At 52.1% G+C, this 118,632-nt stretch overlaps 4 protein-coding genes across 6 annotated transcripts; 1 reads left to right on the top strand and 3 right to left on the bottom strand.

The window, feature by feature from the left end:
- Positions 1 to 25,559: 25,559 nt before the first annotated feature.
- On the top strand, positions 25,560 to 48,442 carry VSTM1 (V-set and transmembrane domain containing 1; the record flags this gene model as incomplete). Its single annotated transcript, XM_084257036.1, has 5 exons — positions 25,560 to 25,593; positions 27,122 to 27,157; positions 27,295 to 27,579; positions 32,250 to 32,342; positions 48,366 to 48,442. The coding sequence occupies 5 exons, from the start codon at positions 25,560 to 25,562 to the stop codon at positions 48,440 to 48,442; spliced, it is 525 nt and encodes a 174-aa protein (XP_084113162.1).
- Positions 48,443 to 50,946: 2,504 nt separating this feature from the next.
- Positions 50,947 to 62,182, bottom strand: CACNG6 (calcium voltage-gated channel auxiliary subunit gamma 6; the record flags this gene model as incomplete). Of its 3 annotated transcripts, XM_084256612.1 has the most annotated exons (4): positions 50,947 to 51,179; positions 56,531 to 56,668; positions 58,005 to 58,079; positions 61,855 to 62,182. In XM_084256612.1, 4 exons carry the CDS (start codon positions 62,180 to 62,182, stop codon positions 50,947 to 50,949), a joined length of 774 nt encoding a protein of 257 aa, XP_084112738.1. The 3 variants fall into 3 exon arrangements, with proteins under 3 accessions (XP_084112738.1, XP_084112739.1, XP_084112740.1); XM_084256613.1 differs by lacking the exon at positions 56,531 to 56,668; XM_084256614.1 differs by lacking the exons at positions 56,531 to 56,668; positions 58,005 to 58,079.
- A 7,483-nt stretch (positions 62,183 to 69,665) lies between these two features.
- On the bottom strand, positions 69,666 to 82,701 carry CACNG8 (calcium voltage-gated channel auxiliary subunit gamma 8; the record flags this gene model as incomplete). Its single annotated transcript, XM_084257489.1, has 4 exons — positions 82,431 to 82,701; positions 73,430 to 73,513; positions 71,950 to 72,090; positions 69,666 to 70,402 (listed from the first exon to the last, which is right to left on the bottom strand). The coding sequence occupies exons 1-4, from the start codon at positions 82,606 to 82,608 to the stop codon at positions 69,666 to 69,668; spliced, it is 1,140 nt and encodes a 379-aa protein (XP_084113615.1). The 5' UTR covers positions 82,609 to 82,701.
- Positions 82,702 to 98,164: 15,463 nt separating this feature from the next.
- Positions 98,165 to 114,938, bottom strand: CACNG7 (calcium voltage-gated channel auxiliary subunit gamma 7; the record flags this gene model as incomplete). The annotated part of the gene is made up of 5 exons (XM_084256611.1): positions 98,165 to 98,422; positions 98,785 to 98,930; positions 113,646 to 113,786; positions 114,110 to 114,196; positions 114,743 to 114,938. The coding sequence occupies 5 exons, from the start codon at positions 114,936 to 114,938 to the stop codon at positions 98,165 to 98,167; spliced, it is 828 nt and encodes a 275-aa protein (XP_084112737.1).
- Between the last annotated feature and the right edge of the window lie 3,694 nt (positions 114,939 to 118,632).

Raw genomic sequence — 118,632 nt, 5'->3', positions numbered from 1 at the left:
TTCCGAACAAAAGCAACATCAGCAGGGGTGGCTCAATACATGGATGTAGATGAAGAGACACGGAAACTTGCAGTTTCAGACACGCTGATAATTTCTTTGGGGGACCTGTTGGCCAGTAAGGGCTATGAGCCCACACACACTTTGCAGGAGTTGAAAATGATTGTAAAGACCCCAGCTTCACAAAACTGCAAAACTCAAAGAACTTGATGCTGTCCCCAGACCAGGCGGCTCCTGGAGGACCACGCTCGACAGCTGATCTGGTGGGAACTGGTCTGAGCTATTCTGTGGGGGGATAAATGGGCCCCCTCGTCAAGGAAGGGGATACGCTGATGAACAGGACTGCTTTGGAACTCGGGGGCCCCAGAAGTTGGTGGGGGAGGGCTTCTATCAACCTGTCAGCATTGATTTAGGAAGGTGGAGGTGAGACGCGCAGGGGCTGCTGCAGCTGAGACACCAGCAGGCTCTGACACTGACTCTACAGCCACAGCGACACGCGCGCCTGTCCAGGGCCTGAAGGAATAAGGAACCCCAACAACAATTCATTTGGGCTTTCCTTGTTCCCAAGATGGAAAACGCACCCATGCAGCCTTTCAAAAGAGAAGCCCCTGATCCTTTTTGCCAGGGATGCTTCGCTCATTTTCAAGCTCTCACTACCACACTGCCTCTGTTCTACACTCAGCAGATGCTCACATTGCCCTCTGGGGGCCTATGGGTCTTCTTTAATCATGGAACTGACTGCCACAGTCAATGAGGGAACTATCTGGCAACAGTCCTTCGTTGGGCAATGGACAACATCGAGCAACCTGCATGACCCGAGACCCTACACAGCAAGTATCTCCTCAGTAGGAACTCATTTAGTCAAGCCGTGTGTGTGTGTGTGTGCGTGTGCGTGTGCGCGTGCGCGTGTGCATCAGGGGTGGTTGCTTAATACCTAAAATTTGACTGAGACAGACAAGGATTTTCTGCGCGTCTGGTGCTTTAAGATCGGCATGGAGGACCATGTCGCAATCTCAATATCACTGCGGAAATTGGCTGTGGGAGACAGGAAGTGAGAGGTCACAGCAAGGCCATTTGTTCCAACACTCTAGTCTCAAGTGAGGCTGCGGCTGTGACCATCCCAGCTTCCCTCGCTGCTGGGGACCCCAACCTGAAGAAAGACCCCAGACAGGCCGATCAGCCACTATGATCTCGAAGCTACTCTTCCTCCTCTGTTTCAGTAAGTCTCGCGGGACGGCACCTAGGGATGGCAGAAAATTGGTGTGAGGTGTGTCAAATGGAAGGTAACTGTATCATAAAGGCAAGGAAAGTGAATGTTAGGATATTTTAACTATATCCTGCTCCTTTCAAGCCGTGAGTCTGAAGCCTGCTGAAGGTGAGTCACTGGGAGGGAGAGGCATCAAAGACTCGCTGCAAACGGCTCTCTGGTTGATATAACCAATGGCACCGTAAGAGTGCTGAGTGCACCCATCACGCAAAGCTTAACCACCTTCCGTCCACCTAACATCACCACACGTAAGACCAGTGGGGTGTGTCCCACGTTTGGGAACGAACTCTCTGATCCTTCCCAAAACAATGACAACAACAACAACAACTGCCAGAATAAGATGCACTCTTAGAGGTTAGGATCTGAGCTTGCAACATGAGGCGACCATATTGCACAGGCATAGAGCAACCAGAACCGCCTCCCTCCACATAGGTTGCTTCCGCTCACCCATGATGTTAGATGAAGTGGGACACACTCATGGGGTCTTTGACATGGAAGCATCTTGGGTGTGTCTGAATAGGCCAGGAAAGCAAAGATGAGTGGTTCAGACTCTCCCCAGCTGGGGAACTACGGCACAATAGAAATGAGTCTTTCCAGAAACCTGGAAAGCTTGAGATCCACGAGGAGAGGAGATCTTGCCTTGGTGAGGTCCTTTGCACTTGGTTTTCCCTCTCAACCTAATTTCCAGATTCCGAGCCTTTACGCTGTTCCACGGAGCATTCTGTACACTAGAGGTGTGTGCTAGGAAGACATTTCCGGTAATGTTTTTGGAGGGACCTGTCAGGATAGAGTGAAGAAGGTCTGGTTTACAGCCTGCCTCCAGCTTACTTTATTCTAAGGCTACACTATACAATGTCTGTAACATAGAAAATTTGTGTTAATTGGCCATGTTATTGGTCAGGCTTCTGATCAACCACAGGCTATGAGTCAGCTTTTCCAGAAACTCAAAAGTTATATACATGGTTTTCAGGCCTCCCCTAGTGGCGCAGCGGTTGAGTGCTGGGTTGCGAAGCTTCCTGCAGCCTCTGCAGCGCCTGTTTGATTCCCTCACCACCTGCGAGGGTCCCACATGGCGCGCAGACCTCTCCTGCCGCCCGCTGCTTCCCTCAGCAGTGTACTTCGTCACTCTGCCTGCTCTGCTCTCCCCTCTGGCTCTGGTGAATTCTCTCACCCTCCAGCGCTTCTGACTGTACCCAGTGCTTGCATAAATAAATAATCTTTTTTTAAAAAAAGAGTTATATACATGGTTTTCAATTGTCTGCGAGTTGGGGCCCTGACCCCAACCATTTGGAAATATACAGTTCAGCAGCCTTAAATATATTTGTATTGCTGTGTGACCATGAACCGAAGCCTCATCAACCCCAACATAAACTCTATCCCCGCTTCTTTTCTCCACACCCCGGGAACCTCTACTCTGCTTCTGTGACCCTGCCTGTCCGAGTTACTTGGTCTAAGTGGGAGGGCGCACTCTCTGTCCTTGCGGGATGGCTAATTTCCCTCACTGCGTTGTCAAGGTCCTTTCCTGTCGTAGCCCACAGCACAATTCCACTCCTTGTGCCCAATACGTCCTCTCTCTGGCTAGACCACATTTTGTCGATCCGTTTATCCTCTTCATCACACCTTCAGTCTCTTCACCTCCTGGCCATTTAAGAATATCATATTTCAAAACACAAACTGTCATATTTTTCACTGGCCCATGCAATTGTAGCCCAAAGGCCTGAGAACGTCTCCTTTTCACTGAAACACAAAACCGCCTGCTCCGTGAGGGGGAGAAAGAGGAAATCTCTTTGAAAAAAGGCCGAATCAACAGCGCTTGAGTTACATCCATGTCTCTCTCACTTCCACGTTCATAAACAGGCATGATGCTCATTTCATTTAATTTTTCCCAACAATGAGAATTTTATTTTAAACATTGTGTCCCTGTTTATCGAGGTAACATGGTTAATAACACTGTATATGATTGAGAAGTACAGGTTCACTGCTCTTCAAGGCTTCACAAAACCCACAATATCCTCCACTACAGTCCATGGGGGTGCCTCCTCCCCTTTGCTCCCTTCCTCCCCCTACCCCTCAAGAAGCCTCAGTTCCACAGCCAGTTTCTAGGACTTGTTTTTGTTCAGCTTGTTCCCTTGTTTTCTTTCTCTACATCCCACCTGAGTGAAATCATGCAGTACCTGTCTCTCTCCTGACTTATTTCACTCAGCTTCATCCCCTCCAGCGTGGACGGAATTGGGGATGGTAATTTTACAGAGATCTCGGCTCTCACACAAAATGCATCTAGCACACTGGGGCATTAATGGCGGAACTGTCGGTGTTGTTCAGATCACTTTCCCTTGGAAGGTTCTTTCTCAGCACACGGATGTGGAGTGTGTGTGTTGTGGGTCTGAGGGATGTTTTGCCAGGTCCCCTGAGACAAGGTTCTCTCACCCACTGTAGATCTGCATCCCTGGGAAGCATGGACCTTTGGTGCCTGAGTCTTACCCCAAACGATTCTCATTAAATGATTTGCAATTTGGTCCCTTCCCAGGGAAGCAGAGTGTGGGATGAGATTAAGAACAACTCAGTCAGGGCCTCCCTGGTGGCGCAAGGGGTTACGCACAGCACTATGAAAGCAATCCGCAGCCTCTGCAGCACAAGTTCGATTCCTGGCCAGCCAGGGAGCAACCCACATGGCGCAGCAGACCTCTCCTGTCTCTCCACTGCTCCCTTCAGCAGTGGATTTCAGTAGATCTCCCTGTTATGTTCCCCACTCTGTGTCTAGTGAAACTCTCACCCCCCGCACCTCTGGGCTGTACCCCAGCTATTGTGTGCATAAATGAATAAATATTAAAAAGAACAACTGAGTCAGAGAACGCTAAAGGCAGCTGCATGTGGAGAGGGGATGGCTCTAGGTGCTCCCTTTCCTGGAACCGCCATTTGGATTTTCTGAGGCTTGTGTCAGGACACGCAGGGACTCTGTTCTGTCTGGAGTATGAAAGGCTGACAAGAGACAACTGCAAATGCTGGAGCAGAACCTTCAAACCAAAGACTAAGGTGGCCTCAACCAGTGCTTCCCAGGGACCGGACTCACCCCTCCAGGAGTCAGCCTTCCTCACCCAGTGTTGGTGGTGGCGATGGAGAGGTCTGGACGTGAGGGGACATGAGAGAAGATGGGGGAGAGGAGGCTGCCGCTCCTCAGCCGGCTGGTGCTGGGGCATCTTTTCATCATTTTTTCCAATTGTGCTTACGGAGGAAACATGGTTTCCACGGTTGTATCTCTGGGGGTTACAGGATCAAACCTCTGCAAATGCATGTTTTCACCCCCTGCCCATCACCAGTGCCCCCGAATCCTCCACCATGTTCCAGTGGGGCACCTTGGCCCTCAGCAGCGTGGCTTGCTGAGGTCCTACACTGTGCCACAACTGTGTGGACGCCGGGGTGCTGAGGCCAGCAGCACCGAGACCCCTGCCTCCAGGCGCTCCAGTGGTGGCCCGTGTCCGCCGTGGCAGGAGGGTGTGAGCAACAGCAAGCGCACTGTGGGCTCCACGCCCTGGCGGCTCTATCTCCACACTGTCACCCAGACACAGGAGGCCTTCCCTGCGGGGCCTCGTCTATCACGGAGACTGTCAGGAGACACTCAGGTCTCTTTGGGGCCAGGGACCCTCGTGTCCGACGCCGCCCCAATCTCTCTCACAGTTCTTGCCTCCTCCCCAGGGCGGGGCTGTGGGAATCCAGACAATCCGACACAGACCTACTAGGAATGTGAGGCTGAGGTGGCTCAGGACAGAAGATGAGAAAAGGAGAGTTTGTGGGATTTCGTGGAACCCAGACAGGCGCTGGGGCCTCGGGAGTGGGAGCCGCAGCCTTTCTGTGAGCCAGGAGGGAGGCGCTGAGCGGGGAGAGTCCAGTGTGGGGACAGGAGGACTCCAGGGGACGGGCATGAGCTCAGTGAGGCCCTGGCTTGGTTCCTGGGCCTCAGGGCGGAGCTGGGCGGCTCCAGCAGGACCCACTCATGGAGGATGATTCCTCTGCAGGGCTGCGCGTGGGCCAAGGAGACACAGGAGGAGACGGTGAGTGTTTCCTCTACCAGACCCTGTTCCAGCCCTCCCCGCCCTCCCTCCCTCCACTGGGCCTCCGGGGAGCAGGTGAGGACCTGGAAGCCAGCCCTGAACTCTGCTTCCTCCAGGGCCCCTTCCCAGGCCCTCCCTCACGGCCTGGCCCAGCGCGGTGGTGCCTGAGGGTGGTGACGTGACGCTGACATGCCGCGCGCCCATCAGGGGCCTGGGAAAGTTTCATCTCAGAAGGGGAGGAATCACAGTGGTGGAAGTGCCCCCAACTGACTGGACAGAGGGCCCGGCCGAGTTCAGCCTCACTGGGCTTCAAGCCAGGCAAGCCGGAGAGTACACCTGTGACTACCAGAGAAGAGAGCGGCCCCGAGAAACATCACCGCCCAGTCAGGCCCTTCTACTCCTGGTGACAGGTGAGGACGCCGGGTCTTCTCAGGGGTGGGGGTGAGGGAGGAACCAGAGACAGAGAGGGAGGCAAGGGCGCCCCTGCAGCGCAGTTGGGGGCTGGGGAGAGACAGGGGCCCAGCTGCTGGCGTGTACCCAGGGCCTGCATGGGGCAGAAGTGCTTCCTGGAGCTGGAGTGGACGAGCCCGGGGCCAGGCGTCTGCACCTCCTCCTCCCTGAGACCCCGCCTGGAGCACGGGGTGACCCTAGAGCCTTCTTGTCTTTCAGGTTATTTCTATAAACCTTCCCTCCAAGCCCACCCAAGCGGAGAGGTGACCGCAGGAGAGAACGTGACCCTGCAGTGCCAGTGGCCCCGCCACATGACTGAGCCGACACACTTTGTTATACTGAAGGCAGGAGAGTCAGCACCACCCACCCAGGTCTCCACTTCACGCGAGAGGGGAACCGTCTTCTCCCTTCCAAATATGACACCCGGTGACAGCGGGAACTACAGCTGTGTGAGCCACGTGACCAGGGCTCCATTCTGGGCCTCGCACCCCAGTGAGTCCGTCTCCATCCAGGTGACAGGTAAGGCTCTGCATCACTTGGGGGATGTTTCTTTGATGTGACAGGAGCGTGTCTGCTTTGCCACCCTGATTCTCCTTTCTCCGTCACTTGCGCTGTCCTCTCTTTGCAACATCTTGCTTCATTTCCACTCCCTTGTCCTTTTGGGTTTTTTTAAAAGATTTATTTATTTATGCCTACAAGAACTGGGCTACAGGCGAGAGGCGTGGGCATGAGAGGATACCCCAGAGACAGTGGGGTGCAAAACAGGCAGATCAACTGAAATGCACTCCTGAGGGGAGCAGCAGGGAGACAGGAGAGGTTTGCTGTGCCATGGGCAGCTCCCTGGCCAGGGATCAAACTCAGGCCACAGTGGCTGGTGATAGCTTGATAGTGCTGAAAATTAACCACTGCACCACCAGGGAGGCCCCAGGAATGGGTTTTTAGATGGAGCCCGGGTCCAATTCCTGCTCCTGCCTCTCCTTTGTCTTTGAGGAGGCCTTGCTGTGCCTCCATTTACGTGTCTCCCATTAACTTAAGAGATTCTAGCAACATCTGGCAGGAAGCACTATATATTACCCGGATGGAGAAGGTGGCAGATTGGTCAGCTGGGATGGGGCTCACTTGGGACACACATTTCTAACTTGCAGAGACAAATATTTTTTGAGCAAAAGCAACATCAGCAGGGGTGGTTCAGCACATGGATGTAGATGAAGAAACACGGAAACTTGGAGTTTCAGACATGCTGATAATATCTTTGGGGGATCCGCTGGCCAAGTAAGGGCTATGAGCCCACACACACCTTGCAGGAGTTGAAAATGATTGTAAAGACCACAGCTTCACAAAACTCTGTAAAACTCAAAGGACTTGGTGCTGCCCCCAGACCAGGCGGCTCCTGGAGGACCACGCTCGACGGCTGATCTGGTGGGAACTGGTCTGAGCTATTCTGTGGGGGGATAAATGGGCCCGCTGGTCAGGGAAGCGGACACCCTGATGAACAGGACTGCTTTGGAACCGGAGCCCCAGAAGTTGGTGGGGGAGGGGCTCTATCAACCTGTCAGCATTGATTCGGGAAAGTGGGGGTGAGACGCGCAGGGGCTGCTGCAGCTGAGCCACCAGCAGGCTCCAACACGGGACCCTGCAGCCACCGCGACATGTGCGCCAGTCCAGGGCCTGAAAGATTAAGGAACCCCAACAATATTCATTTGGCTTTCCTTGCTCCCAAGATGGAAAACGCACCCATGCAGCCCTTCAAAAGAGGAGCCCCTGATCCTTTTTGCCTGGGATGCTTCTGCTCATCTTCAAGCTCTCACTACTGCACTGTCTCTGTTCTACACTCAGCAGATGCTCAGCATTGCCCTCTGGGGGCCTATGGGTCTTCTTTAATAATCGAAATGACTGCTACAGTTAGGGAGGGAACTATCTGGCAAGAGTCCCTAGTTCTTGTCCAATGGACAACATCGAGCAACCTGGATGACCACTGGTGCCCTCCATAGCAAAGTATCTCCTCAGTAGGAACCCGTCAGGTCAAGCCACAGGTGGGTGTGTTTGTGTGTGTGTGTGTGTGTGTAGGTGTTAGTTCCCTAATCCTTAAAACTTGACGAAGACAGACAAGGATTTTGTGAGTCTAATGATTTAAGATCGGCACAGAGGACATGCTGCAATCCCAAAAGCAGCACAGTTATGGAAATTGACTGTGGGAGACAGGAAGTGAGAGGTCACAGCAAGGCCATTTGTTCCAACACTAGCCTTCAAGTGACGCTGCGGCTGTGACCATCCCAGCTTCCCTCGCTGCTGGGGACCCCAACCTGAAGAAAGACCCCAGACAGGCTGATCAGCCACTATGATCTTGAAGCTACTCTTCCTCCTCTGTTTCAGTAAGTCTCACGGGACGGTACTTAGGGATGGAAGAAAATGGTGTGAGGTGTGTCAAAAGGAAGGTAACTGTAACGTAAAGGCAAGGAAAGTGAATGTTAGGATATTTTAACTATATCCTGCTCCTTTCAAGCCGTGAGTCTGAAGCCTGCTGAAGGTGAGTCACTGGGAGGGAGAGGCATCAAAGACTCGCTGCAAACGGCTCTCTGGTTGATATAACCAACAGCACCGTAAGAGTGCTGAGTGCACCCATCACGCAAAGCTTAACCACCTTCCGTCCACCTAACATCACCACATGTTAACACCAGGGGGTATGTTCCACATTTGGGAACTAACACTCTGATAACTCCCCAAATCAATGACAACAACAACAACTGCCAGAACAAGATGCACTCTTAGAGGTTAGGATCTGAGCTTGCACCATGAGGTGACCATGTTGCACAGGCACAGATCAACCAGAACTGCCTCCCTCCACAAACGTTGCTTCCGCTCAGCCACGACGTTACATGAAGTGGGACACACGCATGGGGTCTTGACATGGAAGCATCCTGGGTGTGTCTGAATAAGCCAGGAAAGCAAAGATGAGTGGTTCAGACTCTCCCCAGCTGGGGAACTACGGCACAATGGAAATGAGTCTTTCCAGAAACCAGGAGAGCTTGAGATCCACGAGGAGAGGAGCTCTTGCCTTGGTGAGGTCCTTGGCACTTGGTTTTCCCTCTCAACATAATTTCCAGACCCCGAGCTTTTACGCTGTGCCATGGAGCATTGTGTACACTGGAGGTGTGTGCTAGGAAGACGTTTCCAGTAATGTTTTCGGAGGGAGCTGTCGGGATAGAGCGAAGGTCTGGTTTACAGCCTCCAGCTTACTTTATTCTAAGACTACACTACATAATGCACATAAATACAAAATTTGTGTTAATTGACCATGATACCGGTCAGGCTTCTGATCAGCCACAGGCTATGAATAAAGTTTTTCAGAAAGTCAAAAGTGATATACATGGTTTTCCACTGCCTGGGGGATGGAGGCCCCAACCCCTGCCCGTGTTTATACTTTTAACCATTTGTAAATGCACATTCAGTTCAGCAGCCTTAACTACATTTGTATTGCTGTGTGACCGTGAACCAAAATCTCATCAACCCCAACATAAACTCTATCCCCGCTTCTTTTCTCCACACCCTGGGAACCTCTACTCTGCTTCTGTGACCCTGCCTGTCCGAGTTACTTGGTCTAAGTGGGAGGGCGCACTCTCTGTCCTTGCGGGATGGCTAATTTCCCTCACTGCGTTGTCAAGGTCCTTTCCTGTCGTAGCCCACAGCACAATTCCACTCCTTGTGCCCAATACGTCCTCTCTCTGGCTAGACCACATTCTGTCGATCCGTTTATCCTCTTCATCACACCTTCAGTCTCTTCACCTTCTGGCTATTTATGAATTTTATATTTCAAAACACAAACTGTAATATTTTCACCGGCCCATGCAATTGTAGCCCAAAGGCCTGAGAACGTCTCCTTTTCACTAAAACACAAAACCGCCTGCTCCGTGAGGGGGAGAAAGAGGAAATCTCCTTGAAAAAAGGCTGAATCAACAGCGCTTGAGTTACATCCATGTCTCTCTCACTTCCACGTTCATCAACAGGCATGATGCTCATTTCATTTAATTTTTCCCAACATTGAGAATTTTATTTTAAAAATCGTGTCACTGTTCATTGAGGTAACATGGATTACAACTGTACGTGACTGTGTATGACTGAGGAGTGCAGGTTCATTGCTCTTCAGATGGATGTTACCAGACCACACCTATCACAAAACCCCCCAAAATCCTTTACTATAGTCCATGGGGGTCCCATCTCCTCTTTGCTCCCTACCTCCCCCTACCCCTCAAGAAGCCTCAGTTCCACAGCCAGTTTCTAGGACTAGTTTTTGTTCAGCTTGCTCCCTTGTTTTCTTTCTCTACATCCCACCTGAGTGAAATCACGCAGTACCTGTCTCTCTCCTGACTTATTTCACTCAGCTTCATCCCCTCCAGCGTGGACGGAATTGGGGATGGTAATTTTACAGAGATCTCGGCTCTCACACAAAATGCATCTAGCACACTGGGGCATTAACGGTGGAACTGTCGGTGTTGTTCAGATCACTTTCCCTTGGAAGGTTCTTTCTCAGCACACGGATGTGGAGTGTGTGTGTTGTGGGTTTCAGGGATGTTTTGCCAGGTCCCCTGGAGACAAGGTTCTCTCACCCAGTGTAGATTTGCTTCTCCTGGGAAGCATGGACCTTTGGTGCCTGAGTCTTACCCCTAACGATTCTCATTAAATGATTTGCAATTTGGTCCCTTCCCAGGGAAGCAGAGTGTGGGATGAGATTAAGAACAACTCAGCCAGGGCCTCCCTGGTGGCGCAAGGGGTTACGCACAGCACTATGAAAGCAATCCGCAGCCTTTGCAGCATGAGTTAGATTCCTGGCCAGCAGGGAGCAACCCACATGGCGCAGCAGACCTCTCCTGTCTCACCCCTGCTCCCCTCAGCAGTGGATTTCAGTCAATCTCCCTGTTGTGTTCCCCACTCTGTGTCTAGTGAAACTCTCACCCCCCGCACCTCTGGGCTGTACCCCAGCTATTGTGTGCATAAATGAATAAATATTAAAAAAAAAAAAGAACAACTGAGTCAGAGAATGCTAAAGGCAGCTGCATGTGGAGAGGGGATGGCTCTAGGTGCTCCCTTTCCTGGAACCGCCATTTGGATTTTCTGAGGCTTGTGTCAGGACACGCAGGGACTCTGTTCTGTCTGGAGTATGAAAGGCTGACAAGAGACAACTGCAAATGCTGGAGCAGAACCTTCAAACCAAAGACTAAGGTGGCCTCAACCAGTGCTTCCCAGGGACCGGACTCACCCCTCCAGGAGTCAGCCTTCCTCACCCAGTGTTGGTGGTGGCGATGGAGAGGTCTGGACGTGAGGGGACATGAGAGAAGATGGGGGAGAGGAGGCTGCCGCTCCTCAGCCGGCTGGTGCTGGGGCATCTTTTCATCATTTTTTCCAATTGTGCTTACGGAGGAAACATGGTTTCCACGGTTGTATCTCTGGGGGTTACAGGATCAAACCTCTGCAAATGCATGTTTTCACCCCCTGCCCATCACCAGTGCCCCCGAATCCTCCACCATGTTCCAGTGGGGCACCTTGGCCCTCAGCAGCGTGGCTTGCTGAGGTCCTACACTGTGCCGCAACTGTGTGGACGCCGGGGTGCTGAGGCCAGCAGCACCGAGACCCCTGCCTTCCCGGCGCTCCAGTGGTGGCCCGTGTCCGCCGTGGCAGGAGGGTGTGAGCAACAGCAAGCGCACTGTGGGCTCCACGCCCTGGCGGCTCTATCTCCACACTGTCACCCAGACACAGGAGGCCTTCCCTGCGGGGCCTCGTCTATCACGGAGACTGTGAGGAGACACTCAGGTCTGTTTGGGGCCAGGGACCCTCGTGTCCGACGCCGCCCCAATCTCTCTCACGGTTCTTGCCTCCTCCCCGGGGCGGGGCTGTGGGAATCCAGACAATCCGACACAGACCTACTAGGAATGTGAGGCTGAGGTGGCTCAGGACAGAAGATGAGAAAAGGAGAGTTTGTGGGATTTCGTGGAACCCAGAAAGGCGCTGGGGCCTCGGGAGTGGGAGCCGCAGCCTTTCTGTGAGCCAGGAGGGAGGCGCTGAGCGGGGAGAGTCCAGTGTGGGGACAGGAGGACTCCAGGGGACGGGCATGAGCTCAGTGAGGCCCTGGCTTGGTTCCTGGGCCTCAGGGCGGAGCTGGGCGGCTCCAGCAGGACCCACTCATGGAGGATGATTCCTCTGCAGGGCTGCGCGTGGGCCAAGGCGACACAGGAGGAGACGGTGAGTGTTTCCTCTACCAGACCCTGTTCCAGCTCTCCCCGCCCTCCCTCCCTCCACTGGGCCTCCGGGGAGCAGGTGAGGCCTGGAAGGCAGCCCTGGTCTCTGCTTCCTCCAGGGCCCCTTCCCAGGCCCTCCCTCACGGCCTGGCCCAGCGCGGTGGTGCCTGAGGGTGGTGACGTGACGCTGACATGCCGCGCGCCCATCAGGGGCCTGGGAAAGTTTCATCTCAGAAGGGGAGGAATCACAGTGGTGGAAGTGCCCCCACCTGACTGGACAGAGGGCCCGGCCGAGTTCAGCCTCACTGGGCTTCAAGCCAGGCAAGCCGGAGAGTACACCTGTGACTACCAGAGAAGAGAGCGGCCCCGAGAAACATCACCGCCCAGTCAGGCCCTTCTACTCCTGGTGACAGGTGAGGACGCCGGGTCTTCTCAGGGGTGGGGGTGAGGGAGGAACCAGAGACAGAGAGGGAGGCAAGGGCGCCCCTGCAGCGCAGCTGGGGGGCTGGGGAGAGACAGGGGCCCAGCTGCTGGCGTGTACCCAGGGCCTGCAGGAGGCAGAAGTGCTTCCTGGAGCTGGAGTGGACGAGCCCGGGGCCAGGCGTCTGCACCTCCTCCTCCCTGAGACCCCGCCTGGAGCCCGGGGTGACCCTGGAGCCTTCTTGTCTTTCAGGTTATTTCTATAAACCTTCCCTCCAAGCCCACCCAAGCGGAGAGGTGACCGCAGGAGAGAACGTGACCCTGCAGTGCCAGTGGCCCCGCCACATGACTGAGCCGACACACTTTGTAATACTGAAGGCAGGAGAGTCAGCACCACCCACCCAGGTCTCCACGTCACACGAGAGAGGAACCCGCTTCTCCCTTCCGAAGGTGACACCCGGTGACAGCGGGAACTACAGCTGTGTGAGCCACGTGACCAGGGCTCCATTCTGGGCCTCGCACCCCAGTGAGTCCGTCTCCATCCAGGTGACAGGTAAGGCTCTGCATCACTTGGGGGATGTTTCCTTGATGTGACAGGAGCGTGTCTGCTCTGCCACCCTGATTCTCCTTTCCCCGTCACTTGCGCTGTCCTCTCTTTGCAACATCTTGCTTCATTTCCACTCCCTTGTCCTTTTGGTTTTTTTTTAAAGATTTATTTATTTATGCCTACAAGAACTGGGCTACAGGCAAGAGGCGTGGGCATGAGAGGATACCCCAGAGACAGTGGGGTGCAAAACAGGCAGATCAACTGAAATGCACTCCTGAGGGGAGCAGCAGGGAGTCAGGAGAGGTCTGCTGCACCATGAGGGCAGCTCCCTGGCCAGGGATCGAACTCGTGCTGCAGAGACTGCGGATAACTTCACAGAGGGGTGTTTAACTCCTGAGCCACCGGGGAGGCCCCCCTTGTCCTTTCGGTCCTGCATTCCCGCTGCATTTCTCATGCTGTTTGAAACAACCGGCCATCGCCAGCATCCCTCCTCTGCTGCCTGCACCTCTGAAAGCGTTGCTTTATCTTCCCCAGTGATTCATTTTTGCTCTTAGCATGTGACATTCCCAGAGCCTTCTGCTCCGCGCTGGTGGCTGGGGTATGTTCTCAAATTAAGGGAACTCAGTTTGCAAGTCCTTTCGGATAACCTTGTTAGGGAAACACGTCATGGCAAGAGGTGATGAGAAGCCTTTAAACACCAAAGCAAAGGAGGGTCATAATCAGCCTCTTCCCGAGATGGGGCTTCCCCAGCCACTAGCCAGCCCTGACCCACCCACTGGAAGTGGGTCACTGTGGTAGGAAGCAGGATGGGGTCAGCCTGGTATGCAGAAGGAGGAAGGGGTTGGGAGCTTACACCCTTTCACACCCTACTGCAACCTCTAAGTGGTGCCACCTGGGGTGTCTCCTCAGCTGGACGGTGGGCATCCGTTTGCCTGGCCCTGTGAGGTATTGGGGCGTGAGAAGAGCACCTCGCAGTGCTGCCAAGGTATCTCCTGCCAGGAACTTTCTTTATGTCTTGCTGATGCTTCCCATCGAGTGAATGATTTTTGTTTTCACATTGATAATGTTTATTCACAAGTAAATGTATGGAAAATAAGTCAAATTGGAACCTATGTACATTTTCACAACTTTCATTAGCAGCAAGTTTTTAAAGACATGGAGTTAATGTTTTAATATAAATTGAGAATTTTAAAATCATCTCCCTTTTGGGACCTCCCTGGTGGCGCAAGGGGTTAAGATGCAGCCTGTGCAGATGTCTGCAGCCACTGCAGCAAGAGGTTGATCCACCAGCCCGCCAGGCAGCAACCCACATGGCACAGCCGACCTCTCCTGGCCTGCCCGCTGCTCCCCTCAGCAGTGTACTTCAGTCAGTCTGCCTGTTCTGTTCCCTGCTCTGTCTCTGGTGGATCCTCTCACCATCCACACCTCTGGCCTATACCCCAGTTATTGGATGCATAAATTAAATCTTTTTAAAAAAAAAAGTGGTAATGCTGAATCTTAAAAAAAAAAAAAAAAAGATAAAATCATCTCCCTTTTGTGCTTTCCATGGTCACACGACCTTAAACTGACAACCCAAATAATTTCAAATGATCAGAGATGCTATTTAGGCCAAAATTCTCATGTGTGAACACTTTCAATATTGTGGCCATCAAATGATGGTAAGAAGACCACATCCAGAAGACTAACAGCCCCTGTTTTCACACCCTGCACTGCAGGGACGTGAGTTTATCCTCCACCAGCCAGGGCTGCCTGCCCAGTAGTTCACTCTGCCACAGGTCATTAGGAATAACTTCAGATCCAGTAACCTCATCATTACCCCTCAAAATGTCCAGTGAGGGCATCCTTTGGTGGCGCAGGCGGTTGAGCGCAGCGCTGTCAAGCTGTCCGCAGCCTCTGCAGCACTGGTTTGATCCCGGCCAGCCAGCGAGACTCCCATGTGGCACGGCAGACCTCTCCTGTCTTGCCCACTGCTCCCCTAGGCAGTGTATTTCAGTGGATCCGCCAGTTCTGTTCCCTGCTCTGTCTCTGGTGAATCCTCTCACCCTCTCACACAACTGGCCTGTACCCCAGTTCTTGTATGCATGAATAAATAAATCTTTTTAAAAAATGTCCAGTGAAAGGATTGAGCTTGAAGAAAATGGGAGATGCTGAACCGGCGGTACTGCCTTGAATTCCATTTGTAATTTTACAAACCTGGAGCAAACAGACCCTGGATGTTTCTCAGGGTGGAAAAATAACATTTTATGTAGGTTGAGCTGAAAGTTTTTCCCAATCTTTCAAAAGGATGACTGGGCAAAAGTTCATTTTTCACACCAGAAAACCCTTTTCGAAGAAGATCAAGACTTTCCAAAGTTCCACTTCCTGAAAGTTCCGTAACTGGAACACCCTCCTTTGGCTGAGAACCAAGTCTTTGGTTCTCTTAAACCTCCCTCTAAAAAACTCCATGCAAACAGCCTCTCAGCAACAAAATGAGGGAAGACAGAATTAGAGCAAGGGCAAATACGTGAGAGAGGAGAGGTAAAACAAAGACAGGATAAAGGAAAGAAGTAACGACCACCACAGTTCTCTCCAAATCCCATGGCTGTTTCCAGTGATTAAAACCTGCACGGGGCCTCCCTGGTGGCGCAAGGGGTTAAGCACAGCACTGTGAAGCAATCCGCAGCCTCTGCAGCATGAGTTCAATCCCTGGTCAGGGAGTAACCCACATGGTGCAGCAGACCTCTCCTGTCTCCCCTCTGCTCCCCTCAGCAGTGTATTTCAGTCAATCTGCCTGTTCTGCTCCCCTCTGTCTCTGGTGGATCCTCTCACCACCTGCATCTTTGGCCTGTACCCCAGCTCTTGTATGCATGAATAAATAAATCTGTAAAAAAAAAAATAAAAGCTGCATGAAGGCAGCGCTGAGCACTGACCAGGGGACATGGGTCGGCATGTGGGTGTGGCATTTGGTGGATCCACTGGAGAAGAGGGATAATTCTTCATGGCCAGTGGTCATCTCAATCTCTCTCTCAGCTCCCCCAGGAGCCACATCAGAGGACTACAGCAAGGTGAACCTCATTCGTCTGTGTCTGGCTGCCCTAATTGTGGTCATTCTAGGGGTTTTCCTAGTGGAAGCCTGGTACGGCCAGAAGTCACCGCTTGGATCCAGGTAAAGCACCTGAGCACGCCTCTTTTTTAGAATGGGCTTGTGCAGTGATACAGGCCTCTTTAAGCACCAAACTCTACATAGGAAGCTTCCAGGGGCTCTCATCTGGGGCACCAAGACATCTCAGTTGGGACATGTCTCTACCGCAACTGGCCAGCCCTGTGATGACAGAAACCCTCGCCTCTATTTTCCATCCCCACCCAAGACAGTTAGAGCTTCCAACAAGAATGGGGGAAACAGTTGGACCTCGCACACTCCCCACCCAGGAGCGGGGCAGATGTCCTCCTGGTGGAGAACCTGTGTCTGGGGCCAGAGGAAATTCTCCCCTCTTTCTCCCTTTCCAGTCTCCGGTTTGTCTTTCTCCCACAGGCCCCACAGCTGCCCAAGGGAATGACGAGTCCTTGATCAGCCTACCCCTGCTGATCCTTAGCCGTTTTCCATGGAACCCGCATCCCCAGCCCAACGGAGCCAGGTCAGGACAAGACAACGGCTTCCACCTCCGTCCTCACCCGGGCAGGCGACAGGACCGAGCAAAGACTAAGCCCATAAAATACTCACTTACACAACACAGGCACATCTCTCTTTTCCCTGCTGATAGGATGTGCCATTTGGGTCATAAATGAAGCTTCCATAATTTGTTGCTGGGGTCATTATCCTATTTGTTTGGGCAGTGTGGCTTTATTGTGTATTTTCTGAAAGCCAACGATGTGAGCATCTCCTGTGCTGCTGGATACACATCTATTCCCAAAGAAAACCTGATTAAATACTTAGCCTGTTTTTTTTTCTTTCCACATTTTATTTAAAATTTATTTTTTATATTCCCCTTACAATTACAACCCCCTTATTTTGACCCCAAGCCTTCCTTTCCCCGCCCCGCACCCCCCACAGAGTGTCTCTGGTTCATAGTTGTTTGTTGATTTTGATATTTTCTTTCTTATAGTTATTCTTTTTCCTGGTCCCTTATTTAAGTTTTCTAGATTCCTGCTAAGAGAGAGACCATCTGGTATTTTTCTTTTTCTTTCTGGCTTATTTCGCTGAGCATGATCCCTTCCAGCGCCATCCATGTTGCTGCAAATGGCATGAGTTTATCTTTTTTGAATGCTGAGTAATATTCCATGGTGTATATGTACCACATCTTCTTGATCCAGTCATCTATTTTTGGGCATTTGGGTAGTTTCCGAAGCTTAGCTATTGTAAATAGTGCTGCTATAAACATAGGGGTGCAGGTGCTCTTTGGAATTGATGTTTTGAGGTTGTGGAGAAAAAGGAACTCTCCTGCACTGCTGGTGGGAGTGCAAACTGGTCCAACCACTGTGGAAAGCTGTGTGGAGATTTCTGGACCTACTAAACATAGAGCTTCCATATGATCCAGCAATTCCACTCCTAGGTATTTACTTTTCCTGTTTTTAATGGGTTGTTTGTATCTTTAATATTGATTGTAAGAATATATATGTAAGAATGTAAAGAAATATTTGCATGCATTTTATACACATATATTCTGGATATAAATTTGAAAACAAACATGTTTTACAAATAGTTTCTTTCAGCCTGCCACTTGTTTTTCCATTTGTAAACTTCTTTTAAAGAGCAAATACCTTAAAATTTGGTTAAGCTAACCAACTATGATTTTTTTCATCTATGGCTTGACCTTTTTTGTCTAAGAAATGTTTGCCTAATTCAAGGTCACAAAGCTTTTCCCCTTGTTTTCTCCCATAAATTTCATAGTTTGAGCTCTTACAGTTAGGTTTGTAATCTAATTCCAGTTAATTTGGGTGGACAGTCATTAAAATTATTTAAATGTCACATTATTTTAGTGCCATTTCTCAAAAAGATTATTCTCTCTCCCAATAAAATACCTACCATTTTTCTTAAAGATCAGTCAATTTAGACTAAGTAACTTAGTCCTCTAGTCCGAACTTAGTCCTTCAGCAACTTAGATAAAACGGAATCAGTCCTTGAAACTCTGAAACAACCCAAACTCACCCAATATAAAATAGTCCAACTATTTCTATAGCTATTTTTTGAAATTCATGCATGGAATATAAAGAAACGAAGCAAAGGAACAGATATAACTAAACAAACAAAAAAAAAACAAACATGAAATCTGACCACAGACCTGAGATTGTCAGAAGGGGAGGGGAGGGGATGCAGACAGAGAGGGGAGGGGGCCAGAGGACCGTGATGGATGACGTTGGGTGCTCAGGTGGGGGGTGTGGTGGATAACATACATTTACAGAGGTGTGAACCTGCACCCCTAAATCATATACAGTGTTATAAGCCAATGTCCCCTCCATAAAAATGATTTAGCCAAAAAAACAAACTCATAATTTAAACGAATAAAAGGAAATCCTTAGCAACTGATTTGCCAATTGGTTCATGGTTTTTTCTAACTATGTTTTAACCCCAGGGGAGCCCAATGAGTAGCCAAGAATAAGGACAGGTGAGCTGGACTACCCTGCTGCTGTAGACTAGATGCTTGTGTTTTTTTAAAATTCACATATTGAAGCTCTGACCCCCAATGTGATGGTTCTGGAAGGTGGGGTCTTTGGAGGTAATTCGGTCATAAGGTCATAAAGGTGGAGCCCTCACAAATGACTTAGTATCCTTGTAAGAAGAAACATACAAGAGATGGCCTCTGTCTTCATCATGTGTGGAGACAGGGAAGACAACGGTCTGTAACTGAGAAAACAGCCCTCACTAAGAACCCAGTCTCAGACTTCTACCCTCCAAAAGCCTAAGGATAAAGATTTGTTAGTTAAGTATCCACCTGTAGTGCTTGGCGAGAGCAACCTAAGATGACAACGATACCTACAACGCAGCTGTATCTGCAACAGGTTAGGAATGCATGTTTTCCCTTTTTTTAAATATCCATTTGGATCTTGAGGATTGTTTTAAGATAGCATCCTTGTTCAGTCTGAAGTGGACTAAAAAAAGACAATATAAAATACTGGTTCTGAAATCTTTCAGGACCAAAGGCAAGACCACCACACGTAGTTCTTTCCAATGACAAGGCTTTCTCCAGTTTTGAGCCAACCCTTACTCATCAATGGTCGTGGAAGACCATGACATGGCGTTGGAAGTGGGATTTATTTGGTGGGAGAAAAAGAGGATGTTATTGTAAGGCTACAACTTGTCATACTCTTGTAAGTCATGCTTACACGGGAGCATTTCATCATTTAGTCAGCGAGCATTTGTTGAGGTCCTACTATGTGCCCGGACAGTTGTGGACATGGGATAGTGAGGTCTTCCAAGGTAATGGCATGGTGTGGTCTCTTGGCTGGTGGGCACACACTTCTATAGACTCTTAAAATGCTAGAGTGATGTCAGCATCCCGGCGGTGGGAGTTGGTCCTTTTTACTCTCTCCTTCCACATATAACTAATCGGACACCCACAACTAACAAAAGTGCTCTGCAAAGCACACCAGGACACCCACGAGAGCCACCCATCTGAGCTTTTCATGGTAGGTGGGCAGGACCACAGAGGAGGCTGTGAAGTTGAGGGAGGTGTGGGGGGGTTGGGGAAGGAAAGGGACAGAGGACAGAAGGCAGGGAACAGAAGGAACTCATTTCTTAGGTCTGCCCTGGGACTCTGGCACGAGTTTGCTCACAGACCTTTTGCAACCCCCCTCTGGGGTCTCCCTACAGGTCATCAGCAGCCCCAAAGCCCAAGTGTGCACACACCTCTCCCGGCCCTGCTCTCACACACTTCCTGTCCCTCTGCCAGCTATGAAATTTTTTTTATTTGAGGCAATGTTGGTTTATGATTGCCCTCCCTTCCCCTTCAGGTTTTGTTACCATAGCGCACCCACCAGCCACCAAGCCTATTTTTATGCTCACACTTCAACTTAAGCAGTGAGTCAGGCCCCAGCAAGGAAAAGGCAAAAACTTGTGCTATAGCACCACCTTCTGGAAAACAAAAGGCAGGCTCTGAATGATCAACAGGTTGAACTGCTAGAATCAAGTCAACAAAACCTTTAAGTAAGAAAGGTGATCACTGTTACTTCAAATATAAGAAAGGTGATCACTATTACCTCAAATGCAGGGCAGAGGAACTTCTCATCAAAATCTAGGAAAAATCACGGTAATGTGGTATCACAAAAAGAAAATAACAATTTTCCAGCAACCGAGCCCAAAGACATAAAATACAGCAATCTTAACTCAAAATAGACACAAAGAAGTTAAACAAGCTACGCAAAAACTCATCAAAGCAAAAATGAACTCAAAAATTAACATGCAGGAGTACTTTACCAAAGACTGGAATTCTGAAAAAGAACCAAACCAATTCTGGAGCTAAAGAACTCAGTTAATGAGACGAAGTTGCATTAGTGAGGGCTGGGAGTAGAGCAGATCAGATGGAAGCGTGGATAAGCAAGTTCAAAAATAAGAACCGAGAAACAATTCAGGTGGAAGGGGAGTAAGAACTAAGTTCTTTGTTAAGTGAAGAAACCCTATGAGATCTATCAGGCTTCATTAGAAGAGCCACATGAAAGGAGAAGGAGCGACCTTATTTAAAGATATAAAAACATATTTCAGATTGGAGTAAATTAAATAGAGATCATACAATAATACAAAGGATTAAGGAAATGAAGAACTGGTTCTTCAAAAAGATAAACAAAATTGACATGCCTTTAGCTAAAATAACTAAAAAGACTCAAATAAATCAATTAGAAATGAAAGAACAGACATTAAAACAGACACTACATACATAAACTCATTAGAGCTATTATGATTAATTATACGCTGATAAATTACACAATCTAGGAGAAGTAAATACATTTCTAGAAACACTCAACCTAACCAGTCTGAATCAGGGAGAACAGATTAATAACAAGGTAAGAGGGTAAATCTGTTATAATTTTTAAAAGTCCCAACATTGGAAAGTCCAGGGCCAGAGAACTATACTGGTGAATTCTACCAACTACTGAAAGGAAAATCCACGCCAACCCTCCTCAAATTCTTGCAAAATGTGGAGGAGGGAGCACTTCCAAACTCTTTCTATGAAGCCAGCATTATCTAGACTAGAACCAAGGATTCCACTAGAGTTGGTCTTAGTGACAAGTGACTGCTCTTTTTCAGCTTAGTACTGGAAGTCCTAGTTAGAGTACTTAGGCAAGGCAAAGTAATAAAATACATCCAAATTGGAGAATAAGAATTGAGACTGTTGCTATTTGATGATGATATAATCTTAAATAAAGAAAGTCTCAGAGCTAATCACACAACGATCAGAATGAATCAATGATTCAGTCAAATGCCAGGATACAAAATCAACACCCAGAAAGTAGTTGTTTTCCTTCATACTGAGGAAACATCTGAAAAAAGAATAGCATCCCATCCTCAGTAGCATCAAAACAATGAAATGCTTAGGGATAAATTTAACTAAGGAAATGAAAGACCTGTACAATAAGAACTACAAGACTTTGCTGAAAGAAATGAAAGAAGACACAAACAAATGGAAAGGCATCCTGTGTTTATGGATTGAAAGAATTAATATTGTTAATATGGCCAGACTACCCAAGGCTACCTACAGGTTCAACACAATCCCCATCAAAATTCCAAAGACATTCTTCACAGAAACGAAAAAAAAAAAATCAATTTGTGTGGACCCACAAAAGACTCTGAATAGCCAAACCAATCCCGAGGAAAAAGAACAAAACCAAAGGCATCATACTTTCAGACTTCAAACTATACTACAAAATTATAATAATATAAACAATATGGTAACTGGCACAAAAATTTGACACACAGATCAAAGACTTAGAATAGAGAACCCAGAATTAAAATCTGGCATCTACAGCCAACTCATATTCCACAGCAGATCTAAGAACACCCGTGGGGGAAGGATAACCTCTTCAACAAATAGTCCTGGGAAACCCAAGAAACACATGAAGAATGAAATTGGACCCCATCAACAACACTCACAACAACTAAATGAAAGTGAATCTAAGATTTAAACATAAGCCCTGATGCCATAAAACTCCTAGAGAAAAATGTAGGTTAGAAGTTCAGTACTGGTCTTGATAATCATTTTTTGGAAATGACACCTGTAGGGTAAAGAAAATGTCAGGCTTTTCTGCCCTTCCGCCATCAGGATAGATGATGGATCCTTGTCCTGAATGCATGCCTGATGGCGGGCACCTGGAATAGGGTGTGGGCATAGGTAGATGGGATTCAGCTGAGCTATGACTGTGCTTTTAAGGACGGTGTCACGGGGACGCCAGTAGCAGCAGCAGTAGCAGTAGCAGTAGCAGCAGTAGAAGCCGAAGAGAAGCTGAGAAGCAGCAGAACGAACGCTAGAGAGCCCAGATAGAGTAAAGACTTGCTGGGGGCTGGGAGGCCTCCCAGCCTCCCAGCCCCCCAGCCAGCACCCCTGCCTGCCACGTACCCGCTGAACCCCAATAAAAAACCTGCAAAACTACTGAGGACTCTGACTCCTCCTTTACCCGGTCTGCATGGGATCAGAAAACCTGTACTGTGCCTGTTCCTGCCTTTCCAACACTCAAAACACAACAAAATAAAAAACCTACAAATGAAACTACATCAAACTCAAGAGCTTCTGCATAGCCAAAAAACAGCAACAACATAACAGTCAACAAAATTAAAAGGCAATGCGCAGGAAGGGAAAGACTTTTTATAAACCATATACTGGATAAGGAATTAGTATCCAAAATCTAGAAAGAACTTATACGATTCAATAAAAAATGAAAAATCTGATTTAAAAAGGGACAGAAGAAGGGTCATTTTCCCAAAGATGGCATCAAAATGGCCAACAGTCACGTCGAAGGACACTCAACATTTCCAATCACCAGGGAAAGGCAAGGGAAAACCACAACGAGATACCACCTCGCACCTGTTGGAATGATTCTCATCGAAAAAGTCAGGCAAGGGGCCTCCCAAGTGGGGCAAGAGGTTTAGATGCAACCTGTGAAGCTCACCACAGCCACCAGAGCACAAGTTCGATCCCCTGCCAGGGAGGTGACACACACGGCGCAGCAGACCTCTCCTGATTCACCCACTGCTCCCCTCAGCAGTGTGTTTCGGTTGATCCGCCTGTTCTGTTCCCCACTCTCTCTGGTGAATCCCCTCACCCCCCAAAACCTGGCCTGTACCCCAGTTCTTGTATGTATAAATAAATCTTTAAAAAAAAAAAGTCAGGCAATATTTTTGAGGCCGCATTAATTACGGAACGAGATAAATCCTGGCACAACAGGAATCCCATCCTCATTCAGCAAAGGATCACGCTCTGCCTCCATCTCACGCTTCCAGTCACGGCTCAAATGTGTTTCGAAACCTACGCCGCACCGCGCGAGCCTGCGCTGTTGGAAGCCTTTACGCAGCATAAATGGGTGGCGCCTGCAGGCGGCTCCTGGAGGAAGGAACACAGCCTCGCCGCGTCTGGGGCGCTTTTCCAGATCCATAAAAGCGCCTGAAAAGAACGAACCCCACTTCTCCCCGCAAGGCAGAAGCAGCCAGGAAGCGGCGAATTCCCCGGGGCGCTTCCACCGCGCCGCCAGCCGCGCCCCCTCCGCCCCACACCCCCAACATCCCCCACCCCTAACCCCCCCCCTCCCCCGCCACCGGCTTCGCAGCGCACCCCAAGAAGGGGCGCCCAGCAGGCGGCCTCGGAGGCACGCTCCCCGGGAACGCGCGCCCCTCTGGCGACGCGGGCTGCCGCCGGGACCCCGGCGCTACTCACCCCGGGAGGCTGGGGCGCGGGGGGGCGGGACTCCACTCGCAGGGACCCCGCGCCCAGGGGCCCAGCCGGGCTCACCCCGCCGCGCCAGGCCCGACCGCGCGGGGCGACTCCGTGAGGCGCGCGCTCGGGCCCGCGGACGGGGGGCGCAGCGCGCAGGCTCCGGGCCCCCGGCTTGGACACCCCGGGCGTCCGCGCGGGAGGCGGGCGCGGCGGGAGGCGCGGGGGGCGCGCCCGGGGCGGCGGGGGCGCGCGGAGCCCTCCTGGGCCTGAGGGAAGCCCGCGACCCGCCGCCGCGCTGACAGACCCCGGGGGGCGGGAAGGAACGGCCCGTTGCCGCCGGAGCCGTGGCTGCCGGACGCTGAGGAACCGCACCTGGAGGGAAGCCCGCGCGGGCGCGCCAGCCGCCTCCCGGCGTGACAGGGCCGGCCGCGCCGACCCCGGGGACCTGCAGTCCCCGGCCGGGCACCCCCGCCAGGAGTCCGGGTCCGAGTTATTCTTTCTTTTTTTTTTTAAAGATTTATTTATTTATTTATACAAGCACTGGGTACAGTCAGAAGCCGGGAGGGTGAGAGAATTCACCAGAGCCAGAGCGGGGAGCAGAGCAGGCAGAAGGACCGAGGGACACTGCTGAGGGGAGCAGCGGGCGGCAGGAGAGGTCTGCGCGCCATGTGGGACCCTCCTCCGGTGGCCGGGGAGCAGCCGGGGATCGAACCGGCGCTGCAGAGGCCGCGGGCAGCTTCGCAACCCAGCGCTCAACCGCGGCGCCCCCGGGGAGGCCCCGAATTATTTCTTGAGCGCCCACTGTGTGCTGCACGTCTTGCTAGGTTGACGAAGGGGATCTTCCTGTCAGATGTGGGGTTCGAACCCCGCTGTGAAAGGGGAAGGCGCGCTAGGTTAGGGGAAGTTGCAGCAGATGAGGGATGGAGGCGCAGGGAGGATGAAGAGCTTCCTGGGGCTGGAGTTGCAGGTTCTGTTGGAAAGTCTCGGGAGCAGCAGGGCGCAGGTGTGGCCGGGAATGCCCCCGGGTCTAGCCCCTTGGCCAGGAAAAGAAAGAGTTTGAGGGGAAGGAAGGTAGTTTTGTTGGTTGACGCCTGGAAGAGGACAGCAGACTCTAGTGTCTGGGAAGATCCCCCTCCAGGGTGTTTATCCAGAGTTTCAGGGAGTAGAAGGGGGAGAGGCGGGGGTCGGCGTGGCCTTGCCATTCTGTGTGAAGCCGGCGGGCTTTGGCCAGCATCTAGTGGTCGAGATTTTGATGTTATCTTTGTAGCAAAGCTCTTTTCCCTTGGAATGTGAAAAAGCAGGGTTTATTAAGCTTACAGGGAAAAGAAAGGAAATGGTGCAGCCTATCTGGTGGGACAGAGACTCAGAGACTGTTGCTGCATCAGGGGCAAGCAGGGCCTTTGGCCTCAGTTTGAGAAACAGCCTTGGCTTTCAGTTTCTCTCCAACAGAAACTCCAAGTGTAGACACGAGACGCATCTTCAGGATTAAATAAAAAGCAGGACTTGAGATGAGGTAGGATGGAGCTCAGGGCGGGTGGAGCCACTCACCGGACCTGTGGGGAAGATGTTGTCATTGATGGCTTCTGGTTTCCTGAGTCAGTTGTGAGGAGGAAATAGTACACGAGGTGCTGTGGAGGTCAGTGTCAGGACCAAAGCTCACCCATACACCCGGGGCACAGTGGGCAGTGTGAACACCTTGGTGACCATTCTTCCTTGGGACTGCAAACCAGACGAGCAGCTATTGGCCCAGGCAGAAGGGACGCTATGGTCACGGAATTCCTGTCCCTGCTCTGTCTTGGTGAGTGTGCAGGACCGGGACCCACAGACTTGACCGGTGAGAATGGGGTTCGTTAGCATGGGGAAATATGGCAAGTACAGAATAGTGGCTTCTGTGTGCTGGGTCTGTGCTGTCTGTGAGAGTTTTGTGGGTTGTGGTATCTGCCCACATGCCTTTTCACCTGGAGCTCATTCGTATAAGAGGAGGAATCTGAGCTTCTGTTTGCTCGGCTGAGAAATGCAGAGTGGAGGGGCTCACCAGGTCTGTAAGGTCCAAACTCAAGGTCTTGCCGGGAGGGTGGGTCTGCAGCATGGCCCTGGCTACAAACGAAGAACACAGAGAAGAGCTATGCCTGGGGCTGATGGATGAAAAGAAAATGTTCTGCCCAGACCTAAGCCTCATCTTACCGTAACCGTCCTCAACTTGAACATACTGGATCGAATGATCTCAACCCAGAAGGAAGAGCCAGTTATAATGTTGGCTCGGTCTTGCGGGAGCTCAGGACTTTGAGCTTAAAAAGCGCCCAAGTTCCTCCTTCCGGGGAGGGAATGTGGAGGGCACCAGGACTCATGTGCCCAGGTCCTCCTCCTTCTGGGTACTGCCCTACCTGTGGGGGTGATGCTTCTCCCTCAGACACACTGAGCTTCAGAGGCACCTGTTGCTTATCACACCCCACCCCTCGAGATGCTAGAACAAGCTGGGCCGTGAAGAGACCTCGTCCTCCCCGCATCCATTCCCTCTGCCTGCCAGCGAAGTACCACAAACCAGATGACTGAAAACCACAGTCACCTCTTCCCGCACAGCTCTGCAGGATGACAGTCAAGTCCAAAATCAAGGTGTTAGCAGGGTGGGCTCCTTCTGAGGGCTTTGACTCTGCAGTAACATGGGCTTAGAACATTCTGTAAGTCTCGGGTGCACAGGCTTGTGTGAAAACATCTGTGTAGATTCCATTAGCTCACTGCCAAGAAGCTGGTTGCTACCATTGTCATGTCACTGGCCCCTTTCACCCCATTGACCTGCCCACTCTGCCCTTCCCTGCTTGTCACCACTGCTTTGTTCTGGTAGTAGAAGAGTTTGTTTTGTTTCGTTTCAGTCCTTCACTTGTTTTGGTTCTTCCTCTGCCACCTACGAGTGAAATCATACGGTGTCTGTCTTTCTCCAGCTCACTTATTTTCACTAAGCAGCAGCCCTGCTAGGTCCATCCGTGTTGTCAACGGTGGGATGTCACATTTTTGTTTGCTGGCTGAAGTTGAGTACCGGTCCTTGGCATATAAATGCCAGCCATTAGCCGTGCCTCTGTTGTTGGGCACTTGGGGTGTTTCCAACTCTTGGTCATTGTGAATAATCTGCAGATGCCCAGATCTCTCTGGATTACTGCTTTCATGCTAAACATAACTTCTGAGTGACGAATAAGAACAAAAGAAAAAGGGCAAGTGAAATATATGCAAGGAATAGGACAGGTCCTTACCAAATTAGTCATGCGTCCTCTGTCCAATTTATAATCAAAGACAAGTGCATCACTCGTTTCTCATGAGGGTTTCTCTTGCAGGGCTTTGTCTGGGCTATGAAGATGAGAAAAAGGATGGTGAGTTTTCTCCCTCTTCAGCTCTCTCAGTTCTTGCACCCCAAGTTCCATGGCCTTTTCCCTTTAATCCTATGACCTCTGTGAGGTTTTGGTGGTCATCCAGATGAAGAGTCAAATTAGCTCTGAATTCTTTCCAGAGTTGCTTCCTCAGCCCTTCCTCAGCATCTTGCCCAGCTCAGTGGTTGAACGCGGGAGCAACGTGACCCTGGCGTGTCAGTCTCGCTTCCAGAATGTGACATTCGTGCTAGGAAAGTTGCAGGACCCCGAGTACAAGCACGAGCAGAGATCAGCGGGAAACTACACTGAATTTCTCCTCACTCACCTGGAGCCTAAGGATGCTGGGACGTACTTTTGTGCCTACAGGACAATGACCTCCCGTGTGTGGTCAGAGGAGAGCAGGGGCCTACAGCTGGAGGTCACGGGTGAGAAGGCCCTCAGATTGGCCTTGATGCACAAACCCCTTTTCCGGTGATGGGGCCTGACTGGGGAGGGTGGAATCCAGGAAGCAAAAAAGACAAACATGTCACCTTGAGTGTAGGGAAGTGGGGAGATAGAAACTGGGTGCAGGGGTGAGGCTCTCCTCGGGGATTCTGAGTGTGTTTCCATGTGGATGAGGGAGGCCATTTTAGAATAAAGTATTAACAGAATTAGTTTATGTGGGGTCAGTTCAAAATATCAAGGGGTGAATATCACTGAAAAGAGATTGTTTTGGGCCTCCCTGGTGGCACAGGGCTTAAGTCTCAGCAGTATGAAGTGCTCAGCAGCCACTGCAGCATGAATTTGATCCCCCCCACCCCCGGAGAGAGCTGACCCACATGGCGCAGCAGACCTCTCCTGTCTCCCCACTGCTCCCCTCAGCAGTGGATTTCAGTAGATTCACCTGTTCTGCTCCCCACTCTGTCTCTGGTGAATCTTCTCACCCCACCCCCCACACTTCTGGCCTGTACCCCAGTTCTTGTATGCATAAACAAATCTTACAAAAAGAAAAGAGATTGTTACAGTTCTTAAGGCTGTGTCATGCTTGGACCAGCATCTCCCCATTTCTACCTCCCCTCTGCCCCTGACAATGGTGCTCGTTCCTGGGAGAGGGAAGATTGACAAGGACTAGGACTTGAGGGAGAGATTAGCTGTCATTCAGAAATATTTTTGTTATTAAAAATATCATCAACTTCAGGAGTATTAAGAAGAGTCATCTGATGCCTTGGGCCTGGCTTGGGCATGTGAGCATCGAGGGTATGGAAAGGACCTTCTCTTCTTTGTTCCCCAGAGAGGGCATCAGGTCCACGAGCAGGCCATGAGGATTTATGGGTTCCCATATAATCATTGTTCTTTCTTTTCTCGCATCTGTTTTCCAGATGACCGTGAAGGGCATGTTGCGCCCTCAGCAAAAGCAGGTAAGGTCATCAGAGAAGGTGTTTTCCCAGGTATATCCATCGCAGCAGTCGGGCTATAACCTTGGATTCAAGACTTTTAGTGGTTGCTTTCTCTGCAGTAGGGGGCGGGGGAGGGGAGCTGCTGCCTCTTTGGGAAGAATACGACTAAGGCACGTCCAGTTCTGAAAAAACTGACGAGTTAATTAGCACAGCATTGTCTGTCATTCTGCGGAATGAAAAAAATAATGGTGGCGGTTGGTGAACAATGAGGGTGAGTTCGTGTGACTGGTCTGGGACCAGGACCGGTTATTTTGGAAATATTTATGATCAGGACTTGCTGAGACTTTAAAGTTCTCAAAATAGGGGAATATTAAATTCTTTTTCTCTGATTCTATTTTTCCCATGAAAAAATTACTAAGATTTTGTCCTTAGCGATTCTCATAAATCATAGAGCCGCTGGGAGTTTTAGGCTGAAACGGGAGCTTATCTAGACTTTAATAACCAAAGGGATTATGCAAACTGGCATGTAGATAGTCCATCGATATTTCTTTTCATTGTTATTATTATTGTTCTATTACTATTATTAATAATTGTGTTGAAGCACCGTTGGTTTACATTGTTATTAGTATTTTGTAGGTATAGGGTCTCCCCCACACTATAAATGCAGAATATTCTCATTATCCCAGAATGAAATCTCACACCCACTAAACAGTCACTCGCCACTCTCCCGTCTCCCACCAAGTCCTGCAACCTCAAGTCTGCTTTCTCCCTCTATGGTTCTGTCTGTTCCAGAGATTTCCTATAAATGGGTTCTTCCATTACATGGTGATCAGTTTCTTTCACAAAACCTAACGTTTCCAAGGAGCATCTGTCAGTACATCTCCTTTCTTTCCGTGATTGAAAATAATCCCATTGTCTGAATAGACTGAGTTTTGTTTATCTGTTCACTGGCTGCTGGACTGTTGTTTTGTATGTACATTTTGGTTGTTGCAAATAATGGGAGAATGTGTATCTGAGTCTCTGCTTTTCATTTTCTTGGGTATATACCGAGGAATAATGTTGAGAAGTACTGACTTGGAAGCTCTCGGCCTAGAATCTGACTCACTGTGTTGGATCAGGAGATTGTAGCGATGATGACCATTTTCTCACCCAATATTCCACCCACGCCCTCCTCCCTCTAACAGATGCTTTTCCACCCATGAGCCCCTAGATCTAATGTTGATACCTTGGGGTGTCTTCTCAGAGTTGCTGGGACAAACTGTATGTTTGACTTTTTGAGGAACTACCTAATTGCTCTCCAATGTGGTTGTATCATTTAACATCCCACCAGTAATATGCGGGGGTTCCAATAGCTCTCCTTCCTTGCCAACACTTACTATTTTCCTTTTATTCTATTATAGCCATCCCAGTGGATATGTACATAATTCCTTAAAATGCACTTTTTAAGTTCTCATTTTTACCATCACAATCCCAAACAGCTCAGAATATCTTTGAAGCACAGACCTGATGTCTGTAGACGTTTGCCTCAAAGCTTTAGACATTTGCCTCAAAGCTACAAGGAAGGGACCCCATGGTCTAGTGCTGTCCACAGACTGGTGATGGAATTTACCACCTAACTTTGACACCAGGAATCCTTCTGATGCCTGTGATTTCATGTGTGTCCCTGAATCAGGTTGTAGACCACGGCCAGGTTGTAGAACCAGGCTGGCTACAATCTCCTGGTTCCTTCCCACCAGGGTCTTCGGCCCTTTGTCACTTGGCTGGGCAGCGTGTCGATGGTGACAGGAAATTTGAGCAGGATGTGAAGACATGTCAGTGCAAACCCAATTCAGCGCGTTAAAGAAGACAATTTTGCAACCATTTACTTCTCATTTCTAGTGAACTGCTATGTGGAAGGAGCTGCCAGCATGCAAGGGGACACCAAGAAGGGGAAGGCAAGACTCTCATTTCTCTGCTTCTGTGGAGAGCAGTCGGCCATCAGGGATGGTGGCTGTTCCTGTCCTGTTTTCTTGCATCTACATCCACGGGGATGTGCTGCTGAAGTTGTTTGAATTTCGATCCACCAGAAGCCAACTCTTCCATAGTATTAGTGTGGAAGTGACTGAGTTTTAGGAGGCTGGGGAGAAGGAAACTACTGGGAGGAAAAGGTCTGAAATAAGAGTGGGATATTCCAATTCCTCAGAAGGAATTTTTTGCTCAATCCTGCAAAAAGGTACAGGTCTTTGAGAAAGTCACCAACCCAGGAGGCTGGGAACATACCCGGTAGGATGTTCCTGTTCCACACACATTCCAAGACATTTCAGATCCTTCCAGGCAACCCCCCCTCTTCAATAAATAGAAGTAGGTGCTTGAATTGGAAATGGAAGGAAACCACCATCTGGGGTGCATAAGAATGGCATAGGAGACTGGGGACCCTTGGAGAGGGGAGCATCAAGCAGCCTGTTAATGGGAAATGGGTGTGGGTAGAATATTGGGTAAGAAAATAATCATTATCCTTGCAATTTCATTATCCTACACAATGAGTCAGATTCTAGACTAAGAGCTTCAAAGCTAGTAGTTTTGAGCATTACCTATTCTGCAGGTTATATTCTGGATCCCTTCAGCCCCCTTCTTTTTTTCTAGCTTTATTGCAATATAACTGACAGATAAGATGGTAAGACAGTACAAGAGTACAGTGTATTTGGAGATACGTGTAGATGGAAGCCCCCCCCCCCTCTATTGAGCTCATGACCTTGTATTTACCTTTATTTTATTTATTTTGGTGAGAACGCTTGAGATATACTTTAAGCAAATTCCAGTGATACAATGCACTGTTATCAGCTCTATCCACATGCTGAACTTCAGACCTTAGAACACCTTATAACTGAATGTTTATAGCCTTTACCAACCTCTCCCCCAGCCCGTGGCAACCACCCTCTCCCCTCTGTTTCTAGGCTTTTGTTTTAGAGTCTACATCTAAGAGAATTCATGCTCCATTTGACCTTTTCTGACTTACCTCACTAGCTTAGTGCCCTTCAGGTTCATCATGTTGTCACAAATGGCAGGATTTCCTTTTTACGGCCGAGTAATATTCCTTTGTTGCATAGCCATAGAACATGATTCTTGAACTGGGTGGTGAGTTTGGATTTGCCCTCATCCATGACTGGACTTGTCACCTCTGTCCCATCCTTGTTAATTGGATAAACAAATATCTCAACAGTTGACAAGCTCCCTGGGCCAGGTTCAGAAGGTCACCTCTTTAGAATGTCCACACCCAGGGCTGCCCTGTCCAGGAACCAGACTGGTCTATCAGGCTGGACACACCAGGACACACAGCCCATCCTGGTTATGTGGCTTGGTTTCCATGTCTGTGAAACGGGGGAGGGAAACTTATCTCAGGTACTGTTGTGAGGATAAGCCATGACCTTGCATCTAGCCTGCTCACAATGCTGAGAATGGACCCTTGGGAGCTTCCTGCCTGGAGACACTGTTCGGGCCCTCAATTAGTGTGGCCTTTTGTTCCCCCAACCACGCGGGAAAGGAGCTGCTATTAACCTTGCTTTGTATTGGAAAGCTAAAGCTCAGGGAGGGTGAGCTGGTTCCCCGAGAGGCAGCCACAGTTCCAGCTGAGAAGTGGCAGCCGTGAAAGCTGAAGCCACGGTGTCTGGCTTCCCCTGACGCTTGGGCCAGTTCCCTCTGCGTGAACCAGGAACCAAGGTGACCCGCTTCTCTCCCCCCAGACCCCAGAATCACCTTTGTCATCACCTTCAGCTGCCTCTCCATCTGCCTCCTCTTCCTCTCTGTCATCTTCATCTACCGCTGCACACAGGAGGGTGAGTCCAGAGAACATCTTTTAAAAGGTGAGGAATGAAGTAAAGCGAAGAATGTTCACATTCGATAAATTCCTCCCTGTATATTTTTATAGGTTCATCACAAGAGGAATCCACTGAGAGGTAGTATACTTGGCTTATGCCCAGCTTAACTCCCCCTCCATTCTCCAGAAACCCCCTTTGCACAGCGGTGGTTGCTGTGGCCACTCCCACTCCTGTCCCCAGGCCCCACACCCCCGCACCCCAGCTCCGTCTGTAAAGTGACCTCCCTCCTCGCCTCTCCAAAGCCTTGTTGCCTCCCTGAAATCTTCAGATCCTACACTTAGCTTTGGTTCTCTTTTTCCTAGATCCATCTGCTCTGAGTTTCCCGAGCAGGAAATTGCTGGTAAGTGATGGAATCCCCTTCCCCATCACAGGAGAGAAGAGAGAATCACAGGATAGAAAAGGAATCACGAGATAGGAAGAGGAAGGACTCCTGTGTCCGGAGCAGTGGGCTCTCCGCCCAGCTGCATGGATCAGATGATGACATCAGGTCTTGGAGAAGAGAAATCAGCTTTATTTTTTAATTGATTGGCAAGGAAGTAGGAGATCAACTTAAATATCATCCAAACTCAGTGAAGAAAGGCAAGAGTTTACCTAGATTTGGGAGACCAGGGTTGAGGACACAGAGTTAAATTTTGTGGGCTGGAAGCAGATTAGGGGCAAAGACATGTGGACTGGGCTGAAGTTCATTAGCAGGTCTCAGGGCAGTTCCTACATGAAAAAGTAGGAAGAGGCTTTGCTTCAGATAACTGGAGCTTTGGGTTTCTGTTTGCGCGCCCCTGCTGCTGGGTAACGCCCCATTCCTGCTTTCTAAGTCTCCAGTGGCCTTGGTGCCCAGCTCAAGGTCATTTGGTTCTACTTACTCAGGACATGTTAGATCAACTGTAAAGACAAGCCTCAGAGGGAAAATTAGAGAAGGTTTTTTTTCCTTTTTTATACTTTCAGTTCTGAGACTCATTTTCCCTGCAATCTGACAACCAAATTGTTTTTTCTCTCACTCACATGCAGATTTGCCCGAGCTGAAAAGGATATCTGCCTTGGTGAGTTTTCCCCTTAAGAGTTCCCCAAAGCTCACACTGGCTGTGGTGACAGGCTGGACATGTCCACTCCTGGCTTAGCACGTACACAGGAGGCCAGTTTATGACGATTTTACAAATCCTGCTCTTTTTTTTTTTTAAAGATTTATTTATTTATACATCCAAGAGCTGGGGTACAGGCCAGAGATGTGGGGGGTGAGAGGATTCACCAGAAACAGAGTGGGGAACAGAACAGGCAGGCTGACTGAAACACACTGCTGAGGGGAGCAGCGGGCGAGACAGGAGAGGTCTGCTGCGCCATGTGGGTTTCTCTCTGGCCGGCTGGGGATTGAACTCGTGCTGCAGAGGCTGCGTTTTTGCTTCATAGTGTGGTGCTTAACCCCTTGCACCTCCAGGGAGGCCCTAAAAATACTGCTTTGACTGAACTTGTGAAAAGGCAAAATAGAATGGTGGCGACCATGAGCTTGGGGAGGGTGGAGCAGGGAGCCTAGGGAGGTGTTGTTTAAGGGTGCAGATTTATAAATTCGAGATAAATTAATCCTGGAGCTCTAATGCACAGCATAGTGATCATAGTCAACCGGACTATATTATAAACCTCAAAGTTACTAAGAGGCTAGGTCTTAATCTCTCTGGCCACAAAAAAAGAAATGATAATGATGTGACAGGATGGAGGTGTTAGCCAAGGCCCCAGTGGTAATCATACTGCGATAAAATCACACATCACTGAATGGCAGAGACATGTTGTGAGAAATGTGTCATTTTGGCCACTTCCTCGTCATACCGTGTATTTACATAAACCTTGTTGGAGCAGCCGGCCCAAGAATAGCCAGGCTGTAACGTAATCCGGGAGGATTTTGAGACTAGAAATCATGATTCATCCACCACCAAAGGGCAGTTTTGAGCTTTGTTCCTCCAGGATCAGGACATGCGGTAGCTTTAAAGGATCAGGCAAGGAGAAGGTGCGGTGTTAGGTCATTTGCAGTGAAACTTTTTGGATTAGTTCTCAAGTCCATTTTCCTGTCTATGTTTGGTGGACAAAGTCTTCGGACAGAAGGCTGCAGCTCAGGGTTGGCTGTGATAGTCAGCAGGTGTCTCCTCGCCAGTTGCTGCCTCAGTTTACCCAGAAGTCTCCATACAACAGTTAGAGATGCAAGGCACCTGTTTGACTGAAAGCAGTCCTCTAACACCTAGGTGGTATAGGCAGTCCACCTTTGATCAAAGCAACCTTGTACATTGCATGAGTGTGATAAGTGGAACAAATCACCACATTCTACAACTTAAACTTACACTGTCTTATCAGTCAACTGTATTTCAATAAAACAAAAATCTCACGTGCTCTGAATTCCAGTGTAGCTGGGTTCCGGCCCCCAAAGTCTACTATCATTGCAACAAGTCATGAAATCCCTGTAATTTAGACCCTACATGTCCTCCCATATCTAATAGAGTTGAAATTCTCATTTCAAAGAAATGTGTGACTCCAGCAATGTCATAGCATAGAGGGTCTATTGGAGTTTCTGGCATATTTTAAATATAGATGGAGAGCACTGGAGTATCCATTATCAAATGTTGGGGTTTTTAAATCTTTTTCTTAAAGATTTATTTATTTATGCATACAAGAGCTGGGGTGCAGGCCAGAGGCGTGGAGGAGGGGGTGAGAGGATTCACCAGAGGCAGAGTGGGGACAGAACAGGTAGATCTACTGAAACACACTGCTGAGGGGAACAGTGGGGAGACAGGAGTGGTCTGCTGCGCCATGTGGGTAGCTCCCTGGCCGGGGATCAAACTCATGCTGCAGCGGCTGTATATAGCTTCATAATGCTGAGACTTAGCCCCTTGCACCACCAAGGAGTCCCCTCCATTACCAAATGTTAATCAATTTGCATCATCAGTGGCAGCTGTCCTGGAATGGCATCACCCATGAAGATGGAAATATCCTGTGGCCACAATGTCTGCTATGACAGCCACACGTGGCCACTGCACATTCGAAATGCTTCTGGTGTGACCTGAATTTTAAATTTCACTCTAACTCATTTCCATTTGAACAGCCACATGGCAGTTGTGTCTGGCTATCATAGTGGACAGTTTGTGTGACTGTCATAGAGGGCACTTATACAAACCTTCATGGTATAACCTCCTACACACTGTTCACCTGAGAAGTACCTAGTCTACAATATAATCATTTATAATCACAATTGTCCGTTTACATCGATGTCCTTCCTCCCGAGGATGAAGACACCCAGGAAGTGACCTGTGCCCATCAAAACACCATGGCACCATTGGGGGCAGCTTCTGATCCACCAGGCTCTTGTGAATGTGCAACACTGAAGGTGTAAGAAGTGGGTAGCAGAGCCCTCGGGGAAGGGCTTCCTCCCTAGGGCGGAGAATACAGAGTGAGATGGCTGGGAGAGTGGAGGTGTAAAGATATAGTTGGCTCCATGTCCTTTGTTCATACTATAAGTCAAAAAAACTAAGTTTCTCTCTTCCTGCTTCCATAAATCTCAAAAATCACTAGATGGGTTTTCCCAAAACTTGGAGCATGACTTTAGTATGGTTGGATGTGAAAGATAGGCTGAGGATGTATTTTATATATGGAGTTGACCTTTGAATCATCAGTAAAACTGGGGGGGAAAGAATGGCCATTGGCTTTCTTGAGCCCACACTATCCCTTGTCCCTCAGGACCCACTCAGGAGCTCCTGGAGACTCTTCAGAAAGAGATCTCAATCTTCAAAACACTGGAATATTGGACTGACGAAAATCTGACATATTCCCAGTGTTTCAGCAAGAACGTTATTCATTCAAGGCTCACGTATGCTAATATATCCCTGTCTTGTTGTTAGATGAGATTTACTTGTATGGATTTCAAGGTGGAATTAAATGTATTATTCTGAAAAAGATCTTCAAGATGGAAACTGAAGAGCGTAAGACACCAAGCCCGGGGTCCCCTGCAGGAAGTCCAGGTCCACCTGCACCAGCTGCCCACCCCTGGGGTGACCACACTCATGTCCTGGCTTCCACAAGAAGCACCCAGTGGTGGTGCATCTGAAGGGGCATCACCTGCAGTCCTTGGTTGACGGTTGACAAAGTCGCGCCTTAGCGTAGCAGGACAAAGAGGAATATCTGTCTGTTCCTTTTGGCCCCAAAGTCATTCTCTTTAAAACTCGGGAACTCTTGGCAGCCATCTGTTTCACCATGTGGAAGAAGCAGGCCTTTAATGAGAAACATAAAGATGACTCAGAGAGCATCCGGCAAACCAGACTGAGCCTGAATGCCTCCAGCTTTTGTTTTCTCGGCAGTAATTGCTTCAGCATCCTTTTCCTCCTCGAAGCTTTCTGGTTCAGTCCTTCTCAAAAACTTCCGAGCCGCAAGCCAGAAACAAAACACGCATGCACAAAACCCCCCAAAAGTTCTTTGAGTCTAATGAGCCTGAGAAGGAATTTTCTTTTGATCAAAGAGTCTTGACAACTTATATGAAACTCGATCACCCCAGTGGAGACCATGTATGGCCATCCTCTCTGGTGTTCTTCCTCTGATATTTTTATTTTATGCTTTTATTGAAGTACCGTTGCATTATCATCTTTTAATTACCTAATAAATTTAACACAGTGATTCTTGACCATTCATTTTTTAAATTCACACATCCTATAGCAAGTGTAGTCCAGTTTTGTTTTCTTAATTTTCTTAATTATCTTCCTGTGGGGAGGAAAGTGAAGGATTGTGGAGAGAGGAAGCTCTTGTTTTCAGAGAGTGTTAGATACACTTCCCCATGTGAACGCGGGGGAATTTCTTCAAATCTCCAGGCCTCCTTTTCCTCGTAGTAGAGAGAGAGGGTTGTTGGAAGAATGCGACTACCCATCCCAGCCTTCTTGGGATGGGGTTTTTCTAGGATGTGAGGATGAAGAGCCTCACGGAACGTGGAAATTACAGGACAAAAACTGAGAACGTCCTGGGTAACTCCGTGTTTTGCAATCATCCCCGGCCGGGTGGGTTCACTGCTGGTTCTAGCAATTTGAAGGAGAATTTTGGAGACTTTGGCATCATTTCCCCAGGTTTTAATGGTGAGCAGGGGAAGCAAGCCAGCAGGCAGACAGCAACTTGAGCCCCCTGTGAATCTCTCTACGCTCTTCTCCAGGCTTTCTCTGGCATTCTCTCGTGGTTCCTTCCTCCCCTAGCCATCACTCGCCCTCTTGTAGCCGCTCCACCACGGACGTCTCTGAATATACTGCCCTTATATCCCTGACCTCTAGGCTCAGGGGTGCATGCTTACACATGAGCACACACCCTGCTCAGGTGTCCCCCACATGTCCACATCCACGCGCCCTCTACGTTAACAAGACCAAGGCCGCAGGTGATAGCCAAGAGGCCAGTGGTGTGAGAGCCTGACCAACTTCATTGACCCCACAGTCCGCATGTGTTGGGTGCCCTAGCGGTCAACACATAACTGAAGCATATAGACTTGATCAACACATTGATTCAGAAAGCAGCTTTCTTCTTTTCCCCCATTACCCTATCACCCCCACCTCTTAGGCCTAATCTCCCCTGTGCCCTTAGGAGGTGAGGGAGACAAGACCTCTACAGTCATCTTCGGTCATAAAAACTTGCAATTAGTAGTTGTTTTTTCATCACATGCAAGGCAACAGTTTCAGTTTGGTCATAAAAATGCTGTTGGCAGGTTGCCTGGGGCTGCAGCAGGCAAGGTCAGCTTTTTCTTTATTTCACCCCCTGGAGCTTCTACTCCTCCCACCCCCTCTCTCAGGGCTGCAGTTTTCTCACCTGCAGTTCTCTAATGCTTGTAAGCACATCTCCTCTCCACGGTGGCCTGAGGACAACATGTTCAATTTTGGGGGATCCCTCAAGATATTTCTAGCATCTCTTTGCAGAGCTCACCTCCCACCTCCAGGTGGCGCTGATGGAAAGGCTATGATTTTCCATTTTTCTGCCTCCCTCCCTCCCTTGCCACCCTCCACTCTGTCCTTGAATATCTTCAGAGCTAGTGGCCTCAATCTTGAGGCCTGGGGATGCTTTAAACATGAACCACACACCCCATCCCTCCCTGGATCTCATCCCACACCCCATGTATTGCCCCCTTGGCTTGCAGTGAGAAGCAACCACTCTTACCTGGAGAGAGGGGACCATCACACACAGAGACAACACTGCTTTTCTAATGTCCACTCAGGTGGACCAGGGGTGAGGAGTTGGGCTTCCTGTATCTTCTGATGAAATCATACAGGGAGGATCGTTTTGGAATCCGGCCTCACCGGCACCTGCAGTCTTGGGCTTGAGAGGAAACTGAGATTCCAGTGGCTCTCCTTCAACGTTCGGTGACCGATGTGTGCAAAACTCGTGGGACTTGCCCACACGAGCAGGTTTTGAAGAAAAATGGGTGATAAGAGTTCATTTCCATTAAAATCTAACCACCAATCAACTAACAAGCTAACAATCAACCCCAAAATGTATGATGACACGTTCACAAGGGTTGGAAACTTGGGTCATTTCAGTTCTAAGTGTGTGGCTGGACACCTGTGTGAAGTATCGTGTGTGATTAAGTGTGCCACGGATGGCAACGGACAGGTGCTGGGGTGAAAGACTGCAGGCTGGTCATCTATGAAATGTCACCTTATTTTGTTTTTTTCATGGCAGTTGGTTCATTGCCTTGGGACAAGGCTTGGGAACAGCTGGGTCTTTTCTGTACCATTTTATTGGTTGAACCACAGTTAAAGAAGGCTCCTTTTCCGAGGGGAACAGAAAGTGGCCGGTTAGAGCTAGGGATTTGCAGAGAGAGCTGTTGGTCTGCTGCAAACTGTTTCCTCCCCACCTCTAGGAAACACTGCCTCTAACTCACAGCTATGAGAAAGCTTCAACTGAAACCCCCTGATCTGGGGAAAAACACATGCACCCCAAAACATGAAGAATGACAGTTTTATTATTGTAACTACTTTACTTGAATCATTTTTAATCAGAGTAATTTTGGTTTACACCACTGTATATGATTTGGGGGTAGGGGTTCCTGAGCTAAGGAATGAGAGACTTAGGGCATCAAGGAAAGAGAAGGGCATGACTTCATAGGACCAAGACTGCCTCTAGATACTTGCCTACCTTATGATAGGTTTCTCTGAAAAACATTAGTTTCTAGAGATGACCCTGAATCTGGCTAATCTTCATTTTTTTAAGGTGATGATTTCTCCTGAGGCCTTAGCTCCACATGCCAAGGTGGCCATAGTGGGGAAAACCTGCTCTGGACTTCTTGGAAAAATTGAACATTTTGGAGGAGGAAGACCGAGCAACGATACAAGTAGGTGATACAATATGACATAATGGGAGTGTGGAGTGTGGGCCTTTCCTTAAGAAGGGGAGTCAAGAAAGGCCTTGAAGCTAAAGTGTTTTAAAAAATAAATAAACAAAGTATTTAGGCTGAGAATTAAAGATGGTGATGCCTCCAGCCATGAACAGTGTAAGAGGAATGACATTTCAGGCAGAAGTTCTAGCCAGTGCAAAGGGCCTGACGCAGGATAGAGAGAAAAAAATCACTCAGCATGTTCTAATTCTAAGAACTGACATGAGTCCAGTGTGACCACAGTCAAGCAGGCTGATCCGAAAGAGGCACTACAAGAGTGGCACTCAGCAAAGTTATGCAGAACTTTGTAAGCCTTCATAAGAAGCTTCTGGGCCTTGACTGAGCTCAACTCAGAACAATGCATGGGTGCATGCTGGGATGACTGTTCTGTACATCTCGGAAGTCTTGCCCTTCACTTTTTATGAAGGAGTGATATCCAGCCAGAGTCCCCTCAGCTGACTTCTCTTTATTTCATAGCTGCCCTAACTGTCCATTGTCCATCCCAAGATTTAATTTTTACACCCATCATATAAAATTGACCATTTAAACCACTTTATTTTTTAAGAGAATAGTATTTTTTAAAGATTTATTATTTTTATTTATTTATGCATATAAGAGCTGGGGTGTAAGCCAGAGATGCAGGGGGAAGTGGGTAAGAGGACTCACCAGAGACAGAGTGGGGAGCAGAACAGGCGGATCTACTGAAATCCACTGCTGAGGGGAGCAGCAGGCGAGACAGGAGAGGTCTGCTGTGCCCTGTAGGGACTGATCTCATCATGCTGCAGTGGCTGCAGTATAGCTTCCTAGTGCTGAGACTTAACCCCTTATGCTACCGAGGAGGCCCCCCTACTTAACCACTTTAAAACCCACAATTCAGTGGCACTAGATGCACACACACAGTGTTCACCACTATCAAGCCCCAGAAGTTTCTCATCACCCCAAAAGGAGGACCCATTAAGCAATCACTCCCATGTCCCTCTGCCCCAGCCCCTGGCAACCACAACTTTACTTTCTTGTCTCTACAGATTTACCTATTCCGGGTGTTTCACATAAATGAAATAATATAACATGTGCTTTTTGGGATCTGGCTTCTCTCACTGAGCATATTTTTAAGGTTCATTGTTGCTGTAATATGTACTAGTACTTTGTTCCTTTTCATGACTGAATATTCCACTGCAGGAATCAACCCCGATTTAAAGGGGAGATAGAATTTAAAGGGGAGATAGAATTACAGTTGTATCTGGCTTTGATGAATCATTCAACCACCAAAGCTGGATTCTTTCTGCCGGGACATACGGGACTTATCAGCAAGAAGAGGGAATGGCTGCTCTGTAGGGGCAGTATAACTGGCTGACATTAAGCTTTTGATAGTTGTGGTGTCCATTTTGAAGTCATCCATGTCCAATAAGCATGTCACCCAGGGTAATACAGCTGCAAGCAGAACAACTGAATCAGGAACCTGGCTGCCACCATTAAAGAAGTTCCCCTTTTTTGAAAGCCTTGGGTGGCTTAGATAACTGGCCGCATGGGTGAACCCACTTCCCGTTTCCCATGGCCTAATTCCCACTCTATGCTTTAAAAACACCAATAAAGAGTGAATGCCTAGACACTGATAGGCCACACTCGGTCTCTCTCTCGCTCTCTGGCTCTTGCTCTCTGGCTCCACTATGTGGGACATGTTGCATGCATTCAAGACCTGTGAGTCATAACTCTTGTTCCTCCAAGTTCCAGGATTTTTTTTTTCCTGAAGGACATCCTTCAATCATAATAAGAACCACAAGGGCCAGTTCAGCCACAGCACTGGCCCCAGTCGTGCAAGGGGAGAGTCTGTGGTGCCACAGTGAGTGCCTCAGACATTCCTATCAATCGGCTGGGAGGACACAAGACTAAGGAGTAAGGGCAGGGATTCGGGCTCTGGCAAATGTCCAGAATCATTAGCTTTCAGGAGCAGGTAGGAAACTGGCTGGCTCTTGTACAACCTCACTCTTGCAAGGTCCACGGAGGTTCTCTTTTCCCTGGGACCAAGCATTACATCTGCAGATGTCATGGCAACTCAAGGTCACAGGACACCAAAAGCACTGGGCAAGGCAAGGTGAGGCCTGGAGGAGACGCTGGAGGTTTCTAAAGATCAGAATCTCCAGTCGGAGTTTGCGTTCTTGCCAGGTTTCACAAATGCAGGGGACGATGTGTGCTGGAGACAGACAGAAGCTCTGGACAACCTTGATGTGTGCTTCTGGCCATTCTGAGCTCGGTGGCCTTGGCCAACTCCCTTGAACTCTCTGTGCCTTGGTTTTTCTCATTTGTTAAATGGAATAACAGTAGGAGCCTCTCATAGGTTTGTGGGATTTCATGTTCCAACCACGGTAAACACTTAGCGAGGGTTGGGGGCTACTCTTTTCAGTGGTAATAGTAGAAGGAGAAGGAGCAAGAAGAAGAGGGGAAAGGAGGAAGCAAAAAAGGTGGAGGGAAGGAGGAGACGGAAAGGTAGAGGAGCTGAAAAGCAAAGGGAAGGAGAGAGGGGCAGGGAGAGGTGGGGGTTGTCTCCAGAGGCATTAAGGAGCAGGACCCAGAAATGCTTCGGCATCTGCCAATCAGGATGGTCCTTGTCCGCTCCTGTTTTGCCTCCCAGACACAACTGGGAATGACCCGGGACCTGCTCCCGTCTGCACTGACACCTCTGTTGCAAGGCAATCTTCTCTTACATCCTGGTGCCCGGCCCTGATGGAACACTGGGCCTCTGTCCAACCCTGGCTGAAGCCAAAGCGCGGTGTCTGCCAGGTCCCTCAGAGGACAGGTTGAGGAAAGAGAGGTTAAATGAAAGATTATACAATTAAAAGAGCTACAGCTTGCATACTAACATGCGGCACCGTACCTCACCAGCACCATAGCTAACACTTATTGAGCACTTACTGTATGAGAAGCCTTCTACTAAAAACCTTTAGAAGGGAACTAGAGGCCCATCAAGGCTCTGTGGCTCTCAGGAGGCCTATTACCATTGCTTGAAGAAGGCAAATTGTTTGGGGTTGACAGCAGTAGGGCCTCAAAGGCTAGGAGAAGCGTCTGTCCTTGCCCCAGTCCTTACCCTTCCCTCATAGAAGAAAAGATTAGCACATCTTAAGCTTCCTCCCTTTTGCCAATCAAATAAGTTCTCACTTGCTCTCTTCTATGACCTAGAGGAAGGTAATTAGGGGAGAGGGGTGATCACCAGTTCTAGCTTTATCAGTTAGTATGTTCTCTCTGGGAATCTCGTCCATACTCTCAGAGTAAGGATGAGGTCATCCCCTCCTTGTCTGTCATGTGAAGTCTCCCCCTCTCTGTCCTTGATGCCCCAAGTCCCAAAACACGGGATAAATATTCCTGGTCCTGTCTGTTACTCTTTAGGACTTACAGCCATGTGAATTCTCCATTTGTATGTTATTAAATTCATCATATTTCCTTTGCTAACCTTTCTGATGCTGTTTTGATGACTCATCTAGACCTAGAAAAACCGAAGGGGGTCCAGGGTGATTTATTTCGGGTCCCAACAGAATAGTACACAGCTATAAAAGAAATAAAGATGAAATCCTGCCATTTGCAACACCATGGATAGACCTAGCGGGGTTTTATACACTCTATTGTATATGTGATGTATTTCACTTTTTAAAAATAAAATTTGCTTAGATGAGGGCAAAGTGTGAACAAGTAAACCTCAGGAAGGGGTCTATACATCTTTGTGCATTATTTTGATTCTTGTAACTTGGAAATTGTGTTCAAAGAAATTTAAAATGTGTACAAAAAGGACAGAAGGGCGGCCTCCCTGGTGGCACAAGGGGTTAAGCACCGCACTATGAAGTGATCCACAGCCTCTGCAGCACGAGTTCGATCCCTGGCCGGCCAGGGAGAAACCCACATGGTGCAGCAGACCTCTCCTGTCTTGCCCGCTGCTCCCCTCAGCAGTGTATTTCAGTCAGTCTGCCTCTTCTGTTCCCCACTCTCTCTGGTGAATCCTCTCACCCCGCACATCTCTGGCCTGTACCCCAGCTCTTGTATGCATAAATAAATAAATATATATTTTTTTTAAAAAAGGACAGAAGGGCTATAGATTTAAGGAGTTTCTATCTCCATTTACACTTCAAAAACTGTAAGGTGAGACGTAAGCTAACCTTGATCAGTTATTCCACAGTGTGAGTAACCAGTTGTTTGTCAGTGAGGGGTTCCCTTTTCCCACCTCTGAGAAGTCCATGAACACCCCAGGTGGCAAAGAGGGTGCAGGGGGAAGACCCCACTGGACAAATAGCCTCCCCCCAAGGCAGATATCTCTTAGGGCCTCCCAGAGCGGGCTGGGCTCAAAGGCAAATAGAGAAAAGTGTTGAGGATCCTTTTCCTAGTACTTATCCCAGCTTATAATTACACATTCATTAGTATGATGATGTGATTAATATCTGTTTCCAACACCAGACTGTCAGCTCATCGGGGGTCCCTTTTACTCTCTACTGTATGCCAGGTCCAGAGTGGCACTCGAGAAATAATAACGGCAAGATGGATGGAGTTATGACCGCGCGCCAGACAGTCTTCGGGGAGCTTTGCAGGGGATTATTAGCGCATTTACTCCTCACCGAGATTCTGGGAGGTCAGTACTACGACCAGCTCCCCTAAGGAATGAAGGCGGGAGAAGCAGTTTAAGCAAATCTTCCCAGCTGTAAGGGGTGGAGCAGGGGCCCACGCTGCACGACCAGAGCCCCCTTTCTGGAGCACCTGGACACTTGCTCGCTGGTGTGATGAAGATGTCTATGCACATTCCAGCCCTCCCCCTACCCCCACGCTCAGCCAAGTTCAGTACATAAAGGATTGAGCGCACATCCCGCCAGTGCACACCGCTGCATCTGGACAGGGTGCAAACCATCTCCTTCCAAACCTGGGGCAACTTTTTTTTTATGCTTTTTTTTAAAGATTTATTTATCTTTATACAAAAACTGAGGTACAGGCCAGAGGTGCAGGAGGGTGAGAGGATTCACCAGAGACAGAGCGAGGAGAGTAAGTGCAGGGACCGAAAGTACTGCTGAGGGGAGCAGCGGGCGAGACAGAGAGGTCTGCCACACCATGTGGGTATCTCCCTGGCCGGCCGGGAATCGAACCCGTGCTGCAGAGGCTGCAGAGGCTGCAGACAGCCTCACAGCGCTGCGCTCAACCCCCTGCGCCACCAGGGAGGCCTTTTTTTTATACATCTTACAATGTTGATGTAATATAACATGTTCTAAAAATACTATGTTCCATATTGTAATATAAGTGTTATAATATTTACACAATATAATGTTACAGTATGTATTTTGTTACAAATATGAAATACTATGAATGCTCTAATATTATATATTAATGTAATATTTTATATAGATGACAATAATATCTACTGATATGCTATGCTGATTATATTACATAATGTCATATGCTGGTATATCATATAATATGATCTGTATAATATTATTTTTTTAAGATTTATTTATGCATATAAGAACTGGGGTGTACGCCAGAGGTACAGGGGGAGAGGTAAGAGGTTTCACCAGAGAGAGTGGGGAGCAGAACAGGCAGGCTGACTGAAATACACTGCTGAGGGGAGCAGTGGGGAGATAGGAGAGGTCTGCTGTGCCATGTGGGTCAGCTCCCTGGGCAGCCAGGGATAACACTCGGTGATGCAGTGACTGGCAACAGCTTGATAGCGCTGTGTTTTTAACCCCTGTGCCACCAGAGAGGCCCTTGTTCTGTATAATATTCTATGCTTTATTTATAATTTATAATATAAAAGACATTTAAGAGAATGGAGCGGAATATTAAAACATTTACATTCATAAGCCAATGTTTGTATCCTGTATTTTTAATAGTTCTAAATATTTAAGAGGTTCTGGCCTTCTGAGAGGTAACAGGTCAGCTTCAGCACACTGTTACCTAATTGAAGATTTGTACTATATGTGATTTTTGTAGTTCAAATACCATTAACTCCATTTTAGGCTGGCCCATTTAAGAAATCTCCATTCAGGGGACCTCCCCTGTGGCGCAGCGGTTGAGCGAGCGCTGGGCTGCAAGGCTGTCCGTGCCAGTTGGATCCCCAGCCACTGGCAAGGGTCCCACAAGGCGCGCAGACCTCTCCTGCTGCTTCTGACTGTACCCAGTGCTTGTATAAATAATTAAATAAATCTTTAAAAAAAAAAAAAAGAAATCTCCATTCAGAGAAGTCTACTTTACTGTATTTCTCAGATTGCAATGCTCATCCAAGTTCTGTTTGTTAAAACGGGTCACTATAGGGCCTCCCTGGTGGCGCAGCGGTTGAGCACTGGGTTGCGAAGCTGCCTGCAGCCTCTGCAGCACCGGTTCGATCCCCGGCTGCTCCCTGGCCACCAGAGGAGGGTCCCACATGGCGCGCAGACCTCTCCTGCCGCCCGCTGCTCCCCTCAGCAGTGTACTTCGTCAGTCTGCCTGTTCTGCTCTTCGCTCTGGCTCTGGTGAATTCTCTCACCCTCCCATGCTTCTGACTGTACCCAGTGCTGGTATATATATATAAATAAATAAATAAATCTTTAAAAAAAAAAAAACGGGTCACTATAGCAGAACTTGAAAAGGTAAATATATTTGATGTCTATTTCACAAAGATAATAAATATAAAAATGTATAAATGATAAGACATAAGAAAATAAACTTTTTAAAAAATGAGAGCCAGGAAAAAAAAAAAAAGAAACACCCTACTCTATTTTAGTCTGTAACTGGAAGCCAAGATGACTCGAAGGAATGTGGAAAGTGAATGTGGAAATGTGCTGGGTCAGGGATCCCAAGCCTGATGCTGCTGCCCACAACTTTTGAGGCCTGACGGGAGCCCCCTACCCTGGTGAGCTTTTGTCTCATGGGGCTGATTTCACAAGCCTGTCTGTGGCAGAGTTGAGCCTTGCAAAACTGAAATGATTTTTCCATCTGGCCGATCTCTGTAAAAGATTTGCCAATAAAATAAATAGTCTAAACTGAAAGTAAACATTCGAAAGTAAACATTAAACCAGATGTAAAACTTTTAGCCTTAGTTTGAGAAGATATCGAGGTCCCTGGGGATACCCTCTTATCAGAACTTACCCTAAATTTATCGTAGTCTGTGGGATTATTTGGTTCACACTTTTTTTTAAAGATTTATTTTTTTATTTATACAATAGCTGGGTACAGGCCAGAGGTTTGGGAGGGTGAGAGGATTCACCAGAGACAGAGTGGGGAGCAGAACAGGCAGACAGACCGACCGAAAGCAAAGCTGAGGGGAGGATCAGGGAGACAGGCGAGGTCTGCCGCACCATGTGAGTATCTCCCTGGCCAGCCAGGAATTGAACCCGCGCTGCAGAGGCTGCGGACAGCTTCACAGTGCTGCGCTCAACCCACTGTGCCACTGGGAGGCCCTCACACTTGTTTTTAAAACGACCATAAATTTCTTGGGTTCACCATTGTCTGTGTCTCGTTAACAACACATTGCAAGCACATTGGTGTATTACAGGTGCTTAATAAAGACTTGGAGGATGAAAAATAAAATTGTTACCTTTAATACATCAAAAGTCATCCTGGCCCCAACCCACGAGAGAGTATTAGCATCCATGAGAAATTACAAGAACGAGGTGCCTCTGCCAGGTCCTGGAACAGGGCTCCTGAAACAGGAGGGAATATTCTGTATAACATTTGGTCTTTGACCCCAGTTCCTGGCAGCCAGCTCCTAAGTCCCTTCTAATTTCCCAAGTGATAAGAGCACTAGGACCATCTTATGTTTTGATATTTGGCCTCTGACCCACTCCTTGACACAGAGTTCCTCAGTTCCCCGGACTCTTCTGGACATAGGAACATACTTTATTCTTTTCTTGGACTTTTTTTTAATTAAGCCAACAGTTTACGGCCCCATATATGATTTAGGGGTACAGGTTCACACCTCTTCCATGGATGCCATCACTCCACACCCACCAAGCACGCCTTTGTTCTGATGAGACCCTCCCATTAGACTCGTGGATGACATTGGTCATCAGAAACACAGACCAGCACACCAGGAGGTGCAGAGGGAAGAGAAGCACCTCTCATCTGGGGTACGTTGCCCCGTGCATCGCTTCCATCTGCTTGTGCATCTATTTCCTTTATCCTATCCTTTTATAATAAACTGGTGAAGGATGGGGGCCTCTCTGGTGGCGCAGCGATTAAAGACAGCACTATGAAGCTATCCCTAGCCACTGCAGCACGAGTTCGATCCCGACCAGAGAACTGCCCCACATGGCAGCAACACAGCAGACCTCTCCTGTCTCCCCACTGCTCCCCTCAGCAGTGTATTTCAGTAGATCTGCTTGTTCTGCTCCCCACTCTCTCTGGAGAATCCTCTCATCCCCCCAACCTCTGGCTTACACCCCAGTCGTTGTATGCATAAATAAATAAATCTTTAAATAAATAAACTGGTGAAGGACAGGCCCCCCGCAGGATGTCCAGCACAGGCCTTCCCGAGACCCGTCACTTCAGCGTGTGGACTATTTCAAGCTGAGGTCAGGCGAGGTCCTGTAGGCTTAAGCGTAGCCCTTACCACGCCCTTCACTTCCCAGAAGAATGAGCATTGGGGATCTGAGCCGGCTTACGGTTTTCTCTAGCTCCAGATTTCCCAGCAGAGAAGGCTGTGTACGTGACAGGCAAACCTGTCATGGAGCATCTGACCCTTCACCGCTGAGGCCTCCTTGTCTCACCTTGAAGCCCTGAGTCTCCATCCCATTCCTCAGCACAGGGTAAACACACTCGTTTTGTCCCATTTACCTTTTGAGTCTATAGCTGTCTGGACTCTCCAGAAGAATGTAATGAAATTTGGTCTGTTCTCCTGCTTCTCTGTCTGGTGTTAACTTGATTGCTCGACCAGTCCAAGAACCCAGAAGGGCGGGGGAGATTTCCTCTTGAGCCTGACGCTAGTAAATAGTAAGGAAACAGGTTTCCTGAGTTCTGTGGATTGCTCCAGCAAATGTATCCAGCCCGGGGGAGGGGCGGTCCTTGGAAACTGACCTGTGGCTGGTTGGTGGGAAGCACAGGTGAAGGTCCAGGCTCCCAAAGTGAGCTTGGTCTTAGGAGCAGGACCCCTTAACCCTGGGACCTCACACCATCTCCAGGTGGACGAGTCAGAATTGAGCTCTCTGGTAGCTCTCTGGGAATATCTTGCTCCTGTGGGGAAGCCTCCACACCCACCCACGTGGAAGCTGGCCTCAGGACTCTGCTCACTCCCATCTTGGCATTTATCACCTGGGGTCACTGACTTGTTTTTCTTTCTTTTTTAAAAATATTTATTTATTTATGCACACAAGAGCTGGGGGGTAGGCCAGAGATGTGGGGGGCGGGGGTGTGAGAGGTTTCACCAGTGACGGAGTGGGGAGCAGAACAGGCAGGCTAACCGAAATACACTGTCGAGGGGAGCAGTGGGGAGACAGGAGAGGTCTGCTGCGCCATGTGGGTAGCTTCCTGGCCGGGGATCAAACTCATGCTGCAGTGGCTGCGAATAGCTTCATAGTGCTGAGACTTAACTCCTAGCGCCACCAGGGAGGCCCCACTGACTTGCTTTTCTCTCTGCCAAGACAAGTTAGTGCCCAGTGGACCATAAATGAAAGCAAAATGAACAAAGAAATAAGTGTCTTAGGATGTTCTGAAGGCTACAGGAGAAATCAAACCCAGGCTTATTTTTTTAATTTCTGGGGTTTGTTTAAGTAAGCTTTTTATTCAGAATAACAGCTCTACAGAAAAGTTGCAAAAATACAGAGTTGTGTCACAGGCCCCACTCACTCTCTTGGGTTCCCCCCAAGAGACTCAGCTCACATTGCCATGGTACATAGGTTAATTATCAGAACGCTGATGTTGTACTTACTACTCACTGCACACAAGAATTTACTCAGATGGCACCCATTTTTCTGCCAGTCTCCCAAGGAGTGAGGTGCCCTTTTTCCTGAGGAAACTGAGCGTCTGGTACAAAGTCTTCATTCACCCACAGCTGTGAGGACTGTCGTTCCAGCTTCTACCTACATTCTGTTCATGGTGATAAACACATTCAGGACGGTGATAGAAGCCTATGGCTCTCCTAGCTTCTGAGTCCTCCTCGGAATTTCCTTTCATGTCCATGTTCCTACCAACAGTCTCTTGGAGGTAAACTAGACTTTTCAGTAACGCTCTTCAAAAAACTCCCAGCCTGTAGCTCTTTGCAGGCTCCAAAGTGACTCCCCCAATGCTAGGTGTTTGTTACAGCAGCACTCCACATCCAGGGACAAAGTCTGTACAAGCGTCCTGGGCAGCCACAACAAAGCACCACAGATGGGTTTTGTCCTCAGCTCTGGAGGCTGGACTCCGTGGTCAAGGTGTCACTGGGAGGGTTCCTTCTGAGGCCGGGAGGGACATCTTGTCCAGGCCTCCGCCTCGCTGTGGCTGCCAATTTCCCCTTCTTACAAGGACACCTGTTCTTTTGGGTTAGGAGCCACCGATGACCTCACTTGATTGCTCCCCTAAAGACACGGTCTCTGGAAGCAGTCATCCTCAAAGGGTTAGCCCTTCTGCACATACTTCCCGGAGGGAGACAACCAGCCAGTGACCTGTGTGTGCTCTGAGCGGAGGCTCCCCTCCCTGGACACACCCCTTGGGGGGCTGACACGTATGGTGCCACGTGGGTTTCTGGGGAGCACCAGGGGTCACTCTGCTTTATCTCAGAATGGACACGCTCATCACAAATGGACTCCAAATCAAAACTGCTAAATTTCCAAATGTTTCGTCTCAAGCCGGACCACAGTGAAGTCAGATCCAGAGTCTCCCTGACCCTGGCCCATGTCCCCCGTTCCAGATCCATGGGAGTTTGTCTCCCTAAGTAAAACACCCAGATCTGGGAAATGATCCAATTGCCTCCTTAAACCCCCAACTCAGCCCCCACCCCACTCCTATTTAACCCATCAGGTCCCTGCCAGCCTTTCCTGGGGATCCTCATTTATGAAAAAGCAAATCTCCTTGTCCCTCCCACCTCCACCAACATCACTGAGCAACCCACCTTTAGCCACCGAGGAAAACATATTTATAGAGGGGAAGGGCCAGGAGACAAGAGGAGGGGTTCCGAGCAGGGAGAAGAGTGTCTCCACATGTGGGGCAAAAGATCTCACGGGGAACAACGGAGAAAGAAGATGGTTCTGGAAGGCGCTTAGAGAAAGCACTGCTGTGGTTCTAAGTGACTCTGGGCTCCCGCTTGGGGCAGAGAGAGCCCCAGGGAGGCAGGGCGAGCAGCAGAAAGCAACCACCCCCCAGCAGTAGCACCAGGCCGGCCCCCACAGCACAGCCCAGAGACCAGGAGTACTCATGGATCAGGGCTGGGGCTGGGGGGGCCTCAGGGATGACCCTCTGCAGCAGCTCTTCTATGGAATGCCGGAACACCTCCACGCTGACCAGCAGCAGCAGGCCTGTGGGGAGAGGACAGATGTGGTGCTCAGGCCCCAGGGCACCCCAGCCCCAGCTTAGGTGTGAGCATCCCCCCATGCTCACTCCAGGAAGGAACCTGGGGAAACCCCCTAGACCCTCCCACTCACTCATTCAACAACCACTTACTACTAAACACCTACAGGCACAGGTTCAGATGCTGGAGAGGAAAAAGGACCAAGAAGAAAGTGGCCGAGACAGAAAGCAGCCTGGGGACTGCGGGGACCAAGAGGAGACGGGACTGGGAGTGGGTGTTTCAAAGGGGACAGAGTTTCAGTAGAGGAAGATGAGAATGTTCTGGAGACAGAGAGATGGAGGTGAAGATTGTACAACAGTGTGAATGCACTTAGAGCCACAAAAGTGGATACTTAAAAATGCCCAAAATGGGGGCTTCCCCGGTGGCACAGCGGTTGAGCGCTGGGTTGCGAGGCTGCCCGCAGCCTCTGCAGCGCCGGTTCAATCGCCGGCTGCTCCCCGGCCACCGGAGGAGGGTCCCACATGGCGCACAGACCTCTCCTGCCGCCCGCTGCTCCCCTCAGCAGTGCACTTCGGTCCTTCTGCCTGCTCTGCTCCCTGCTCTGGCTCTGGTGAATTCTCTCACCCTCCCGCGCTTCTGACTGTACCCAGTGCTTGTATGTATGTATGTACGTATGTATAAATAAATAAATAAAATAAATAAATAAAATTATGAAAAAAAAAACAAAAAACAAAATATATTGTGGGGGCCTCCCTGGTGGTGCAGGGGTTAAGTCTCAGTACTATCATGCTATGACAGCTGCATCCTGAGCTTGATCCCTGGCCAGGGAGCTGACCCACAGGGCACAGCAGACCTCTCCTATCTCCCTGCTGCTCCCCTCAGCAGTGGATTTCAGTGGATCCGCCTGTTCTGCTCCCCACTCTGTCTGGTGAATCCTCTCATGCCCCACACTGATGGCCTACACCCCAGTTCTTGTATGCATAAATAAATAAAATAAATATTTTTTAAAAAAGGCAAAATATATTGTGGAGTGGTACCAATAGAACATCCTTTTGGAATGGATGCGAGGTATAAAAGACCAGGAATGGGCCTCCCCGGTGGCGCAGCGGTTGAGCGCTGGGTTGCGAAGCTGCCCGTGGCCTCTGCGGCGCCGGTTCGATCCCCGGCTGCTCCCCGGCCACCGGAGGAGGGTCCCACATGGCGCGCAGACCTCTCCTGCCGCCCGCTGCTCCCCTCAGCAGTGTACTTCGGTCCTTCTGCCTGCTCTGCTCCCCGCTCTGGCTCTGGTGAATTCTCTCACCCTCCTGCGCTTCTGACTATACCCAGTGCATGTATAAACAAAAAAAAACAAACCAACAAACAAATAAATAAATAAATAAAATATGTGCCTCTTTAAAAAAAAAAAAAAAAAAAAAAAAGACCAGGAATGATTTCTAGGTACCTGGCCTTAGCTATGGGTGAGCCAACGATGGCCGGTGTAGCACAGGCTAATTAACTCTGGCTTTCTGGTCCTCATGGTCTCAGTGGCAACTATTCAGCTCTGCCTTTGTAGTGTGGAAGCAGCCATGGGTGACAGTGAAGAATGCATGTCTCTGCATTCCAATAAAACGGTTTATGGGGACTGGAGGTTGAATCTCATATCATTTTTATATAACCTGAAATAGTATTTCTTTGATGATTTTTCAACCATTTATTTGTGGACCAGACGAAAATAAGAAGCAAGTAGGATGTGGCCATGGGTTGTGGAATGTGTCCAACCCTGGCCTGGACACACTAGCTGTGAGTCTAGAAAGTAATCAAATGTCCTCATGTTTTGTCTCTTCCATGAGGCTTCATACGGCAGTTATTATAATCCCCACTTTACGGATGGAAATGCTGACGTCGAGAGAGGTGGTGCTTGGGTTCGACTGTTCCCTTAGGCATGTCACATAGCTCTTCCTTGATCAAACCTGACCCCCGTTATGCAGCCTGAAAGACTCCCCTTATGCATGTAATCTGGCTCCTGCCTATATCAACCTCCTCTCAAACTGCTGTTCCCAATGTATAGCAATATGGACTAGGATTTCTTTCAGGTCTTCAAACACACCGGAATCTTTCAAACCTGGAGCTCTTTGTGCTGCTTGAAATAATTTTCTGCTTACTCTTACCTGAACCTGCCATATATATCCTTGCTCTTCACATCAGTATTTACACTTCTCAGGGAAACCTTCCCTGACCACAGCACCACTTAAGCTTACATCGGATCTCCTCTTACACATCCTCCTCAGGCGCCTTACTTCTTTATTTAAAGCATTTATCACAGATGGTAATTGTTAACACATATTAATTTACATAGCATTGTTTATTTAATTTCTATCTCCCCCACTGGATTACAAATCCATGGGACCAGAAATCTGTCTGTCCTCTTATCTCTAAAACAAAACACACACACACACACACACACACACAGAGAGAGAGAGAGAGAGAGAGAGAGAGAGAGAGAGAGAGAGAAACAACATAACCTAAACATATTCCTTTAACTAGGGACGAAGCAAAAACCCAGTCTACCCCAGTTCCTGATATCTGATATAAACATAGTAATTATGGACCGAATCCACCCCTCACTTCCATTTGATTGTATAATTGGCTGAACATTTTCATGTGCGAGACTTTCAAAAAACACTTTTATATCCATACTTTCATGGAATCCCCAAGAATAACTCAGGCATGAATTCAATAAAACCAGCACCAAATTCTCACCAAGCTATAAATTCCATGAGAACAGGGATCATCTTAATCGTATTGATCATTCTACCCCCAGTGGTGTCTAGCATAGCATCTAGCAGTTAGTAGATATTAAAGACATACTTATTGAATAAGTGGATGGTTTGAACAGATGAAAAATAGATGGAGGGGGAGAGAGAGGACGGGCAGGCAGACAACAAAAAAAGTAATAGAGGAAGAGAGAGAGCAGGTAGAATGGGAGGGAATTAATGGATCATTTGAAGGATGGGTAGATGGATGAATGACTGCTTGAATAATGGATACTTGAAAGAGTGAAAGAGAAGATTTAAGCCCAGAGAAAGCAAAAGACTCATCCAAGATCACACAGTTCTTTTTTTTTTTTTAATTTTTTTTATAGAGGCATGCTTTATTTATTTATTTGTTTGTTTGTTTGTTTTTTGTTTATACAAGCACTGGGTATAGTCAGAAGTGCGGGAGGGTGAGAGAATTCACCAGAGCCAGGGCGGGAAGCAGAGCAGGCAGAAGGACCGAAGGACACTGCTGAGGGGAGCAGTGGGCGGCAGGAGAGGTCTGCGCGCCATGGGGGACCCTCCTCCGGTGGCCGGGGAGCAGCCGGGGATGGAACCGGCGTCGCAGAGGCTGCAGGCAGCTTCACAACCCAGCGCTCAACCGCTGCGCCACCGGGGAGGCCCAAGATCACACAGTTCTTAAGAAGTTGGGGCTCCAAGCCAGATATTCTGACTTCCTGTCAATTTCCATCCTTTAAACCAGCATCCTCCTAACTCTCCATGTTCCAGGCACAATGACTTTCTTTCAGGACCTCTGATTCCCCCAACTCTTTCTAGTTTGGTTGTCCATGCTTTGACACTCTAAATTCTCCCTTCTCAGGGAAACCCTCTCTAAAGCCCTGCTTTAAATCAAGTGCTCTCATTAGACACACAAACAAGTCTACTTTCCCTTCGTAACACTTACTGAAGTTTGTAATTATGAGATATAGTATTTACGTTATTTCTACGTCTTTTACTAGATGATAACCTCCATAAGGGCAGGCACCTCTTTGTCTTTGTACACTCTTATAATATTACACGTACATACACACGCAGCGTGTGGAATGTGTCTGTGTGAGTCAACAAATGAAATGAACTAGTGAATAAGTGAATGAAAAGAAGGAAATGACTGATCTTCTCCTGTATCTAGGAAGATCTCTAAGGCAACAGAACAATAATAAGAATGCGATGATTACTATTTTCCATTCATGTGTGCTCCTGAACACTCACCATGTCTCCCTGGACTCATCTTACACTAGGCCTCTACCTCGCTTGCTCATATAGACTACCATGTACGCTTGCGTTCTCGTTTTTATTTGCCCTGCTTTGTGTTCTCATTTTTATTCTGCTTCCCAAACTTGTCAAGTCTTTTACAGCTTTCACACAACGCCATTCTATCACCACCACCACTACCACCACCACCATTGCCAATATCATCACCACTATCGCTACCATTACCAAAATGCTACCACCACCACCGATATTGCCACAATATTGTCACCACCAAACTATGACTAAACAATTCCTATTCACCCCTCAAGTATCAGCTTAAATGTCCCTTTTTTTAAGGGTTTCTCTGATACCTCCTACCATCATGCTATAGACCCTTAGTATGCTTTATTATAACTCTCATCACAATAACAGTTGAAGTATTATACCTGCAATTACTGATTATTGTCTAGCTCAAGAGAAGAATCTAGGCTTGTGAGGGCAGACAGAATATCATTAATCTTTTTTTCTAGTTAGTAAATTTAACAATATTATGCCATATTATTGCCATTTGGTGGCCTCATTTAGGATTCATTTTTCTAATTGAAATAGATTTATGGTGTACTTTCAGACTAAATTTTTTTTTCAGACTAAATTTTTTTGGCCTTATTAATCTTATATCTCCAACCCTTAGCACAATTCCTGGAACATAATAGGTGCTCAATAAATACATGAATGGAGAAATTAGTAAAACCTAGATAATGGAAAACCTTTCTGTTTACCTTAGAAAACATTTGATCCAGTGAGGACTATGTTTCACAAGATACAGCATTTTTTAGGCCCTCAACTCCAAGAATCTCAGTTCTTGAAGACCCAGGTCCAAATCTAAAGGAGTGTTTGGAGACTCTCTAATTCCCAGCAACAATTGTGCTTATAATTCTCCCACATTTGTGACTTCTATAGCCCCTGAGATCCCTCCAATTATCAGCAAGCAAGAGTGCTTGGAGACACTACCTCCCAACATGCAACAGTGCTTGAAGATCCCACCTCCCATAATGCAACAGTGCATGGAGCTCCCACCTGCCAGAATGCAGTATTACCAGGAGATGCAAGTAATGCAAGGTACCTAGATATGCCCCCTCCCAGCATGCAATAGCCCTTGTAGACAATGGTCTAAAACAATGTTTGGAGACCCTCCAATCCCTAGTCAACAAGAGTTGGGAGTTTTCCCATCTCTGAGTCTAACCTAACTCCCGGCTTCTGGCAAATCCCAGCATGCAACAGTCTTTGGAGGTCATGCCTCTCAGCATGCAACAGTGCTCAGAGACCCAACCCCCCCATCATGGACGATCCTCATCTCCAGCCTCTCAATCCTCACCTGAGAGGCCAAAGCAGACGGCTCCAATTCGGAGGAGGAACTCTGCACCTTTGCTGAGCACCATGATGATACAAAGGCACCCGAGGGCCAGGACTGCCAGGCCCAGCACTGCTATCGCCGCAGCTGCCAGGTTCACCTCTAGGCAGAGGAGAAAGGGAAGAAGGAGACAACTTGAGATGCAGGTTATGTAAAGGGCTCCTCTGTAGGAACCCAGAACTGGGGAGAAGGAAGCTTCGGAACTCAAGAAAAATTTTCCAGTTCAATATTTTGCTTTATGTTGTTGAAGGAGCTAAGACTCACAGAGCAAAGAGAACAGAACCGGAATTGAAAGGAGGCAGGAGCTACCTATGATCTGGTTGTTGTTTGCTTACTGGTGAGGAAACTGGGGGGGGGGGGGGGGGGGGGCAATAGAGAAGGCGGGATATTACTCTGGAATGATTCAAGCTGGAATTCTTGCCAGCTACTTCCTAGCTGGAAAATGGAGATAAAGTCACTGAACCTCTCCGAGCCTCAGTTCCCCTTATAAAAAATCAGGATCAAAACCACTGTCTGGCTGGGCTGTTGTGCACATCAGAAAGCGCATGAGTGAAGTGCCCCATGACAAAGACAAGAGAGAAAGGTGTGGAGAGGGTAAAGAATCACTTTGTGGAGGACCTACTGTGTGCCAGCCTCACACTGTGTGTCTCAGCTGCATCATCTCATTAAATCCTTTCAGAGCTAGATAATACTCATGACATGAACACAACTGTGTTTCTGGCAGGGATGTTGAGGCACTAGGGTGACGGGCTGTGGTCTGACCAGAAAAGATAAAATCTCACAAACTGCATTGCCCAATACAGTAGCCAACAACCCGTGTGGCCTTTTCATTTTAAATGGATTTAAAATAAACAAAGTTAAAGACCCAATTGCACCAGCCATGCTCAGTTGCATCAGCCATGCTCAGCAGCCTCATGTTACCAGGGGCCGCCATACTGGTCAGCGCAGACAGAGAACATTCCAATTTCACAAAAGGTCCAAAAAGGAAAGTACTGCTGTGGAGTCACAGTCATTTGGGTGTGAATCCTGCCTCTGCCCCTCCCACTAACTGGGAGAGGACACAGGATCATTTCTGGATTTCTGCTTTCTCATCAGAAAGATTACGAGAAAGCCCCAAGCCCTTGGGCTTATAAGTGAAACACCCAGTGCTGTGCTTAAGCCTGTGGCAGATGCGCATTTGTGAGATGTCAAGGTACAAGCCACAAAGAGGAGCTGTGACTTGCCCACAGCCACCAAGCATGTGGCTAGGGCGGAGCTGGTGTGACAGCCGCAGGCCTCAGGCGCTGGAGAATCCCACCACCGCCACCCAAGAAGAACCTCTGCAGGACAGAGGTGCTGAGCTCATCTTGGGGCAAAGCAGGGGCAACACCACCAAGAACTCTGACATGGTCAGTGTGTCCCCCAACCCCCGGGACATCCCAGGATGGAAATTTCTTACCTTTCTTTGTGGTTCTTTGGAAGATGCGTGCATTCTCCCCCTTGGTGAAGAATTTAAAGTAGGTGCAGTTTGCTTCTGTGGGAACAGGAGAGAGAGAAAGGGAGGGGTGACATGGAGTCCCTAGTGTAAGCACAGGGCTGGACTTTTAACATGGCACATGGTAGACCGAAAATTTGTCATTAGCGTCCCTGGTATACATAAGGGAAAAACGACATCCCAGAGGTAAAATCCACCCTTGTTGCACACCTCTCCAGGAGCTGGGGTTCCAGTCCAGAGTTCTCAGATGCTGATCTGTGCCTTTGGCCTTTGGGTCAACTACTACCTCTCTGGGCTCTGATTCTTCCTCTGTAAAATGAGATCATAATCTCTTTGCTGGCTCCCTCATGTGGGTTTGCTGAGGGTCAAGTGGGATTAGAAATACATAATTGCTTTATTCAACAAAGGACACCAAGATACAGAAAACAGAGCCCTAACAGACTCAGAAGAGATTCTTATCTCAGAAAGGGATCCTGTCAGCAATACACAAAGAACTCCTAGGGATGAATAAGAAGAGAGAAGTAACCCAATTGAAAAATGGGCAAAGCACATGAATAGTCAGTTCACAGAAGAGCTAGTCCAGGTGACTCACAAGGACAAAGGGGGGGTGCTCCACCTCACCAGGGATCAGAGAACCGGCCATTCCAATCAGCAGGGGGGCGCTACTTCAGGTCAATGAGATTGGCAAATATTAAAAGGATAATATCAAGTGTTGGAAGGATCAGAAGAAACAGTTGGGTGTATAAACTGGCACTAGTCTTTCTGGAAAGCACTCTGACATACTTTGTGAAATGAAGTAAAACCCAACCTTTTCACTTCTGCATATACGACCAGCACAGGCAGGACATATATGTGGGTGTCTTGTCTGTAATAAGAGGGAGTCAAATCAACTTCGGGGTCCACCTCTAGGGGAACAGACAAGTACAGGTGAGGGAAGCTCCCCATGCAAATCTCCATGGCACAGCACAGGGTGACCACAAGCAAGAATAACAAAGCACCGTGGAGAGAGCTGAGAAACAGTGTTGGGGGGGGGGGGTGGAATTAAACCAAAACAAGGGGAAAAAATCTATAGCACAATATCCATTATGTAAATTACAACACACATTTAAATAATACTACCTATTTTCCATGTTAAAATCCACATCCATGGATGCATATCAGATGCATTAAAGAGATGAGTTAGAAAGGAATGAAAAAAAAAAACAGAATAAGAATATAAAATAAGGCACAAGACAGATCTTGCCAAGCTGGTAATGACTTTGTCACATAAACTGAAGGGTGTGATTCATCCAGCTTTGTGTCCTTGGCGTCCAAGAAGCATTAAACTTTAAAAAAAAAAAAAAAAAAAGCCTCTCTCTCTACTGTGTTTTAAAGCCAGAACGTCCCTCAGAATCCATCTAGTCCCACTTTTTCACTGATTCTATAGAGGGGGAACTGACGCATGGAAGGAGGACAGAGGCAGAAAAGAACGAGAAAGAAATACCTTCTGGAAGGAACTTTCCAAGTAGAAGGAGCATGTGGGGTGGGAGGGAGACACCTGAGTCTGGGGAGAAGTGTGGACACCTACCTGGTGCCCTGAGGAAGGAAGAAGGGCTTGAAATGCCCTACCAGCGTCGGGGGGTCATGGGTCTGATCCTGCAGCAGTAACCCTGAGTGAGGGCTATTCAGCAGAGGGAAGGATGGGGTGCTTTTTGTAGCAGTTGGTGGGGGCAGTGGTCTACATGCACCAGGGAAATTCAAAGTGGGTCTTCGAATTTCTGGGAGAGTTTAAGTGACTGATACCGCCTTTGGTGGCATCTCCTCTCTTACCCTAGAGGACATGGCATCTCCCACTGGAAAAGAGGAGATGGGCCAGCCCTCTTGCAACCTTCTAGAATGTCCTTTTATGGGCAATGGGCTGTAGGGGATATTTCTGAGAGAGGGAACATTGTAAGTTGTATCCTCTGAGGGGTGGGTCCTGTAAAGAGGTTGAAATCCTTTCTGACCAAAAGGGGATCCCGCACATAAGCAGTAAGGTGGGGTGTCTCCTCCCAGTACAGTGAGTACCTGGGGGACATCTGTATGCCCTAGTGACATACAGAGTTGTTGATAAGGCCAGATGGCCAGGTTTCAAATCCCATACGACCAGCCTGGTGCACAGACTGAGTCACCTGTGCTTCTTATGCCTCATTTTCTCCGCTGGACAATAACTAGCAGGGCTTGCTGGGAGGATTAGCACATTCACAACAGAAGTGAAGTCCTTAGGACAGTTGCTGGCACTACACGAGCATCTATTATTTTCATAATGGGCCTCCCATTTTGCAAAAGGTTGGGAAATTTCTGCCTGAGGCACTGAGGGGTGAGCACTAGCTCTCTGCAGAAGGGAGGGGTTAAGATGCTTACGGTGGACTTTGGGTGGGGCCCTCAGACAACCCGGGGTACTTAGGCCCCCCACTTTGCCATCAGGACTTGGGACATCTTCTTTCGGAGCCTGTGGCTGTAAAATAGCACAAAAATAGCACACTTGGAGAAGTGAAGGATGAGGGACATGCCGCTGGAGCCCAGAGGCAGAGGAGATACTCTTGGGGGGTGGGGGTAGGGGGGTGCTGAGATTGTAAGCAAATCCTTTGAGAGTGAAACATGTTGGCCATCCTCTGACACCTCACACTGGCGATGTGGCAAGTGGCACCCTGTGTGGGCCCTGTGGGGCGTGTCCGGGACAGTGAGAAGCAAGAGATAGCTCACTGGCATGGCTGGGGGATGTCACTCTGTGGGAGAGTGAGGAGTTTGGAGGTGTCTGGGAGGGTGACAAGGGCTGGAATGTCCAGCACAGGGTGTTTAGAGGTGAGAAGAGAAAGAACAGAGAGTATTTCCCGGGAGGCTGAGCATGGCCCGGGGGTGTTGGGAGGTAGTGAGAGCTGTTTGGCAGAATCAGTAGGTGGAACAAGGCATAGAACAAGTCTCTACTTTGGGGTGGGTGGCAAGCCTGGAGGAAGGAGAGCAGACTGTCTCCAGTGCAGGAAGAGCAGCAACACCGGAACCCAGACTGTCGCTCTAGGGCACAGGCTGTCTGTGGGCCTGGGCACAGGCTGTCTCGGGGATGCAGGCGTTTCTGGGGGACTCAAGCTGTCTGGGGCTGGGGACACAAGCTGTGTGTGGAAGCACATACTTTCTCTAGTGACGCAGACTCTTTTGGGGACTGTGCCAGGGGTCAGGGGAAGGCCTGGGGGTCAGGGGATGGTCTGGGGGCGCAGGCTGGCCTGGGTGTATAGGTTGGTTTTGGGGAACAGCTTTGCCTGGGGATTTAGGCTGGCCTGGAGGTATAAGTGGCTTCTGGTCAGAGAGACTTGGCCAGAATATAAAATAAGGCACAAGGTGATCTAGGGGTACAGGATTTTCTAGGGGCATAGGTTGCTTTTGGGGAACAGGCTAGGATAAGGTTGTAGGCTGGTTCAGGGGAACAGGGTAGCCTGAAAGCAGGAGTTAATTGGGAGAACAAGCTGGTCTGGGGGGGGGGGGCAGGCTGACCTAGGGGTACAGGTTGGTCTTTGGACTGACCGAGGGGTACAGCGTGATTTTGGGTACGAGATGATTTGAGGTCACAAGCTGGCCTGGGGACATATGCTTTCTTTCCTCCTTCCCTCCCCCCCCCTCGCCCAGTTTGTACCTGGGGCTAAAATTTTCTTGGGGAGTCCCGGGTTTTGATGTGCACAGCCCACCAGGGCGCTCCCTGAGGGTGCAGGTTCTCCCTGGGGGCTCAGAGTTTTCTCAGCACCGCCCTCCTGCCTGTGGCTGGCTGTGGGGTACGCCCAGGGGCGCGGATGGGGCCTCTCACCTCCCGGCAGCTCCGCGGGGCCGCAGGTGTCTCTGCCCGCGGGCACGTCCGCCTGCCACAGGCGCTTGGTGCACACCTTCCACAGCCCCAGGTGCGCGGCGTCGCAGACGGCGCTGCCGTTGGCCTTGAGCGTGTTGAACTCCACCCAGAACTCGGTGCCCACGGCCAGCACGGCCAGCGTGGCGCCCACGGCGGTCAGCAGCAGCGCCAGCTTGACCTTGCTCTCGCGCTCGGGCGCCAGCCCCGACCCGGGCCCCCGCGCGCGCCGCCGGCTCGCGGCCCCGCGCCGCCGCTCCTCCTCCTGCATGAAGAAGTTGGACCACATCATCCTCGCACCGGCCGCCCGGCGGGGCTGGGACCCGGAGGCAGCGCTGAGCGAGGCCTGGGGGCGCGTGGGAGGGAAGCGCCTGGGGCCTCTACGGGGGTGCGGGGCTCAGTTGCCACCGGGGGCCGGCAGAGGAAGGGCTGAATCTTTCTGGAATCTCAAAGGAGGGAGTCGAGCTTCCACTGGTTTTTAGAAGAGAAAAAAGTCTAGATCCCCTGACCTGCGTGAGACCCCCGTGAGGATCCCGGGATCCCCGTGAGGGCTTGGGGTACCCACAGAAACCCGGCAGGGAAAAGGGGATCCCGAGGAAAAGCAGGCTCCGCCCACCCGGGGGCGCTGGGATCTGCGCGCCCCAGAGAGGGGCCTAGGGGTGCGGAGGAAGGAGGACGGAGCGCCCCGTGGAGCTGGGGGGCTGCTCTGGGGTCCCCACCGGGAGGAATCACCGCAGAGAAACTGGGTTTTCTGAGGGAAGGGAACTGAACACCCCTCCAGAGTCTGGGGTGCCCAGGAAGGGGAGCTCAGCTCTACGTGTCTTTCGGGCTCAGAGTCTGGGGTGCGAGGAGGGCGAGTTGGGTCCTTCTGGGGTTCGGAGGAGCTCGAGTCTGCAGAGGCTCCGAAGGGGCGGGCGGGTCTTCTGGGTCTCAGCGTGGCCGCGGGCGCCCCTCACATTCACAGAGGCCGAGGGCAGAGTCCCGGCTGGGGGCTGGGGTTCAAGAAAAGGGGATAGGGGCGTCCCTGGCCCTTCAGGGGAGAGATCAGAGGTTCCCCGGGGCTGAGCAAGTGGGGTCCAGGGAAGGCGGCTGAGGAGCTCCCCGGGGCTCAGGAGTCCCCGCTGCGGCTCAGATCAGGGGGCTGCGGTCCGCCCCGCGGCTCGGAAGGCGGGGACGGGGTCCCCGGGTCCCGGGCACCCCGGGCACGGCCGCGACGCCGAGGCCTGCGGCTCCCGCCTCTCCCCTCCCCCGGGCTCCCAGGGCCGGCTCGGCCGGGACCGCTCCAGGCTCAGCTCCGGGCCGGGCGCCTTCTGCCGGGCCCCGCCCCCGGCTCCCCGGCCGGGACCCCGCTCGCGCTCCTGCCTCGGCGCCGCACCGACCCCCGCTCCGCGCCGCCTCCGAGCCGTGGCCCGCGCGCCCGCCGCCTGCTCGGCCCGCCGGCCCCGCCGGCCTCGCCCCTCGGCCACCCCCGCCCCCCGGGCTATTTCGGGCCCGACCCGTAAATAACACCCGCACCTGTCGCCCGGCGCCTGTTGCCATAGGGATCCCGGGTATTTTAAGGGGACAAGGGGAGGAGGGGCTGGGGACCGGGTCCTGACCCGCGTGCAGCATGAAGGGACTTTTACTTCCTTTCGGGGCAGCGGCGGGCCGGGAGCAGGAGGCCCGGCCTCCCGGGGGGCGGGGACCGGAGGAGGCCGGGCTGGGAACCGGACTCCCTGGGCCGAGGGAGGAGGCCCGAGGCCTGGACTCAAGGGTGCAGGGGAGGAGGCCCAGGGTCTGGGTTCCTGGGCCTGAGGGAGGCGGCCCCGGGGCCTGCAGGCCCGTCCAGAGAGAACCAGGGACTCAGGTTTCTGGGCCTGAGAGTGGAGGAGACCAGAGAGCTGGAATCCCAGAGAGGCTTGGGGACCCCGACCCTGGGTCCGAGGGAGCCGCCCAGGCCCCTCCGGCCTGGTCCCTGGGTCTTTCAGGCAGAAGCCTGAATGGTCACATTCCGATCCCCAGCTCCCCGAGGTAGAGAGGGCAAGCCTGAGGGAGGGGCTGGCAATCGGCAACCAGAGCCACAGTCCTCTTCATAGAGTTTATTAGAAGGGGCGCCCCTGGGGGACCTTCCATGCAGCTTCAGCTCCCCCAAGGGCAGGGATGGGGACAGCCATGTGGCATGGCGGCGGGGCCTCATCTTGAACCTTCTCCCCCTCCCTCAGCCCAGGTGGGACCCTCCTTTCACCAGCTCTTTCACACACTGTGGCTGCTCCAGCAGCCCCGTGCACCCTGAGCCTCGCCAGCATCCTACCCTGGATGCCCCTGCGCCCTGCGCCGCTTGTGCTGGTGCACATCCTGCCCCGGGGTGTGATCGTGTGCAGTGGTGTGCGGCCATCCCACAGCCCTGCCCAGGTTCGCTGGAACTCAGCTGGGAGTTCTCGGCACCGCTGGGGCCGGGCCTTAGGAAGTGCGCACTGGGTGACTATTGAGCAAGTGGCCGAATGGAAAAGGTGAGGTGGCGACACAGAGATATCCCTGCCCCTGCTGCCCCGCGCTGAGCGCCCGGCCTGCATCCTAACTTGCATCCCCCCAGGGCAGCTCTGAGGTTGTAGGGTGTGGCAACTGGGAGGTCTGCTAAATGAACGCCTGAGACCTGTTCTTTCCCTTCACCTCACCTGGTCTCCCCAGACTTGATGGGGCCCGGGGGGGGGGGGGAATGGGAATATGTGCTTGTGCTGGACACCTCCAGATGGGCCCAGTAGCTCGAGGAGGGGCCACAGAGCCTGGGTCCAGCAGTCCCCACAGCACCTGTCCTGCCCCCCTCCCATGCAGCTTCCCGCAATGGCCTTGCGTCTCCCCATGCCTCTCAACGGCTCTCAAGAGCCGGGGTGCATTCTCCCATCTTCCATGCTCCAGTCTCCAAGCCTCCCTTTCTCTCCTTTCACAGAAAGGGTATGACCCTGGTACCGACAGACTGAGTGGATTAAGACGTGGCACAGACACACAATGGAATACTCTCGAGGGTTTCTCATCCCCTCCCGGGCCACTCAGCTGTTTCAAAGGAGGCACTCCTGCCCTTCGCGACAACATGAATGGAGCGGGGAGTGATTCTGCCAAGCAAAATAAATCAGGAGAAAGGCAAAGACTCCGTGATTTCACCCACAGGTGGAAGACAGAAAAACAAAAGCAAAGGAACAGACAAACTTAAACCAAAACCAAGCTGGGAAGTCTGACTGCAGGATTTGAGGCTGGGGGCTGGGTGAGGGGGGGAGCAGAGGAGGAGAGGCCCCAGACTGGTGGGGGGTGATGGGTGCTTTGGTGGTAGGTGACGTATCTCTGAAGAGGCGTGAACCTGTACCCCTAAATCATAGTGTTGTAAACCAGCGTTACCATGATAAACACGATTTAAAAAGGGGAGGGTATAAACTCTCTTTGGTATGAAGGTTCTCGTCACTTTCATACCTGGAGGGCGGCCTAGCCTCGGTTCCCTCCATGCTCCTTCCACTTCCTCCTTCCTTTCCTTACACACAGGGCTTCCCGGGTGCCCCTGAGAGACACAGGGTCTTCGAGCCCCGTGCTCCTCCTGCTTCCCTCCTGCCATCCTCAAAAGCCCTCCTGGCCCCTGGGCTGCACCCCTTTCCCCTGATGTCGGCAGAGGCCCCGAGGCTGTGGCCAGGGTCACGTCTCTGTCCTCACTCGCTGCCTGGGTCACCTCTGCCTCTCCCAGGCTTCCAAGGTCTCCTGCATGCTGACGTTCCCGAAAGCTCTGGTCTCACATATCCCCGGGTTACCTGATACCCAGATTTGGGTTTCTCGCAGGCATCTCTCCTGGACTCCTTGGAGGAGGACATGAGTCCTCCCCTCCAAATCCTGCATCCTTCTCCCATGACTCCCCTCTAGGCAAAAACCGCAGCACCCCTCCAGCCCCCCCAGCCCCATTAAGAGTCTGTCTCTCTCCCAGGTTTCTAGTTTCCCGCCTGGGTTCCACCCAATTCTCTTGCTACTCCAGGAGCCACCTCCCAAATCCATGCCCGGTTTGTTTCTCTCCACGGTGCTCCAGGTCACTGTCAGCCCTGGCTGCGCAAGGACAAGGTCCCTAACCCTCTAAGTGCACTCCCCAATCTACTCTCAGCAACGGTGTGGCTCTTACTTTTTTTTTTTTTAAATAAAAACCATGATGCTGTCCTGCCTGCACCCCAAACCCTCGTTGGGTCTGCCCGCCAGTCTGGAATATACTCTGATTGCTTCCCAACACTATCAACTCGCCCTTCTCAATGTACCTGTCGCAGGGCCTCCTTGCAAACAGGCGAGACCGTGGGGGAGGGAGAGGCCTGGCGCCCTTTTCCTTCTCACAAGCCTGTGTGACTCCTGTAGCGGCCCCACCCCACCTCTGCCACCACATCCTGCTCAACATGGAAGCACCCCCTGACCTGCTCTCCTGAGTGTACATCTGTCCTGCAGTCTCCAGGAGCAAGAGACCTTGACCCTCTGCTCCCCCACACTCCTGGTATCTAGACTGGGTCTAGACTGAGCTCAAGAGAAAAGATCAGTCCTCTAGGCTGTCCTGCGTCTCGGGCTCCACAACTCTGTGGCTGTCATTGACTCTTCCCGTGCTTCTACCTCTCGGTCTCCATGTGCTCGATTTTTGTTTTTTTTTTTTAAATCTCCGAGAGGCTTGTCTTCTGATGTTACTTTTGTCTATTTCTCTCCCCCGCCCCGCCCCCCACTTGTCTCCTCTGGATCCTCCCTCTGTCCCCGTCTTTGAATTTTTCTGTCTCTGTGACTCACCAAGTTTTGGGCTCCTCTGCCCTCATCTTATCCCCCCACCTTTCCCCCCTCTCCCCCACGTCTTCCCCGTCTCCTCCCATCTGCCCCTTTCCACCCCCCCTCCCCATCTCTCTCTCCTTCAGATCATCCCCCACCTCCTCCTTTTCTGCTTGGCTTTTGGACCCTAGAATCCACTTGCTCCTAAGTAGTTCTAACCCCCATTCTCCACCAAAGAGCCCCCCTCCACCGAATTTGTCCCCTTGTACTGCAGCCCTCCCTGCCCTTCAATTATCCCCTACTAAGTTCTCTGTCTCATTCCTCTGTATTCCTTCCCCTTCTTGTCAGAGGCCCACCTCTTCCTGGGAGAACCCCTGCAATTCCCCCTACACTAGCTCTCCAGTCTCTCCATTTCCAGTCCATCCATGCGGACCCCAGGGGGGAATTCCTGCACCCAGTTCTATCCAGTCCCGCCTGCTGCCTCTGGTATCAGGACAGAAGCTGGGAGACCCCTGAAGACAGAGGAAGATTCCAGATGGCTCCTGGCACAGGGGAGAACTGGGGAAATATTTGCAGAGCAAATGAAGGGAGACCACCAAGCCTGCCCTTCCTGCCTCCGCAGTCACCCTCAAAGCTCCCCACCTATGGCCACAAAAGCCCGGGCCCGGCTCAGCTCTTGCCCTCTCATCTATCAGACATCATTGAACTCCTACTAGCCCTTCCCACGTCTCTCGGGGGCTCCTTCTAACGCCCAAGTCTGATCCCTCCCGCCTACCCCAACTCTTCCTTTCTGCCTGCTACCCTTCCCGGAAAATCCAGACCTTCGGCTGCAAGTCCAGTCTCTGGCTTGTTTCTCTGGCCTCCAACCCCACCATCCCTCAGGGCCCCAAACTGTGGGCGCTGTCCTCAGGACAACCTGCAGTTTTACTCCTCAGTCTTTTGTCAGGAAAGCCTTCATCACCTGTCACCTGCAAACTGTTACTCACTTTTGAAACCCAGCCTGGCCGTCATCTGGCCCAGAACGCTTCCGCCGAGCACTGCCCACTCCTGGCAGGTGCCCTTCTTACTGCACTATCAAGCACCATCTCCCTGCCAGGATGGTAGTTTTTGAAGACTTGGGCAGGATGGGGCCTATTTCTACTTTGCCTCTGGGAAGCTACTGTAAGCTGTTAAATGATTTTGGGAAATGACCCCTTCCTGCTCTGACAGACAGGAAGCCAGACATTAGCTCAGACATGAAGTCTGAACCAGCCCTGCAAAATCTGCAGCCTGAGCTGTTCACTCCTGCTGATGACCCAGAAGCCAGACAAAGGCTTAACAATGGGCTTCCGGGCAGCAGGGGGGCCCTTGTTTCCCTGCAGGGAACTGTCCCAAAGGAAGTTTCCATCTAGGGTGGCCTCTACTATCACTGTATCCTTAGGTAAGGTCAACTTAGAAGTTACCCTAGGCTTTTGGACCCTAGACTCCACTTGCTCCTAAGTAGTCCTACCCCCCTTCTCCACCAGAGAGCCCCTCCCCCACCCCATTTGTCTCCTGGAACTGGACTCTTCCCAGTCCCTCAATTACCCCCTACTAAGTTCCCTCTGTTGAAACTGCTCCCTGGGTTGGAACCTTCACTGTGATTATCTAATAAGTTCCTGCCTAAGTATATGGAGACTTTTTTCCATTTCACACTCGTCTAACAGGCTGCCCAGTAGGTTAAGCCTGTCAACATGACCATGTGAGCGGCTGAAAGAATGAATGAGCACAACAGGGATCCTGGGCCCAGCGCTGCTTCTGGATACTGGACGCCAGGCCCAGGCCTCCGTATTTGTGTAATTCATTTTATGTGCTTCGCCTGGCAAGGGTGTGAGTTCCAAGGGCCAGTGCCTGCCCTTGACGCTGTCACTCATTTCTGAGTTCCTGCCTCCCCCGTGTACACCATTCACATAAAGGGTCTGCTTAAAATCATGCCACAGCTTCCCGCTGCCCTCAGAATAAAACCCACACTCCCAACCTAACCTGCAAGTCACTGGGCAGCCTGGCCCTGCTCTCTCTCCAGCCTCAGCTCACTAGCCCCTAGGAAGCTCCCTCCTGCCCCAGGGCCTTTGCCTCTGCAGTTCTCCAACAGAGACACTCCCCTGCAGCCTCTGGTAGTTGGCCACTCGCCATCTTTTGGGTGTCAGCTAAAACAGCCCCCTGCTAACCCCCCTGTGGAGCACTGTGGATGCCTCCCACATCTGAAGTGCAGCTTATTGTTTCTGAACACAGTTCTTTGATTATTTCTGTGTCCTGCACAAGATGGAAATTCCAGGAGGGTCTCGGGGGTGGGGCTGGGGGGCGGCTGCCTGCCTCCCCCCTCGCTCCCTCCTGCAGGTTCGGCACTCAGCACCAAGCCTAGCACCCAAGTACAGACACCGGTGACGAACAAACGCGTTCCTTTCTGGGGCGCTTTATGTTCTCTCAGACTCCGCCCGTGCTCCAGCAGGTGCTCCGCGAACCCTCGCGGAAGGACGAAAGGAGAAGCGAATGAAGACCAGGCCAGCCCTCGAGCCGTCACCTTCCGCACCCTCCTCTTTATCTCGCCGTCTCTCGGTATAGCGCGTATGCGTGGATAGATATATAGTTTGCAGATCTAACTATATACTCACAGGTGGGGGGCCCCTCTCCAGGAGTTGGGCTGGGCTGAGAGTCCCCGTCCCCCTCCCCCCGGCCCGCCCCACATGCACACAGCGAAACAGTAAAAAGAAAACATCTCAAAACTGCAAAAAACACCACCGCCCTCCCCGCTCCCCCCACCCCACAGAAAAATAAAACACGACGCTCCCCGCCCCGCGGCCCGCTCCCTCCCCGGCCCCTCCCTGGGGTCCCTGATTCGGAGGGTGGGGGCGCCCCCCACGCCGCGGGGGGGGGGGCTGGGGCGCGAGGGGGCGGGGAAGGCCACGCGGTCTCCGGCGCGCTCACGCGGAAGGGGGGCGCCCCCGACCCCCGGCAGCCCGGTTGCACGCGCGCCCGCGCACGCGCCCCGACGCCCCTCGGCGCCCCGCGCGCCCCTACACGGGCGTGGTCTTCCTGTTGAGCGTGTTGGTGTTGGACGCGGCCGCCTCCTTGGCCAGGGTCCCGGGCGCGGGCGCGGCGGGCGGCGCGGGCGGCGCGGGGGGCGCGGGCGCGGCGGGCGGCCCGGTGACCGTGACCGTGACCCCGCCGCCCGCCTCCTTGGGGAAGGCGTTGTGCAGCGTGAGGAAGCCGGCCGCCCCCCCGCGGTCCCGCTCGCCGCCCGCGCCGCCCGCGCCGCCCGCGCCGCCGGGGAACGCGCCGCCGCCCGCGCCCGCCAGCCCCGCCGCCACGCTGCCCTTGGACGGGTCGCGGCTGAGCGTGTACATGGAGATGTCCGTGGAGGCGAAGCCCGGGCCGCCCGGGCCGCCGGGAGACGCGTCCCGCGACGGCGACGGCTCGCTGGAGCGGGAGCTGGAGCGGGAGCGGCGGCGGTAGCGGAAGCGGTAACTGGGCAGACGGAGGATGGCCGAGGGGCCGCTCCCGCCACTGCCGCCCGCGCCCCCGCCGGCCTTGAGCAGGTCCGAGCGCGACTGGCAGTGCGCCTCGCGGCTGCGCTCGATGTAGATGTTGACGGCCAGCACGCCGATGACCTCGGCCAGGATGAAGGACAGCCCGCCGAAGTAGAAGGACCAGCCGTACGAGTAGTGGCTCTTCCGCTCCTCGTCGCGCTTCGGGCCCGGCTCGCCCGCGTTGGCCGAGATGTACACGATCACGCCGATGATGTTGCTCAGGCCTGGGCGGGGACGGTCAGACGGGAGCCTCGGGCCACGCGGGCCCGCCCCGCCCCGCCCCGCCCCAGCTGCCGTCGAGCCCGCCCGCGAGGGGTCCGGACCCCACCCCCCACCCCCCACCCCCAGAGGCCAGGCCGGGGCGCCGGGGGTCTGGCCCCGTCCGGGGATGGCTCGGGCCCCGCCCCGCCCCAGCTGCCGTCGAGCCCGCCCGCGAGGGGGTCCGGACCCCACTCCCGACCCCCAAATGCCCAGCCGGGGGTCTGGCCCCGTCCGGGGATGGCTCGGGCCCCGCCCCGCCCCGCCCCGCCCCGGGAGGGGAACGCTCCCCCCGGCTGGCCCCAGCCCCGCTGGTCTAAGCTCCACCTTCACAGGGCCCAGCCCCACCCCCACCCAAGGTGGTCCAGGCACCATCCCAGGTGATCTGAACTCCCCCGCAGCCCAGGTGAGGGAGGGCCCGCTCCAAGCCGTCCCGACAAGGCCGGGCTGGCCAAGCCAGGGTGGAAACTCCTCTCAGCCGGTCCAGGTGCTGTCCGATCTAGTCAGGTTCCCAGCCCCGACGGCCGAAACCCACCCACCCACCTCCAGCGGTCTGCCCTGCACCCCACCCCACCCCGGCGGAGGCAGGCCCCACCCCGGCCGGTCCAAACCCCGCGCCTGACGGCGAGGCTCGGGTCTGAGTGTCCAGGCACATGCTGACGGCCCCCGGCCCTAAGAGGACCAGCCTGGGCCTCCCCTGGGCCCACACTCCACTCCCTCAACCTCTGTTCAGGGGGATCCCGCTCTGACTCGACGACAAACTCTTTCAGGAGACCCCAGCCTGGGCACGAGCCGGTCTTCCTGCCGATCTCACACTCGCCCTGGCTGAGCAGTCACTCCTCTGCCCTAAGTCCCGGCCCCGGCTGGCCCAGCCCGCTCCCTCCGCTCGAGCCCGGCCTCTCCCCGCCTGGCCGCTGTGCCGGGTCTCGCTGGCCTTTCGGGTCCTCCAGGCCGCCCTGCACCCTAAGGCAGGCCCTGGCCTTCATGCTAAAGCCCACCCTCTTCTTCCCGGACCCCACCCAGCCAGAAAACCTCGGGCTCCCGCGTCTCCCGGGTAGGAAGGGGGTGGAGAGGGGGGTCTGAGCACCTGAGGACACGCCCAGCAGGCAGGCCCAATGGCTCCCGGGACCCGCCCCTTCCAGGCGCCCCCAGAGCCTCCGCGGACCCCCCTGGAGCAGCGCTCAAACCCTTGCGCGCTCCCCAAAGCCCGCCGCTCGGGTTTCAGTTATCTCGAGGCTCCACCCTCTTCCTCCAGCCGGACCCGCTTCCTGAGCTGAGCCCCGAGCCCCGAGCCCCGGGCCTCCGAAACATCGGGCTCCAGACGGGCGCGCGGGCTCCAGCGCCCTCGCCCAGCGGGCGGCGATGCGGCCCGGGAGAAGCCTGGGGAGGCCTCGGGCCCCAGGGGCGCCCGGGCAGGGTGGCTGTGCGCGCGCGCACACTCACACTCACTCACACTCACACGCGTGTGCGCAGGCGGGCCGCCCCCCGGCCGCCCCCTCCCTCTGCCCCTCACCTGCTGCCACGAACAGGATCCCCGCCCCCAGAATAATGTTCCTCTTGGACTTGTAGACCCGGGAGGCCGCCACGCACACGCCCCCGAGCAGCAGCAGGATGGCGCTGAGGATCGGGAAGATGCTGGAGGCCCGGACGACTCCTGCGAGGGAGAAGGACAGGAGGGGGGCGGGGGTGAGGGGCTGCGCTCCGGGCCCCCGCCCTGCGGGGCTCTGGCTCCTTCGTGTTGGCTTCATTCTCCTCGAAATGCCCCCCTTTCTCGGCCTGAGCTCCTCGTTCCTTCCCCCCCCCCTGCTCCCCCGGCCCCGTCCAGGTTCCTCTCTCGGCACATGGGCCGCCGCCCCCCACCCCCGCTGTCTCCCAACCTCGCCCCCCCTTTCCCTCTGAACTTGGGTTTCTCTGTTCCCGCTCCTCTCGCCTCCCTCTCGGGGGGCTCTCCTTCTCTGCACCCCTTTCTTGCCCAGAGCCTCTCCCAGCAAATGTCTCAATCTCCCTCCTTTTCTGCCCGGCTTCAGCGAGCGAAACGGGGCTCCCTCCGCCCGCGCCCCGCGCTCTCCCCTGCACCCCTCAGTCTACCTGTATTCCCCCTGCCCCTGCACCCCTCTCTATGCTTCTCCCCCTCTCTTCCCCTGCACCCCTCTCTACCTATGCTTCTCCCCCTCCCCTGCACCCCTCTCTACCTGTTTCCCCCCTCCTCTGCACCCCTCTACCTATGCTTCTCCCCCTCCCCTGCACCCCTCTCTATGCTTCTCCCCCTCCCCTGCACCCCTCTCTAAGCTTCTCCCCCCTCTCTTCCCCTGCACCCCTCTCTACCTATGCCTCTCCCCCTCCCCTGCACCCCTCTCTACCTATGCTTCCCCCCCCCTCGCTTCCTCTGCACCCCTCCCCCCTCCTTTTCTACTTGGCTCATCTCTTGCTCTGCTCTCGTCTGTCCCTCCCTCCCCCTCCTGTCTCTCCCCCTTTGTCTCTCTCTCCTCTCCGCGGTCCTCTCCACCATCCTCCAGGCCCCAGGCAACCAGATTTCGCGATTCCTGCGCCTGGCTGGGGTCGCAGCCAATCAGAAGTCTGGGTTTGCCGCGTCTCGAGAAAACCACCAATCACGCCGCAGGCTTTCCCAGCCGGCTCCCGAGAGCGGCCAATCCCCGCCGCAGATTGCCTCACCGCGCCGGCACGCAAGGGCCAATCACTGCCCAGAGGCCGACAGCCAGTCGCAGTGCCGAGCGGCAAGCGGGCGCCCAAGAAAGCAAAGCGGCCAATCAGCGTCGGGGATTCCCCCCTCAGCCCGCCCCAAGGTGAGAGGAGGGGGCGGGAAAGGGACCCCTGAGCCAATCGGGGGCCAGGGGATCGCAGAGTCTGCACGTGGATTGGCCGGCACTCTCCGCTCCGCTTGTCCATCTAGGTGCCGGCGCCCAGCCCCCTCTCTGCCGCCCCTCCCCCGCCCAAGGCCTGCGCCCCCAGCTCGGCCCCGGAACCCCACGTACGGAGCAGATACTCCGCGCTGTCATGGTCGTAGTCCGTGTCCTCCGGGAAGTGGTTGATCTTTACGCAGACGCCTCTTTTCAACCCTGGAGGGGGGATGGGGTTGGAGGAGGGGGGATCTGAGTGGCGGGAACCGGGGAGGGAAGGCCCTGCCCTTCCCAAGCCCTTCTCTCTCCGGCCGATGGGAGACAGAAAGTCCTGGCCCCGGAGCCTGGCCTGGCGCCGGGCCTGCACTTTCCAACTCTCTGCGCTCGGCTTCTCCGACAGTTAAAGTAGGGGTGGGGGGAGAAGGCGGGGCGCCCCTCCAGCACTCACTGAGGAGGCGCAGCACCTTCGCCCTGTACCTTGGCCTGGGGCACCACCTCTCCGCCTTCTGCGTCTCCTCTTCCCCGCGCTCAAGAAAGGAGGTGCTGGTTTCCACCATGCCAGGGTGCCCGCCTAGCCCCACACTTGTTGGCAGGTCAGAAAATGCGTGGTCCACTAAGGGAGTGGAGGGAGGCACCAGAGGGAGAGGTGGACTACATTTCCCACAAGATTTTGTGACGTCCTGTGTCTGGTTGTGAAGCCAGAGTAGCCCCAGTGGAACATGGGAGTTGTAGTCTCTTTGGTCCTTAGTCTAGGGAGAGGGATTCCGAGGCTCTTACCTGGAATCCTCTGGAAGGAGAGGGAATCCTTGGAGCAGAGGCATGCCTCCAGGGATCATTCAGTCTCCCCCTTCTTCCATCCCAGAGACCTGTCCTCAGGTCCAGGTTCTCACACCCTTTGGGAACCTCTCATCTCATCTCCAGCACATAGCTGGAGATTGATATATAAGTAAGTATTAATATAAATACATTTCCTTTCGTCAGTTCTCCAGGCTCCTTCCAACCTGCGTGCCTTTGCTATGCTCTGGAATATTCCACTCATATTCTTCATTAACGAAAAACTTATCCTGCAAGTGGACACTCATGGAGTATCAACTTGAAGAGACATTCTCTGCACAACTGCACACACACACACACACACACACACTTTCCACCAAAGTTGGGTCACCTCCCCTCTCTGGGTGCAGGAGTTCCCAATTTTAACCCAGATCAGATTGATTTAGGATCTTCCTCACAAGCTAGGAGTTCCTGCAGGGAGGGCATGGGGTCTGATTCTTCTGTGTGTCTCTCACCTGGCACAAAGAAGACCTCAACAAATGGGTGTTGAGTGAATGTATGAGGGAATAAATGATGAGTGAACATAAGGCAGCAGGAGGGGAGATTTGAGGCCTAAGGGAACAAGGGAAGAAAATAGAACCAAAGAAAGGGCTGGGAAGAAGGAATAGAAGACAGTGAGATAACATTTGCTAGTGCTTCCTAGGTGGATTAACTCATCCAGTAACCAAGAGTCTCATGAAATAAATGTTACTGGTGTCATGAAATGACCAAAGGTTAGTAATTGGAGTCACTCTTCCTGATTACTAATTAGAACTCATCATGTCCTGATTCTGTCACTTTGTTGACATTAGTTAGTTCCTTCACCTATAAAAAGAAGATAATAGGACCTACCTCACTGGATTGTTGTGAGGACTGAATCCAGGTAGAGATTTAGCACTTTGCCTGGAACACAATTAAGTGCTCAGTTGATATCAGTCGATACACCCATTGCCCAGACGAGGAAACTGAGGCATGAAAAGTATTTACCAATTCACACCTGAGGGGTGGTGGAAGCAGAGGTGGGACACAGCAGAATTTGTCTCACTGGAATGGAAGCATACAGATAGCTCACCACTGTCATCTTGGCATCTAGAACAACGCCTTGCATGGAATCAGGGCGTAATAAATATTTTTGAGAAACAACAATTGGATGGGCCAACCAACACATGAAGAAAATGCAAATGAGGGCCTCCCTGGGGGCCCAGGGGTTAAAGATAGCACTGTCAAGCTATCACCAGTTACTGCAGTACCAGTTCAATCCCCAGCCAGGGAGCTGACCCACATGGCACAGCAGACCTATCTCCTGTCTCCCCACTGCTCCCCTCAGTGGTATATTTCAGTAGATCTGCCTGTTCTGCTTCCCACTTTCACTGGTTAATCCTCTCACCCCCCACAACTCTGGCATACACCCCAGAGTTCTTGTATGCTTAAATAAATAAATCTTTAAAAAAAAAAAAAAAGAAAATGAAAATGAAAACCACAATGAGATGCCACTTCAGACCAAGGAGGCAGACTACTTGAAAAAAACAAGGAAACTGAAATAAAAAAGTGTTGGGAAGGATATGGAAAAATTGGGGGCCTTGTGCACTGATTGTAAGAATGTCAATGTTGCATTTGCAGTGAAAAATAACAAGGAGGTTTCTCCAAAAATGAAAACCAGAATTACCATAAGATCCAACAATTCCACTTCTGGGTCTATACTTAAAGGTATTAAAAGCAGGGTCTCTTAGGAAAGATTTGTACACCCATTTTTATAGCAGCATTATTCACAATAGTCAAAAGCAACCCAAATGTCCATCTATGGATGAATGACTAAACACTATGTGGTGTAGACACACAATGGAATATTGTTCAGCCTGAAAAAAGGAAAATCTGACACACACCAAAATAGGGTTGAAACTTGAGGACATTAGGCTCAATAAAACCAGCCAGTCACAAAAAACACAAATATTGTGTGATTTCACTTACATGGGGCACATACAGTAGTCAAGTTCATAGAAACAGAAAGTAGATTTGTGGGAGCCAGGGGGTTGGGAGTAGGGGGAACAGGGAGGTAGTGTTTAATGGATGTAGAGTTTCTGTTTAGCAAGATGAAGAATCTGAAGTTGGGGGCACAGCAACGTAAATACACTTAACATCACTGAGCTGCATGCTTGAAAATGGCTAAGTGACAAACTGTACGTGATGTGTCTTTTACCACAATTTTATTTTAAAAAGGATGAACGAATGACTAGATATAGACCTCAAGTACAAACCCTTACCCATCAGCACAGACATGGTGGTTTGGTCGGTAAGACTGTGGCTTCAAATTCTCTCCTTTCTTCAATGGGCTGATACTACTTTCCTCAAAACGTGATCGGTAAATGAGATTGAGCATGTCAAGCACACAAACTCTTGACAGATTAGTGGTGACAGTGATAATGATAGCTAACTAGTGTTTCCTGAGGGTTAACCACGCATCAGGGGCTGCTCCAGCATCTGACAGATTTGAACACACTCAATACTCATGACAGACCCAAGAGCTATGAGGTATCATAATATCTCAGGTGAGGAAACAGGTGAGGAAACTCAGGCAGAGTTGAAGGAGCTACTCACTCCCCATTGAGAGAAGATCAAAACACGACAGGTTAGCCTATTGAGCATGGAAGGAGACTGAAACCACAAAAGGATGGGGTCTGCCCCAGACTCTCTATGCTTGCATGCCAGGACAGCCACTTCCCAGCCCTGTGACTTTTGACACTTCAATGTCCTTGAACCTCAACTTCCTCATCTAGAAAATGAGAACAATAATAGGACCTTGTAAGATTTATGTAAGATTTCAGTGGAACTTGATTAGATGCAGTCACATGCAGGCTTTTGGGGTTTATGTGGCATGCCTCTGGGCAATCCAGCTGTGCTAGGAGATTTTGGGGTGCAAGGATGGAAAGAGTGTGACCCTGAGTCTCCCCCAGGGCCTGCCTTGAAACGGACGTAGGCAGAGCAGGTCAAGGGGACAAGCAGATGTGTGCTGCACAAGGACACACAGAGAAGTGGGTTCTAGCCCCAGCCTGGCTGGCCGGGCTGAGCCACTTCCCCATGGACTTCCTCCTCTGACAATAATAACACCTTCTCTCCCCGCCCAGTGACTGGGAGGACGCAGTGAGATACTAAAACATGCAGAGAGCTGAGCACAGGGGATCTATAGAGCCTGCTGTGGGTCCAGATCCTTGAGTCCTTGGAACTGTAGCTGAGAATTCGGGGAACTGGACTAGCCAGATACTACCAGCCAGGGGTGACTCTTGAGTGCTTGAAAAATGGCAACTGAGCTGACCTGTGAGTATAAAATAGACACAGGATTTCAGATGTACGAAATCCTGTATTAAACAAAAGCATCCTAGTTCATTAATAATTTTGTAGTGATTACACATTAAAATGATACTATTTTGACTCTGCACGGTTAAATAAAATGTTGTTGACCCTCATGTTAATTTATTATAGTGTACAAATGATATTTATTAAATTATTTTCATTCATCATTTCCATTTTGCTTGTTTTACTGTAGCAACTAGAAAAATGTATATTTTCCATGAGGATCATTTTTGGGCAGTGCTGGGCTGAAGGTTGGGAATTCTGCCATCAAGGAGGGGGGACCCTACCTGAATTGCTAATAATAATACCAAGAAGAAAAAAGGAATCAAAATATATAATGTGTCTTTGAGTCTTTTAAATGCTTTCCAAATAAACTGACTGACTCCCATGTGCTGACTAAGGGGCCATAACCACCCCCGTTCCACCGATGGCGGGGAGGCAGGCCAGAGAGTTAAATACATGGCCCAGGTCACCCTGCTGGACATGGAAGCAGGAGGTAAACCAAATCGGTTTTGTTTCAGAGTTTGTGTCAAACAAGCCACTGTGTCTCAGAGACTGAGGGAGAGATGCAGATGGAGCCCCAGAGTATTGATGGACTACTGGGTCCTTTCGAGGCCCGTACTGGGCTGACCCCTGTTCTCCACGATAGCGCTGATGGACATGCTGAATGTGACGTGTCCGGAACTGAGCTCTCTGCTCGTAACACATTAGATCAGCACAAATAACCCAAATAAAACAAAATGCCTGCTGTTCCATCTGATGAGTGCCCCCACACAACCACACACACCTTCTCTTTAGATCAGCGATTTTCCAGGAGGGGAGATTTCATTCCTAGTTTAGGGACAGTTGACAATTTGATTGTGACAACTGGGAGGGGTCGCTGCTGGCAAGCAGAAGGTGCAGGGTGACCAGCTGCTAAACGGCCCCCACAGCAGCGGTCAGCCCCATCAAGGAATGATCCGCCTCCAGAGATCAAGAGATCCAAAGCCGAGACACGTGCTTTAGACACACAGAGACGTCCTTTATCTGATGTCCCATGACCACCTCCCAGTAAATTCTGCTTGCTGTGGCCCCAGCATATTCTCTGGTTTTCAACCACTTCCCTACCTCAGCTGCTCCCACCCAGACGCGTCCCCTCCTGTTTGCCCCTTCACCATTCCCTGGCTGTCCCCATTGGCTGCAGGAGCCAGGGGGCTAAAATAGGAGTCTGCTCCCGTCCCTCTGGGCTGCCCCGTAACCACCAGCATGGGCCTGAGAACAGCATGGGTGATGGGGCCTGTTATCGTGACAGCACCTACTACGTGCCCTGTCTCTCCCTCACCCTGGCACTGGCCCACTGGAAAGCGAACTCTCGGGCCCAGTCGACTTCAGAGCCTCCGCCGTTGCTCTTCCCACAAGCTCCACCACTCACTTCCTGCAGGCCTCCACTTCGCCTGCTTGGGGAAGCTTTCCCTGGTCTCCTTAGCTACAATTTCATACACACAACCTTAACACTTCCCATCTCTCCCTTGCTCCTTTTCCTCCATACCACTTGCTCCACCGCATACCACCTCCATGCCTAGATCAAGAACAGGGTCTGTGGCACAGTCTGAGCTCCATCAGTGTCAGTGGATGAACGCGCGGCATTCTCACTGTAAGTCACACATCTCGTGATATTTCAGTTAGGGAGTGATGGCATTTATGACACGGTCCCGATAAGCTGTACCATCCAGCCTACTTGTGCAGTAGCTGGACCATTCGGGTGTGTGTGATTACACCCCATGACACTGCACGACAAAGAAATCACCTAAGGATGCATTTCCCAGAGCATGTCCCCGTCACATGATGCATGATTGCGATCCACTGGGGTTTCATGACGCAAATCCCACACTTGGCTCTGTGCCTAGTGCTTGGTCAGATCAGTGAAAGGACGTGAACTTGGATGCCCACAGGAGGAATGAAATGACATAATGAAGCAGGTGGGTGTGAGGCAATAGGGAAAGTAGGTGACTGGGGAGAAATGGAGACCCCTTGTCTGATCTTTAGAAGCTACTGCTACTCAGATCCAGACAATCATGGTCACCGCGGGACGCAGGCCCTATGTTGTCAGATCTTCTGCTAGATCAAAAGCAGCCAGAAAACAAGTTTACAATGTGAATTCTCCCTATTTTTAAATGTTGGCAACTGATCGTGATTTTGGTTTCAGTTTTAAACACTCAGCATGCTTGACAAAGCCTATCTGCAACTCCCATTCATCAGACCTGAGAACCTTTGGCTCTGCCGCTATCACAGCTGGGCGACCTTGGGCAAGTGGCTTAACTTCTCTGAGCCTCAGTTTCCTTATTCCCCAAAGGAGGGTGGCACCCTCCTCGTAGGATTAAAGGAGATGATAGCATTCCTTACTCAGTGCAGAGCTCAGCAAAGCTGAGGAGAGGACAAGGACAAGAGAGAGGTAAAAAAAGGAAAGAGTAGTGAAGAGATTTCACTCTTTTTGGTGCCAGAGGGAGAGCTTTTGGATGGCCTAGTCCCGCTCCTTGGTGTTGCAGATGGGGCTGTGAAGCTTGAGGAGGTGACAAGACAGAGGTCGCCCAGGAGGACATAGGCACAGTGGGCTGGGGATCCGGATCTCCCGTGGCCCAGCCCAGCACTAGAAAAGGAGTGACAAGGCTAAGAGTAAGAGAGAGGAGGGACAGGAGTGGAGAGAGCGGAAGAGAAGAAACTCAGAGGCAAGAAAGAAGGGATGAAAGAGGAAGACAGGGAATTAAGGCCTTGAGGAGAGGAGGGAAGATGGAGCGGAGCCAGCAAGAGGGAAAGGAGAGCAGGACCAGAGTGGGAGGTTGGCAGGACTCCTGGTGGGAGACCTGCTGGGCAGAGGCGGGTGGAACAAGGAGATCTGAGGAGGAAAAGTTACGGAGAGAAAAGGGAGAGGGCCCAACAGGTAGCCAGAGAGGGTGTGAGTTGTCACAGGAGAAACAGCCAAAAGAACAGAGGAGATGAAGGAGGAGGAGATGCGGGAGGAGAGAAGGCGATGAAGATGGAGGAGATGGAGGAGAAGACGGGGGAGGAGATGGGGGAGGAGATGGAGGAGGAGATGGAGGAGGAGATGCAGGCAGAGATGGTGGAGGAGATGGAGGAGGAGACAGAGGAGGAGATGAGAGGTGGAGGAGATGGAGGAGGAGACGGAGAAGGAGATGGAGGAGGAGACGGAAGAGGAGAAGGAGGAGGAGAAGAAGGAGGAGGAGACGGAGGAGAAGACGGTGGAGGAGATGATGGAGGAGATGATGGAGGAGATGGTGGAGGAGATGGTGGAGGAGACGGAGGAGGAGACGGAGGAGGAGATGGAGGAGAAAGAGGAGACGGAGGAGGTGATGCAGGAGGAGATGGAGGAAGAGACAGAGGAGGAGACAGAGGAGGAGAAGAAGGAGGAGATGGTGGAGGAGATGGAGGAGGAGATGATGGAGGAGATGGTGGAGGAGATGATGGAGGAGATGGTGGAGGAGACGGAGAAGGAGACAGAGGAGGAGATGGAGGAGGCGATGGAGGGGGAGACAGAAGAGGAGATGAGAGGGGGAGGAGATGAGAAGTGGAGGAGAAGGAGGAGAAGATGAGAGGTGATGGAGGGGGAGACGGAGGAGGAGATGAGAGGGGGAGGAGATGGAGGAGATAGAGGAGGAGATGGAGGAGGAGATGGAGGAGGAGATGGAGGAGGAGATGGAGGAGGAGATGATGGAGGAGATGGTGGAGGAGATGATGGAGGAGATGGTGGAGACGAGGAGGAGATGAGAGGTGATGGAGGGGGAGACGGAGGAGGAGATGAGAGGTGGAGGAGATTGAGGAGATGGAGGAGGAGATGGTGGAGGAGATGATGGAGGAGATGGTGGAGGAGAAGGAGGAGGAGATGAGAGGTGATGGAGGGGGAGATGGAGGAGGAGATGAGAGGTGGAGGAGATTGAGGAGATGGAGGAGGAGATGGTGGAGGAGATGATGGAGGAGATGGTGGAGGAGAAGGAGGAGGAGATGAGAGGTGATGGAGGGGGAGATGGAGGAGGAGATGAGAGGTGGAGGAGATTGAGGAGATGGAGGAGGAGATGGTGGAGGAGATGATGGAGGAGATGGTGGAGGAGAGGAGGAGGAGATGGAGGAGGCGATGGAGGGGGAGACGGAGGAGGAGATGAGAGGGGGAGGAGATGGAGGAGATGGAGGAGGAGATGGTGGAGGAGATGATGGAGGAGATGGTGGAGGAGAAGAGGAGGAGATGAGAGGTGATGGAGGGGGAGACGGAGGAGGAGATGGAGGAGGAGATGGAGGAGGCGATGGAGGGGGAGACAGAAGAGGAGATGAGAGGGGGAGGAGATGAGAAGTGGAGGAGGAGGAGGAGATGGGAGGTGATGGAGGAGGAGATGATGGAGATGGTGGAGGAGACGAGGAGGAGATGAGAGGTGATGGAGGGGGAGACGGAGGAGGAGATGAGAGGGGGAGGAGATGAGAGGGGGAGGAGGAGGAGGAGATGGGAGGTGATGGAGGAGGAGATGATGGAGGACACGGAGGAGGAGAGGGAGGAGATGAGAGGTGGAGGCCGGGAGGGGGGGAAGCTATGGACGGTGAATGGGGAGACAGGCAGCGGCACTGGAGGGAGGGCGCAAGGGGGTGAAAGGGAGGCGAGGGGAGCAGTTCGGAGGAGAAGGGCCGCAGCAGCTGGGGAGAGAGGAGGCCGGGGCAGAGCCTGGAGCGGGGTGGCGGGCGGGACCCCGAGCGGGAGGCTGAGAGCAGCAGGAGCGGGAGGGCGGGAGGCACGTCGAGGGTCCCGGGCAGGCAGGGAGGGCGGGTGCGCGGCGGGCTGGGGCTGCTTCGGAGAGGGCAGGACGGGGGGAGAGCTGGGGCGCCGGAGGGGGCGCCTCTGCAGGCGAAGCCCCGGGCTGGCTGACAGGCGGGGGAGCGGGGCGCAGGGAAGGGGCTGGGGCGCTCCGGAGGGCGCCGGGCAGAGACCCCGCCCTACCTTCCAGGCAGCAGATCCTCCAGAGCCCCGAGTGCGTGAGGCCGCCGGGGTCCTTCTTCTCGGAGGGCGCGCCGGCCCCGCGGTGGGGCGGGCCCTCGTCGCCGGCCGTGAGGTTGGTGGTGTTGCAGATGAAGGCGCGCGTGTACAGCCAGTAGTCCGTGCTGATGGCGATGGTCATGAGGCCGAAGGCGGCGAAGGCCCCCACGGTCGTCACCAGCACCTGCACCCCCTTTTCGCACCAGAGGCCTCTTTCTTCGTTCCAGCGCTTCAGCGACTCCAGTTTGACCACGGGCAGCCGGGGGGCCGCGGGCCACCACCGGGGCAGCGGGGGCGGGGCCGTGCCGGCGGCTGGGGGGGGTCTCAGCACAGGCAGAAGTCGGGGCCCGGGGCCGGCGCGCGGGGAGGGGGCGGCACCGAGCAGCGGCGGGGGCGGGTGTCAGCGGGCGGCCATGGTCGCCAGCTGGGGGGAGGCAGGGAGCGAAGTCAGGGTGAGCCCACCGGGCCTGCGGGCCCCGCGCGCCCCTCGGCCCCCCCCCCACTATTCCCTCCGGGAGGGAAGCGTCCACCCCGGCGCCCGCGGCCTCCCGCTCTCCGGGAAGGAAATCTTCCGCCGGGAAAGTCTTCCCACTGGAGCCCCCTGGGAGAAGCCGGGGCCACCCCTTGCAGCAGGACACCCTCAGGCCCCCCCTGCTCCCCCGCCCCGCTCCTGGGGACCCAGCGCCCGGGAGCCACCCCGCCCACTCTCAGGGCTCGCGCACCCCCTCTTCTTACCAGACCCCGCCCACCACCATTCTTCCCTGCCCTTCTACCCACCACCCCCTTCCCTGCACACCCCGTGTCTCCACAGACTGGCAGCCCTCACGCCCCAAAAGCCCAGTCTTTCTCTCCCCAACTCAGCCTCAACTATCTGCACACTTCAGGATCCCCCCACACCACCATTCAATGACACCCCCCTTCTCTCCTGCAGTTTCCTCTCTGCATACTCCACGACGTCCCCTGCTTAGGAAAAATACATTTCTCAGTCTCTCCTGCGCTTAAAAAAAACCCCCCAGTCTTCCCAACTAACCCTCCCTGCTTCACTCGGAGTGAGAGGGGCTACCACCACCGGCCCCCCAACTCCTCTGCAAGGGAGCCTCCTTCCCCCTCAGACTCTGGATGTAGCAGCCTCCGTCCCCCCAGCCTCACCAGAGGACCTTTCAGGGCACTGACACCCGACTCCCACCGGGTGGCCCTGGGCTGAGCCCGAAAACTTCCCCCAGGGGGTTCCGGTGGGCAACCCGCACTTTACGCCCAGGATTTGGAGGGCTGCCCCCCCCCCACCCCCAGCACAGGCTCAGGAACAGACCCCAACGTCTCCCTTGGACCCCCAAACTGTCCTGCCTCTGACTGCAGAAAATCCCCCCTCTCTCCTCTGCTTCAGAAAAAGTCTCCCAAAGCGGCCCCCACGGACTCTACAACTTCGACAAACTCATCCTAACCATCACTTTCTCCTCCATTAAGAAAAAAGTCCTCCATGAGCTCTGCAGCGTCTTCCACTCACGGGAATCCCTTCCCCCGGGCCCCGGGGGCCTCCACTAGAAACCCCGGCCACCCTGCTGTCCTGCTCCAGGGAACCCCCACCGGGCCCGGCCTCCCCACGCCGCGCCTCTGCCCTTGCGCCGGCCCCCCTTCCTCCAGATCCCCCCACTGGACCCCCTGCCTTCATCACACAGGATCACCCCAACTCTAGGTCTCCCCTACTCGCTTCCCCCTCCCACTCGGTTCCACTACAAGCCCCCCCGCTTCTCGGGCACCGGGAAGACTCCCCTTCACACTCACCCTCGCCACCCACGCGGGCTCCCGGCATCTTTAACTCCGGAAAATCCCCTTCGTGGGCCACACGACTCCCCTTCCGGGGGCACCTCCAGACCCCTGCTGTCTCACCTGGCTGGGGACCTGTGCCCGAGCCCCCCTGCCTTCCAAATTCAAGCAGAAGCCCCCAGACAGGGCCCCTCAGAAGACCCGGGCCCCGGGACGCCAGCCCGCTCCACGCGGCACCCGCGCCCCCCGCGCGCCCCGCGCCCCCCGCGCCCCTCCGCGGCGCGTTCCCACGCTCCCACCACGCCCCCAGCCCTGCCGCTCCGCCTCCCCCCGACCCTCCCGCCGGGCCGGCCCCCCGCTGCCAGCCGCCTTCTCCGCCCCGGCCCGGGGGCCGGCGAGCCCGGGGCGCGGGGAAGGAAGCCGGGTCCCGGGCCCAGGGTGACCTTGGCCTCTCCCGCCCCGTCCTCCGGTCCCGGGGTCAGCGCCCGGGGGGGCCGTGGGAAAAGCCGGTCCGGGGGTGTCTCCATGGCAACGAGGCCTGGGCCCGCCGCCCCGCGGCCCCCCCACTGCCCCTCCGGCGGCCCCCACGCGGGCCCCGGCGCCCGCGGAGCCGGCCCGGCGCCCCTCCCGCCGAGCTGCCCCCCACTCCTTCCCCCCGCGCCGCGCCGCCGTCCGGCCCCCGCCCCTCGGCCTCCCGCGCCCGCGCCGGCGCCGCCTCGCTCCCCGGGCACCTCTGCTCCCGGGGCCCGCGACCCCCGGCGCGCCCCTCCCCCGCCCGGCCCCCCGCCCCCCGGCCCCCCGGCCCCCCGGCCCCGGGGCGAGGGGGCGGGGGCGAGGCGGGGCAGCGCTCGCTCCGCTCCGAGAGGCGCGCTCGGGCCGGGCTCCGGGGGCGACCGATTGTCTTTCGGGACGAGATCGCCTCGGGCCCGCGGCCGCGCGGCAGAGCGGGGACCCCGCGCCGGGGCTCCGGGGAGCAGCGGAGAGGGATCCCCGCCGCGCTCCCGCTCGCGGGGGGCCGGGCCGTCCTCCCGCACCGGGGGTCGCGGAGCCCGAGCGCGGCGTCCACCCACCTCCGACCAATACAAAGACCCGTCTCACCTCCGGGAACCGCGGGTCCGCGCTCCGGCGCTGGGAGGGCACGCGGAGCCCCCCGGCGGCGCCCCCCCAGAAAAGCCCCGGGGGCTCCCAGTGCTCTCGGCGCCCCCTCCCCCAGCCGCGAGGGACCCCGGCGTCCGGCCCGGGCGGGGGGTGGAGGTGAGGAGGCGCGTGGGAAATGGGGTGTTGAGGCAGGAGGGGAGGCTGGGGGGCAGCTCTGAGCTCGGGCCCCAAGGGAGCGGGGGTCGGGGTGAAAAAAAAGGTGAGGAGACAATTTGGTTCTCGTGTCGCTGGGTAAAGTGCGGAGCTGGAGGACGGGAGCGGGAGGGAGGCGGGAGGGAGGGGGAGGGGAGCCGCCGGGGATGGGGGAGCCACGGAGAAGAGATGGATGGGGGGAGGGCAGCGATTGGGGGGCAGGAGCTGGTGGCAGAAGGAAGCTGGGGAAAGCGCGAGAGAAGCCCGGAGAGGGAGGAGCGCTCCAAGGAGAAACGGAAAGAGAGACCCAGGGACGGGGAAACGCAGACGGGGGAGGGAGGATCTGGGGGAAGCAGCGGCTGGTGGCCGAAGGAAGTTGGAGAGTGAGCGAGAAGGGGACAGAGACTGAGCCCCAAAGACAGACGCCCGGAGAGAGCCCGGGGGCGCGGTGGGGGTGGAAAAGGTCCGGGGTAAGGGAGGGGGGGGTCAGGATCTGGGTGACAGAAGGGAAGAAGAGACAGGGAGAGAGCCATCCAGAGAGGGGGAGGAGAGACAGATGGGAGAGACAGACAGAGGGACCGAGAGGGGGAGAGGGGCGGGGGGGAGAGGGGGGCCCGGCGAGGGCTTAACAGCTAGAGGAGGCTTCAGGGGAGAGGGGGAGGCAGGGAGGGGGAGATGATTCAGGGGAGAAAGGTCCAGGGAGCAGAAACTGCCCAGAGAAGCAGAGACAGGTGCAGCCAGCAGCGGAGACCCGAAGGGAGAGACAGATGGAGAGACTCGAACTGGGGAAGAGACCCAGAGACCGAGAGACTCGCAGAGACGGAGGCAGCAGCAGAAGGAAGCTGGAGGAACGTGGGGGGCGGGGAGCAGGTTCAGACGAACTCAGGGGTCAGAGGTGCGGGCCAGAGCCCTGCCTCCTCCCCCACCCACCGCCCCGGGCCCCGGGCCCTACCCCCACCCCCATTTGGAAGCCGCCACCCCCACCCCCACTAGCCTCCGTCTCTCCACAGCATCGCTCGCCGCCACCGCCTCTTCCTGTCGTCATAGCAACAGGATCCAGGCGCCCAGCCAAGGCTGGAAGCCGCGGCCGGAAATGAGGGGAGGGCCTTTCAAAAAGGACCCCAGGAGCTCACCCCTGAACCAAAACCCAAGGAAAACTCCCCCCCCCTCCGGGTCTTCCCGCCCCCTCCCTCCAAGTGGCGAGGGCCAGGCCTCCCCGAGCTAAAGGCCATATTATATTAGATTTGCGAGGAGAGCGAGCTTTATGAATTTCACCAACAAATACACATTTTTTTCTTCCGACTCTGTCCACCCCTAGTTCTAACCCGCTGGGGAAGACGGGCTACGGTCAGAGTGCCCCCAAGATGAGATGGAAGGAGGCGAGACAGGAAGGTGAGGAGCTTGGGTGGAAATCTCAGCCCTGCTGGAGCTGGAGGGGAGGGCCAGCCCCGCTTCTGAGGGGAATGGACCTGTGAGTTCGAGAACTAGTCGGGGTGAGCAGCTTGAGGTAGGAAATGGATGAAAGATGCATCGTTTGGGCTTGGGTTCCAGTCTCAGAGACACCCTCAGCCCGGCTGTGACCTTGCCGGAGGCTCTTCCTCTCTTCTAGACTCTGTTGTTATAACAGGACCCACACGGCCAGCGGGGAGAGAAGAGCCAGGCCGAGGGACAGTCTCTCCCTGGCCTGGGCCAGCAGTGATCTCAGGAAAAAGCCCACAAAACCCTAGAGCCCGCCTTGACCAGGACAGAAACCTGAACCTCGGGCCAGGCAGTTTCCTTGCCCCGCTGGCTGGTGAAATCGTGCAGAACCCTTGCACGGAGGCACGAATGTTCAGGTTATAGATGAGCAAACTGGAGCCTCCCCAGCGTAGTCCTTGGCCCAGGATCATGGTGGTGGGGGAGTATCAGTCTGAGGATACCCTCATGGGGGGCTTGCCATGGGTAGTCAGCAAGAGGTCAACCTCAGAGCCGCTTAACTCTTTGCACATACAAGAGCTGGGGTACAGGCCAGAGGTGCAAGGGTGAGAGGATTCACCAGAGACAGAGCAGGGAACAGAACAGGCAGACTGACTGAAATACTCTGCTGAGGGGAGCAGCCAGGAGACAGGAAAGGTCTGCTGCACCATGTGGGTAGCTCCCTGGACGGGGATCAAAGTCATGCTGCAGAGGCTGCCCATAGCATCACAGTGCTGATGCTTAACCCTTTGCGCCACGACGGAAGCCCCAGCTCCTTCATGTTAGGGAGCTGGCAGGAGACAGAAAAATCCTATGTCCTCCCCCTTCCAATGACCTCCCCAGAGGGGCCATATCTTTCTGCTTCTCAGACTTCCTCTGGGGTTTCTATAGGCCCATCTGCTTCACTCTCGCCATGCCCCTCGATGGGAAGATGTTTGGAGAAGCATTCTCACACCCCTGCTTTAGGAGGGGCCTCAAGGGAAGAGGCCTTGCATTCACTCACTCAGGCGCTGTCAGTGCAGCCCCTTCTTTTGCAGGGAGACGGTGCGGTCCTGAGCCATAAGGGTAACTAATGGAAGCTGAGCACTAAATCTTAAAGACCCCCACGATTTGCAGACAGCGACTCCCTTGTGTAGTCTGCTCTTAGCCCCCATTTAAAAGATGTGAAGACTGAGGCTGAGAGAGGTGAGCGCATCCCAACGGTCACCAGGCATCAGGTGTGAGAAGCAGGGGGGACCCGCTGCAGGTGCCAGAGCTTGTGCGGTTGTCACTTCTCTCTGTTCTTTGGCGAGGGAAGGAGGGTGTTTCTATCCCAAGAGCGAGCACGAAAAATAAACAACAACAACAACACAGATACTTTCAAAGGGTGAAATCGACTGGGAAGATCCAGAATCAAGTCAGGTTTCTCAACATTGGCGCTCAGGATGGGCACTTCCCCGTGGCGGGCCGTCCAGTGTCCTGCATCCTCACTCACTAATGCCAGCAGTAAGGGATTGTGATGAAGACCTTGCCATCTGTTCTCCCTCAAGTCCTGGTCCTCATTAGAAAAGTCTTTTCTTTTTTTTTTTTTTTTTTTAACTGTTTCTTCTCTTATTTGCTTTTTTTATCCGCAAATAAGAATTCACTCCTGGATGTGTCAACATTATGTGTGTTTTTCTCTGATAGATTAGGATTGAACTCTGGAAGACCTCATCTTTTTCTCCCTTCCTCCCCAGGAGGAATATATTGAGCTTCTCTATTGGTTAATTTTGTGACATTGAGTAATAGACATACATCATGATTGCTTGTTTCACAGAGCCTCTCTCTCTCTCCCTCCCTCTCTCTCTCTCTCTCTCTCTCTTTCTCTCCCCCCAACCCCTGCTCTCTTGCTCTCTAAGCAGCTTTCTTGAGATACACTCCACATACTATAAAACTCACCCACTGACAGTATATAGTTCAGTGACTTTCAAGCATAATCATTGGGTAGTGAAGTTATCAGCTTGAGACCCATGTTCGAACATTTTTATCAACCCAAAAGATAGCACATACCCCTAAGCCAACCCCCACCCGTGGTCTTCCCCACAACCCTCCAGCCCTAGGCCATCACTCATCTGCTTTCCCTGCACGGATTTGCATATTTTAGACATTTCACATAGATGGAACCAGACAATATATGTTCCTTGACGTCTGGCTTCTCTCACTTAGCATAATGCTTTTGAGGTTCATTTATTTATAGCATACATCAGCACTTCATTTCCTTTTATTGCTGAATAATATTCCACTCTATGGATAAACCAGATTTTATTTACCCATCCATTCATTGATGGACACTTGGGTTGCTTCCACATTTTGACACTAACGAACAATGCCTCTGTGAACATTCCAGTACTAGCTGTAGTGTGAATGGGCATCCTCATGTCTCTGGGGCATATACTAGGAATGGAATTGCTGTATCATAGGTTTACCATGTTTGAGAAATGAGCTAGCGTCTCTAACTTCATTGCGTAAAACAGAAATATTAGACCCACTGATAAACCCTTCAGTTCATGGAAGGACTGTTCTGTGAGGCCCCATTCACATCTCATTCTTAGATTTATTCATGAATTCATTTCACAGTAGCCAGGGTTTCCAGCCCAGAGGCTCTTCAGCAAGAACACCAGGGCTCCGGGCACACGGCACCACGAGATGAATTCAGCTCGCCTGTCCGCTGTGCCTCCGGGTGAGGACGCAGCCGGCTGATATCTTGAGTTTAGTCCTGGGTCTCTGAGTTTAGCCTGCTAAGTCACTGCCCTTAAGAATTTTCTCTCAGAAAAAAAAAAAAATAATGATAATAATTTTCTCTCATTACCCTCACGTCTCTTGATGCCACTCGGTAGACAAAATTCTAAGATGATTTCCAAAATACAACTCCCCCACCTCCAGCATACACACCTGGGCCTTAAAGCGATCTCTTTGAGAATCAGCTAAAAGCTGTACTCCCTCCCTCTGGCCTGTCTTCAAGAACTGGACACAACTATTTAATTGGACTGATCTATCCTCAGGACTGAGACTAGTTCTATGAAATGACTAAACAACTCAACTTCTACATTGTGGAACTTCTTGAGAAGTTCCAAAGGCGAGACTGTAGGGGAACAAAATTATGCTACCCCACACACATCATTGTTGTTTTTGTTTTAGGACTTATTTTATTTATTTATGCATACAAGAGCTTGGAGGATAGGCCAGAGGTGGGGGAGGGGGCTGTTGAGAGGATTCACCAGATACAGAATGGGGAGCAGAACAGGCAGATTGACAGAAATACACTGCTGAGGGGAGCAGCAGGGAGACAGGAGAGGGCTGCTGTGTCATGTGGGTCACTTCCCTGGTGGGTGATCAAACTCCATGCTGCAGTGGCTGCCTATAGCTTCATAGTGCTGAGACTTAACCCCTTGCGCCCCCAGGAAGGCCCTGTACATCATTTTTGGCAGACGATTTATTTCATAGGAGGGCCTTTTTAGAAGAGACATTCCCATTGCAAAGGAGAAGCTCTCTCTGTAATGGGTCTCCCTCACTGTTTCAGGAAGACCTAATCTCCTGCTCTCTTTTCCAAAGAGAAGGCAGAATTTAGTCTGCATGTATTTGCCTCTCTTGGTAACCGCCTGACTGACATTGCCCTTGTCTTAGTTGAGCTATTGAAGATGGCCTCTGAAATCAAGAGGGCCAGTAACTTAGTCTTACTGGGTCTTTTCCATGTGTAGGGAGGTAGATAGGATATTAGCTTGTTTTTTACTTTGTCTCTTCAGAAATAACAAAAAAGTTCAAGGAGTTAGAGTCAAAGGAAAAATCTGGAAGAATCTGTTGTCTTGCAAGGAGCAGGCTGGCCCTTTGTGGAGAAGGCCACATGGTGAGTTGCTGTGGGTGGCAAGTGCCAGCAAGAACACCAGGGCTCCGGGCACACGGCGCCAGGAGATGAATTCAGCTGCCCCATCCACAGCGTGAGGGCGGCTCTCTCCCTAACTGTGCCTCCGGGTGAGGACACAGCCGGCTGATATCTTGAGTTTAGTCCTGGGAGACCCTGAGTTGAGGGCCTCATCTCTCAGTGCCAGATTCCTGATCCACAGAAACCATGACATAATAAACTCGTGTGTCTTTTTTCCTTTTTTTCATTCCTTTTTCCTTGGTCTGTTTCTCCCTCCACCCTCCCTCTTAACCTCATAACTCTCATTGGGGTCATGAATGCCCCCTAGTTTTTATAAGTGTTTAACTTTGTCAAATCATCAGCTCGGCTCTTAAGTGCCCGGTTTCCGTCTCTGTCATTCCGACTTGCTTTATTGCACCTAAATCTCCATTTTGCTGTGAACAGCAGCATTCCATCCTTCCTCAGGCTGAAAAGTATTCCATAGTGGGGCTCCTCTGCCTCTTCTTTTTCTTCTCCAGGTGACATGGGTTTACAACATTGTCCACAATTCACAGGTAGAGGTATAGGGTCACACCCTTCAGATGTATGTTACCGTATCACACCCACCACCAAGGCAGCCCTAGCCCTCTACCAGTTTGCTGCGCCCCTTCCCACGTGATTCTCCCCGCTCTTACCACCTCTGGCAGTCTCGATTGTGCAGTCAAATTTCTTTTGTTTTAATAAGTTTTTTTAAAAGATTTATTTGTTTATATATATAAAAGAGCTGGGGTACAGGTCAGAGTTGTGGGGGGGTGAGAGGATTCACCAGAGAAAGTGGGGAGCAGAACAGGCAGATCTATTGAAATCCACTGCTGAGGGGAGCAGCGGGGAGACAGGAGAGGTCTGCCGCGCCATGTGGGTCAGCTCCTTGGCCGGGGATCGAACTCATGCTGCAAAGGCTGCAGGTAGCTTCATAGTGCTGCTTCTTAACCCCTGTGCCACCAGGGAGGCCCCTAGACCACACCTTTGGGCGCCACCTCTCCGTGGGGAGGCGGGGAGGCTGTTTCTGTGTCCTGGGTGTTTCAAATAGTGAGGAGTCACTTCATGACATTTAGGTCGAGGACGGGCTGTGTACATGATGCTGGTGCGCAGGCTGTGCCGTCTAACCTGGGTGTGTCCTGAACCCTCTAGGTGTGCGTGATCACACTCTATGGCATGTACACAATGACAGAATAGCCCAGCGACGCAGTTCTCAGTGCCGCTGAAGCCCCTGCGTTTGTGGTTGTTCGCACTGGTAGACACGAAGCAGAGGTCAGTCAGACTGCTCCGTGCTTCCTTCCCCGTCACTCCCAGTGACCGGTCAGTCCCCTGTGGGGACTCCTCTCCCGCTAGACCCCGCTCGTGTCCATTCTCGTCTCCTGGCTGCATTGGACCCCTCCCGTTCACAGCTCACCTGACCTCGAAGACTCTTTCTGCTGCTCAGAGCTGTCCTTCTTCCTCCTCTACTTAAAATTGTCCTATGGCTTCCTGTTGCCCTTGGGAGACTATCTAGAGCTCTCATCTCTACCCTTTTACCAAAAGCATCAAACTCACGCCATCCCCAACATACTCCCTCCTGCACACTGGGCTTGTTTTCTCTACTCTGCCCAGTTCCTTCACACTTGAGCGTTTTGAGAGTAGTTTCCTTGCCCGGAATTCCCTTCCGCCCCAGTCATACGGCAAGCCCTCTCCCTGCTCTTGAAGGTTTGACTAAATGCCTCTTCCTCCAGGAAGCCTTCCTGAACCACCCAAGACTGCATCTCAGGTGACAGTTGCCATCATTGCTTTGCTGCCCCCACCACTCATTTTGTTTTTAAAGATTTATTTATTCATACAAATAAATACAAGAACTGAGGTACAGGCCAGATGCGAGGGAGGGTGAGAGGATTCACCAGAGACAGAGTGGGGGGCAGAGCAGGCAGACTGACTGAAAGGGGAGCGGCGACTGCTGAGGGGAGTGGCGGGCGAGGCAGGAGAGGTCTGCCAGGCCAAGTGGGATTCTCGCTGGCTGTCCAGGATCGAACCCATGCTGCAGAGGCTGTGGACAGCTTCACAGCGCTGTGCTGTGCTCCACTGCCTGAGCCACCAGGGGAGGCCCTCCACCCCCTCATTTTGATTGGCCCACTGGTCAGCTGCCCCAGCAACATGGAATCTATGCAAGGAGAGGCACAGGGTGATTCACTTCAGTGCCCTCAGAACGCAGCCCCCATAGACAGGAACCCTCTGCCCTCGGGTGCTGGATGGATGGTGGTCGATGGATACTTGAAGGAGTGAATGAAAGACTCATGGAACCAGTGGTTACATATTCTAGGGATCCTGCTGCCCCCAACACCCAATTACAACCTCTGTCCCTGTCCAACCCCTCTCCCCGCCTCCTTTCCTGAATGTGCCTCTCCCAGGTGCTTGAGTGTTTCTCATCAACAACAGCTGGGGCCTTTGTGTTTTCTCTAGAGGAACAGAGTGGTGGCGGCGTGTTTTCCCCCGCTGTACCAGGAAGACAAGATCAGCGTTTCTAAATCGTCCTCATTCAGGGTGAAGTGGAAATATTCCAGTGCTGGGGCGTCAGGTGGCCTGAGTTCCAATCCTTGCTTTTCCATGCCTTCCCGAGGGACCAGAAACAAACCCTTGTTCTCTCTGCACCTTCATCCTCTCTTCTGTAAAGGGGAGGGGTGCAGGTAGTCCTTGTCCTCTGGATGGGGTGTCCTGGGACTGCTATTCAAAATCCCATGGCACAGCTTGTTGGGGGGAGGGGTGAGAAGAAGTCCTTTCTGTTATGTGCAAAATTTTGTGAATACCGGTGTTCTTTTCCAGTTGTGGTGGCAGAGCTTTCATCTGATTCTCAAAGGGATCCCTAGTTCCCTGCAAAAGTCTTTACTTAAAACTTGATTTAGCAAAATCTCATAAAATCATAATAACAATAAATTCCAAAAAAAGCAAGGGAGAATATATAAACACATAGAAAACAGTCAAAGCAGGTTTTTCTCCACCTCAGCACCAGACGCATCCTAGAGCTGGTGGCCTGTGTGTGCGTGGGGGGGGGAGCGGGGGGTTGTCCTGGGTGTTAGAGGATTTGAGCAGTATCCCCGGCTTGTATGCATTGGGCAACCCCCCACCCCAGCAGTGACATCCAAAAATTTTCCCAGACACCGCCCACTATCTCCTGGGGGCAAAACCACCTGGTCTAAAGGCAGAAACTGATAATAATAGGGAAATAAGTGTGGGATTGAGAAGACTGAAAGAAGAAAGTCACCTTTTTCTTTCTACCCTGCTCTACTGCTTCCATGTGAAAACCATGACGAGGTGTTACACGTAAAATAAATATAAGCTTATGGTTAAAGTAAATCACCTCCATTAAAGGAACCACGATGGAGTCATTGACAAAAATGAAGCCATCCTTGACGCCTCATACGTCGCCTCCACAACACACAGAGAGCTGCCCAAGCCCTGGGCTCTCAGAACCCCTCCATGCAAGTGACAGTTGTAGAGACATCCAAAGAGCATGCTAATGACATCTATCGATATTGATATTGAACATATTCAAAATTCAAACAGATTATTTCAAAACATGCCTTTTTTAAAGCAAATAATAATAAACCCATTGCATGTTTAAACAACTTTCTTTAGTAGAAAACAGCTATATTTTCCCAAACAATATATAGTGGTATTGTTAGTTATTTTTGAAAATCTATTCAGTGTTTGGCCAAATGGAAGATCTACTTCTGTATTCGACCTATTGTGTCATCACTCTTATGAAACCTCCAAAGACTCTGGACTCTATTCATGAGAGATGAAGAGTAAAAATGGCAAATACTAACTTAGTATTACTGTAAAAATGATTTTGCTTTGTGGACCCCCTTAAATGGGTCTCAGGGATGCCCCAGGGTCTCTGACAACCACTAATGTGCAGTATTGTCCTGTAAACTACACGAGAACATAAGACTGTAAAACGGCAATAGAGTAGTAGATGGAACTCGGTGACTTTAACATGCTTGGAGGGGATTAGAAGTTAAGCATGGTAGGCTCAGGAGACTCTCAGGATTTCAGCTTGCCCATTTTCTAGCTGTGTGACCAGGAGAGAGAGTTATCTAACCTCTGTGTGGCTCAGGGTCTCATTGATAATAAAAGCACTGGTGTCCTTGGGTTATTGAATATAAAGTGGCTGGCACATAGGAAACACTCAATAAATTATGCAATTAACTTATGCAAACTCTTGCTATTAAGCAACCTTGACAAACACTGAGGTAGAGTTATATAACACATTCTAAATGATCGCCATAAGACATCATCATGTGAAATTGGAAGGGACAGAACTGTGGGCATGGTATGATAAATTCTAAATGAAAATGTTTAATGACAAATGTCAAGCACACAAGTATATGCTCTATACCTGCCTTTGGTGGATTTAAACACATGGATATGTGATCTCAAATATGCACGTAGTATTCTTGTAAGTATACATTAAAAGATGATAGTAATCAGGAAGAGGGGTGATTTCTGGATGTCAGGTCAGAAGTAAGACTGACTTTTCACAGTATTCCTTGAAAAAAAACCAAAACAACAAAAGACTCCTACTCCATTTTCAAAAAAAGTGGGCTAAATGCTAAAGATGAAATAGGAAGCAAGGGAAAAAAAAAAAACTGGCTTGATTAAAAAAAAAGAAAACTTTAGGATTTCAGGCTGTTTAGTTCTGGACAAAACCAGCAACTCCCCAGCATTTGCACCTTCATGGCCCATCCCGCAGATGCGGCAGACGGCACCAATCAATGGGGACATGATTTCCCATTGAGGGAGTGTTCAAAATCCTTTTCAACTCCGGGCGGCTGGTAGCCACTAGGCTACCAGTACATTCTCATCCATTAGTCCGGATGATAAGGCTGAAACAGATTTGTCATCCCAAATCTCAACCGTGGCCTCCAGAAATTCCTGAAATCATTAAACATGACTCAGAATATTTCCCTCAGGGAGTCTGATCCTGCTGAATCTTAATTCTTTCCTGCTAATGCACCCCCACTAATTCTCCTTGTTCCAGACAGGTTTGGAGTCCTTCTCAGCCAACCCCTTTGTTTTGCTATTTTTTTCTTTACAGAGAAGGATACTGGAGGCCCAGAGATTAAAAGACCAGCTCAAGGTCATATGAGTTTGCATCAAACAAGTAGCGGGACAATCTCACCCTTTAGTGAATAGACTCTGGGGTGGGACAGGCCTGGGTGTGAGTTCTCCCCTCTCTGTCCTGCCCGCTGGGGTGACCTTACCTCTCCAGCCTCTGTTTCTTCATCTGTAAGGTGGGGCTGTTGGAATACCTAGTTGCAGGCTGTTGGGGAGAATCCAACAAATTAATGAATGCAAAGGTCGAGCGCCTGACACGCAACGACAGCTCGGTGAGTGTGGTTGTGGTCCTTCTCTGCTGTGGACGAGACTGTAGCATTTCCCACAGCCTCTGAAGAGGCTAAATCTAGACGAGGGACAGAAGTGAAATGCTAGCGCTCAGTTGGTTTCCTTTGCGGCACATTTTAAGAATAAACTTATCAAGCTTTACGGCTGTTTTCAAACCCTCAGTGTGTGTGTGGGGGGGGTTAGACCAGATTTAGGACCCACCCTGATGCTCCATCCCCTCGCCTGCAGAGTGTGTGTGTGTGTGTGTGTGTGTGTGTGTGTGTTTTGGGGGGGGCTGTATTTCCCACATACAGGGCTTCTGGGAACGCCTGATGGAAGGAAGTGCCAGGCTCACAGTAGGTCAGCAATAAATGGCAGCAGATGTTTCTCAACAGAGCGAAGGAGCCAGGCTTTGGGGGGATCCACTGCCCCCTGGTGCCAGGCGAAGGAAGGTCCCATTTTGGAAGCCGCTGAACCAATTCCAGCGCTCAGGGTCTGCCAGCGTCTACCTGCGTGACCCTGGGTGAGTCATTTCACCTCCAGGGACCGATCTACAAAATGAGTCCAATTAACGCAATGTTCCGGCTGGGGAGAATGTCAAGTGGAGCAATAAATGTCGAGGGAAGCGTGGTAATAGCAGGAGCGCGTTTTTATTTATCCAGGTGGGTGTCGTTTGCTGTCCTCCGCGCTCGCATGGGCTGAACCATAAAGCGCTGCTGTGGGTAATTGCGATGACCAGGCAGCTCGCAAAGGCCAGTCCAGCCTTACTCAGCAACACGGCGGACCCGGCCCGGCGGGGAAAAAGCTGGGACTAGGCCCCTGGATGCAGCGCCCTCCCCCTGGGCAGGCAGAGACGTGTTTGAAATAAAGTTTATTGAAGTTTCTGTCTGTATTTACATATGATACACGGTAAATAACAGAGCCAGGCCCCCCACCCCGCCCCTTCCCCTCCCGCAAGCCCCCCTCCCCCCAGCCTCGTTAAAAATCGCTGCGTAAAGACAGGTTAACTGTTGCGGGTTCCCCTCCCCCCTCCCCCCAAGATGCAAACTAAAAGCCCCCTCTCCTCCCCTGCCCCCCTCCCCCCACCCCGGGGGCCACTCTGGTTCCGTGTATAACACTGTGCTACCCCGCCCCTCCTCCTTGAATAAGGGGGGCGAGCGAGTTTCTGGTGACCCCCCCAAATCTGTCCAAGGGGGCGAACGGACCCTTGAAAGAGGCCAGTGTTGGGGGTCTGAGATGGGAAGGGGGACTTCAATGAGGGGGAGAGCCAGAAAATGGAAGACTTGAAGGTTTGGGGGGTGTCGACCCCCGCTACTGCCTCTCCCTCCCCCGACGGGGCCTCGAGGGGGGAGAGGCGGGCACAGGCGTGGAAACGGCAGGAAAGAATTCCCAGCCGTGGGCTCCCATCCGGGAGTCATTTGGTGTGTGGGGCGGATGCACCCAGGGGCGGGGGGGGGCGGGGGGGGGAAGCCAAGGTCAGAGAGCGGGAAGATCCATCAGACAGCCGCCCCTAGACGGCAGGTGACCCTCAGAAGGCTGAGAAGAGCCCCGTCAGAGAGAAAGGGATCTCCCAGGGGAGCAGAGGGTGTGTGTAAAACCCACCCCAGCACACCAGGGGACCCAGGGTCAAGGGGTGAGACGGGCCAGGAGAGAGGGGCACGGGTTGGGGGGACAGGACGGCTGGCATTCCCGGCGGCCCGAGCCTGCTCTCCAGCCAGAGCCCCCAGGGCGCGGCGGAAGGCGGGGTCGGGGTGCGGGGCGCGGGGCGGCCGCGGGAGCAGCCGGAGGGGCGGAGCCGCCGGGCCGGGGGCGGGGCTTGGCTCGGGGCGGGGCCTCCCGGGTCCGGGCAGGCGGAGGGGGCGTGGCCGGGAGACGGGGGCGTGGCCGGGAGACGGGGGCGGGAGGGGGGGCGAGCCGGGCCTCAGCAGGGCGAGGTGGAGATGTGCAGGTGGTCGGGGTACTTGATGGCGGGCGGGTAGTTCTGCGTCATCTGGATGGACACGTCGCTGGAGATGTCCGAGGGGCTGCGGCCGCGGCGCCAGGCCTCGGGCTGCAGGAACTGGCCGGAGTAGTCGGAGCAGTCGCTGAGGCGCGGGCGGTAGAAGGCGGGGTGCGGGCGGTACATCTCCTCCTCGGCGTAGCGCTTGGTGAACAGGTACACCGACATCACTCCAGCCCCCTGCGGCACAAGGCGGTCAGCTGCCAGGGGCCACCCGGCCACCGCCTCGCCCAGCACCCAGGAATCGCGGCCTCGGCTTCCCCCTCCCGGGGTGGGGGGGGACTAGGACCCCAGTCTCCTCTCCTTCCCCAGACACCAGCAGTCTCATCTTCCAGCCTCCTCCTCCCACCCACCTCCTCTTCCTCAGCCCCAGGAGTCAGGCCCCTGGGCCCTTCTCCTCTAGGGCCTAGGGATCAAACCTCCAGCTTCCCCGTCCCCCTCAATCTAGAGTCTGCACACCTACCTCCTCTTCCTCTGTGACCCGGTAATCAGACCCCCCCACCTCCCCTTTCAAAACTGAATTTGGGCCCCACAGACCTCACCTCTTTGAGTAGGAAGGAGGAAGCAGCGAAGGCAAAAGACCACCCATAGCGATAGTGGAAATACTGCTCAGAGCTGCTGGGCCTGTTCATGACCTCGTCGTTGATGCTGGAGATGTACAGGACCAGGCCCACCACCAAGGAGAGGCCTGGGGAGCACAGGGATGCCTTTGGTCCATGACCAAGGTGCAGAGCTCCCCTCAGCTTCCCCCCAAACCCTCCAGCGCACCTCATCCTACCCTGCCCCTGCTCCCCGCCATTCTGGGCTGCCTTCCATCCACTGAAGCCCCCGTGTGCTGGGCCTTGGATGGGCGCACAGGTCCCCAAGATGAAGCAACACCCTCCTCCCTCCCTCCCCAATCTGCTGTTCAGGAGCTCCCAATGCAGTGGGGAAGGCAGATCTGGACACTGGCCAGCAGTCTCCTTGTGACATGTGCTACAAGGAGACCAGTAGCAGGGAGTCCGGACCCTGCTCTGGACCACCTGGGGCAGGGGCAAGGGCGAGGGCAGGGCGGGGTAGCGAGACCAAGGAAAGCTGCCTGCAAAATGGGCCTCTGTCCAAGTCTTGAAGGATGGGCTTGTGGAAGAGCAGGAGGACACGGTGATGCCACTCCCGGCCAGGGAGCAGCGTGGGCACTCCTGGGGGAGGAGCAGTGAGCTGGTGCGTCCACGCAGCTAAAACATGAACCACAGTCAAAGAAATGGGGCCAGAGAAAGGGGCCGGGACATAGCCAGGCCGGGGAGCTTGGTTGGCTTTGATCAATGCCAAGGGCACTAGGGAGCCAAGGAAGGTATGGAGCAGGAGAAGGACAGCACTGGATTGGGCTGTTAGAATATCCTTTGAGGACTAGTTGGTTCTGAGAAGAGATTGGAGGGCAGAAACTGGAGCTGTGATATTCAAGGGTCAGGAGGATGAGGCCTGAGCTGAGGCTGGCTAGACAATAATAGCAATGACAGCATCTCAATAATAATAACAATGATCATAATAGCAACTACTTATATAGGCCCTGTTTTCACTGCTGTATATGGATTAACTTATTCAAACCTCACGACAACCCTTTCAAGTGGGTACCATTTTAACATCATACAGACAAGAAACTAGAGGCACCAGGAGCAGTGGAGAGTAGAGCAGTGGAGAGCAGAATTTGAGAGTTTTTTTTTTCCAGATCATCAGATTCATTTTAATTTCCAAGAAAATTGTCCTCAAATTTTACATTTCTGAAAGTTACAATTGTTTGACTTCATATTCATTCTAGAATATAAATGCCAGGTAAGGCACACATCGGTAAAGGATCTTCTTTGGATCATGAGATCGATAGCCAAGTGAGAGAAGACGTTTACATGGCTATGTGGCTCTTCCAACTAGAGTGGAACACGCTGTTGGGATGTAATGTGTGAACATGCCTGTGTGTGCGCAATGCTAGTAGTTTTGCTTCTTTATTTTTCCAATCGATAGTGGTTTTCCCAAGCCACTAAACCTTGAGATAGTCCTTATTTCTTAAGTTAAAAATCATCAAAATATCATCAGGATTTTGGGCCTCCCTGGTGGCGCAGCGGTTGAGCGCTGGGTTGCGAAGCTGCCCGCAGCCTCTGCGGCGCCGGTTCGATCCCCGGCTGCTCCCCGGCCACCGGAGGGTCCCACATGGCGCGCAGACCTCTCCTGCCGCCCGCTGCTCCCCTCAGCAGTGTACTTCGGTCCTTCTGCCTGCTCTGCTCCCCGCCCTGGCTCTGGTGAATTCTCTCACCCTCCCGCGCTTCGGACTGTACCCAGTGCTTGTATAAATAAATAAAAACAAATAAATCTTAAAAAAAAATACATAATTAAAAAAAAAAATATCATCAGGATTTTGAATGAACCAATCTTCTTCCTCTAAACAGTAGCCATGGGGCCTCCCTGGTGGCACAAGGGGTTAAGTCTCAGCTATGAAGCTGTCCGCAGCCATTACAGCACAAGTTCAATCCCTGGCCAGGGAGCTGACCCACATGGCGCAGCAGACCTCTCCTGTCTCCCCGCTGCTCCCCCCAGAGGTGTATTTCAGTGGATCCAACCTGTTCTGCTCCCCTCTGTGTCTGTGGTGAATCCTCTCACCCTGCCCCCAAACCTCTAGCCTAAACCCCAGCTCTTGTATGCATAAATAAATAAAATAAATCTTTAAAAAAAAAAAAAACAGTAGCCATGCCCAGGGGGCTTAAAGGAAGTACACATCCCCTGCCTTAAATTAATCCAAGTAATCCTTATCAGCATGCTCCCTCCAACCCTGTAAATAAAGATGTTTTCCATCACACTCTAATAGTAAAGTCTCAGTTGCTTCTACCTCCTACAACAGGGGTTGACAAGCCTGTGGCTTCAACCCACCCCACCTGCTGTTTGTGGGGAGCCTACTAGCTAAGACCAGCTTTGCTATAAGTCAATGGATGAGGGGAAAAAGGAACAGAAAGAAAAAAGCTATTTTGTGGCCCACAAAAGTGAAGTTCATTTGGCACTTCCTCCAAGTGTTAAAGATAGAATGACCATGTGACCCAGCAATTCTACTCCTAGGTACCTACCCAGGAGAGCTAGAATATGCTCACACAAAAGTGAGAACACACGTTTGTGGCGGTGTTCTTCGTAGAACCAAAAGTGGCAACGACCCAGATGTCTAACAACTGAATGGGCAAGCAGAATGTGGTAGAGCCATAGACAGGAATATTACTTTGCCCCAAAAGGGGGATGGAATCCTGACATATGCAATGATATGCATCAAACCTAGCAAACATGCTAAGTGGTAGAAGCCAGACCCAAAGACCACACATATTGTACAGTTCTGTTTATACGAAATGTTCGAAACAGGCAAATCCATACAGAGCAAGTATGTGTTTGCAGAGGTATGGGGTGCAGGTTGGGGGTGCATTTTATGACTGGTTGTTAAAGGGTGTGAGGATTCTTTTTTGGGAGGGTGATAAAAATGTGAAGTAAAGGGCCTCCCTGGTGGCGCAGGCAGCACTGTGAAGCTGTCAACAGCTTCTGCAGTGTCAGTTCGATCCCCACCGGCCGTGGAGATACCCACGTAGCAAACAGACCTCTCCTGTCTACTGTCTAGACCGCTGCTCCCCTCAGCAGTGTACTTCAGTCAGTCTGCCTGTTCTGCTCCCCACTCTGTCTCTGGTGGCTCCTCTCACCCTCCCGCACATCTGGCCTGGACCCCGGTTCTTGTACAAATAAATAAACCTTTAAAAAAAAAAATGTGAAGTTAAGATAATGGAGGGGATTGTACAAGGTCATGAATATACCAAAACCTACTGAGTGGCATGAACTTTATGCTGTGTGAATTATAATATCTCAGTGTGAGAAGTACACGAATTTCAAACATGTGTCCACAACTAATCTTCTATCAGAACCCAGAGGGGCCCATTTGTTTACATCTTGCCTGTCTACATGTCAGTGTTGAGTTGTTTCAAAGAGTGGCTGAGAGGTATGACAAGTGAGACTCACAATCTTTATTCTCTGGCCTCTTACAGAAATACTTCCCTGACCCCGGGATTGGGATGTCCGCCCGGGCTGGTGGCTGACAGCCTCATCGCCAGGTAATTTCTCTTGCTCCCTCTACTTACATTACGAGGCCTTCCAAGCTCTTGAACACATGGAGCTCATATGGGCCTCAGGGGCTCTGCTCTTGCTATTCCTTCATCGGGAAAGCTCTTTCCCCAGCTTTCTCCATGTTTCTCCCTGTGGCTTCAGTCATCTCCTTAGAAAGACCTTCTACAGCGACCCCCTTGTTTAAAAAAAATAATGCTGCTTCACTCAAAGGAAGAGAAATGTAAATGAAAACTAGAAGGGGATAACATTTCTCATCCATCACTCTACAACACACTCTGCTACAGGCTGGGAGAGGGATGCGCTTATCTACTGCTGGTGGAAATGCAAAATAGGGGGGGGTTTGGTCAGATGGAACAAAACCGCGTATGTATTTGTCCTTGACCCCAGCATGCCCCGCTTCTAGGAACATACCCTGAAGCAGCCCACCGGGCTGTGAGAGCACACAGGCAGGGCTGATTCACGGCAACAGCACTTGTAATTGAAAAATTTCAGAAGTGACCTAAATGCCTTTACCTAGAGGAATAACGGCAGAAACTATAAAACCTCACTTAATAAAGAGAATGAGGAGCAGTTCTGTGAAGTGATGTGGGGTTCAGTGATAGCCCCAAAAGATCTCGCTAAGAAGAGAGGAAAAGGTAGTATGGAAAAGTGTAGAAAGAATGCTATGTGTTGGGTCAAAAAGAATGTGTTAGAATGCATGTGTATCTGCTTGTTTCTGCAAGAAAAGACACAGGCAGGGGGACAAACAAATGAAGCTGATGACCTAGAGGGGCGTGGAGAATAAGAGGAGAGCAGAGGAAGTGGCTCTTCCCTATGTCTACATTTTATATGGTTTGACCTTCAGAATGATTCTAATGTCTTCTATATCCAAAAGAATAAAACCAACAAATGGGGGAAATAAAAATGGTATAGAAACAGAAATAAATGAACCTAACTTTATATCAAATGAAGGCTATATCCACAGGAGAGGCGAGGATTACTCCAAGTAGCCTTTGAATACAGTACTTTGGTTAAAGATCTGTCTAAAGAAAAGAAAAGCAGCAGTCTTGAACCTCACTTATTTATTTATTTGTTTGTTTGTTTGTTTGTTTGTTTTTTGGTTGAGAGTGGTCTAGGGGTAACAGTTCAACCACTATTCGGTGTGCACGGAAGGATTGGGCCAATGTGTAAATAGGTTGATAGTTTGAGGGAACCAGACTTCATGTTCTGCAATGAGGCTAGGTGCTTAAGTGTCAGTAAAACTCCTTTTTGAAAAATATATAAGAATTTCCCAGCTCTGTGTCCACAAACATTCTAGAAGCAGCAGCACCTCAGCCACCAGGCACACACCTAGCACCCAGATTTTGGTCTCTGATATCAATGCCCATTAAATAAAGTGCTAATTATTTAGAAGAAAAAAATAGCTAATTTGAAGCCTCAGGCTGGGGCAGTGAAAGTATAGTTAGGCCACAAAGTAAGGAATTGCTTCCCCAAAAAGATAGGGGCCAGTCAGAAAAGGACACAGGAACTCGTCTGAAGTAGGTTCCTGAGAGCCCAATAGGGAACAATTTGAACATCAAAATGAACAACAATAGGAATGCCATACACCACATCGAATGTTGAAAAATGTAAATCCACGTGGATAGAGTTTTAAAGAATGAAGGAAGGAAGGAGAGACAAAAGACATATCTTCTTTAAATGGTTTGCACGTAGCTGGAAAAGAGTCAGAAGCAAACACCATTTTGCTAACAAGTAGGAGAAATTAGGATTCAGGCAAACATCATCAGTGGACATTAAATCACTGGATGACAGAATCTCCCCATGGAATAGCTAGTAATTGCAAAGAGATTTTAAAAAGAAAACTCCCTTGGTTGCAAAGGAACCCGGCAGACACAGCCCTCCCCAAGTGGTGGGAGCTGACCTCGCTTAGAGTGAAGGCCACTCTGCTCCTGCGCCTTCCCGCTGGAAATGTGCAACCCCAACCGCTCCTGAGGAGACCCAGGGGCACGCTACAAAACAACTGGCTGCAGGCTTCAAAAAATGTGCGCATGAAAGACACCTTGTTCAAAAAGGAAGAGGGACTATATAAGAGATGAAAGGAGGCAGAAGAGACCAGACAAGGAAGAGATTGGATCATGAAAGGGGGAAATGACTCTAAGACAGTCTGGTGAGCTCTGTGGATTGGTCACACGGTTGTATCAGTGATAAACTGCCCAGATTTGATTGCTGTACTTGGTTAGAAAGGAGAATACACTTGTTCTTCGGAACGTGCTGAAGCATTTGCTCAAATTTTTAGGGGTGGGGGCCTCCCCGGTGGCGCAGCGGGTTGAGCACAGCACTGTGAAACTGTCCACAGCATCTGCAGCGCGGGTTCGATTCCTGGCCGGCCAGGGAGATTCCCACCTGGCACAGCAGACCTCTCCTGTCTTGCCCGCTGCTCCCCTCAGCAGAGCTTTCGGTCCGTCTGCCTGTTCTGTTCCCCGCTCTGTCTCTGGTGAATTCTCTCACCCTCTTGCACCTCTAGCCTGTACCCCAGTTCTTGTACAAATATATCTTTAAAAAAAATATTTTAGGGGGGCTTCCCCTGGTGGTGCAGCGGTTGAGCGCTGGGCTGCGAGGCTGCCCACAGCCTCTGCAGCGCCGGTTCGTTGCCCGGCCACAGGCGAGGGTCCCACCAAAAAAAAAAATTTTAGGGGTGCAGTGTTTGCAGCTTATGTGCAATACCTATATTCTATAGACTGTGTATATGTATTTTATACTGAATATATTTAGAGAGCGAGAGAGAGATCTAGCTGGCTAGGCACCATTAGACCTCAGAAACAGTATCTACATATATAAATAGGAGAGAAAGAAAAGGGCCAATGTGGCGAATGTTAAAAATTAGATATATGGGGCCTCCCCGGTGGCACAGCGGTTGACCGCTGGGTTGTGAAGCTGCCCGCGGCCTCTGCAGCGCCAGTTCGATCCCCGGCTGCTCCTCGGCCACCAAGAGGGTCCCACATGGCGCGCAGACGTCTCCTGCCGCCCGCTGCTCCCCTCAGCAGTGTACTTCCTCAGTCTGCCTGTTCTGTTCCCCGCTCTGGTTCTGGTGAATTCCCTCACCCTCCCGTGCTTCTGACTGTACCCAATGCTTGTATAAATAAATAAATAAATCTTTAAAAAAAAAATTGGATATATGAGAAGCAGGATATATGAGAGTTCACCAACTTGCTTTTGCAACTTTCCGATAGGTTTATATTTTTTCCAAAATGAAAAATTTTATTTTACTTTATTTTTTATTTTTTTAAAAAGACTTATTTATTTTTGCATACAAGAGCTTGGGTACAGGCCAGAGGTGTGGGGGTGAGAGAATTCACCAGAAACAAGAGCGGGGAACAGAACAGGCAGACTGCCCGAAGTACACTAGTGAGGGGAGCAGCGGGCGAGTCAGGAGAGGTCTGCTGCGCCATGTGGGTTGCTCCCTGGCCGGCTTGGGGATCGAACTTAGTGCTGCAGAAGCTGGAGATAGCTTCAAAGGTTGCGTCTTAACCCCTTGCGCTACCAGGGAGGCCCAAAATGAAAAATTTTTTTTAATTTTTTTTTTTAAAGAGGCATGTATTATTTATTTATTATTTATTTATTTGTTTGTTTGTTTGTTTATACATGCACTGTGTACAGTCAGAAGCACGGGAGGGTGAGAGAATTCACCAGAGCCAGAGCAGGGAGCAGAGCAGGCAGAAGGACCAAAGTACACTGCTGAGGGGAGCAGCGGGCGGCAGGAGAGGTCTGCACGCCGTGTGGGACCCTCCTCCAGTGGCCGGGGAGCAGCCGGGGATCGAACCGGCGCTGCAGAGGCTGCGGGCAGCTTCGCAACCCAGCGCTGAACCGCTGCGCCACCAGGGAGGCCCAAAATGAAAATTTTTTAATAAAATAAAAATAAATCCCCAAACAGGATTCCCCTTGCCCAGGTGCCAAAGTGTTATCCTGCACAATACTAATTTACTGTAAGAGAAAAAGGTGTCTCTTCAATGAGGATGCTGCTCACCACCACCTTCACAGAGGGCTCGGACTGTGTACCACTCCTGACTTGTCACCCAGTTGATCTAAAGAACACGACACTGGGGCCTCCCCGGTGGCACAGCGATTGAGCGCTGGGTTGCGAAGCTGCCCGCGGCCTCTGCGGCGCCGGTTCGATCCCCAGCTGCTCCCCGGCCACTGGAGGAGGGTCCCACAAGGCGCGCAGACCTCTCCTGCCGCCCGCTGCTCCCCTCAGCAGTGTACTTCGGTCCTTCTGCCTGCTCTGCTCCCCACTCTGGCTCTGGTGAATTCTCTCACCCTCCCTCGCTTCTGACTGTACCCAGTGCATGTATAAACAAAACAAACAAACAAACAAACAAATAAATAAATAAAACATGCCTCTATTAAAAAAAAAAAAAGAACACGACACTGACTCTTCCTCCCAAGCATGCTTAGCCTGAATCCAATTAAGCCTCTACTCTAGACCTAACTTCCAAGTTACAGTAAACACAGGGAAAAAGAATGTAGCATATTCTAAAAGACACCCCATCCCGCAGTCTTTAAGCTACTAATGAACATCTAAACCAGAGATCAAGATCAGCATCTCAAAAGGAGAGACAAGTGGGCGTTACTCTGTCTCCGGAGAAGATGCAGTGGGTTGTAAACAGCACCACCTATCTACGACCTATTCTTGAAAAAAATAAGAAAAATCAGGGCCTCCCTGGTGGCCTAGAGATTAAAGTTTCAGTGTAACCACCACACGTGGGTCAAAGCAGCCTGAATTTGATCCCCGTCCAGGAAGCTGACCCACATGGCACAGCAGACCTCTCCTGTCTCCCTGCTGCTCCCCTCAGCAATGGATTTCAGTAGATCCACCTGTACTGCTCCCCACTCTTGTCTCTGGTGAGTCCTCTCACTCCCCCACCCCCGCACCTCTGACCTATACCCCAGTTCTTCTATATAAAAATAAACAAAAATCTTACATAAAGGAATAATTATTTTTTAAAAATCAAACCTGGATCCATCACCAACACTACAGCAAAACACAGGGATGGTGGAACATAATAAACTACAAAACAGCAACACAATGGAAAGTCTAGAATGTGGGAAATTTACAAGACAAATGATCCGATTTTTGTCAACAAACAAATGGCAAGGGGAAAAATAGAAGGAGAGGGGCTGTTCGAGATGAAAAGAGGCTCTGGAGATCTAGCAAGGAAAGGCACCGGTGGAATTTGGATCCTGATTTGGAACAAACTAACTGTAAAAAGGTGCTTGTGAGACAAGTGGGGAAGCTGATGCTGACTAGGTATCACATGATACTAAGCAGCTATTCTTGCTTGGGCATGGCTGTGACACTGTGTCTTTGTTAAATAGCGAAGCACTTAGTTCTCAGAGACAGACTGAAATATTTCTGGGAAAAATGATTTCATGTCTGAGAGTGGCTTGAAGATAATGCAGTGAAGTGCAGTAGGGAGATAGGGTAGTGGCACTAAAAAAAACCAAATCACCATATGTTGATCATTGTTGAGACTGAGGAAAGGATACATGGAATTTCATTATACTCTCCTCTATTTTTATAATGAAATCTATTCCAAAACTCTGTATTGTACAACAAAAACTAGCAGGGGAACTAGTCTAGACTAAAAGAGACATTAGCTGAATGCTGTGCATGAACCCAGACTGAATTCTGCTTCTCGGGGAACATGATAAATGGCATTCCCGAAACAACTGGGACAGTCTGAACGTGCGAATAAGTTATATTTATGGAATTGTTGTAAAACATTGTCTAGTGCAGGCAGCTTTCCGCCTGCCTGTGCTGTGCAGGTGCCTCTCTCCTTTTCTTAGTAAACCTGTCCTTTAAAAAGAAATGTCTAGAGCAACTACGGTGGTGTAGTTATGTAGAAAACTGACTTACTCTTAAGAGATGCATGATGAAATGGTTGGAGATGAACTATCTGATGACACAGCTTGTTTTCAAGTGATAAAATCAAAAAGTGTGTGTGCGTGTGTGTGTGCGTGTGTGTGTATGTGTGTGTAAAGCGGGGCTGGAGAAAGACAATGTGGTAATCATTAGCAACATGCAGGAGAGAAAGATGTCGACTGGCTGCACATGGTTGATGAGAGAAGGGGGAGGGGCACGATGCCACAGATTTCAAAGTTTTCATTGAAATAATTAGAATGATTAAGGCGAGATAAAATAATATCATTTCACCCTCTCCTTTTCTTTAATCTGCTTCATTTTTCTTTGTAGCATTTACTGCCACCCAACTCATTTGGGGGACTCTTCGCTGAGATGCTTGGGACCTCGTACCCTACGGCATCCCCAGCACCTAGCACAAGGTCGGGCACACAATGACTACCAGTCAAAGTAATTTATAGCACTGCGCTGGAACTTCTAGACAAGCTCATGAGCAGCGTTTCCCTTTTTAACCTACCCTAATCCCACCATTTCTCCAACCTCTCTAAGAATTAGCCTTTCCTAGCTCTGTTCTTCCACAGCATTTTCAACTTCTAGTTTTCCATAATTTTGACATTTAAGGAAAGAGGCCCAGGCCATTACATGATAGAAAAACATCTGAGGTGGGTCTTGAAAGATGAGATTTATAGAAAGAGAGTATCAAGGGAAGAAATACACCCATGTGGGTACCCTAATCAAACACAGGGGCACCGTCTCTTCTCTGTCTCCCTCTCTCTCCTACCAATGATGCCAGTCACCAAGTCTTGTCCCTTTTATTTCCTGAACCTCTCCTAAATCTAAACCCCCTTGTATCCCCAAGTCATCTGAATCCACTCAGACTTACTCTCTCTTCTTGTACCATGGCACCCAAATCATTAGCTCCCTGCTTTAGATACCAATTTTTTTGAAAACTCATGCCAGACTACATCTCTCTGTGCTCCGAATTCTGCCGTAGCTCCCTACTCTCCACAGAAGAAAGTCTTCATTCTTTCTGTCTCCGTGATGGGATTGCTGCTAACCACCACGTCTGCCTCACCTGAAATCCCATGTTGCACATTTCAGCTTTAAATAACAAACATTCTCCATAAGGACAGACAGAAGCGGGGGTTGATGAGAAAGAAACAAATATTTCCAAATAGAAAGCAGTTTTTTTGTTTTTGTTTCACTTTTGTTTTTAGAAATTGAAAGCTACCTGAACACACTGTCAAGTGGTAAGTGATTCTCATATCCTCAGTCTCTCTCCTTGCTGTCTTTGGTTCTCCAAAAATAATTTTCTTTCCCTTTTTTCTCCTTCCCTCTTTTTCTCTCTCCCTCCTTCCCACTTCCTTTTTTGTAATCCACTCCCCCCAGTAGCACCACATATGCTTCATAATTCTTAGAGCACAGTAGGTTACAATCACACTCTGAGCTGAACAGAAACCCAGCTAGAATAGGCTTTCAGGACCACGGAGAGCTGCACTGCGCCTCGCTTGGTCTTAGATGCTTTCTAGGATCTTAACATATGCTGAGAATGCTCCACACGAGACATGTTCCTTTCTTCACTTGAAAAAAAAAAAAAAAATCCCCGTCACCCTTTCAGCAGCATCACCTTAAATGTCGTCTCCTTTTGGAAGCCCTCCATGGTCACACACACCCTCTCCAAAACCCTACTGTGTCAGGTTCACGCATCTTCCCTTTTCCCAGAATCCCCTGAGCTATCCTTATCATTCATCCATCCCACAAATATTTCAGTGTGTATTCTATGCCAGAAACTTATCTAGGCTCTGCAGATACAAATGAGAGCATGTTTGCAAAGGTCCCTGCCTTTGGGAGTTTGCATTCTGGCAAAAGGAGACCGAAAATGAGTAAGACCAACAGCAATATGTTACAAAACAAAGGTACAATAGGGAACATCTTAGTATTGTGAAGCAAGGCAGCACTATTGTCAGAGAAACAAATTCTGAAGAGGGAAGAAAGGTTGAGCACTTGGAGAATCAAGAGGAAAGTGGAGTTGGGGCTGAGAGTCACGCTTTCAAGGACAAGAAGGAGACCAGTGTGGCTGAAGTTATAAGCAATGGAGCGCATTAGTGGGTTAGGAAATGAGGTCAAGGATCTGAGTAGGAGCCAGACCATGGGAGACTATAGACCGCACCAGTGAGGGGTCTGGATGTGGTCTCAGAGCACTTCCTTTGATGCACTGGAGGGATCTGAGCAGGTGTGTGCCAAGCCCCGGCAGAGGCATAGCTGGAGGCTGCTTTGTCTCTACTGCATATGGGGGATCTCACTCAGGATTCAGCTTCCAGTGCCCAGCAGAGCACCTGGCCTGTGGGATGCCTCTGTAAATGTTTGATGAGTGAATGAATGAGCAGATGCATAGAAAATGTTTGAGAAGTAGGGGTTAATATGGGAAGCATGCCTCTTAAGGCCTGAAAAAGAAAATCAATGTCACTTCAGCCTCCTCCCCGCCTTCTCTCACTAACTGTGTCCAGTCAGTCCCATTGTCCATTGATTCTTCTGTCGATATCTTTCTCTCTTAAAACTACCCAGTAGCCTATATCCTCCCGTCACCAACCCCAGCTCAAACCTTATCAGCTATTACCTGGACCCCTTCATAAACCTCCTCAGGAGTAGCCAACTTCCTGTCTCTTTCCCTCTAGTCCATCTTTAACACAGGTCCCTGAGGGACATTCAACACCTTGGTGTGACCCTGTCCCTGCCCCCTGCCAACCACTCTCTCTTGGTTTCCTCATGGGGGACCGGAGACGGTGGACAAGATCACTCCATTCCAAGATCTAAGATATTCCTTCCTTTTCTCTCAATTCAAATATCCTTCATTTGTAAGATTTTTAATTGTGGTAGGGCAGTAAAATGAAGTTGCGTAAAGTACTTAGAACTTCCCCAAACCATGGCACTCAATGTTGTTTCTTATAGTAGTACACACTAGTAGTAGATGTACTGGCAGCAGCAGCAGCAGCAGCAATTGCCTATCTTAAACTACCCGGCCTCCACCACTCGCTCTCACAGACCAGGCCCTAGGTAGGGCCTCTAACCTCCACCATACAGACCAGGGATGACACACTGCAATTATTCCTGCTGCCTGTTTCGGTGTGGTTTACAAAGGAGCAGTGGTCTTTATACTGTCTTAATGGTGGGCGGATAACCGCCCCCCAAACTAATCTTTGATGACACACGAATATTCTATCAAATTGAAATGTCAAGGTCTACATATCGGTGCAAATGGAACAAGCCACGCCCCTGACCCACCTCCAGCAGCTTTGGTGCTACCTCTGCAGCCTGGCAGGGCTTCGTGGTAGCAGAGCTGAGTCGCAAGCATCAGTGACCCCGTGTCTCACAAAGCCTGAAATATTTATCCTCTGCCCCCAAACAGAAGGTGCCTGCTGACCCCTGACCAAGGTCTGTCCCCCGAACAAGCCCACAAAGGAAGACTGTAGGTCAGAGTGAGTAGCTGCAAGATTTGAACCCCAGATCTCTCAAAGTTGGCACTGTCTTTCTAAGTCAGCGTGTGCCTTCAGCTACTTCACCCCACCATCTTGAAAGGACAGGACAGGAGGCTCTGGGGTGGGATGCATAAGTCGCAGTCTATGAAATGAACTGGAGGAAATCAACAGGTTCAGTACCCTCTCCCCTCCCCCCCCCCAAGACTCTGTTGTTCCATAGGAGGGCTGACTTCCAGCCTTGAGGGCCATGGAGTCTCAGCTGGACCATGGGAAGTCAGGTCAGGGTGCACTGGGGGGAGTTTGGCTTTTGTAATTAGAATTACTACCTCCATTCTATTCCCAGCCCTGCCGCTGACAAGCAACGTCGCCTCTTCTATTTCCCTTCTGACTTCTGTGAAGCTCAAACAGTGGGATTTTCCCTCTAATGTTTCAGGTGGGTTAAATAAAAGTCTCCATGCTACCTACCCTTGCCCCACTTTCGCTCTCTCTAGGCCACTATTTTTCCATCTGAAAAATGACGAGACCTTTCGGCTGTGACACTCTGGGGTGGTAATATTCTACGTGTCTTATTTTAGCTCAGTGTCTGGTTCCACAAGCCATGATTCAGGTTTGCACGGAGGTTGCACCCTGGTTTCCCTGGAAAAGGTCTCCTCGGGTTAGGCTAGAGGCATGGGGGAGGCTTCGAGAAAGCTGGGTGAGGAGCTGGGAGGAGGCTGGGGGAAGGGATATTTGGAGATCCATTTTCACCTACTTGCAGCACCCACTAGAAAGAGGGAAGAGAGTTGGGGGGGTACATGGGGCCGAATGGAAACGAGACATGCTGCAGGGGTTGTTCATAACGTATTAATCGAATTTAAAGGACTGCAACTGAGTTTAACTAAATTATGTTGGAGTAACTCAAATTGAAGAATTGAGCAAGAGTGGATTGGGGTTATCTGGACTAGGCTGATGGGGTGAGTGTGTGGTTTGTGCTGAGTTGAGCATAGTTAGATTGGACTGGACTGGACTGACATTTGGAGCCAGGTAACACTTCATAAAGAACTCTGGAATTCAGGATTCTCTACAGTTCTCAGCTCACGATGGTGTCTTGGGCCACTCCGTGAACAATTCTGGGCCTCTGTACCTCCACTTTTATCAAATGTCTACTACTCATAATCCCCAGGTAGAGATGTTACGAGAGGGTGTGAGATCGTGCATGCAGATGAGCCTTGTATCTCAAAGGAAAGAAAGAACTGTAAACAATACACCCCAGCTAATGACATGCATGGAAAAAGTATTGAGGGTGAAATGTACTGACACCTACAACTCACCCTGAGAAGCATTTGAAAAATAGATGTATGGTTAGAAATATACACAGATAGGAGATAAAACAATCTAGCCGTATCTTAATGGTTGACTCCCAGTGGTGGGCATATAGATGCTGACTCCAAAATTCTTTTAGCTTTTCTATTTGCACGTTTTTCAGATAAAAGGTGTGGAAAATAAAGGGCCTTGTAAGCTGTTAATTGCTAAAACATCAGAGGTGGTTAAAAATACAGCCTCGGTAGGTGAGCTGCCTCTGTGGCTCACTGCTGCTGGGCCCTGAGCAAATGACTTCATCTCCAGGAATGTTTGTTTCCCTCTCTGTAAAATGGGGCTATTAATAGCGTTTACCTCACAGGACTGTGGTATTAGAACAGCGCCTCCTACCTAATTAGCACCCGATAAGCATTCGCTCTGACTTGGCCCTCTAAACTGCTCTGCAACGTGGCCACTGCCATCTCCGCTTCACAGAGAAGAGAAAGAGGACCACAGAGGTCCTGCAACCCCTCCGGGATCACACAGCAAAAAAGCGCCTTGTTCAGTGCAAGAGAGACCCCAAGTTCCTGGAACCTAAAATAGTGCCCCAGCCCGTCAGTCATTTCCTTAGGCTCACCCGAGAGGATGAAGAAGATGCCGGACACGAAGGCCAGGATGGTCCTCTGTGGGCGGATGTGGCCGATGTTGCTGATGACAAAGGCGGTGAAGACCAGGAAGAGACTGACCATGGGGAACGGGGTGGCTGTGCGTACTGTCTCTGGGGGAGCGGGAGGGGAGGTAGCGGGTGAGGGGGACTCTCTGAAGGGGCATCTCCCTCAGGCTCCTCCCCTTTCTGGCTCTAACCCCACCCCCTGACCCAGACCACACCCTTTCATTTGCCCCTCCTTTCCTGCCGACACCACCATCCACAGGCCCAGCCCCGGCAGTCCACCTGGCTCCTCCTCCTTACCCAACCCTCAGCCATCTCTCCAGGCCCCACTAGGTCCCTTGGACCCCACCTTTTCCCTTCTCCAGCCCCTTCTCCCAGGACCCGCCCTGTGGTCCTTGCCCCCTTTTGCCCAGGTGCCCTCTTCCCCTCACTCAGAATATTCTCCGTGTTTTCCGTCACCAAGTTGATCTCCGGTTCAAGGAAATATTCAGAAGCCACGCAGCGCCCCTTCTCCCGGCCTAGGGGGGAGAGAAAGCAGGGTTAGATGCCTGGCCCCTGTGCTCAGGAGAGGCTGGCACAGGGAGGCAGATCCTGAGATGGGGGAGCGAGGCAGACGGTCGCAGCACCCTGAGGGGTGGGGAAGGATGTACAGGCGGCAGGATGTCTGGAAGCATCCCCATGAGGCCCATGGACAGCAGGGGCAGGCTGAAGCCAGGACCCTGAGTGGAGAGGGGCTGCCAGCCGGGAGTCATGGGTACCTGGAAGGAGGGTCTCAGTGGGCTCTGGGAGTCAGGGATTTTTCATCCTATTCATGCAACATTCAACATGTGCAGGGGACAAATTCTGAAGCGAGACTACAGCTGCTCTGGGGAGACTCTGGGGGCAACCAGAGATTATGGCGTTCCAGGAAACAAGGGGACAGAAACTGGGGCTTCAGGTAGAAACTGGAGTCTCCAGGGGAAAAACAGGGTCTGTTCTGGAATCCGCAACATGGGGCTACGGAGAGGGCTCTTGGATCCCAGGCAAGACAGGCGCAGTTAAGTGGAGGGCAGGTGAGGACCTACCTGCAAAGAAGCAGACCCTCCAGAGGCCGGCGTGCAGTGCCATCTTGACCTCCGTGGTCTGGTTCTGCGGCAGCACTGTCCCTTCCTCCATGTACAGCCAGTAGTCGGTGCTGACTGCGATGCCCACAAGCAGCAGGCCACACGCCCCAAACACACTGCTCAGCAGGGTCAGGGCGCGGCTGCTACAGTGACTCATCCTCAGCGGCGGGGGGCGCCCTGTGGGGCCTGAGGGATGAAAGTGGTCACAGCCCTGTTGGGGCCAACTAAGTCCCCAGCCTCATGCTACCACCTGGGATCCCAGACCTGGGCCGGAAACACCAACCCTAAGCAGAAACCTCTCAAATCTGACCTCTGTGTCCTGGCCCAGGCCCCCACGCCTGAATTTAAACCAATGACTGTTGACCTTCAAGCGGAGAAATGGCCCCCCCAAATCTGATACTGGTGCTCTGGCGCCCGTTCCTGATCAGAGATGTCACACACCGGACCCCAAACTCCAGGGTAAGATTCCCAGCCGTAACCTTCGGCCCAGACTGGACTCCAACCAATCTGGACCTGGATCCCGAGCAGCATGACTCTCACTAGAAACTCAATGTCCAGGTTCTCAAAGCCAGAACCATGCCTGCCAATCCTAACCTGAGGCCCTGACCCTCCACACCAGACCCCACCAGAAGCTCTTACCTTAAACCTGGGCCTGTGACTCAGAAGTGATGACACTGATCTGTGATCTCAACATTCAGACCAGGCATCCCTCCCCTACTCCATCCTGACTCCATGCCCTGACCTGGCACGCTCACCCCTTTCCTCTGGACTGTCTCTGAATAGCAAGCAGAATTTCCCAAAGTGGGTTGCTAAGTGAGGACCCCTAGTGCCCCTAAACCCTTAACCTAAGACCTACATAAGGCCTTGAACAGGCCCCACCCCCACCCCATCAAAGTTTAAAACCCTTGGAGTCTTGACCTGTTTAACACTCAAGTCTAACGCCAAGACTTTGGCCGTGACCTTATAACTCTGATCCTGCACCTCGCCTCAGTGAGATTGTGGCCCACAACCCAAATCTAAGATTCCAGAACCCCAACTCTCCCATCTTAGATTTTGGCTACAGAGTCCAGAATGTCAAAAGCATGACACTGGATGTCATGCTTACTAGACCATGTCTAGGAACCCCCCAACTCAGCATCTTAACCAGAGCACCCCAGTCAAAGAATTGATAAGCTAAGGATCAGTGTGCTGAACTCTGACATCCCAACCAGGAACCCCGGATTGCCACTTCCCATCACAAGACCCCCCGCATTTTCTACCAGAGACTCTTGACCCCGAATTCCCATCTAGAACTTCTTATTACAAACCTTCTTCAACATCCAACCTGGTACTCGGATCCCCCTAGTATTAGCCCCCCCAAACTATAACTCATAGAACGCATGCCTCTGGACTCCGAACCCCAATTAGGAAGCAAAAGATTCCAACCAGAGGCTCCTAAACCTTTTCCCACAACCCTCAGCCCCACCAAAACGTTTCACCAAACCACACAATCCTGTGATGCAGGGGGAACTTGGGGGCTTCCTCACCTCTCAACCAGGGACCTCTGCATCTCTACATAAGGGTTCTCATCACCCTTTAACTACAGCAGTTAAGATCCCCAAACATGCCCCCAACAATGCCGCCAAGACTTCGCACCCCACTTTTCTGAACCAGATTTCTGTAGCCTTGAAACGGCCCCACCCCGTAAGAACCCTGAAGTCTGAGACAACCTTCCCGGCCGCTCCCCTCCGGCTCGCCCCATCCGGCGCCCCGCCCCGCCCCCCAGCCTCCGAGGCCTCCGGGACAGGCCTGGCAGGGCTCCCGCTGCCCTGCGCCCATCCCCCGCCCGCGGCTCCGGGGCTCGACCGCCAGCTGCCGGCTGGTCTTCCCGGCGCGGGGCTGGGAAACAAGCACGAAAACCCCAGTCACCCTGACGGCTTCAGTCCTGCGAACCGACCTCAGCTCCCCCGGGCTCCCCGGGCTCCCCGGGCTCCCCGCGGGGGCCCTGCCCACTGTCACCCCTCACTACCCCGTGTGACCCCCACCCCTCCTCGCCCGAGTCCTCGCCCCGAGCAGCCCGCCCGGACGGGGCGTCCTCCTGGGGGACCCGGCCCCGGCCCAGCCCTCCCGCCCTTCGGGATCCAGCCCCTGGGGCCGGGCGCGCGGACCCACGACCCACCCTCCAAGCCCCAAGTTCGAATTCCATCCCCTGCCGACCTCTTGAGGAGACGGACTCCCCGTTTCTGGGGCCCCCTTCTAGACCCACATCACGGTCTCCCCGTCGGGTCCCCCACCCTCGCCAGGACGCCCCCCGGCGCGGGCCGGCCCCGGCCCCGGGTCTCCGCGCCCGGACGCGGGCGAGAAGAGTTGCCCACTCGGGACCCCGCCGGCTCCCCGCGTCCCCAGGCCCGCGCGCCCCGCCGCCCCCGCCCCCGCCCCCGCCCCGGGCCCGGCCCACCGAGGGGCCGCCGGCGCCCCGCGCCCCGCGCCCCGCCGGCGCCCACCCCGGGGCCCCTCCCGGCGAGACCCCTCACCTCGCTCAGGGCTGGGCGGACGCTCCGGGCCGCGGGCCCCGCAGCCGCATGACCGGCCCCGCGGCTTCCCCCGGCCGCCGCCGCCGCCCCCGGGGTCGCCGGCGCCCGCGCCCCCCGCCCCCGCCCCGGAGCCCGGCGTCCCGGCTCCGGCCTCCGCCCCCCGCCCCCCGCGCCCGCGGCCTCACTCGGCGGAGGGAGCCGGGAGCCGGGGCCGGCGGCCGCTCATTGGCTGCAGCGGGGCGGGCGGGGCGGGGGCGCGCGGGGGGCCGGGGCGGGGGCGCCGACGCGGGAGAGGAGCGGAGCCGAGCGGAGCGCCCGGGAGGGGCGCGGGGGGCGCGGGGGGCGCGGCGGGCGGGGGCGCAGCGCGCGCCCCAGTCCTGAGCCCGCGGGCCTGGACCCGGGAGGCTCGGCGGGCGGGGGAGACGGGCGCGGGCGGCGGCGAGCACCGGGGACCCTCCGCGCCCCGCCGAGGCCGCGAGGCCCGGGCCGCGCCGAGACCGGGAGGCCGCGCCGGGGGCCGCGGAGCCCCGAGACCTTGAGCGGGGACGGAGGCGAGGGAGGGGCGCCCCGGGCCGCGGGCCGGCGGGGCGACGCTGCGGCCCCCGCGAGGACCGGCCCTGGGCGCCCGCGGAGCCGGTCCGGGCGGCGGGAGGAGGCGGCGCGGCCCGGGCCGGGGTCCCGAGCAGCCGGCGGCGCAGAGCGAGCGGGTCCCGCAGCCGCCGCGGCGCGGGCGCGGCCCCCCCGCCGTGATGTCAGCGGGGCCACTCTTAAAGGGGCCGCCGCGCGCCGAGGGTCGGCGCGGGGCTGGGGCGCGGGCGGCGGGCGCGGGCGCCGCGGGGCGCTGGGAGAGGCCGGGGCGCCGGCAGCCAATAGGCCGAGCCCTGATAACCCAAGGGCCTCCGGGACGAAAAGCCGCCACTCCTCCACTCTGGGGGAGCCTGCGAATCTTTGGGGCGCAGCCCCCTCCAAGCACACAGACAGAGGCACACCATTTGACATGCGGCGCCTGTCCTGAAACTACATTTCCCATAAGCCCTGACGGCAAGGGGCCGCATTTGAGGGGAAGGGTCTGGCGCGATGCGTGCCGGGAAGTGTAGTCTCTCCGGAGTCCTCGCCGCTCCTCCGGCTCGCAAGTGGGTCAAGGCGGAGCGCGCGTCCCCCGCCTTCGGCTTGCGTCGCCGGCTCCTCAGCTCGCAGGTGCGGGGGGCTTCGGTCTCTCCCTCCGGCCGAGTCTCCACCCTTCCCGCGGGAGGCTCGCTTTTGATTTCCCAGGTGCTGGGTCTCAGCACGTGGCCGTGTGTCTGTGAGTTCGCGTCCTGCTCCCGGCGGCTCTGTGCG

Source organism: Talpa europaea (assembly GCF_964194135.1).
Source record: "Talpa europaea genome assembly, chromosome: 16".
In the NCBI taxonomy this organism is placed as follows: Eukaryota; Metazoa; Chordata; class Mammalia; order Eulipotyphla; family Talpidae; genus Talpa; species Talpa europaea.
Note: the sequence above shows the minus strand (reverse complement) of the source record. Positions and strands in the feature narration are given on the sequence as shown.